The sequence below is a fragment of the Wolffia australiana genome, chromosome 4, assembly GCF_029677425.1.
Source record: "Wolffia australiana isolate 7733 chromosome 4, ASM2967742v1".
In the NCBI taxonomy this organism is placed as follows: Eukaryota; Viridiplantae; Streptophyta; class Magnoliopsida; order Alismatales; family Araceae; genus Wolffia; species Wolffia australiana.
Genome location: NC_135838.1, coordinates 18,230,238 through 18,372,193, shown reverse-complemented (window position 1 = coordinate 18,372,193; position 141,956 = coordinate 18,230,238). Strand labels below are relative to the sequence as shown.

Genomic DNA, 141,956 nt, shown 5'->3' with positions numbered 1-141,956 from the left:
GACTACATAATTATCTTCTTTGACTTGTTGTTGCATCCAGCGAAAGACTGATTTGAATTCTATGGTTATATTGTTAGGAATTTTTAGGGTCAATCAACACAATCCAAATCAGTTCTATAATATAATATTTAATCTAAGATGGATCTCAAAACCAAAAAACATAGAAAACTTTAGAATATCACAATTTCTTTGATGTAATGTATGATTTCTTGGTTCTTCAAGTGTGCACCTTGAAGCAGTTCACATGTCCAGCCTATAGCTTCAGGGGAATGTCTCTCATTATTTCCATGAATTGGCCTGATAGAAATCTGATTTCCTATCAATCCTGTCTCTTTTGGAAACAACACAGAAAATAGAGGAAGAGAAGGAAAAGGAGGAAGGTACTAAAACTGACTTACATAGATATCAAATGAGAGTGACCTCTTCTATTTATATTGTTGGGGAATTTTTTATAAAGTTTTGTAGGGAGGTTTCTCACATGTCTCCATTTCTAAAAGCATTTAATAGAAGTCCTCAAATTTTAAGTATATCACCACCAAACAAAAAATATTTTTCTTAAACCCTCTAGGCCCATGTATAAATCTACTTAATTACTTCAATGGTCAACTAAGTTTTATTGGGCTGTCTTTATTAGTTATCTTTAGCAGTTATAAATTAGTTAAAGAAAGATCAATTTATCCCAATAGATAAGTTAAGTTGCAAGCCTGTGGGGTGCGATACAACAGTTTTTTCCCTATAGCGTAAAATTAGTTTGTCAACTTTCACATAGAACCTTTATCAATATCGATTACCTTATATGTGAAAAATTCAGGAATGAATTAAGGCCAGGGTAATCACCAAACCCTAAATAGTCATGCTGGTTACTATTAATGTGTGGAAAAATCATCCGAGAACACCTGTGATATGTACACTACAATATTTAAGGATTTAATTACATCATCTTCCTTCAATGAATCCCCTATAGTACCAATGGTGGATGATTTCATGTTTAATAAAATTATATAATACACCTATGACTAAAATAATACTGTATTATTAATACTGTACACCTATGACCATGAAAAAAACAACTATGACTATAATACTGTATATTTTTTTTAATACACCTATGACTATAAATAATACTGTGTAATTTTTTTATACACCTATGACAATAAATAATACTGTATTATTTAAAAACCTATAGCTAAAAATACTGTATTACTTAAAACACACCTATGACTATAATACTGTATTGCTTTAAAAATATACCTATTACTTAATACCTTCTATTTGAAGTCATAGGTGTATTTTTTTTATACACCTATGACTTCAGATAGAAGGTATTAAGTAATAGGTGTATTTTTAAAGTAATACAGTATTATAGTCATAGGTGTGTTTCAAGTAATACAGTATTTATAGTTATAGGTTTTTAAATAATAAAGTATTATTTATTGTCATAGGTGTATAAAAAAAATAACACAGTATTATTTATAGTCATAGGTGTATTAAAAAAAATATACAGTATTATAGTCATAAGTGTTTTTTTTATAGTCATAGGTGTATTTTTTTAATAATACAGTATCATTTTAGTCATAGGTGTATTATATTATTTTATTAAACATTATATATTATTTGAAAGTACACCTTCGGCAACTTGTTTCTGCATCCAAATGAGGACATTCTGGAATCCCCATATTAGAGACTCATATGTGATGGTCAAAACATAACTCTATATCCATGCAGCATCTTTGCTATCCCAGGTCTTAAGACCACATACACAATGATAACATGAATCAACCTAAATGAGGCTAGATATAATACCATTTAGGGATTCATGCACATCAATTTAGTGAACTCTTCCCTCAAAGATAACCCACTATCTATCCTTAATGCATCAACTTGAATGATGATGGGATCGCCCATACTTGTCAGTATGATGATGGGGACTTCAAAGCAGTACTCTATCAAGATATGTTGATGTATTTCTTGAGTCTCCTTATAATACAAATATTTTTAACATAATTAAATAATAGTGATGTACATTTTATAATGTCATCGTATTTCACTAGGCCATTTTATGTATTCATGGACTTCAATTATAAGCATCACACATGCATTAGAATGAATTCATATTATACCAATGGATGTGGACTGTATGATTGGCTCGCAGGCCACATATATTTGTGATAAGAAGTTTTTTGTCATTTTAAAACAATCATCCATGTAAAATGTGTATTTGAATTCTCAAGTATAGGAATCACTTGCACAATCGAGACATGAATCAACTTCATTAAAAATAGGTGTAATGCAATCCAGTAATTCATACAGATGAATAAAATGCACTCTCCTCCATAGTGCACTCTCTATTTTCCCTTAATGTTTCCACACTAAAGGCTACATTATTGATCATACTTATCATATAAGAAGGAATAGATAGTGCTATTCTTTTCACATATCTGTATGTCATTCTCAAGTGTCATTTTCATTGAAATATCTATAACACATGTTTAAAGACTTGTGATAACTACACTATGACCACATTATAATTTTTAGTTATTTAATTACATGGATATATGGACTTCATCTATAAAGCATAACATGATCATTAATAATGAATATATTAATTAATAACTATCAAATAAGATGTAAAATGTGTGATTGGCTTACACACAATAAATATTTGCGATGGAGAGCTTGGTTGAAGCTCTTATGTATTTCCCTTTTGACCACCAAGGCACAAAGTTTTTGGTCTAGTAAAAGGGTAAGCATCTCTTCTATCCATGGACTCAAAAACATGCAGAAAAAGATTTACGACTTCACTCAATTGAGAAGGCTTGGGGTAAGTCTGTAAAAATATTTATGAGAACTTGACATAAAACATCAAAAAAACTATGGAGTTTTTGAGGGAGGAAGACCCAGCCCTAAAAATATGAGGTTGAAAATCCTAATTATCATTCTTTATCAAATCCATAAGTTGGAGTCATCTCAAAAATGAGATGTTCTCTCCTAGAAATTTGCATCATCATATCCTTATGTTCAAAAAATTCAATCCATTACATGACCAAATATATGTATTTGATCTGATATCCTCATTATTTTGCAATATATTTTTCACCAACTTTCAAGTAGATTTCCTGCATCCTAGAATGCATTAATGTAAATCATTAAAATAATTGGACACCCTAATCATCCTAAATAAATAAACTTAATATGCATTTATGCGTGTTAGAAAGAAGGTAGGTATAAATATGGTCGTTGAGATTTCAATCACTGAATCTTGTGATGTTGCCATGTGTAATCACATCAAATTAATTCAATTAACTATACAAATGGTCCTTTTCCTCCCCTATTCTTAGTGATGCCAAATGTTCCTGTTTATTCAGAAAATGCTAGAAAAAATTTATTATTTCATGATGATTCAATCACTTTCAAACTAGGAAGTTTTTTTGCGAAAAATATGAGGGCAAGTCTTAAGTCAAATGATTCTTTCACTTGTTGAGATGTTTGAAAATCACATGGTTTGTTACTAAATAATTCTATATTTCAATTTAACTAGTAAAATAATGTAATTTTAAGATATAAATTTTAGTGTTACATAAAATAAACGCCAAGAAGTTTTTCAAAATTCCAAAAATATATGAATTATATTACAATGGAGAAAATTCTGTAGTGTGAAATATGACTTATACTATTTTTATATACTTTTGATTAAATAGGATAAAGTATGAAACTCTATTTTTGTGCAGTAATAATGGGTAAATGTATAACATAAATGATTGATTGATTTAATTGAATTACTCATGTGCAGAAAAAGCTCTTAAACTGCATGCATTCATGTTGTGTATCCATGTGGTGGTAACCCCTTAAATCATTCCTAGTCCCATAGAACATAAAATTACATGGAAAGATGGAAAATTTACATATGTTTGAAGGATTTAGATTTTAACAAGAAGCCAAACTGAGATCCCCGCTTAAATGATCCCAAGATCTATCTTAAGTAAATATTATTTTACTTAAATATTTTAGACTTTAGCATTCACCAAAATATACATATTGGTAGTCTAATTATCCGATACGTTTATAAATATAAGTCCAAATAAAATTTACTTCAAATCAAAAGTAAGCCGATATCTGATGGAACTATATGTGGCCATAACTCCAATCACACATTCCGCATCTCAATCCATGTTCATTAAAGGAACATATTCATTATAGTGCACGTGTGATACTTATAATGAAGTCCATGAATACATGATCAGACTTAGTGAATTATGCTTATAATGAGTTCTCCGATGATTTCTGAATGCATCAGTACTAATGCGGATGACCGATTAGGGTTCGACAGTTGACCATACCCTAAGTCGTCCAAGGAGTGTCAAGTGGATGAGGGATTATACATACACGGTAACCAATGACAAACAGTTTCGATAGAGCTTGAACGGACTGTGTTCAATGGTTGAACAGGGTATGTTCAAAGCCAAACACGCCTCCCTGTTCATCCTAAACGGGGCCTTTGATTTCCTAAGGGCAGAACAGGCCCTGTACCGCTGAACGGGGCCACCGCAGGGCGGAACGGGGCCCCGTTCAGCTTCAACGGGACCTCCTCAGGGTGAAACGGGGTCACCTTCAGTCTGAATGGGGCTTGTTCGGTGGCAGCGGGCCGTGGCGGCTCACCAGCAGCCCAATGATGGCTAGAGCAGGGTCAAATCGGTCAACTAACCTCCACCATATGGTACGGCCCGCGTATGGCTGCGCGGGTGCTACCTGTCGCGGACCAGGTCACACCAGATCCATTATAGTTGGGCATGCATCCTATGTGGCGGGCGCCACCTAGGTAGGCAGCCCGTAGCGCCCGCGCCATCTAGGCGACCAGCCCGCGTGGCGGACGCCACCTAGCCAGGTGGCTCGCGAGTCCCGCACCATCTAGGTGGGTGGCCCGCATGGCAGGCGGCCTGCGTGGCGGCGCCTGATAAGCTGGCCGAGCATGGGGCCCGCGCTTGGTGGGGGACAAAAATGTTTATTTTTAAGAATGTGTCCAAGGGGTTTCAAACCAAAGCCCTGGTGGTATACATGCTTCTTTGAAATGAAGTATATTTTTACTGTATATATTTCTGTAAAAAGTGGAATATTATTTAACCTTACATAATAGAATTAAATTATTTTGGGGTTGAAACAAATCCAAAAAATTCTTGAAAAATCAGGAAAAGTATATTATTGATTTCTTGACACGAAAAAAATTTAAAATGTTAAATTTTAATTTCAAATAAATCATAAATATAAATTGGAAATGTTGATTTCCTTTATTTGAGTTGAATAATTTAAAAGTTAAACTATTTGATGTCAAATAAATTCCAAAAAATAGGAATAATATGTATTTTATTTATGCATCAAAATAAATTAAAAATAGGAATAGGTATTTGATTTTATTCATCAAAATAAATTAAAATTTTATTTATTTGATGCTAATAAAATTCCTTAACTTAGGGAATACATATATATTTGGAATAATTCAGTGGAATAATTGAAGAGTTAAATTATTAAATTCAATTAAATGCCTATAACCATTTTAAATTGATTAAAGGGTTGTTTATTGATTTATTTGTCATGATTATCATGATTTTTTAATTTAGCAATGATTGAATGTGATTACATTTTGTTTTAATATGGCATTTATTATTTGATTTATTATTTGCAATGTTATATGTGGAATGTTTGATGAAATGAGATACTAGAAACTTTAGGTGAACCTAATGTAGGATCCCTAAGTTTTGGTTATCCAATTTTGAGAGATATTGGGCTTAAAATTTTGAAATGATTGATAGTCAAGATATATTCACATCCTTGTCCCATTAATGAGACATATGTATAATTCATATGCCTTAGATGAAGACACATGTGATATGAGATGTCATGTAATGCTCCTCCTGATAGCTGAGACCAATTCTAAAACCCCTCAAATTAACCTCTGAGTCATAGTGCGAGAGTGATGAACTCAAGCGTGGTCCTCCTTCATTATAGTCTTAGGATCCAAATCCCTTTAAGTTAGGTTGGTGGAGTCAACTCAAGGCTCACTTATTTGGGAGGCGGGACTAAGAACTAGTGTATGACAAAAGCCCAGGGTAGAGGAACCGTGTAGTTTGGTGGGGGTATACTCCATGATTACACGTAAATCTGTTTTTGTCGAGTAATGAAGGTATTTCTCAGACCAAACTCAGTGGTTGGTGGAGGTGTACTCCGGGCCGCATGAGCATTGGGGACCAAACTACGATTGGATATTGCAATTGGTTGCAAGTCCCATGAGATGGGTGTTCAATAACATGTATTATATTAGGTGGGGGTATACTCCATGTCATAGTATTTGTTTTGAGATTCTGATCCCCACTAGGAGAATGTTAGTTTCTCCACTTCCGTAAATGTGAGGGTTGTATGGATTGATAAATTTTAGTGGGAGCCCTTACTGATGAATAGAACATCTGCTAAAACTTTCTAGGTCTTTCATTGAACTAATCTCCTATAAACACTCGTCGTCAATTAGCCCATTAGATTGCGCGGTTGATACAACTCATTAACAAGTACATAACTTATGATATGCTCTTGAACTTGATGAAAAAGGTTGGCTTATATCCTTACGAATGATGATGATGTCAGTGATGGGATACAAGTAAAAGGTTGAAGTGAAGAGTTCACTAAGACATGGTTCAATGTTAATGCACCCTCAATGAGCTGTTAGCTATTGAAGTAGCATAAAGACAAAGAACCTAAGACCATGTAACACTATATGACAGTTATTTCAAAAGTAGAATAGGACTTACCGATGTGCAATCCAATAGTCTATTCAAGGCTCACATGGTTGAGGGATCTTCTGCATATGAGGATATATTGAAGATGATTGAAATGACAAGAGAGTGATATCTACTAGGAGAATGGTTCTCCATTCAATTCATTGTTGATCTCGTCATTCAATTCCTTCATGATTCGAACTTAACTTGGTTAAAACGTCAAAGGTGAACCTTTACAAGGTAACATCCCAAGACACATTATTTGACATGACCAATGGGAAGGTGTTCCATGTTCTTAAGAAGGACAAAGGAACAAAGCATGTTAAGGTATCCCTATCACACAAGGATATAAGCAGCAACAAATATTTACACTATGGTCTGAAAGGTCACTAGAAGAGTAACTATGTATAGTAACTTGTTAAGATAGCCCGGAGCAAGTTAAAACATATGGATGTTTTAATTGCTTAAAATGTGGAAGAAATTTGAATAAAAGGAAACATAAAGTTGAGGCTAGGAAGTATCCTAAAGGTTACGATGATCACTATTTGGATAGTGAACCTCAATTTTCACATGGGAAATATGGTATCTTTAGAATATAATCATGTTCCTAGCATGAAGAAGAACATCACATTTGTTATGAACAGATTTGGATATTTTCTAACTATTGAGAACAATAGTTGTTCCATTTATTTGAGAAATATTTTGATTACTTTGGCATTGATAGAAAGGGAATAATTCTAATGGATGATTCTTACCATTATCTCAAAGTGATATTGCTCCTAACAAGAGCAAGAACTATGTGAATAAAACTCATATTTACGAGCATACATAGTATTGGCAAAAGGTAGAGAAATTAATATGTGTGGGATGCATAGTTAGCACATATTAATTATCATATGCTATCATATGCTAGATGCTAATCATACCTTTTGGCTAAAGTACCCATGCCTCCACACTTATGAAGTGGAGAATATGTCAATTATTTATTGTAGTTGATACATGGGGATGTATGTTTCTACATACCTGAAAGAGTATGAAAAGTTTTCGATGCAATCGAAGAGAATAATACTTGAGTATGGAGTTCACATAGTTCATGCATGAAAATGTTACCTATCAAAACTTAGTCATCCACTCACAGATGAGATGAATTGTTCGTCAAAGAGGTGGATTCACACTATGTTGGACATAATGGAGTCCATGACGAGCAACTTAAGACTTCTAGTGAACCCATGAGTACATGTATTCATTGCAATTGTATGAACGCTGAACTTTTTAACCATTTAATCTTTGAACTATATTCCATAAGAGTTTTGGAAAGAGAATTAAGCCAATCTTTATGAATGGAAAGTCTAGCCCATAAGATGAGGCTTGACTTAGATTAGATGGAGTTGAGGACTATGAGATATGGATTTTATGGATATCCAAATTAGAAATTTTGGATACTACTTTTACCATCCTAAGAACAAAAGTGTTTTGTTGGCCAAGTATTGTCTTGTTGGAAGACACATATCTTCCATGAGAAGATAGTGGGAGCAAACGTAGTATCGAAAGGAATTTCAGATTTATAAATATCATAACCTCATTGGATGAGGAGTTAGTGCTAAAATTGTTCAGACATATACCGAAGAAGTTCATATGTTTGGTAGAAGAAACTAGATAACTCGATCATAATGTTAGACATCCTGATTTTGATTTAATGACAAAATACTCTATCAAAGAGATGGTGATCTCTAACATATGAAGAGGCTATTCTAACTTTTGGAATGAGCGAGAACATATGGATTCTGGAATTTGGTCCACACATCTCAACCAAGTTTTAAACTTGGTCGACACTCTAAAGGGTATGGTACTCATTATGAGTGAGTGAATCTTTCGATAAAGATTAGGTGTTGATGGGAAAATTAAAAATTTTCAAAGGAAAAGTTCATGGAGGAAGGGTTTGCACTAGCTGCCATGATACAGTCCACCAGAATCGTTCTTGTCATAGAATCACACTATGAATATGGAATCAAGAAATGAATGAAGGTGTATGTGATACAACCTAAAATTATACATCTGAGTGTGCAAGCTGCCAGAATCCAATTATCGATTGAAGCGGGCATTCTGAAGTTAGAATATATTGAATGAAGACATTGATTTGATAGAGTGATCAAATCAATGTCTTCATTCAGAATGAAGAATGAGCCATGCAAGTATACATGACGAGCAATGGGAGCACAAATACAATCATAATTATCATATTCTTTATGTAGAGTAGATTTTACTCATTGAGAACGCTATAGGAATGGTATACTCAATAAAAGAATGACTGGCAAATATCTTCTCCATGAAGGGATTTTGGAGAAGTAACCTAGGTATTGAGAATACCAATCTATAGAAATAGGTCAATAAGGTTATCACTACTCTACAAATCCATAAACATAGATAACATCACGAAAGGAGTTTTGGGATGGGAAACTCTGAGAGGGGTTCATTGTGCAATGATGATAAGATTAGTCATGCACATCATTCTATATGCAAGGCCTAAAGTGGCCTAAGCTCTAATAGTTCTTAGCACTAAAACAACGTGATATGTGTTCTGTATATCTTGAGAACCCAAAAAGAAAATTATTGAGTTCATGGAGAAGATGGGTTGAAACTCACAGGCTACATAAAATTGAGTTTTCAATAATGTTCAAATGATAGAAAGTCTACATTTGAAGTTTGCTTATACACTATGGAAGTATGACCTATTGGAAAGTTTCCAAATAAGTCAACAAAACTTGAAGACAAGAAAAGGAGTACATCACTCTAGTGGAAGTCTCCAAAGAATAAAAAGTGATTGAAAGTCAATCACTAACTTTGGATTTATATTTGATCATAAACCCTATTCCATCACTGTTTAACACCAATGGTGCTATGCACAAGTGAAATAGTCTAGGTCTAAAATGAAGTTAGAGAACTTCTTAAGACACTTCACTTGATTGGAAGATCAACTTTAGTAGAAGATAACATATTGGATGTGTTCCATTGACAGACATTGTAGCAAATCCATGGACGGAACCATTAGCTCAATGTATTTTGAGTATCACTCGTATGCAAAGGGTTTGTCCACTAAGAGTGATTTGTTTTGTCCAAGTGGAAGATTAATTGAAATATATGTGGCCGCCAATCCAACCCACACATTCAACATCTTAATCCATGTTCATTAATAGAACATATTCATTATAGTGCACATGTGATGCTTATAATGAAGTTCATGAATACCTGATCGGACTTGGTGAATTATGATGAGATCGTAATACGGAGATCACTAGTCCTTAAGCATATATTCTAAACATTTCTATTTGAAGGATACACTAGAAGGACATCAATGTATCTCGATAGAATAGTACTATCTAGCCTCACTCATATGATGCGTATGGTTGGTCCCGTAGCCATTAGTGTAGAGACACTAAAGATAGATAGTGGGTGCTCTTCAGTGGAAAGAGTTCACTGAATTGATCTATACAAATCCCTGAATAGTATTATACCAAAATGTCAATCAGGTCGATTCACGTCACGGTTGTGTAAGTGGTCCTTAGACCTGAGACACCAAAGACGTCTTGTGGATAGACCATTGTACTTTGACTATGGCCAACGAGTCTCTAATCATGGGATTCTAAATGGTCTTAGTTCGGGTACATAAAGAAGTTCACGAAGACAATTGAGTGGTCAAGATGGGATCGTCCACCCTCGGTATAAGAGGTGACAGCTCAAGGAAGATGACGCATAGAAGTCCTTGGCCAAGGTAGTGAAAGATCGGAGAAGAGTTATCCGATGATTTACAAATGTATTAGTACTAACTTGGATGACCGATTAGGGTTTGACAGTTGACCATACCCTAAGTCATCCAAGGAGCGTTAAGTAGATGAGGGATTATACATACACAGTATCCGTTGATGAACACTTTCTATAAAGTGAGTCGATACACACTCCTTTATATCTTCTAAAACACGAGGTGTAGCTTGGTACCCCACATGTTGGAGACTCGACCTATCGATTGGGTTGATCCGACATTAATTAATCTATATGATGATATATGTAATTAATTTGGAAGGCCAATAAATGTTATTGGGATGTTGGAGTCATTAACTAGACTGATATATGGGCTTATAGGGTCACACTAAAATGGTTTTTTGGACATGGAAAGATATACTTAATTTTTGGGAGTTTTTATGAAAAATACCCACTTAGTATAAATAAGGAAAGTCCCTGAACAAAATTCACCCAGGGAAGAATTTTTCAGGGGCCTTCCCCTTCTTCTCCCCTGTCCAAATACCCCTCTCCATGGCCGATGCAATTAAAACAACTTAACGACGATGGTGGAGGTAGAACGAGGCTCATCAATGAGAAGGAGGAGATTCGACGTGCCTAGGATTGCATGGATACATCTAGAGGCTGCACACTTGAGCAGCTAGACTCGTCTCACTCTGGGATCCAAGAAATCACGGATGCGATCCGTGCAAAGGTACATCATTTCATGGTTTTAATGATGTCGTTCGATTTCACAAAAGTTTTCTGCTGCGGATCATCTGCATTTGTTCATCTAGATCTAGGCCTCTAGAACCCAGAAATATCCACCATACACTATTGAGGAATTCTATTTGTAATTTTGTTTTACAATGCTAGTAGCTTATACCCATGGGTGGCAGCTTTGCCTACAAATTTATTCCCATTCAAGAAATAGATTATAAGATGCAATAATATTTTTTATTATTCATTATTTTTCACTCTTTTATCTTTGGTTTACTGGGAATATGGTAGTAAGATAGAGACTTTTCGTACACATAATGATGCTTAAAGACCTAAGTATTGTGTTATTAGTACACAAGCATCTTATTATCATAACAAGGTTTTGTAACCTTTAAATTTTCCAGAAAATCATTTTATCAATCATAGTAGAAACTGGGAGGCACAATCTCTCTAGCTTGCAAAAGGTATATGATTAGGCCAACATGTAAAGAAGTGTTAAAACACAAACATTTAACCTCTTGTAAGACACACTAGGTGATACAAACTCTTAGTCTTGGTCAACTATGAGACCATGTTACACAGAGGTGAAACATTCAGGTTGCTCTCCTCATTAGATATCAATGCATATGTGGATTCCGTCAAAATCAATAGAGTTATGAAAAATTCCTATATTTTTTCACATCTTACACACCCTCACACTCCATCAAACCATCATCCTTAATGAAATTTAAAGATCATAAAAAGGAAGTGCATATTCTCCTTCAACACGCATCTCATTCAAAATGTTTGTATTTTATGTTGGAAGCACACATCCCAATCAAAGTGTATATATTTTCTGCAACTAAAGTCACACCTTTACCTTTTTTATGCCAAATGGAATGCAAAATAACATAGTACATTCAGCCCAAACCAATAGTCACATAAGGGTGCCATCCATAGGTTGTTTAATAAAAGATCAAGGAAATAAATTTAATAAATTATATTATGTGTACCACATTTCTTGATGTTGTATAGTCTTTATAATGATCGCATCATTTATATTTTCAATTTTGCAATTATAAAAAATATTTATCTTTTTAAAAATTTTAGAACAAGATTTTTCATTTCAGAAATTCATGCAAAAACTTTAATGTTATAATATATAAAATAGTATGATTCATACATGAAGGATTTTATCTTTAAGAAACATTGAACATTTAGTTGGAACTTCTGACTTCCATTAGACAATTGAGCCTATACAAACGCCTGTTTTGTCTTTATATAGGCATAAACATTATATTTACTATCAATTCTGAATATCATCATTTCATTTTAGTGATAAGATACTATTTTAATGATATAAAAATCTTTCTATCTATGAGTAACATATTTAAAAAGTTCATTATTAGACTGGGAGGATCGCCTTCCAAATTCAAAGTTTTTTCCTGGAATTTTCAACCATACTATGACAACAGTTATGACTATATAAAAAGATCATCCTGAATATTAAGGTCTGAATTAGTTAAAGCGCAGGGCGATGACTCAACATGAATATTAGGGAAAGGCGCGACTTCAAGCGTGAGTTTACGAGCGAAGGGGCAAAGCAAATAAATTATTGAAGAACTTATCTTGAAGATAATTGTCCCTTGGATGGTGTTATCCAGCGGATAAACGATGAAAGTAAAAGTCAAAGTAAAGAAAATATAAATTTTGGGTTAAATAACTCATTTTAAGGCTCTTATTTATTTAACGATATTTATAAAATGTTCCTTACATACAATAGGGTAGGTAAGGGTTGAATCTACAAGGAGCAGGTAATGAGGGAGTAAATTTCATTTTAAATGTATTTTTAAACAATATCTTTAGGTAATTATATATTTGTTATGGATATTAAAGAATTTTGAAAATTTGAAAATCAATGAAATAAATAAAAACTAGTCAAAACAATTTTAAATAAAGGAAATAGATATTTATTTTATTTTAGATAAGTTATAATACTTAAATATGATTTTTAAGTAATTTTTGGAGAACTTTCAGGGCAAGAAATAAAATTTAACGTTAAATAAAACCTTCAGCTGCAATTTGTGGGCTTTAATGCTCGACCTAGCGATAATAAACTGGAAATGTTGTAACGCTTACAGCATGCGGAACTTATCAGTGCCGTTTGATATGTTGGAAAGCTTGAAGTCTAGAATATCCACTGGAATATTTACCTAGATAAGAAGATGAGAAAATTCAAATCAAACATTCAAGAGATCACAAGAACCTTGTTGTCACTTCCTTTAAGAGCCAAGTGGTGCTCTTTCTCCAACAATCTTGATCACCCTTGAACTCTATCTCTCCCATTCTTGTAGAAAAAGAATGGATCAAAGTAATCTGATGCACTAGGCCTCCAACAACAAGTTGGGAGAAGAAATCCAAGATGAGATATAAAGAGAGGGGAAAATATAATAAATAGATGTGACATAACTCAAAGTCATTGTATTTAATTCCAAGGGTTGAGATGGCTAGGGTTTCTTGATTTCCAGCCTGAACCCGCATTCCCTTCTTCAAAGGTTTGTAAACAGGCCTTTCAGATTCGAATTTTGGGTGAATTACACAATTCTTGCCTTTAGTTGACCTGGTCCTTAGGGAGATTTGAATACACTTCTAGAGTGGGCTTCTTGTGTATTAGGCATCTTCTTATTATCTATTAGATGGCTTAGGTTTATACATTCCTCCCATTTTATCTCAAATTCACCATTTTATTTACCTAAGCCGTGTTTTTCAAATAAAAATTGAAGAAGATGTGAGAAATCCACTTGACTCTAAGGAGTCAAGTGAGCTTAGTCTCAAAAACCAATAAAATATATAAAAATAAAGATTCATTAATTAAATAAAAAATCTCTTTATATCCTTAAATGGTGATTAATGCTAGTGAAAATATAAAAATATGTGATAAAAATAAGTATAAAAACATAAATTTATTGATTTACTTTGATGTCTTCAGACATCATTCAAGTAATAATGACAATTAGCAAAAATTTTAAAAATTTATAGCATGATTAAAGAGATGTTAACTGATTTTTATGATTCTGATCTTTGAACAAAACCATATAATATTTGATACGTCATAATTATCAACCATTTTAAAAGATGGAAAGGTTATTGTGATTCCATCCTTATTATCAACCAATTAGTGCATGAAATTAGTAAATATCATGTTTCATTCTGCATCACTAAAGTTCCATAAACGCATAAAAGTGATTGATATATTTATTAACCATGTTTTTTTAGACCAAGAATGCATTAATTATGATTATGCTTCAGATTTATGTATATGTATCTTTGCGGAATATCAAAAGAGAACAAATATCAGGGTCAACTTAAATGCAGCAAGATTCTACTACTAGTGCATCCACACTATATCCAGGTAGGCAGAAACATGTCCATCTTATGGATGAAAATGCCTGGTACATACACTAGAGCCAAAATAAGTGGGTTCTGCCCAAGATGATGAACTGTAAAATGGTGAGCAGGTTAATGAAAAAATAATCCAATCCCCCTCTCTATACACATCCAGTAAGGTGTAAAAGGTCATATAATAAATTTAAAACCTAAAATGAACTGTTCATTTAGAATGACTAGATTATGCCTAAGAGGTGAGGGGGGTGAATTAGGCTTTGTAAAAATTCCTGTTTAATTACCCTTATAACTATGTCATTTTATGCCTATCTAGTGTAGAATGGTTGAAGGAAATCAAACACATACTTTTATGCAGGTTAGGGCTCGTCATTTACTCCTGTCCCTGGGGTGATTTTGACCTACAGTTTCTAAAATCCCTGACGAAAGTTTAATCCCCCTAAGCAAAAACACTTTTTAAAAGGGAATACACTTGATACCCAAAAATAAACAAGTTTTGTGAAGACTTCCATGTCCTTAAGCCCCCTTAGCCCTGTTAGTTGTGAGGGTCCTCTACCTTCTTACAAATCTCAAATGTTACTCTTTACTTAGCTCACTTAGTCTAGTCTAGATGGTGTCCACAATTCTCTAAACTTTCTTAAGCATTCAAGAAACAATGAAGAAAACTCAAAACATATATCAATGATTTTAAAAAGCACTTTTTTATATATGATTTGGTCTGTGTATAATATAAGAAGAAAGTTTCCAAAATAAAAAATGGAGGAGGTTGTGTTCCTTTAGAAATCAATTTGAGAAAGTGCTCCATAATGATATTGTAAGTTTCTGCTATTTTGACAATCCAGGGCTCACCTTGCCAATGTACTTTCATGAATTCTAGGTAATAAATGCAAAAATTGAAATTGTAGAAGAAATTAAACCAAAAGTGGACATTTATTTTGCTTATATTAACAAGACTAATTAGAAACAAGCCAAGGGATAAAAAGAATTTTTAAGATCAACAATACCACATGTTTCCTCTTGGAAATCCAACAAACAAAAGGTATCAAATACACATAAAGTATGTACCCCCACAATAAAACTTGAGAAATAGAAGAAATCGAATCGCTGCTTCTTGAGCTTCTCTCTCCTCCGTAATCGGAAATTTGCTCATAACTTTTGCATCTGATCTCGGAACGAGCTGAAACTGATTCCATTGGATTCAGGAGGTCCAAACCTGTTGGAATTGACTCAAAAAGAGCCCCAGATGGATCAATATAGCTCGTTCTAGAAGGAATTCAAGATACAAGGTGAGTTTTATTTCCTGAAATTTATTTTCCGAAATTTAGGCGTTCTACCACTCCAAATTGCTTCAAATTTAGACTTGGATTTTTTGTCTTGGGGAATAGAACAACAAGGTACGATTTATTTTTCATTTAGTTCTTTTTTTCTTTAAATTCTGATGTTTTAGAAGCCTTCGCCGAAAAATTTGGAAAAAAAACGTCGTGGCCCGCAATCCCATGCAGGCCGTTGAGTCAGCCGGGACGTTTGGCTGGCCGTCTGACGTGTCCAACACGTCAAACGGCCAGCAGGCCCAAAGAGGAGAGCTGGCGCTCCCAGCTCATCATTTATTTGATGTGCTTGCCACATCAAATAATTCCGGCTTGGATGCGAGCCCTAAAATCTATCCAGGCCGTTGGATTGAACAGCCTAGATGGATTCAACGACCATAAGAAAACAAAAACAAAAAAAAAGAAATCAAAAAAATTCAAAAAATTGAGCCGTTGGCATTAAATGCCAATGGCTCATCTCTTACACCTATTCATCACAAAACTAAGCCCATCGCCACGTCAAATCTAACGGCCGAGAACAAATCTGGCCTTCAAATCCAGGCATTCGCCATCGTTGGATCAACCACCTCATCACACGTGGATGGCCTTCTTAATGTCGCTGGCGACACACTAAATGCATTTTCGGTAAGCTTACCTCCTCGGCCGCCCACCTTTTTGAACCGTTCAACGCCTTTGCTGCCGTTCGATGCTCCTCTGGCCTATCAATCAGACGGCTTGGATCTCCCACCCAGATACCACCTCATCGGACCACCGCCAAGGCTAACGTGGCGACGACTAGTCAAGACGACTCGGCTGAGTCACTCCAAGTCGACCTGGTCGACCCGGACGACTCAGCCCGATCGATGCGATCGAATCGGTCGACTCAGGCCGAGCCGAACAGGTTGCACTCGGCCAACTCCGACCGAGTCGACCGAGTTGAGAGAGGCTGAGTTGACCTGATCGACTCGGCCAATTTTGACAGAGTCGACCCGATCGACAATGACCGAGTCGACCTAGTCGACTCGATCCACTTGGATTGAGCCAACCTGGTAGACTCGGTCCACTCGGACTGAGCCAACCTGGTTGACTCGGTCGCCTCAGACCAGTTGACCCAGTTGACTCAGCCCACTCAGACCAAACCGACCTAGTCGACTCAATCACCACGGACTGAGTTGACCAAAGTGACTTGGTCAACTCTAACTGGGTTGACCAGGGAGACTTGGTCAACCTTGACCATGTTGACTGGGTTGACTTGGTCAACTTGGACCATAAAGACCTGGTTGACTCGGGTCTTTCTCACCGCGGTGGCCTAGTTGACTTGGTCCATCCAGGCCAAGTCAAACCGGTCATCCGGTTGATTCGGCACCACCTGCTCGAGTGAAACGAGATGACTCGGTCAAAGCCGACCGAGTCAACCTAGGCGACTTGGTCCACAGAGACCAAGGCAAACTAGTTGACTTTGACCGTGTTGACCAGGTTGACTTAGTCAACCCCCATTGTGTTTACCAAAGTGATTTGGTCAACTCCAACAGGGTTGACCAGGTTGACTTGGCCTTCCTTGACCGTGTTGACCAGGTTGACTTAGTCAACCTTGACCGTGTTGACCAGGCTGACTTGGTCCACCTGGACAGGGTTGAATAGGTTGACAGGGTCAATCTTGACCATGTTGACCAGTTTGATGCGGTTAACCCTAACTGTGTTGACTGGGTTGACTCGATCAACTTTAGTCTGGTTGACTCACTCAACATTGATCTGGTTGACTCGGTCAACCCAGTCCGTTTTGACCAGGCTGCCTCAGTCACCCCTGAACAGGTTGACCAGGTTGACTCAGTCAACACACTCACCTTTGAGCTTGTCGGCCAGGTCAACTCGGTCAATCCTGATCGAGTACACCCAGCTAACCTAGGGCATTTATACTTGGGACATTCCGACGACCCTAGCCGACCCGATTCGGGTACTTTGCCCCCCCCCTTCTCATTTACGGACCGGACTGGCACTGATGGGCCAGCTTGAGAGGTCTTGACCAACACTGAGAAAATGGGCTTGGCATCTTCTATCGAAGTTGTCCCTCCAACCTTAGATCACATCGCACCACTCGGACTAGGCATGAGGATTAGCGAGCACCGAAAGAGTGTGGAGATGCACTTGCTGGGCAACCCTCTAGGAGACCACTATCTACGTCCTGGGCGGTGAAAGTGGCGGGGACTACGCATACGGCTATCACTCAACCCCTCCCCAAGATCACACTTCCCCCACTTTATGATGCCATGACCCCAAAGCGGGGTTACATTGACTTGGAGGGGGTAAGAGTCGTAGCCTTCTCCAAGGAGGAGGTCTCGCAAATGGCTGCACCATTCGCTTACACCTTGATAGGGCGATTCGCGACAAAGCGCCCACTTATTCACGACATTATGAGGATATATTTAGTGCCCGGGAACTTCATTGGACCGGTGGTTATTGGAGCACGTAACCATCTGAGTGTCTTTATTCACTTCCAACATGAAGCAGACTTCAGGAAGCCTTGGAACCGTACCACGTGGACAATTAGTGATTCCACAATGCACACTTATCGATGGACAACCGAGGAGACTAACAGCTCGCGGGAACATTGCCCCCACTCTGTACCTGTATGGATTGGTTCCCAAGGGCTCTAGCCACATCTCTTCATGCCCACTGCTCTAAAGTCCCTAGCGAGTGCTGTTGGAACATTTATACGTCTTGACAAAGATGTAAATCTGTTCAACCATCCCAAATATGTGAGGGTATGTGTCGAGATAAAACTATTAGAGCCCATCCATCGCATGATCCTCATTCGCAATGGGGATGAGCTGATTCGACAGCCTATAGTGTACGAGAACCTTCAGCAGTTCTATACGCATTGTATCCTTCTAGGTCACACACTTCATACGTGTCGCCAAAGGGCATCGCCGCCTACCTTGACCCCCTCAGAGGAGTACCTCCCACCTTTGCCTTATAATGACTACATCATAGAAGCAAAGTCCACTTCTCAAGGGCGTCGCCCCACCAAGCGACCAACTTTGAGTACACGCCCCACCCTCGCACCGCATGTTGCACCTACTACTACCCCTCTCCTTCCTAGGGACTCTATGTCGGCCAAACCTGTCTCGGCCAAGCATACAGCTTCAAGGTCACAATGGGTGAAGAAGGGGGCTGACAAGTACCCACAAACCCTACCCCATCCCCCGGATGTTCCCCTTATTAGCATTCGGCCGGGCAAGGGTAAGGAGGTACAAGCACCCACTAGTACCTCCAATACCTTTGCCCTCTTAGATCTAGAATGCCTTGAGGGAGACTGTGTGGAGGTTGGGCAGAGTCATTCGAGTCTCCCCAGCACTTCCGGCCATACACCCCCTCGTCCCTCACCAGTCTCCCATTCCTTATCGTCCCCCTGTTCTACACCCTCTCGCCTCTCATCAATCCACCGGCCTCCATCTTCATCATCCCCACCACCTCGCTCAACTCCACCTACATCTTCCCATCCTTCCCCTACTTCTCCCCCCCTAGCGCCCCCCTCCCCTCCACCGGCTTCACCTCCATCCCCTCCCTCCACTATTCCACCCCCCACTCCTAAACACTGCCCTCCTCACTCTTCCCCCTCAGACCCACTCCTCCCTCTACCTCGCTCATCCCCCCCCCCTCGCTCACAACCCATCCCCATCCCTAGCTTACCCCCCCACCCTAGCCACACCCCTCCCCCACCTGATATACTCACCTCCATGCCCGACCTCCATCCATCACATATCTCTTTCGAGCAGGTCGAACGCTTGACTAATCGCCAGGCTTCACTCACTAGTTCGGAGGATACTTATGGAGGTACTAGTGGTCGGGCTTCCACAGGAGAGAAGGAGGACGATGTCTCTCTCTCTAAGGATTCAGACGTGGATGCCTCTCCCCCTCCGGGACATCGTTCGGATGCCTCCCATACACGCCGCATATACAACACCCGATTAATGGTGCGTCACGTGAGCCGGTAGTTTTATGATTCCAAGTCTTGTTTGGAACTGTAGAGGGATTGGTAACCCTCTAACCCAGTCACATCTCCTCTCACTAATAAAAAAGCACAACTTAGGGATAGTTGGGCTTATCGAACCGATAACAACATCTGATCATTCCCACTCCATAGCGAGTAAACTCGGAATGGATCATGTTTATTGTCATTCCTTGAATAAGCTTTGGCTTCTTTGGAAGCGAGATTATTCATTGGTGCTACTGGCTGAAGTGACCCGGTACGTCACTTTTGACGTACCGTACTCTCCGAAGCGTTACTCGCTTGTTGTCGTTTACGCCCTAAATAGACAACTAGAGTAGGAGGCCCTCTGGGAGGAACTCGCCTTATAGGCCCATTCCCACTCACGCCTTGTTGATCTCTCTTGGTTTATAGTTGGGGACTTCAATTGCATACGGGCAGTTAGAGAGCGCTAGGGGGGTTGCCCACCTCAGTCATGATCTATGCAAACATTTAACGACATTATCCATCAAGCGTCACTAGTGGAGCCGCCTACCATAGGTGAGCAGTGGACCTGGTGTAATGAACGTTAGGCGGATGCGCAAATGTACGAACGGCTCGATAGTTGTTTTACCAATAGTACTGCACTGATGCATTGCACCATCACGATTGAGATCTTGCTGCGATGTTACTCAGACCACTCGCTGATCCTCCTTCTCCCAAACTCGAGCAATCGAGTCCGCCGCCCTCCATTCTGATTCAAAGCCATGTGGTTAGAGCACACCGACTTCCATCGTTATGTATGAAGCCATTGGCATGGAACGATCTCTACATCACCTATGTAGAACTTCAGTTACAGACTGAGGAATCTCAAGTTCCACCTTAAATGGTAGAATCGACATGTCTTTGGAGACATACACACACTGGTCAAAGCACTCAAGCGGGAACTAGCTTCTATCGAGCAATAGTTGCAAGATGGTTGGACATACGACGTAGGAGAGCGCCAGCTTCACCTTAGAGAGCAGCTTGAGGATGCTATGCAGCACAAGATATTTTCTATCTCCAGAAGTCGTGTGTCCAATGGCTACGGGAAGGTGATAGAAACACATGTTTCTTTCACGCTTCAATCCATCATAGAGCGCGTCCTAATTATACGACACTATTAGAGACGTATAGTCAGGACCCCGCCCAACTAGCGGCTTCAGGAGTGGAGTATTATCACTCGCTCCTCTCCTCACAACCAACTGTTGTGAGTGAGAACATCCTTGCCTCTATCCCTCACTAGGTGACCGACCAAGATAATGCACTTCTCAGAGCCCTTCCTACCCGAGCAGAGATTAAGGAGGTCATTTTTTCCTTAGGTAGGAACAAGGCCCAGGACCGGATGGATTTTCGCAGAATTTTTCACTGCATGCTGGGATATCATAGGAACTGACTTGGTGCTTGCTATCAAGGAGGTGTTCACGCGCAAAGTCTTCCTGCGCAGTTGGAAATTTCCTTTCGAGACTTTCGCTCCATTAGTCTTTGTAATGTATGCTACAAAGTTGCATCTAAGATCATTACAAATCGACTAGAGCACTTTCTCAATAGACTTATCTCGCCTGAATAGTGTGGTTTTGTTAGGGGTCGACAGATCCATGACAATATCATGCTAGTTCAAGAGCTATCCCAGTCACTAGACGCTCATATTCCGGGCTCAAATGTCACCATCAAACTAGATATGGAGAAGGCCTTTAATTGAGTCGAGTGGAATTTTCTTACCCAAGTGTTACGTCGCTTTGGGTTCACCGATGCGTTCATCAATCTAGTCGATGCCTGCATTTGAGAGAATTATTTGTCTCACTTGATGGACGGGAATTCCATTGGCTTCTTCACTGCCACGAGAGGTCTACGACAAGGTCATCCTATCTCACCCACCCTTTTTATATTGATGGAGGAGGTCTTAGGTCGATCGCTCACACGTGCGATCGATTGTGGCCTAATCCAACCATATTTTACGAAAAGGGGGTGCCCGATCCTCTCGCACTCACTCTTCGCGGATGATACCATCCTTTTCCTTAATGGATCCAAACAATCCTTTAAGGAATTTATGAGCGTCCTCACTGCGTACAAGCAAGCCTCAGGCCAGCTCATCAATGCCTCAAAGAGTAGCATAGTTGGTCCTTCCACCACTACAAAGCACTCTCAGATAATCCAACACTCTACTAACTACTCACGAGGATGCCTCCCTTTCAATTATCTTGGATGTCCTATCTTTCTCGGACGCTCTAGGCATCATTACTTTGATGCCCTTTTGGCCAAATTGAGAAAGAAATACGAGGGATGGAAACTCCATTTTCTCTCTCCTAGAGGACGCATCCAACTTATTCAACATGTCCTCATGAGTATCCCGCTGCATATTCTTGCAGTCCACTCACTATCTCTCATAGTCATCCGCTTAGTGGAACGATTATGCGCACGTTTCTTATGGTCTGGTCACCTCGAGGGTGAGTGTCGCCATCATTGGGTCTCTTGGGAGAAAGCATGTCAGCCGACGGCCGAGGAGGGTTTAGGGATCAAATGCCTAGACGTCTTGGACATGCTTCAAAAGAAACTTGTATGATGCATGCGCACCACCACTCCCTATTGGGAAGTTTTATTTCCGCCAACTACGCCGAGGGGGCCCGTAGAGAGATGGATATCCGAGGCCATCGGAGATGGCAGAGGTGGCAGCGATAGTGGCTTGAGATCACCCAGGTCACATGTTGGCGTATAGGTCGAGGTACGATTAGTGTCTGGTTTGATACTTGGCATGCTAACGAGCCTTTTGCTCGCCATCCCCACTTTGTACCACATCGAGTGCGACTCACAATGGCCCAACTGCTTATAGGCAACACGCCACACCTATGGGAGCAACATGGCCTCCCCTCTGCCATGTTTCCCCAGGTCCAGAACACTTCAATCAGTTTCACTCCTAACCGTGCTATTTGGACGCTCACACTCGACGGCGCATACTCATGCAGTTCTTCTTGGGAGTATTTCTGTGAGAAATCCCCCATCCAGCACTAGGGTCGCCGCATCTGGCACCCGATGATCCTTACCCACGTCTCCTTTTTGCTATGGAGACTCCTACACCGTGGCCTCCCGACTGATGATTGGGTGATCCGTCTAGGCCACTTTCTCACCTCACGTTACAATTGTTGTTCCGCATTTCTACATACTGAGACTATGGAACATCTTTTTTTCATAGTGAGACAACCATAGAATGTTGGCGCCAAATCACGCACCTTTGGCGCCCACTCCTTCATATTCCACTGACTCCGTTGGAGTGTTTTGGCAAGATATTTTTCTTGCCAATATGCTCTAAATGTAGCCCCATCCTACACATCACCATAGCTTATTTACTATGGGAGATATGGAAGGGGCGAAATTCTTCTCGTTTTGTAGGGACTCCCATGTGTGTCGTCGATATCATGCATCGCGTCAAACTGTGGATACGATGCATCCACCATCTCATCCCCACTTGCGACTGTAGCTTAGCACTCGGATTCAATCTCCTTTGTGGCCAGGGCATTCTGGTGACTCTTGCCCTATCCGCATTTAGCTACAGGTCATCCATTGGCACCCACCGCCAATTGGCAACCTCAAACTGAATGTGGATGGTACATCTTAAGGGAACCTAGGGCCAGCAGGGGGAGGTGGTATCCTCCGAGATCATACAGGGAGTATTCTCTTTGCTTTCTCCTCTTTCTATGGCGTACAAACTAACACAATAGCCGAAGCTATGACGATACGTGATGGTTTACTCCTCTACGAGGAACAAAACCTTCATAATATCGTCGTAGAATCGGACTCACAGGTGTTAGTCGACATGCTTCATGTAGGTACATGCTCCCAATGGCGACTACATTGTGTGTGGCAAGACATCATGCGGTGCTGCCCTCGCATAACTAGCGTTTGCCATCAACTGCAAGAAGGCAACTAGACAGCAGATGCCCTCGCCAACCACGCGGTACACACACGACTCCCTTCCTCCCTTTTTCTTTCTTGACAGGTGCTCCCTCTGACCGCTAGGGGATGCTATCGCATCGAATGTCTCAGCTTTTCCAAATCTCCGCACGTGCATCACACTTTTGAAAGAGGCCCCTCAAGAGTGGCGGATCGCGTGGAGCACTCGAGGTGGGAGCGCTCACGCCTGATCCGATGATCAAACAGTGGGGTGAACTGCGCCCACCTCGGATGAGGTCCTTGCTACACACTTCATCGATGCACTTGTTAAAGGCGGGGACAGCTCCACTATCTCTCCACCGTCATCATGCAGGGGGCTCGTGTGAGGTGTCAACGCGAGCACTTCTCCAAGCACTTGCCAATTAGCACTTATGTATCATTTCCTTTCCTACACATGGGCGTGGACAAGTGGGATCCGAGTGTAATTGGGATATTTATACTGGCTCCACGCCTATACACATTGATAAACACTTCACTTTATAAATGAAATCCCCTTGGGTGGCGTTTAGGGCACGGCTGGATTAGTCTACGGGCACAACCGTAGGGTTGGCCTTGCCCGGCACCGTGTTTTTTGCCAATTGAAAAAAAAAACTATATTTTTAATGAGCATGCAGACTGGAAATGTAAGACATTCCATATGGGACTAACCACAAGACTAGCTACTCCAAAAGCCTTGAGTATGAAGACCAAACTAGCAATGAATATTTTCTCAACATTTCAGAGATGCAAGGAAATTTGATTTCTCTAGATATCAAAAGGATATGATTGAGGAGAAATGTAACCTAATTAGATATCTCCCCACCCCATATTCCATTTCAGAGATATAAATACCATAAATAAGTTATTTATCTTATGTATAAGCAGTATTTTTTATAAATGTAATACACCCCCAGCTCTTAGGTCACATATTATCCAAATGAACCAAAACCTTATTTAGTTATATTATCTAACTCAATTTATAAAAATCATAACCCATATTAAATATTAATAAAAACATTTAAAATAAGATAATTTAACCCTCAAGTACGATGGATTTTAATTAACCATTATGCTTGATTAAAATCATCAGCTACCAAAATGAGCTAAATGTTTCTTTGCCTTCAGTGATGAATCCATTAATGATGGATACATATGTGAAGACATTACACATTCATGATGTTAAGGGGCATAAATCTTTTATAAATACAATAATGACATATAAAATGTTAGATTATAGCTGTATTTGATTATGTATACATCCAAATGGGTGATGGATAAATAAATTCAATTGTTTAGATGTTGTGGACTTCCAAAAATGTGACAAAGTTGGAAATGCCAATAAAATCAACTAGCAGTTTCCAGATTTTACACAGCATCCCTGAAACTGACTTCTTAATTATGATCAACCATCGATGACATCTCAATGAATAGGTGAATCTGTTTACTCACACTTAATCTTAAAGTCACTTTTACCTTGATTATTTTGAAAAAACTTAAAGTTATAATGTGTTTTATAATCATATGGCTGGTTACGACAGGTTTTCTTAAGCATGGAGGAATAAAATTTTTGTTTATTTTTCTCGTAGTAAATGCAGTTGACACATCTTGGATCCACCAATGAAAAATATTGATGTTTTTAATGGAATAAATTATGTCGAATGAGTGTCACACTCTTGTTACATTGAAGCTTCCATGACATGAAATACTGCTTCATAGAGCCATTGATGTTGTAATAAAAAAATTTTACTTTTCCCTCACCCAGTCAAATGATGTGGAGCCATTTGAGTGACCCAAAAAGCAGGGGACCTATGGCGTTGGAAAACGGCCTCATAAGTATACTAAAATTTCAGAATTTTTGATGTTTTAGTGATTGGTCATCATTCAGTGCATGGAACACTTGGTGGCATGTGGTTGATGGCAGGGAAAAAAGGAAAAGGACTGTAGCCAATCACAATTCAGATTTTGATCCAGCTGGCAATGTGTGAAGGAGAGATATAGAAACATATAATGGTTGAGAGATTGAGTCATTTAAAAAAATATATATCCGGAGATTAATATTCCATGCCCACTTATCTAGTCATACGGAACCTCCAATATTTTTGTCATGTCTCCATTCATTGACTTATGTATCAGGTGGAGACCTTGTTTAACATGATAGGCATACAATGATGTAGATAGAGACATTTGAATATTTTTCTTGCAATGGAGGCGATTCGATGCTTCTTTGGACAAAATTATTTTTACTGAAACTCTTTCTAAAACGTAGTTTATTCTCTTCTCACATTTTTTTATTATCGTCACAGTACTAGATTACTAAAACTTAATATTTTACTTCAATTGCCTGCTTGTGTTAAATGTTCTACATAGTACTGGATTATGGATGGAACCATCTTCCTCTGCTCTGATGGGAAACACTATTTAATAGCAGGAAATGTGTACTAGGTCCATATCCTTCATTTTTCTTATGTTTGTGACAACTTCGCAAGGGAAAAAAGTTGAAAATAAAAAATCTAGGAGGTGAAGTATTGGGATCAAGTCTTTATCACCATTATAGACTCAATGTTTAAGTAATCTTAGACTGTATGTCCTTTCAAATAATTTGTGTGACCTATAGAAAAAATGGTCATGATTCTTTGAAAATTTTCTCTAATAGAAGATGAAAAAAATTACATCTCTGCAAGAAAAAAGAATGAGATGTGATATGGTTTTATAAGTCCACGAGGAATGTGGATGTTTGGCCCCTTAGAGTTCTTATAATTGTGCACATTTTCCTGTAAAAATACTATGTATACTACCTCTTTGTGCTATCATACTCATTGAGATGAGAAATTATTATCTTTGACGCAGATAATTGCCACTTTTGATAATTAATGGGGTGGTCAATACAATACCATAACCCTGTACAGTATTAATATTGTTCAGTTTATTAGAACAATGACTGTGAAATGTATTATGACAGAAATCAATGACCCTTTTATGAACACAGGTAAGGAAATCTAGAATATCAGAAAATGGTCAACACTAAATAACACAATAAGGGAAAATGGGAGGACATCATAAATACATATTATCAACTGGTGGGATCTCCATGGTCCATCAAATAGAACATTTTATAAATAATGTCATGGAAATCTGATGTAGAATAACTAAAGAAAGTATAGGGTTGAATAAGACAGAAAAATTCCAAGCAATTGTTACAAATATTAAATGAGGGCAAAAAAATGGTGAGCCAGCCCTTTCATTCATCAAAGGGAGTGATATATTACAATCACTATGGTAAGATAAATTTTCAAATCCAAAATGTCTAACATACAAATATGAGAAGAAGCAAGCATCTTAAAATAATAAAGTTGAGTACATCTAACAATGGTGGAAAAATAGAAATGGAAAACATCGGTTGGAATAATAGATATCAAAAGAGAGGAAAGTGTGAACCTCTTGGGGCCAGAATAACGAGATGGAGTGATGTATAGAGTTGGGTTGGCAAGCGGTAGCAAGACAGATGATGAAAATTTTGACAAGGCAAGACACAGATCCAAATTTTGGGGATGATAAACCAGAATTAGGGTTAAAATATGTCATTTTAAGGCCCTAATTTATGCAACAATATTTATAGAATTTTCCTTATTATAGGATAAGAGTCGAATCCATAAGGAGCAAGTAATGAGTGAATTTTTTTTGTTTATATATGTTATAGATTTTTAATTTTTTATGGAGAAAAATCAGTAAAATGAAGGTAAACTAGTTTAAAATATTTATAATAAATGAAATAATAGTTTTTTTTTTTTAATAGGCTCTACTAAATTGTTAATATTTTAACAATTTTATGACTTTAAAAAATAGATAATGTGGTCATTTCTCTCATTGTGACAATTACAGGCAGCTGCGCTTGATGGTGTGTAGAGTTGCAAGCAGCTTGGCATTGTGCTATTGCCTGCAAAATGGCGCAGCAATGGGTAGTGGATGAAAATCAGTGTCACTTTTCTTTAGTAGAAATTTTTGGCGTATTTTGATGTGTTGGAAAGCTTTTTGTCTATGTTGTTCACTGGTTTGTTTATATTGAGAAAGAGGCAAAAAAATCTACTTAGACATACCATATATCTTACAAAGGTTATTGTCAGTTCCCCCAAGGGCAAGTGGGGGGCTTTCTCCAAAAATCTTGATCAACCTTGCAATCTCTCTCTAACACTCTTGGAAATAAATAATAGATCTGATGCATTGAGTTACCAACAATAGTTTTTTTAAAATAAATCCATTTTGGCATACAATGAGATGCACAGAAGAGTCAAAAGGCAGTGGCCTAGAAATTGGATTTAATTACAGTGGTTTGGAAGGCTAAGGGACGAGTGACAAGGGGGTGATGATGTGGTGTGGGCGAGACAACACAGCCTGGAAGAGGTGACACAGCATGGTGGGCCAGTGTAGTGAAGTGTAGTGAAGTGTAGTGAGGCACGATGCGATCGGGGTGGCTCAATGGATGTTGAACAGTGTGGTGCAGGCATGTGGCGTGGAGCAGCATGATGGTGTGCATAGGAAAAGATGGTGTTTTGCAGTTTGGAAAACATGTAATGGGACAAAGAAGTGCATATAGTAAGGGCTCCCTCTTGGTAGTGGAAAGGGGGAGGAGGCTCTAGGGAAATTCTGAAGAAGAAAGTTCAATTATGATAAATCATGTATTGATCCATGAGAACAGTAGCCTATTTAGAATGACCTTGCGAGAGAAAATAAGTGAAAATTCAGAAAATTCAAAAATCAAATCCAAATAATAAATTAAAATTTGATTCTGAATCTATGGTTTGAAAATAATGCATGTCATGACCTGGATCATCTCCTTTAGAGATGGTGACATAACTTCAATAATTGGGCAATGCCATGTTGTGCCCTGCTACATACTGCTAGTTCAACGCACACATGGAATTATGTGCCTTTATTTACACTGTTTCTTCAGTTCATCCAAGGACAATTTATCATTTCTCATATAAACTTTATATAAAAACTAAATCACTTCTCAGCCCAATTTTCCTTCGGTCTATGCACAGATGTCCCATACGCGAATATGGAGTCCCTTTGGTGCTTTAATCAATGGAAAGAATATAATATCCTCTCCCTCCACTTGCTCCCAGCTGAAAGATGACAGGGGAAAAATCACAAAGAGCATATTTGAGAATACGACTGATTTATCTAAAACAAAATGAAGAGAAAACTTTCCAGTAGCTTATCAAAAAGTAATGAATAAATATAGAGATCTGTGTGATTCCCAACTCCTTCCCTAGGCACATCTTGTTTCCTCCTCCAAAGAACAATAGGTTAGGTTTTAACTCCAAGCTCTTATCCTATAAATCAAATAATGTATAAGGTAAAAAGATTGGTATGAGAATGTATGATTCATACATACATGGCTTTCAACATAATGAAGAGTTCACATACCTGCTGCCATCTCCATGGATTGAACTTGAGAGGATCTGGATACTGAAAGGGATTGTAATTGCTCTCCCTCATGTAAACAAGAATATTCCATCCTCTTGGAATGGTTAAACCCTCAATGCACAATTCCTCTGTCGTCTTTCTCATCACTACATTGGTGATTGCAGCTAGTCTCATGGTTTCAAAGATCACCTAGCATAATCATCAAGCCAGTTTTTGGCTGAGTCTCGGTATGACATCTCTTCAAGAAACAGAATGTAGGATTCAACATAACATTACCGCTCGAGTAAAGTTCATTGACTTGTAATCATTCCAATTGATTGTGTCATCCACTGATTTCCTATTCCTTATCTCGATATGCTCGTCCTGCAGTTAACCAACTCCATTAAGTTTAATAGTATGGGTTTCTTTGTATATGAGGTGGAGTTCAACAGGCTTTCTGACCCTGATTTCTTTAAGCACTCTTGGATGATCATGAAGGTATTTGAGCATCATCATGGCAACTTAGGACACATTATCATAGCTAGCAAACATAATGCCAATTATTTGATCAATGACTTGCTCTTCAGTGAGCTTCTTAGCCAACTTAAAATCATGGTTTAATAAAGAGCTGAGAAGATCTTTATTCTCATCAATGGGCAAGCATCTCCTTTCACGCACTAACTTCCGGAAAATGCTCACCATCTTCTTTCTTGCCTAAAAAAATATATAGAAATTATTCACGGGATACAGAAATAATATGTATGTATCGATGAATCAGAGAGATAATTTTTTGCTTGCTTGGACTTCTCGGTGATAGGTTGTTCCAGGAATGTTGATGGGGAGAGACAAGAAACCCAGGGCAAAATTAAAAAATTCCTCCTTCAAGATATTGACTGCATCTCCGCTCTCCATTCCAGTGATCAGCTTGAGTGACATAAAACAGACCATCTGAAGAACATCCCACATAACTGAATTTTGATGTTGAATCATGCATTATTGTTTAGAATAACTACTAGGAGAAAGCTAACCTCTTTCATCTTTTTCTGAATATCAATAGTTAAGCCACTCAAGTGGGTGAGATAAGACCTCATAAAGTTGTCTATCTTTGGGAGTAATTCCATTCTTACTGCATTGGGCCCAATAAGGTGGAGGAAGATTTCCCGCATGGACTTGTGTATAGGCCCATGGGCAGTTATTGTGTTCCAATCTCCAAGTAACTCAATGAATGACTTAGGATACCGGGGGACGATACTCTTTCCACCATTCATCAACATGAATCTGTTCAGCTCTGGGTCCATGGAAACAATGGTTGGGGAGCCAAACAAGTGTGATTTAAATACATTTCCATGCCTATAAAAGAATCACCATGGTTTAGGAAAAAAATAAAGATAAAGAATAACATTTAAAATTCCTTCCTTTGACTTGGTCATGATTAAAGAAGAAAGGAACAGGAGATGAGTCCACGAGTTAAGTAAGGACAGGTTAGAGAAAACTGGATGGTGCTAGAGAACAGCAAACACCATCCATCTAGGTAATAAATGGTGTGACAAAACATCAATGAGAGGTGATGTAACGGCAACAGAAGGTCTTGGATGGGTGATGTGATGGGATGTACATCATGGATGATGAAAGAGAGAGGGACTGAGAGAGAGAGGGAGGGAGAGAGGGACAGACCAAAAAAGCAGAGGGAGTCACACTGAGAGAGAGGGAGATAGAGAGAAAAAGAGAAATGAAGTTGAAAAAAGAGAGAGAGAGAGAGATAAAACAAGACTAATAGAGAGAAATAAGGAGACCCACAGAGAGAGAGACTGAGAGAGAGAGAGAGAGAGGGAGAGATAAATGGATTATGAGAGAGAGAGAGACCAAGAGAGGGAGAGGGAGAGATAAATGGATTATGAGAGAGAGACTCTTAGAGAGAACAGGAGCCGGAGAGAGAGAGAGGGGGGCTCTGATAGAGAAAGAGGGAGACGGATAGAGAGATGGAGTGTAAGAGAGAGTGAGAGTCCAAGAGAGAGAGGGAGTCTGAGAGAGAGAAAAGGAGACGGACAGAGAGCTGGATTCTAAGAGAGAGTTAGAGTCTAAGGGAGAGAGCGAGACCAAGAGAGAGAGAGGGGGAGTCTGAGAGAGAGGGAGATGCATAGAGAGATGGAGTATGAGAGAGAGCAAGAGTCTAAGAGAGAGAGGAGGGTGTTGGAAATGTCAAACCCCCCAGCCCTAAGTTTAAGGATTGTGGGGGTTGACTTGGTACATCCTAGAAAATAGGATGACTTGGCACATCCTTGAAAGTAGGATGACCTCGCACATCCTTGAAAATAGGATTGTGCCTGCTTTCTAAGACAGTGCCTAGTTTTTTAGGGGGCATTTAGGCCTTGTGTTGTGCCTATAAAAGGCCTCCCATTTCCCTTGTTTTCTTCATTCCAACATCCCTTGATGTATTCTTCTTTTCTCCCTTTGAGTTGAGTAGAGTTTCTTTAAAGTTCTTTTGAACTAGAAATCTCTTCCTCTTCCTCTCTCTCTCACTCTTGGAGTTGGTGCTCTCTTGACGGTGACAACGCGGGGGCATGATGAGGCTAACGACTACGCCTTGGTGTTTCTCCATCACCTTGGGATCATCCTCGACATCTTCTGCAGTTATTCATGTCCACGTACGCTTATGCGAGTGTGTGCGCCCAACAGAGGGAGACAGAAAGAGCGATGGAGTTGAGAGAGAGAGAGAGAGTCTGAGAGAGATAGGGAGACAGAAAGAGAAATGGATTGAGAGAGAGAGAGAGTTTGAGAGAGATAGGGAGACAAACACAGAGATGGAGTTTGAGAGAGAGAGATCAAGAAAGCCTGAGATAGAGATCGAGACGGAAAGAGAGATGGAGTCTGAGAGAGATAGAGAGAAAAACTGAGATAGAGAGGAAGACGGAAAGAGAGATGGAGTTAAGAGAGAGTCTGAGAGATGGACTCTAAGAGAGAGACATAAAGCCTAATATAGAAAGGGAGAAAGAGAGATATTGAGTATGAGTGAGAGAGAGGGAAACAGATAGAGAGATGGAATCTGAGAGAAAGAGAGGGAGACAGACAGAGAGATGGAATCTGAGGGGAGAGAGAATCACAAAGAGAGAGATTAACAGAGAGATGGAGTCTGAAAGAGAGAGATAAAGTCTAAGATAGGGATGAAGAGGAACAGAGAGATTATGAGCGAGAGAAAATAAGAGACAGGGGGAGACAGAGAGAGAGAGAAAGATTCTAAGAGAAAGGGGGAGCTTGCGAGAGAGAGAGAGAGTGCAAGAGAGACGGACAGAGAGATGGAATCTGAGAAAGAGAGTCTAAGGGAGAGAGGGAGATGGACAGACATATGGAGTTTGAGAGAATGAGAGTCAAAGATAGAGATGAAGAAAGGGTGATTTGAAAATGTTAAGATGAAACAATTGAAATATTTTCTTTCTGATATGTCCTTTTGTCTCGTGTGCCAGGGATGTCGTCAGTTGACACGATGAGGACAGGATGACAACTCAAATGAAGGGTGACAAAAATGTGACGAAAATATATAAAATCCTGGGATACGTGATGGGACAAGAGACGTAATGAACTCCACATCATGCTCTTGTCTATCACCACTCGTCATCCGTCATATCATGTTCAAACCATCACATCCCAGATGCACCATTCAGTATATGGTGCAAAGAGTGCAAGTAGAGGGTGGAATAAGAATAAGAAGAGGGTGGGAACCCAAGGAAGTGGGGCATCAGGACACTACCAAAGAACTTCCGTTGATTTAAGATGTGGGGAAAAATAGATACATAAATGCTTGGATAAAGAGATAAACACTGAGAGAAAGCAGACGAATAGGACTAAGCATTATAAATTTGATGGGAGCTTAAAGCAAAGAGAAAGGAGTGACAGAAATTACGTAACATCATACAATAAGAAGGAAACCCAATTAAGCAAGCTGTAAGAGCGATTACGCAACATCATAGGTGTGTCAAAATGGCAGACGCAGAAAAATAATTTGATATTGATAATACAGATAAATCTAAAGATAAATAGATCGATCAATACATACCCAAAACTAAATAAAGATAATTGATGTATATGGATACATCGAGAGACATATAGATAGATAGGTAGCTAGCTTAATGGATAGTTCGATATTCATATCAATAGCTAGAAAATAAATATAATTATATGCAGATTATGAGACACATATTGGTTGATATATAAATGAATAGAAATTTTGATAAATTAATATCTAGGTAGGCTGTTCGATAGAAAGATAACTATATCTATAAATGAAGTGTCATACCAATATGAGTGATTCATAGATTGAAAATTAGAAATACAATTGGTATACTGAAATATAGAGAAAGATATAAGTAGGTGAATGGATAGATTGAAAGATTACTAGACATATGGATAGATAAATTGTTCTCACATAAATAAAACTATTAATACATACATAGTTAGATGAATAATATTTATATCTTTATATCTTTTTTTACTTTTGCAGATAGATAGATAGAGAGAGTGGATAGATAACTATATCTTTATTATTTTTAAATATATATACCAATATAGTTTTTTTTACATAGATAAGCAGACAGTTTTTTATTTTCTAGATGCATAAAAAGATATATAGACATGCGGATAGATATATTAATATACATGTGGACATATTGATAGGTAGGCACATAAGTACATAATGGAAAAATGAGTGTGCGTCTAAAAGATTGATAGATTGGTAGATACACCTACAAATTCAGACATACATACATACAAACTTTATACAAACATTTATTCGTACCTAAAACACATAAATAGAAATATAATTGCCACCATTGTATCAATCTATCTATTTCTTTGAATTTATGTCTATGTATCTATATAAATAAGGAGATATATATAGATAGGAACTACTCGAGTGAATATAGAGATATGATTATCATTCAAGATATGAGATAACGACCACGGCACTGAAAGATGTTCGAAAGGCGTGTAAAAAAGGGAAATGATAGAGGGAGACCTCTCTCTCTGTTCTTCATGAGTGTTGGGCCGTTCATGAAGAATTCTCTTGTTTCCCCCAACAGGGGCCATCCCATGGATCCTGGCGGTAGACCTTTGTCTCGATACCGGAGATCATTCCACCTCCACAAGATACCAAAGAAGAAGAGGAATCCCAAGACCACCAAGAAGCCCACCATCTCAACGTCTTCCCCAATAGAAGCGACTTTTGTGAACTCCAATGACTGCCTTCTTAACAAATATTGCGATAGAGAGAGAACAAAGAACGATAGAGAGGTAAAAACAACGCGGACTCTTCGTACCCAGATCCAACTAAGAAGTTATTAAAATACTCTCGAGGTAAGGCTAGAACCACACAATACTCTCACGAAGCGAGGAAAGTAGATAGCGATGCAGTGGGCTCTTCTCCACGCGCGATCAAGGCGTTTCCATAGATCACTGGGGGAAATGTCAACGACAGAACTACAGTGAAACTAAACATTTTTAATCAGTTTATATGAATACTTGACACATATAAATGCATGCGTTCCAAATATTTTTTTTTACAAAATATATCATAATTGAACCCTCTGGTATATCAAAATTGTGGAAGAGTTTGGAGTTTTCCTTAACGTATACGCCATCGAACGGAGAGAAAGGGATAAAGAAAAACATAGACAACGATTGATTCTCTTTTTGGATTGGAAGTAGTCATCTTTTCTAGAACTTTTATCCGAGATCCCCTCCGGACCTGCATCGTGACACCCACAGGCCCCAAAACGAGACCAACGCCTAATCATGTTCTTAAGAGACTATACAAAGAGAAATAAGGACCCAGAGATTCTAGGGACCGACAGGGAGGTATAATGATCAGGATAGAGAGATGGAGAGAAAGAGCTTGTGCTATGAGAGAGAGAGAGAGAGAAAGAATGAGAGAGATATAGTGCTAATCTCATTCTCTCGCTTAGTCTCCCCGTTTGTGCCAATTCTCCTCGTTTGTGTTTCATTTTTCATTTCTGGGTGCAGAGAATCTAACAGACCAAAAAAACAACTAGACCAGAGAGTTTATTAAAGGATATTATTCTCCACAATCGTATGGTTTGTATTTATGGTCAAGTTAGTAGGTGTAAAATAGAAAGTTTATGTCCTTTAATCGTAGCCGTTATAATGTCTTATAACGGCTATGTTTAGATAATACAGGCCGTCTTTGCTTTTCCTATTTAGATTGAATTCTGGCCATTTATATTTCATCCTGACTATCTTTGAACCTAGATTGAATCATGGCAGCTTATTCTCTAATAAAGTATATGATACACGTTCATTACTTGGAAAATATTTATATTAAGTCATATTTGTTAAGGCAGTTGCAGATTGGGCTGCTGGTGTGGCTTTGAGTTGCTGACTTCTCGACACTGAGGTCGGCAGTATAGATAAGACTTGTATTAACCCCAATGTACCTTACATAAACCGTATTTCTATCAGCTAGCCATAAAAATAAAATAATATAAATACATGCCTTCTAATTAATCTTATTAATCTCTCTCTCTATCTATATATCTCTATCTCTATTTATCTATCTAATTAATTAACTCATCTAAAATTAAATAAATAATACCAATTCTTTCACCTATCTGTCTGAATCTTAAACTCTTAGCATATATATATAATGTATGTAGGTATACTATTTGTATGTATATATGTAGTATATATATAATTAAATAATTCCTTCTCAATCCTATCATTACCCTTATTCATTCATCTTTATTCTTCTCTCACATTATTTTAAATAAAAGAACCATATTCACTACTTACCTGAATCTAGGATCATTTTCATTGGAATATCTATTTCTTCTTCCTTACCTATAAGCTGATCTTAACTAAAATAAATAACTCCACTAAGTATATCTTTTACTAATAGTATCCTTACTGATATATCTTTATCAAAATTTATTCTATATAAATTTTTATTTTCATTTATATTAATTTTTATGTCCTACACTTTTGACTTACATGATATTGGAAATCTATATATACATACCCTCTCATGATTGATCATGGATGACATTTATAGTTGGAGCCATCCTTATTCAGAATATGAATACCCTGACCTCGGGAGGGTTGTGATTCATCAAATGATTATGGGATATCACACTCTTACCACTTATACCTAGATATCCAACAACATGACCCTACTCCGACTACTCCATATCTTGTGGGTTTTACAAGGACAATCATAGCCAGCACCTATCACAGCATGGCTCCCTCTAGACTGTCACCCACATTTCTAATCTAGTGGCGACTCTTTCTAGAGTACTACCTATGATGATTTTTATGGGGATGACTACTCTTACATCCAGCAGTCTCATGGCACACCATACGACAATAATGGATTCCCTTACAAAAGATCGTCACATTTGATCATGGGGATCAGAACATGAATTCCACATCTAGAGCAGAACCTGATTTTTATGCATTATATCCACAACACTGATGGGATCTGTTGATATCAGATACTCATACAAGACAACAGCTTCTCACATCACTTCATGATTTACACACATGTCTCAGAGAGTCAGGGCCTATATTGAAGAGAGGTGATGTGAATAACTTGTGTGTTCCAATAATCATTTGTGTAGGGACATGACCAATATTTTACCTCTGATACGTAGGTAATGTCAAGCCATGAGATGTCAAAATTGCGGAGGTTGATCAGGAATCTTGAAGGCATTGTTCTTGCGGAACACAAGGAATTATCCAAGAGAATGCTGGAAATGACTTGTGAAGATAATGACTATGATTTTAAGGAAAATTTGAGGATCTTAAAGTCAAATATTTTGAGGATAGTGATTGAGCCTCCACTTACTGAGGAGATTGATGGAGATGCCATAATGATCATTAAGGAACAAGGGGGCACATATAACTTAGATGATCATATATATAGAGGAGATAACACATTCCAACTTCTGTTGCGTTAAATTATAAAATCTAACAGGGGAAGATGTAGAATTCAACATGGAGGTCAAACATCCAATTTTTACTATATTGAAGAAGCCTTCATGATAGTTCTAGATCAAAAGGAAGGCACATTTGAGTTGAACGATCATATATATAAATGAGAGAACATGTGTGCAGACTCCCCTCAGGTTGAGGTGGCTGAGAAGACAAATTTATAGGAAACACTTGAGGATCATAGTTCTGAATATTCTTGAGATGAAAAAACATCTTGGTGCATTAAGCTGCCTTTTTACTAAGGCAACACATGCCTTAGATAATCACTGTTTGAATTTTTAAAGTAGAACCAAAAAGGAAATTAAATGAACCTTCTTTAGTCCTACAGCATGATCTAGAAGATGTTATAACCATCTAGTCTTAACATAAGAGGGAAAAAACTGAGAAGGGGAATAAGACAGGGGGAGGTTACCATATCTAGCTGGCCTGGGAAGCTACTAAGTACACACTTCTATTTTAACTTAATTTTGAACTTTTCACGCAAGCTGTTAATTTTAAGTATACTCACCAAAGTCCATAGATATTGTATGTGTGACCCATAAGGCTCATGTCTCAGTCTAGTTAATAACTTAAATGAAAAAAATAACATTTATTGGCCTATATTATTAATTAATTATATTGATATATGTTGTAATAAATCAAGGACTTATTCAACAAAATTGACATACTAAGTTTCCAGCAGTTTCCAGCACGTGGGTTGCCAAGCTACACCTCGTATTACAGAAGATATAGAATAGTGATTAAACCCCTCATAGAACCTTTTTCTATCATTGATTACTATATATGTATAATCCTTCATTGATAATGGACTTCCAAATGACTTAGGGTATGGTTAACCTTTAAACCCTAGTATACCATTCGCCTTAGTACATATGTGTAAGGGGGATCATTAGAGAATGTATTCCCAATATCTCTACTACCCTAGCCAAGGATTTGATGCATCTTCTTCCTTGAGTCAATCCCTTACTATGCATCTTAAAAGCTCAATTCATGCAATATTCGAGCTGAGACTTATTTCAATCCATTGATAACCGAATGGAAAGTCGTAATCAAAATATGGGCGTCCATCCAAAGGATATATTTGATGTCTCAGATATAAGGTCCAATTATTGGGCATGACAGGAATCAACCTGATTTAAGTTTAGGCAAATGGCCATAAGATCAGTCATACTCATCATATAAGTGGGATCATACAATGCTATTCTTTTTGGATATTTGAATGTTAATATGGATTATTATATGTTGGGAATGCTTCAAGAGTTCTAGAAAGAGATACAGCAGATGAGAGGAGAGCATACTACAATAGTGTACCCGAAATCAAAAGGTAAACTGGGCAGAAGTAGATTCCACATCCATGAATCAGGTTGAATCCCAACTTAGCCTAAAATTAATAAGAGAAATTTACATTCTGTCGATAGTCATGTTTTATAAAATCATCGTGAAGCCAAAAATGTAACTTCTAATTTGAGAGATAGAAAAGTATTACATAATATTTATGAATTTGAAAGGTAGAGTAAACGGAGATTTCCCTTGAAATAAATAGAACCTAAAAAATCAGAACCTAATCCAAAATATTACATTCCTGCTTTTCCATTTCCTCATGCTTTGAAAAGCTCTAAATTAAGTGGAATTCTCATGAAAAAAATCTCCTAGAAATTATTAAAATTCTATTAACCAAATCAATACATCATATTCTTCCATATGTTGAGTTTTTTGAAAAATCTATGCACACCAAGTGGGAAAACAAAAAATAATGCAATTGTCTAAAATGTCAGTTACATGTTACACAAGAACCATAGTGATCTTTCAATCAATTAGACAAAGACAATCCGTGAAATAGGAGGAATGATCTTTTCAGAATCACTATTTAATGCAATACCAAGTCTGGAACTTTTCCCGAGAACCTATGTTTTGAATTACAATTAGCTCATCGTTTAACTAGGGATCCCTATGAATTATTGAAGGACATAGTTATGTCATTAGATTATTATCATTTTCAAGTTGATTGCAATATACCTGCCATGAAGATAAGTAAATCCTTCTTGGGCACAGGTAGGGTAAACATAGATTTGAGAAAGGGAATTTCTGAAAAAAAATGGAAATAAAAGGTTGAAACTAACATTTCTAAACTAATGAAATACCCTGAAAACCCTGAAAAGTTGTATATTTAATTTATTCCTTTGAGATTCCCAGATAAAATTATTTTCCTTATAAAAATTATTATTTTCTTTTAGAAAATAACATAAAACATTAGAATATACATAAAAGTCATAATATCATGTTTAAATATAATAAACCCCTTACAATATTTGAATAAATGTAAATAAATATTTTCTAACATTTAAATTATTTTATTCATGAAAGTAATGTCAATTAATTATGTTAAAATATCATAAAATGAGTAAAATTGGAAATTTATTATAAAATTAAAATAAATCATTTTAACTATTAATAGCATGCATTTATGATAATTTTGAAAAGATGCATAAAAAATGCATGAAATTATTACTAAAATAGCATGACATTTATGATTATCAATGCTCATCAGCTCATGATTTTCAAAATTACTGGTACTTTCTTTTGTATCATATGTCGTCTTGAGTTAAAGATTTCGTTGAAACCATTCACATCTCAATCAATAAATGCATTTTTAGAAGTAAATCATGATTATCAATTCACAATTTTTTCATCTTTATCTAGCATTTGGGAAAAAATTGATTGATGCACTAAGAAGCTATAAGTATGATGTCAATTGATCCATCTATGATATCAAAGGAATTAGTGCATTACTTGTGTACAAAGAATTTTGAAAAATGAAAAAGAAATAGGGAATGCCAAAGGAAATGGAATTCTATCATGTAAAAGGTAGTCAGGAAATATATATTAACATAATTAGAAGATGGATTTATTTATTCAATTTTTGAAAGTCCTTGGGTGAGTCTTGCTCATGTAAGTACTAAAAGACATGAATACCTAGATTGCCAATTAGTCCCAGAATATCCATTGATTATAGGAAACTTAATTCAATCACTAGAAATATTGTTATCTATTTCCCTTCCTTGATCAGATTTTGGAAAAAAAACTGAAAAACAGATTCACCATTCTAGTTAGATAATAAGGGTATAATCAAACAGAGATTCATGCCAAAGATGAATGAAAGACTAATTTTAATTCATACTTAGAACTTTTACATTTAAGAAAATGTCACTTGTATTATGTAATATTCTCACTACATTTCAAAATCCAAAATGTCTTGTTATAAAAACCTGTAGGATAATTTAAAGAATTTTTAAGGATGAATTTTCAGTTTTTGAACCAAAATATTGATGGATGCCTGGATAATCTAGGAAATGTTTTACATGATTAGTTTGAGGGCGCCTAGTCAGTAGCCCTAGATAAGAAGTGGACAAGGCCAAAGTGGAAATGATCCAGAACCTTCACTTACCACCAACACTGGGTAAGTTAGAGGGTTCGTCGACTACACAGTTTTCTAAACCCACTTTATTAAAAATTATTTAAAGAGTCTAGCAGTCTATTATCTCAAGATGTAAATTTTGAGATTAAGGGAGAAAATATTTTATGCAGATTAAGGAGGCCTTGATGAAATCACCAGCTATACAAGCTCCAACTATAGTCTCCCCTTGAAACTCACGTCCGGTGCTTCTAATTTTGTACTAGGTTTAGTGCTTAGTCAACAAACTGAAAAGAAGTAGATTCCCATTTCATATGCTAGAAAGACCTTGGGCAATTATCAAGTGCATCATATCAATCATTGAGAAGGAATGTTTAGCTATCTTTTTTTTATTTTAGATGAATTTAATCATACTTGATAAGTAATAAATACTTTTTTTCTGATCATGCAGATAATAAGTATTTTTCATAAACAAATATAAAAATAACAAAATTCTAGGTTAACAAAATAGATTTTACTGATGGAATATTTCAACTTAGAAATTGAAGATGGAAATGGATCTGAAAAAAATTTTGGTGATCATAAATCCATATGGATGTCAATATTCCAATTCGTATTTCTGAAAGCTTTCTGAGAGCTTTCTAAAAGACAATATCAGTAGGGTTAATGCAAGAAAAACTCCTTGGTTTGTGCAAGTAGTAACTACTTCTTTTGAGGAATAACCCTGTATTAATGAGTGAGCAAGAGCGATAAATTTCTGAGTGGAGTCAAACTTTATTTTGAGAGGATTCTGAACCTTTTCATTTAGGAGCTGATCAGATTTTGATGATATGTGTTGTTGAAGTCAAACATAGGAGGATTTAATATTTTTATTTATATTTTTTTGTGGTTATGTCTATTCAAAAAATATTGCTTACAATGTTCTTTAGTATTGTTTTTTGGCCTAATTTATTTGAGACTCATTCAATTTTTTATAAACATTTCTTGAAATGTAAGTCTGTGACAAAACTTAAAAAAGTATATATCTTGATGGTATGAGCCATGGTCTAGACTCATATGGTCTTCTCCTAAGGGTGATGGAGAACAGACATGAAAATAAAAGGCTTGAAGTATTATTTTATTGGGTTGAGTGTTGAGTGAGTCAACCATCATACCACCTTCCACTAGCTGATCTTATTTAGTGTTTTAGATTTCCATTAAGTGGATTCTCACTTGGGTTAGGAGTGGTCATTTATTCAAGTCTTAAGAACAAAATCTCTTTCCTTTTGTGCTATTTAAACCTATCTTTGAAACCTATGTGTATCCTCTACTTCATAACCTTCCTTTAATCGTTTTACCTATTGTCGCTTATTCCTATAGGTGTCTAGGAGTTCCCGATTATCTCTAACTACTAATGATTTGCTTACTGATAAACTTTTTCCTATTGTCCTTGTTTGTGATATTATTCTTACATGATATATTTTCTTTGTTATCTCCATTTTTTCATCCACATCTTCTCAATCTATTTCTCTTTTTCATACTCACATGGGATGAATTTTCTCTCAAAATTTTATGTCATAAATAATTCATTGTTTTTATATTAAAGCTTCCATGATTTTTTCACCACCTTTTGAAAATAATAATAAAAAGAGGTTTCTTGTTTTAGAATAGTATATCTAATGTGGGGTTTCTTTAGTTGGAAGCACTCATTTTGGTTTTTTTAATGATTGGTTGGTCAATGTATTTATTCTCATGTACAGGTGGACAGGTGCCATATTATACCCTATTTTTAAATAATTTATAACCTCATTTTTCTGTGCGCCCTTCTGGTGTATTCTGCCCATTTGTCAGTTATGAGGAATAGGATATCTGATTAATGCTCACATCCCTCACCCATTATTTTGAATTGCCAATCATTCTCTTCCTCCTTTATATAGTTAGATAGGAGCCTCACCACCTATGTTTCATTCAGGGATCCTTTATTTGATCTGATTGATTGAATGTTCAATCAGATGGACAACTGGATTGAATCCCAACCTTGGTCACTCGAGTCCAAAAAGTCAAACTGGATTCAGTCCACCCATCGGGTCAGATCGTATCTAATGATCTGGCCTAGTGTTTGACCACATAACCCAAACCAATTTGATTTAAAATGTTTGGTTTATGGATCAGATCGGATCGAATTATTCAAATTAATAAATAAAAATATCAATAATAAATTAAACCAGAAATAAAGATAACCAATCATCACGCTCCGCTATGATAACACAACTTATCATTCCCAAAAGATGCCACAATAGCCAATCATTAACTGACGTGATTTTAGTTTTTTATTTCCTCAGTATCATTGGAAATATATAAAAAGATGGATTGAGATCACATGAGAAAAAATTTATGTGGCAATGATTAACTTATTTTAAAAACTTTTGGAAAAGTCAAAAAGTGTAGTGGATATATGTGACACACAAGTGTAATGCCGTGGAAAGCATGTTGACATGGGATCTGGAAATCACATGAATTTGGAAAGTGCATTAATGTGGCACAGAGTGACGTGTTATGTCACTCGAGGGTGTTTATTTATTATCTTGATTTTTTTTTCTTATTTTTTCAGTTCCACGTGACCACACACTATTGCACCAAAACAGTAACGTGAGATGAGAGGTGTAGCCATGTCATATGTTCATTATTTATATTCTATTTTTTCTTTTTTACATGGACACATGAAATTTTACTGATCCATGGATCAATAATAGTAAGAAAAACATTGCAATAATTTCAGAGAAAATAAGGACAAAAAACCCAAGATGTGACTGATGGCGAGGATGACGATGAAGATAGAATTTTTTTTTAATCAGTGGGCAGTCTTGATCCAACTTCAAGGGTTAATATCTGATGATCCAGAAGGTTGATCGAGCAGGATTGATTCAGATTGTCCATCCATGCCCTCAAATCCTTGTATAAAGTTAGTGTGACCTTGCTTCCTAGTTGAATAGGCTGACGGAAAGAGAGTGAGGTTAAGTAACCATCAATAGTTTTTCTTGTCATCTTAAATTGTTTGGAGAAAGTGAAAAGAGGAGTGGAGAAGCTTGCCTGCATCTGAAAATTGTTATGGTACTGCCAGGATGTAACGACCTAGTGTAAATCTTCTTTCCTCTTATCTTCACATCCAATTCTGTTAGTGACATTGTTTCTGAATCCCTTATTGTCACTCTACTCCATCACAGTGCCTCACCAGCATATCTCCACTAAACCATCATAAATATTCACATCATTCACTCTTATACTCACATGTATCTCACTCCATCTTCTCATCCGGCCACCATCTCTGAAATCAATTAACCGTCTATCTTTTCCACTATCTCGTATTTCATAATCTAATATTTTCCATCATTCATATTAGTATATAATTATCATATATCATATTCAGATTACTGTATTTATCTTATTCCATTATCTCATATTTTATATGCACCTCCTCTCACATCCATAATTTCCATTTAAAGAGTATTAGCCATTGTCATTGTTCCTTAGCTAGATTTATTTACTCGAGGATAGGGTTTATGAATTTATTCATAAAAATAAAAGGACAATAACAACATAAATCAGAACCCTAATAACGAGTTCAACAGTCACACACACATTTTTGAATGTTGCTGAATACAAATAATTTTAGACTTTGAAGAAAATGCCTAGATAGCATAAATGAGGAAGGGGACCCACTTCAGGTGCCCATGCAGGTCAGATCTTAGTGCACTTTCCTTATATACCTTTTTCTGCAGCATGCCTTAAAATGAGAAGAGACGGTGCAGATATCCTCTCAAACTTCAAGTAGCGCTGTTCCAGAAAATGACAAGGAGATTCAATGTTCTACAGATTCTGTGAATAGAATCTAGATGCTATAGACACGAGCAACTCAAAGAGATTCATCCAAGAAACCCAACAATATCAGAACCAGTTCTGAGAAAGGTGATTTCATTATTTATTGATTTAATTTAATTAATTTCCATTGGTATCATTCCTTCCGCATGAATTGGTTTTGAATCAAGAATTTGGTCTAAAAAACCAATCATATATGGTGGTCAATGCTAGCCTTCTTCAAATCATATCTAACCCATGACCGAGGGTTGTAAGAAAACATATAAGCTGCTTCAAAAAAATGATACATAATATATATTAGATATATTTCAGTCTTAAATTTTGGCAGTCATTGATTGTCCCCTTCCAAATGTATTGGTGAGCAAGAATAGCAGGGCTTAGAAGATATAATATCATGAAAATATATAATCATTTTATTTTTCACATTCAAGCATTGAATATCTTGTGGAGGAAGAAAAATCTAATTGACCAAATTAAAAATTAATATATTCATTTCATGAGTTCTCTACATGTTGTGCTAGCAAATTTGGCTCATAATTCAATATTTCCCTTCAGACCAAATTTGAATTTCAGATTATCTGATAACCCCTTATATGAGATTAAATTTCAAGATCCTGGTATAATTCAAATCGACACAACTGAGAAGGAAAGATCAAAGAACTAATAGTGAAGGGCCACAATAAAAAGAGTGTTAATCATGGTAGCCATCAACAGAAAAGGGATAGCCACTCTTTCATATTTTGAAAATTTAAAGGCAACTTCATTGTTAAATTCATGCCATTATAACATCACATAATTACCTTTCTGATTATGTCATATCTATCTGCCCATCTATCTATTTATCAAATTTAATTTATGGGTGTTGTAAAGACATTTAATTTTTCTAGAAGTTTTACATGTCACATTAGTATTGATACATCGTGCGACCTAGCTTTTATTCAAACTTATTTGGCCCAGTTGATTCCTTTGAAAAACTTCTCGCATGGTCACACATTCTGAGTTGCTCCCACCCAGCATGCTTAATTTCATAGTTCTTAACTTGTGGTTTCCACTTTGACAAGTCAAGCAGATCATTTATCTATTTATCTATCTCTCTATCTCTTTCTATAAATATTATTTGGGTCTCTCTTACGCTTTATTCCAACTTTTGTATAAGTAAAGTAAAATTTTCCAGTCTTTTCTCAAGAGAGGTATTTTTTTGGACAGACATAAATATAGATAAATATATATATAGCTAGAAAGACATGAAGACTGATAAATAGAGATAAATAGAGAGAGGGAGAGGACTCTGTGTGTATAGTTCTGGATCGTCTCGAACGTGGGCGATGGACGGGACGTGACGAATTTGTCCCGTCCAACATCCGGATTCAGTGCATGGACGAAGGACGGGACGAATTTTTGTCCGACGGTACGAAAACTGCCCCGTCCAGTCCTCTCGGAACAAATTTTTGTCCCGTCTGGGGAAAAAATCATCCCGTCCCTCGTCCCTTTATTTCATATTTTATATTTTTTATATATTAATGTAGAATTTTCTAAGTTCTTTAGGAAAATACGGAGGAGAGAGAATGCAAAGGGACATATGTACAATTATTTCTGAGCAGCGTCAGTTTGCAAGCGCTAAAAAATACAGGAACTTTGATGCAAATTGTCATAGCAAGGCCGCGTGGCTACATCTCAACCGTCGGATGTGAATCCGGCGATTTTTCATCCAGATTTTTCTGTCCATCATACGAGACCTCCAGACGGACGGTTTTTTCATCCCACTTGACGAAAACCGTCCCGTCTGGTGGTCCCGGGACGGATTTTGTCCCGAATTTCGTCCATACCCTTGGATGGGACGATTTTTTCGTCCCGGGACGAAAAAAACGTGCCCTCCGCATCCCTGCACTATATCTGGGTGCGGGTTTGGCACGTGCGAAGAAGAAGATTCCAGACGGCAGGCCGCGATTCTAATCTTAACGCCGATATCTCACACGCTCGAAGCTTTGAGGCTCATCCCCAACGGCCCGTCGAGACGAAGGTTCGAAAATCAGAGCTTCTCGAACACTCGCGAGCTCTTCCCGACGCTTAAAAACCTCCTCCGATTTTCTCGTTCGTCGTCGAAGAAGATCTTCTGGATAAGGTGACAAATTGTAGTTTCTACAATGGCAGCAAGAGTTTCCAGCCACCGTGACATGCTACTCAGTACGCCGTCGAAGAATTCCAAACAAGGATTCCCTCTTATCACTTCTCTGTCTCTGCCGATCGCGGCCAGGCGCCGGCGGCCTCTGAAAACTTTCGGGGCAATTTCTTGGTCGGCTTCGCTTCGCACGGAGGGATTCCTGCAGAAGAGGAGTCAGAGATTCAGGGAATTAGCAAGGGGCGGGGTAGTTATCCGATGCCAGGCTTCGAAGGATGGGAAAGCGGTAAGTCTTCCGATTTTTCAGTCTGGTTTTATGATCGAGATTTCGGAACGTTATCTGCTGTTCGATAGCTAGCAAAATGGGGAAAGAATTGGGGGGCATCATTTCATTTTGTATTTTCTTGTGGTGATGAGTGTAAATTGGGAAATCACATATGATCAGACGATACTGTTTGCAAGATTGAAGTTCTTAATCTTAAATTTATCTATCTGCCTCTTTAGTACGTGTTGTTAGTCACCTACATACACCATTTTTCTGGCGGAAATTTCCCATGCCTATGCATTATGATGACGGATGAGCGGAAAATTTTGGAATGCTGGTTTGTATATTTCGCCCAATCTCGGTGTACAATCTGCGTCATGGTTAAAGATTGGGTTAAAATATGCGCTTCGGAAATTTTCAGTCCTCAGACAAGCCTTCAACGGGTACACCAACACAAGTTGAACTGGATTTTATTTGCTCATGTCTTTATTATTATCTTGCTGCTTTCTTCTACTCATTGATATTGACTAACTTGGACCTGGTGTCATTCACTTGTCATTGTTCTTTGGACTCGATAATGTTGTTCATAAGCTCCCATCTATTTTAGATTTCACAACAAGACTTCACTGAGATGGCTTGGCAAGCACTTGTTACATCTCCTGAAGTGGCGAAAGAGACCAAACATCAAATTGTGGAGACCGAACATTTAATGAAGGCGTTGCTAGAGCAGAAGAATGGGCTTGCACGTCGCATATTTTCCAAAGCTGGGGTTGATAACACCCGTCTTCTTGAAGCCACAGATAAGTTCATCCTCAGACAGCCCAAGGTGACGTCTAGCTCTTAATTTCGTCTATCTTAACTCTTTTTACTTAGTATTTCTCTTTATTTTTATGTTGTTTCCGTGACAGAACTTACTATTTACAGCTAATTATCGTATTTTCTGCCAGGTTTTTGGCGAGTCGTCAGGCTCTATGTTGGGCCGGGACCTCGAAGCTCTCATTCAAAGGGCTAGGGACTTCAAGCAAAAATACAACGATTCATTTGTATCTGTTGAACATCTAGTGCTCGGTTTTGCGGAAGATAAACGATTTGGCAAGCAGTTGCTGAAAGATTTTCGGATAACTCTCGACGCATTGTCAACTGCCGTTAAAGAAATAAGAGGACGTCAAAACGTAATCGACCAGGGTAATTTGCCACTTTTTTATTTTTGTGCTCTTCAAAAAATGTATATCAATATTCCTGCATTTGGATTTGACTATTTATTCAAAATACGACATCACTGTATTTTTCTCAGATCCTGAAGGCAAGTACGAATCCTTGGAAAAATACGGGAAGGACTTGACCGCCATGGCGCGATCTGGGAAGCTTGATCCCGTTATCGGAAGGGATGACGAGATAAGAAGGTGCATACAAATACTTTCAAGGAGAACAAAAAACAATCCAGTCCTCATCGGTGAGCCAGGTGTCGGAAAGACAGCCATCTCCGAAGGGTGAGTGACGCAAAAAAAATGTTACTATTTATGAAAAATTAAAAAATGTGACTGTCTTCTTGACACATTATTTCTCTTCTCAGACTTGCCCAAAGAATTGTGGCCGGCGATGTTCCTCAGGCGCTGATGAATCGAAAGGTTTGCACTCCTTTAAAAAAAATTTATTCTCTCCACTTTCAACTCTACCCAGCTCTTCTTACTCGTGCAATATCTTGCAGCTGATATCCCTCGACATGGGTGCGCTCATAGCTGGAGCCAAATTCAGGGGCGAATTCGAGGACAGGCTGAAAGCAGTTCTAAAGGAAGTGACCGACTCGGACGGCCAAATCATTCTATTCATCGATGAAATTCACACGGTCGTTGGAGCAGGTACTCTTTACCACTGTGTTTCGCAGACGTTGACGAACGTTGTCATCATCATCTAGAAATTCCAACACACCTCACATGGTTGACGGTTTGCTGATGAACTCGTCAACATCAATGGACCTTTGTCATCAAAACCATCATAGTGTTCGTCTGTGCCAAGCCCGAAATCGGATGGCGATATCTGATATCGGAAATCAGATATCCCTATTAACCGATACATGGAAATTCCATCACACCTCACAAAGTTTATGGTTTGCTGATGACCTCATGTATGGGTGGTTTGTCATCAAAACCATCATAGTGTTGCCAGTGGCGAGCCCGAAATCGGATGACGATATCAGGACGGATGCTGTATCAGATATCGGTACCAGTAACGATTTCCGGTTTCTATATCCGAAATTCTGGTTATCTGATATCCGAGAATTGGACGGATGAGAACACTACTAGTCCATCATCATCAACCTGGTAACTACGATAATATTAACTTGAATTTTGCACAGTTGAACACTAAACTTTGATAAAAATTCAATGGTAGGGGCCACAAATGGGGCGATGGACGCCGGAAACCTGCTGAAGCCGATGTTGGGGCGAGGAGAGCTGCGTTGCATAGGAGCCACGACCCTGGACGAGTACCGAAAGTACATTGAGAAAGACCCGGCCTTGGAACGCCGTTTCCAGCAAGTCTTCGTCGATCAGCCCACGGTGGAGGACACCGTCTCCATCCTTCGCGGGCTTAGAGAGAGATACGAGCTGCACCACGGCGTCCGCATCGCCGACAGCGCGCTCGTCGACGCCGCCATCCTCTCCGACCGCTACATCAGCGGCCGCTTCCTCCCCGACAAAGCCATCGACTTGGTCGACGAGGCGGCCGCCAAGCTGAAGATGGAGATCACCTCCAAGCCCACTGCCTTAGACGAGATTGACCGCTCTGTGCTCAAGCTGGAGATGGAGCGGCTCTCTCTCACCAACGACACGGACAAGGCCTCCAGAGACCGGCTCTCCCGGCTAGACTCTGAGCTGTCTCTCCTCAAATCCAAGCAAGCCGAGCTCAACGAGCAGTGGGAGCACGAGAAGTCCGTCATGACCCGTATCCAATCCGTCAAAGAAGAGGTAACGAGTAAAATCCCCCGAGTATAGTTCAGGGACATGAACGGGACGATTTTTTTGTCCCAGGACGAAAAAATCATCCCGTCCGGGGATACGGACGAATTTCAGGACGAAAATTCATCCCGGGGACCACCGGACGGGACGGTTTTCCTCCCGTGGGACGAAAAAACCGCCCGTCCGGAGGTCTCAGATGATGGACAGATGGATGTGGACAAAAAACGCCGGATTCACCATCCCACGGTTGAGATCTCGCCACATGGCCTTGCTATGACAATTTGCATCAAGGTCCCTGCAAACTGATGCCGCTCAGAAATTATACATATGTCCATTTGCATTCTCTCTCCTCCATATTTCCATTAAAAAACTTAGAAAAATCTATATTAATATATTAAAAATATAAAATGGGTTTTTTTCGTCCGGGACGAATTTAGGGACGAAAATTCGTCCCGGGAGGACTAGATGGGAAGAAAAACCGTCCCGGTATGATTGGACGAAAAACCGTCCTGTCCTTCGTCCCTAAACTTACTCTGGACGTCAGAGGGGACGGAATTCGTCCCGTCTGGAACTATACCCCCGAGTTTGGAGATAAAACAAACTAGCGGGTAGTTTGTTTTTTTGAAAAATAAAAACTAATGGATAGTTAGAATTCAAAAAACTAACGGGTAGTCGCAGATCGACAGGGTGAACCTGGAGATACAGCAAGCGGAGAGGGAGTACGATCTGAACCGGGCGGCGGAGCTCAAGTACGGGAGTCTGAACTCGCTGCAGAGGCAGCTTCAGTTGGCGGAGGACGAGCTGGACGACTACTTAAGCTCGGGGAAGTCGATGCTGAGAGAGGAGGTGACCAGCAACGACATAGCGGAGATCGTGAGCAAGTGGACGGGCATCCCCGTGTCCAAGCTCCAGCAGTCTGAGCGCGAGAAGCTGCTCCACCTCGAAGAAGAGCTCCACCGCCGCGTCGTGGGCCAGGACCCGGCCGTCCGATCCGTTGCCGAGGCCATCCAACGGTCCCGAGCCGGCCTCTCGGACCCGCACCGGCCCATCGCCAGCTTCATGTTCATGGGCCCGACCGGCGTGGGCAAGACGGAGCTCGCCAAGGCCCTCGCCGCGTACCTGTTCAACACGGAGGAGGCGCTGGTCCGCATCGACATGAGCGAGTACATGGAGAAGCACGCCGTCTCCCGCCTCATCGGCGCCCCCCCCGGCTACGTCGGCTACGAGGAGGGCGGCCAGCTCACGGAAACCGTCCGCCGCCGTCCCTACGCCGTCATCCTCTTCGACGAGATCGAGAAGGCCCACGCCGACGTCTTCAACGTCTTCCTCCAGATCCTCGACGACGGCCGCGTGACGGACTCCCAGGGCCGCACCGTCAGCTTCACGAACGCCGTCATCATCATGACGTCCAACGTCGGCTCCCAGTACATTCTCAACTCCCCCATGGACGGCGACGACGACCTCTCCTACGACAATATGAAGAACCGGGTTCTCGACGCCGCCCGGTCCGTCTTCCGGCCCGAGTTCATGAACCGGGTCGACGAGTACATCGTCTTCCGCCCTCTCGACCGCGACCAGATCAAGACCATCGTCCGCCTCCAGGTGATTAAAATTACTTCCTCTTTTTTTTATTAATGACGTGGCGGCTGACGTGGCGGAGGTTGGACAGCTGGAGAGGGTGCAGAGACGGGTGGCGGACCGGAAGCTGACGATAACGGTGACGGAGGCGGCGGTTCAGCTGCTGGGGAAGCTGGGGTACGACCCCAACTACGGGGCGAGGCCGGTGAAGAGGGTGATTCAGCAACACGTGGAGAATGAGCTGGCAAAGGGGATCTTGAGGGGGGACTACGGGGATGAGGACACCGTCTTGGTGGACACGGAGGTGACCGGATTCGCTAACGGGCAGTTACCGCAGGAGCGGCTCGTCTTCCGCAGGGTGGCGGCGCCGCCCAACTCCGCCGACAAGCCGGCCGCGGACGACCAAGCCCGCCCGGCCTTCTTCGAGAGCCGTTGACCGGCCCATTTTGTACAGCCCGATAACTCTTCGAGGAATTGGGCCTTTATATCCGGCCCAATACTCCCCCCCCCCCCCCCCTCCTCCCCACCAAACGGCTTCTAGTAGTCTTTTTTTGTTCAAACTTGAGATCCGCTTTCTTCTCGTGCGAGAGAGGGCAAGAGTTTTTTGGAGGTTCTTAGGGTTCGTTTGCGCTGATGATCGATTGTTATGGCGACAGAGGGGATGGATGACGGCGATCTGGACTCCGGCTGGTTGGAAGTGAAGAAGGTAACGGATCGCTTGTTCTATCTAGTTTGAATTTTACCTATAATTTTTTGTTCTTTTTTGCGGTTTTATCAGAGGTGAATTAGTAGGTTTGCCTTCGGAGATGATCGCCGTCGCTGTGGTTTTCGTGTTTACGAGAGAAGGATGCATCGTTGTTTGATCGCATTCTCTGATTTTCTTTTTTTTTTTTTTGAATTTCTTCGCGGCAGAAGCATAGGAGTGGTTCAAGGTTCTCCGTACATTCTGCTTCTCGACCGGCTTCTATTCAAAGTGGAGTTGGGCGAGGTGGAAATCCGCGCAGGGGACGCTATCAGAACTACTGTCGAGCGTTTCCTAACGTTCTTCCAGGAGATTCTGATCCTAAAGGATACGTTGAATTCTCTAGTTCTAACGTTGAAGCTGCAGAAGGCTGCTCTGATGACAAAGTTGCCGTCATTCAAGACAATGTTTCCATCCTTGGTGCGGAAATGGAAATCGGGACTGTTCTTTCAGATTTCGGAAAGGTCCCTGATGAACTTCCCAAAATAAAATGGGGCGATCTTGATGACGATGTGTTGCTTATCAACAAATGCACCAGAGATTCTCGTGGAGATTCTAAGGTTGAGTGTACAGCTGACCGTGGTGTGAGTGCTGATGAGATAGCCTCTGAATCTGTCGCCGAAGAATTCCATGGTGAAAACTCTGCGGAGGGAGATGTGTCTTGCGCAAGCGATGTTACAGAATTTGTGCCACCGAAGCAATCTCAGTTAGAAGGTGAAGCTGAATTAGTCCCTGAACCGCAATCCCTTAACGATCAATGCAATTCTTCCATGGTTGAGAACTCTTCTGTCCCGGATTTAGTTCATTGTACAGAAGATGTTGTATCTCTTGCGAAAGATGGTCTATGTGTCTCATGTGAAGGTGATTCTGTGGTAGAGCGGTCAGAGAACGTGGATGATGGACTAGAAGGGAGCAAAGAAAGATTCAGGCAGAGGCTCTGGTGCTTCGTTTTTGAAAATCTGAACAGAGCGATTGATGAACTTTATCTTCTTTGTGAGTTAGAATGTGACATGGAGCAAATCGATGAGGCTATGCTGGTTCTTGATGAAGCTGGGTCAGATTTCAAAGAACTCAAGTCCAGGGTGGAAGACTTTGAACGGAGTAAAAAATTTCCTTCTCAAGTCATCAGAGATGGGATCACAAAGGCAGACCACCGGCGGCCTCATGCCCTGTCTTGGGAGGTATGTGTTGACAAGTTTAAGGGTTTATTTTCCCCATAGATTCTAACAGCTGCATATATTTTCTAGCCTTTGCTTATTTTCACTACCATGAAAAAAAGCTTTATCCTTTGTGCCTACACTTTGTGAATAATTCCAAAATTGCAGAGTCTGAATTTTGTGTACACTACACTGAATAAAACATTAGTTGTTTAGGATGGAGTAATATGCCGCTGATTGGTACTCAATTAGTCATTATATCAGAAATAATAAGTAGAAATATAATAGATTCGGATCCTATGGAAAAATCAAGTTTATGAAACAACAGCATATTATCTAGGAATTCGTCTGTTTTGTCCCATTCGTATTATTCGTAAAATCTAGTCAATGACATATCACCAATTAAAATCTTAGATCTCCGAATTGAGGGAGATGATGAGGGAAATCTTCTATACGTTAAATATAGGTCAAATGTGAGGAGCTTTTTTTTTTTCTTTTCGTGAATAACACCGACTATTCTGCAATTTAGAAAACAACGGAAGGAATAAAGGCAGTTTATTTGAGAGTACTTTTGCACATGTTTGATGAACCCCTTGTTTGCTAAATTAATCCTCATCGAGTTGATTGTGATGCCAATTTTCGCAGGTGAGGAGAATGACCACTACTCCTGACAGAGCTGATATACTTTCTTCGTCAATTGAGGCATTCAAGAAAATCCGAAAGGAGAGGGCCGAGGGATATATGCATCAGGACTTGAGTTGCACGATGCCCATTCAAAAGAAATCTGGATCTTTTTTAAACAATTCAGAGGGAAGAAAAAACACAACCTCAAACAACAAAAACTTCTCAGAGAAGCCTGACGCACAGTCAAGCAGACGAGCTCCATGTAACAAAACTAAGAAGCAAGTGGGGAATCTTGGTTCTCATGGCAGCGCCATCAAGGACGGGCCCTTAGCATCTGCCTCCGTTAGTGTGGAGCATCAACTTGATTACGTTTCTAAAGAGGACAAGCAGATTGGCGAAGTTGATGAAATGAAAGCTGAGAAACCAACAAGGTCGCAAGTTGTTGAAGATAATGGGAAGGGAAGCCAAAGTAGTGGATCATGGAACACAATGAATGCTTGGAAGGAAAAGAGAAATTGGGAAGATATACTGAGATCCCCCATCCGAACCTTGTCGCGTGTCTCACATTCACCCTTTATTGGCAGAAAAAGCGTGGACCGTGGACGTGTTCTTCATCAAAAGCTGATGTCCCCAGAGAAGAAAAGGAAGAACACTTTTGATATGAAAAGGGAAGCCGAAGACAGACATGCCCGTGCTACGCGAATCCGAAGTCAGCTGGAGAACGAAAGGGTTCAGAGGCTGCAAAGAACCTCTGAAAAACTTAATCGGGTCAATGAATGGCAGGCAGTCCGCAGCTTGAAGATGCGCGAGAGGATGAATGCTCGCCTTCAGCGCAGTGAATCCCGCCATGAAGCCCATTTAGCTCAAGTTTCTCGTAGAGCTGGCGATGAAAGTAGTAAGGTCAACGAGGTCAGATTCATTACTTCCTTAAACGAAGAAAACAAGAAGTTAATACTGCGTCAGAAACTTCAAGATTCTGAAGTTAGACGCGCCGAGAAACTACAAGTGATCAGAACAAAGCAAAAGGAGGAGAATTTAAGAGAAGAGGCTGTCTTGGAGCGCAAGAAGCTATTGGAAGCTGAGAAGCTCCATCGTATTGCTGAGATACAACGGAGGAAAGATGAAGCAAAGATAAGGAGAGAAGAGGAGCGCAAGGCCTCTAGTGCAGCTCGTGAAGCACGGGCCATTGAGCAGCTGCGGCGGAAAGAAGTCAGAGCCAAAGCCCAACAAGAGGAAGCCGAACTATTGGCCCAGAAACTAGCGGAGAAACTCAAGGAAAGTGAACAGCGTCGAAAATTCTACTTGGAACAAATCCGTGAGAGGGCATCAACAGATTTCAGGGATATGAGTTCACCGTTATACAGGCGCTCTGGCCGGCCGGTTGAAGAGTACAACATGGGCTCTGGTCTCACCTCCATGGGCCTTGGAGATGCTGCAGCGCAGACTTCATTGAAACGGCGAATCAAGAGAATCCGGCAACGGTTAATGGCTCTGAAGCACGAATATAGTGATCTCTCTGTTGGCGGGGACTTTGTTGGCGTTGGATTTAGATCTACAATGGGTACTGCAAGGGCCAAAATAGGAAGGTGGCTTCAAGAGCTTCAAAGACTTCGTCAAGCTAGAAAAGAAGGCGCTGCAAGCATTGGCTTAATTGTTGTTGACATGATCAAGGTATATTTAGTCATAAGGTTCTCTGTCACCGTAGATGAGGACGTGAGGGCGATAATGCCTCATGATTGTCACTGTCATTCATCATCATCAAGATGACGACAACGACGACGATGATGATGACGACGACGGCGGCGATGACTAGTCATCATCCTCTTTCGCTCTCTACTTTTACTCTTTCAGATGACGAGTATAATTGGTGATGACGATAAGTTTTCATCGTCCTCGTCAGTTATTTGTCGCTTATCTGGTCACGGGCATTTGTGAACTTGACTGGATCATATTATTCATATGTAAATATGCTAGTTTGTTCGCCTTAAAATTTACTGAGTTTTGAATTTTACAGTATCTTGAGGGGAAGGAGCCTGAGCTGCATGGAGCCAGGAAGGCAGGTTTGATCGACTTCATTGCATCAGCACTGCCTGCATCTCATACTTCGAGGCCAGAAGCATGCCAAGTTACGAGATATCTCCTTCGGCTCCTTCAAGTAGTGCTGTCAATAGCCGCAAATCGGAGTTACTTTCTCTCACAAAATCTATTACCTCCTATTATTCCAATGTTATCTGCTTCCCTGGAGAACTACATCAAGATAGCAGCCTCTTCAAATCTTTCTGGAACAACAACAAAAAACTATGCCGAGAACTTGGAAACCATTGCCGAGGTATTGGACGGCTTCCTTTGTGTCGTCACGGAAATATTGGCCCACAGTGTCTCTGATGAGCAGCAGCTTCAAATGCGTGACGGTTTGGTTGATCTTGTGGTTTCTTACCAAGTCATCCATCGTCTTCGTGACTTTTTTGCCCTTTATGACAGACCTCAAATTGAGGGCTCTCCTTTTCCTTCCTCGATTCTTCTGAGCCTGAATCTGCTTGCAGTCTTGACGACCAAGTCTGGACGGGCCTCTCCAACTGAGTGGGGATCTCCTCATAATTTATTCCCAGAAACCATCGGAAATGTTGATATCCGTGGGAAAGGTGCAGAGAATACAGTCTCAGGAGCTTTTTCTGTTTCGGGGGAAAACATGCAGAAAGAGTCTTCGCCAGACGTGGACAAGTTGAATGGTATGCTGTCCTCCCGTATCTCGGAGAGTTGTATGATTCTTCCAGATCATAAAGCCAGTAAGATGATTGATGATGACTATGTAGATAAGACAGACGGAATAATTAGGAGTTGTGAAGTTGTTAAAGATGAAAGTAGCACGCAGAGAAAAGAAGAGGCACAGAAGAAACACAGAAGCCTTCTTCTTTCTGCCATATCTGAAACAGGCCTTATCAGCCTTCATTCTCTATTGACGGCTGTGCTCCTCCAGGCCAACAATAGGCAGTCGTCTGAACAGGTTAGCTTATCATTTCTAACCAAAAGTTGCCCTTTTACTTTCAGGACCTGCTATGCTTTCTTCAGGGATAAATGAATTAACTAGTAGAAACCTAATATTGATGTGAACTCTTTTGATTCTTTTCTCAAGATCTGAGCGATGCCACTGATCTGGGGGCGTGCTAGTGAGAACAAGCTATGATGCGTTTTTAGATGAAATCTAGACTCTTGATATTTGGGTGCACGAATATGATTGACGGAAGCTTTAATAATGTGGAAAATAACTGGGAAATCGATTGTGCACAATACATTAAAACATAGTTAATTTGATAGTCCAACTTATAACCTATTACAAGTTGCATTTCACCTGCCTACAAGATTATGGCTGTCTTGTTCGCCGTGGATTTATCTAAATATGTTCTTTGGATTCTCTGATTTGGAATGTTGAAATACGGAAATTGTCTATGTTTTTATCTACGATGGAGACACCGATTTAAAATTGTCCGATATTGCATTTTCCGCAGAATTCATACACTCTCCCAAGTAATTTCGAAGAAGTAGCTACCGGCGTCTTGAAGATATTGAACAATATTTCCCTTCTCGACGTTGGTCTTCTACAGAATATGCTCGTAAGGATCACCAATATGTGCTCTACTTTATTTTCTCACGGTGTTGAAGAGAAAAATGCCTTCGATAGGAGCACCCTTTGGCATGATTTCTCCATTAATCTACCGCTTTGTTAATGTGTGCAGGCTAGACCTGATCTGCAGATGGAATTCTTCCACCTGATGAGCTTTCTCTTGTCGCATTGCAATTATAAGTGGCAAGGAGCCCACGATCAGGTGACATCTCTAATGCATTTTGCACTTGTTATTATCTATTCAACCTCACCTGTTCATGCATTTGGAACTTTGATCTGTCCCCAATATTTGGAGGAAGTTACTGTCGAACTTCTACTTTTGTTAAAAGTAGGGGTAATCTTGTAGTTTAAATTTCGTAAGGCTCTTATTTTTCCGCTCGTCATCCATCGCTGATTCATTATCTCAACCTTAAATTAAACAAACTAAATAATTGCTGGGGTGTTTGTCTTTTTGAAGAAAAACTGTAGGGATGTTAACGTCAAGAATCGTTGACTTCATAACCTGCTCGACAACTCATCCCTCAGGTTACTAAGTCAATTCACAATAAGTGACTGAATAATATTAGATTAGAAATCTAGCAATGCATGCTAGGCACTTTCTCGTTCTCAATGTTTTTTCTTTTATAGAGGATTTGGGCAACCTTTTAGCTAATTGAGGTTGGCCTTTCTCTTCTGCTCCCTTGAACTTTTTCTCTTTCATTTCGCTCAGTTTAAATGCAACAATTAATCTCTTTATTTCTTAATTGTGTTAATTTGTTTGCAAGCAGGTGGGGCTTCTTCTTTTGGAATCTCTCATCCTGCTCCGCTACTTCGCTCTTTTCCACGCGGGAAATCAAGAAGTTCTCCGCTGGGGCAAGAACCCCACAATCTTGCACAAGGTACGAAACCAATCCAAACTTTTTTAATAAAAACCTTCTTCCCTAATCAATCCACCCGTGAAAACAGGTCTGCGATCTACCATTTGTGTTCTTCAGTGATCCAGAGTTGAGCCCCATTCTAGCCGGCACGCTCGTGGCCGCGTGCTTTGGCTCCGAACAAAACAGAGATGTGGTACAGCAGGAACTCAGCACGGAGATGCTGATCACCTTACTAAGATCATGTAAGCAGGACCTGCCATGTCTCGGACCGTTGGATATTGCGAGCCGGCTAAATCAGACGGCTGTAGAACCTCCCAAAAGAGTTCTGGGAAAAGGAATTAATACAGTCAATGGCGCAAAGGGAAGTAGAATTAAAGTCCAACAAAGTGGGAAGATGAGAGCTTGTGATGATTGGGGCGTCAAGCAACACCAAACCTCTGAAAGTAAGTCTTTATCTTTTATTGTGCGAAGTAGGCTGCCCAAAGGGTTATTGGATAAGGCAGAGGAATTTTTTTTGGCTGGGGCGCCGGGGCTATAGTCAGTTCGTAGATGAGTTAGAACCATGTATATTACTAAATTTATTAAAGTTAATGAAGAGTTTTGATACAAGTTCTTGCATACAACTACACAATCTGGCGTGATTTTTACTTCATGAAGGCATAGGCTCAGATGAACGATTAAAAATCAGCTTGACTGAATCAAGCGGCTGACTGGGCATGTAGAATTTTTCTAAAAAAAATTCTCTGGTTGATTTTAATAACTATGACAAGGTGGCTCATAAAAGATTGAGCTGAATTAGGTTGGATCTTGAATCATTAAAGGAACTTCTACCTCACAAAGGAAAGAGGAAACTGCATGATTTTAATGTAACAACAGAAAAATACATGATAGCGAATATGAATTACAAGGGGCATCATCTCTAACTCTTTACTTGGATGATTTTATTGATTTATTGATAAATATAACCAGAAAAATCTAGAGAAGAGTTTCTATGATTCAATTGGACTACTTGTTAGCTAACCAGGTCATCATCTTGGACTGAGTAAGCACTGCCAGGGACCTTGACAAAAAGCTCATCTTCCTCATCATCCTCTGCATCGTCTGATTTTTCAACCTGAATCGAATGAAATCATTGAAAGCATTAACTGCGAAGTTCCTGTCGAATTATTCTACAGACCAATGAAGGAAAAACCACCAAAAAACCCGAAAATCCCAACTATTATTTTCTGCAAACCATAATTAGACTGACAGTTCTAGTCACCTGGAGATCATGCATGGCTGTTTTTAATCTTTCCTTTGCGCGGGTTCTTATCCGTCTTCGGTCCTCGCGCTGAGCCGCAGTGACATCTGAATGGCAAGCCACGCATAAAGTTCTCATATTTTCGAGTTTGCACTCCCCTGCAGATCTCCGGCAAGACGTCGCAATCAGTACTGCCTTCATGAAAATTCATTGTGGTTAAAAAGAACTTGTTCTTATGATGAATGACAAGCAAACCTCCGCCTTTGTAGACGGGGATTATGTGGTCAGCGTGCCATGCGTTGCCCTCTGTTGGATTATTGGCCAGTTTCTCGAGCCTGCGCATCAGAGAGAGAGAAAGAGAGAGACCAAAAATATTAGTGTCAACTTATCATTCTTGAATTATCAAGATATAAAGTACGATCATAGATTGAAAAGGTTATGTCCACGGTCTATACATTGCAAAAACGAATATAACATGATCAAACGTTGGGAGAATGCCCACTAACTCTAAGCCCTAAACCCTATATTATAACAGAAATATGAAGAAGGATTGCTCACAAGGTTCTTTTGTTGGCCACCTGTGGAGCCACCTGAGAGATGTATGCTCTTCGTCTTTCGACAGATAGCGGCTTAATGCACTTAATAAGCCTGTGACAGTCTAGCTTGCATAACACACAAATTCCATACTCAATTTGGAAAAGATCCTGAAATTGATGATGATTTAGTGGACAAAATATTCACAAGCAATGACTCCGTTGTATGAAAAAAACAAGACATCATCACACAAGCTATTCTTGTCACCTTTTATGGCACATTGTTAACGAAAAAAAGGGGAAATGTAGGATATTGTATAAAAGGTAACCTCGCGAAGATATCTTTGACTAGTCCTTGTACGGAACTCTTGAAAGCAATTCAAGTTGCAAAATAGATCCTCAAAGAACTCAGGGTTCATTGAAACCTTGTCACTGAAAAGAAAAGTCCACCAGAGAAAAAAGAGGATCAGTGAAAACTGAATTGGCAAAACATCAATAAACTTGATTGGGCCACAACTTTAAAAAATTTAAGTTTTCTAGAAGGAGGCCGACGCATCTATTTCACAAACACAGTCTGAGATCCTAAAACTAATTTGATTTGGGACATAAACTATGATGCTTACTATTTCCAAACGAACCTAAGGAAAGGCAGACGTTTTCCCATAGAAGAGTGTCGTGTGTCAGGATATCATAGTACGGATGCAGTCACGGATCATTCATAGATTAATAAACCGGAAGTAGCGGTAGTGAAATTGAGTCGTCAGTATCTTGGAACAAACCTGCAAGGAGACTGACAGAATTTACATAGAGGTCCATTATTCATCCACGCTTGTAGGTATACTTTCTCGCTTTTAGGGCCCCTACGCAGAGTTACTCTCTTCCAAACAGCGTTTTCTGGTAGGACGCAATTTATCTCAGTCAGAGGAGTTATTCTTCTTTTACTTCCACCTCTAAGCAGCCCCTGAAAATTGGCACACCTTAAAGTTTAAGCTGAGGATAAACCCGTCTACAAGAATCAAATCTTTTGGCATATCTTTATCCACTACAGGGAAAGTTAAGAATTTATTTTGATAAAGGTATGAAACTAGAACTAAGACGCTCTGTATGATTGTCATTTTGGACGTAGGACTGGACATAAACTAATTTCATTCATTCATGTAATACATTAGGATTCTATTGAATACAGAAAGATGTCATTAACACGGAAAAAAGACCTACAAAAACTTGTCATGATGGTTTAAAAATCCATACCCCTCTTTTGTGATTGATGCTTTCTTTCAAGTAGCAAAGTTCTAAGAGCAGAGGAAGCTGTAAAGGCTTTCCCAGAAGATTCTTTCGCTCAATCGGTCTTAAATTATTCCACTCCTTCATGAAAGACTTCAAGGCCTCCCAGTATGCAGGTTTCTCACTAATACCAGGATCGCCTTCCATTTCCTTCAAATGGGGTGGCAATTCTGCATCGACTTCTTCCGGTCTGAAATTTTTATGCAGAGGTCGAGGTCTGGTATCTGCGTCTGAGTCACAAAGATACAAGTGGATACGGCCAGTGTATCTACTCACCTAAAAACGAGCAAAAAAACATTCAGCTGCTTTTTCCAGATACACAATCTAGCATTAGAAAAAAGCCGGAATATAACAATGAACCTTGGTACAAAAAAAGAGCAAATTGCCACAAAATCAGCTGATGGGCATTGACACAAGACAAAAAAAATGAATAAACTGGCTCTCGTACAGTGCACTGATGGGCATGCAGCCTGGTGAGAAAGAGTGGTCAAAGGAGCAAATCTGCAAACTTTAAGGAGAGAACAGCAATGGCTGCTGGTGAAATTGTTGAGTATAAAGAAAAGCAATCAGCAAGTACGGGAGAATCAGAGAACAGGTGTCTCGGAGTATAAGGAGATAGGGAGGTACGCTTTCAGCCAGAAATTTCTACAAAGTTTTAAATTGCTATCGCTCATTACAACATGAGAATATTTCCTTCTAGTAGGAATGAGTTTCTTCATTAAATCACCAGTAATCTCAAAAAGTTTAATCTTGCACCTAAAGTCACGCCTTCAATTCAAGCAAAGAATGTCAGTTTAACAAACTGAACCCACCACACACGGAAAACATAAACCACAAAATAAAGGTGCAAAAGCGCGAGTATATGAGCAGAAATAAACGATGTTAATTACTTCCTCTTCTGTCAACTATAATTAAATAGTCAAACAGCATGATAGCAGATTAAAAGTCATAACTGAAAGTATTCTTTGCGTAACTTCTCACAAAGGAGGATGCCCTCTTGATTCTAAAAAGGTTGAATATCTGGATGATAAAAAGTAGTCTTATAAACTACCTCAAATCGCAAGGAGTCTTCAGGAAATAAGAAATTTGTATGCTCTTTCCCTCCCTTTATATCGATGATCTCTGTGCATTTGTCAGACAACAAAACTTAAAGAAATGAAATGAAACAAGAAATCTGAATCACTTAAATCCGACTGAATGCTATATAAAAGAAAATGACCCAAAAAGAAACCTGATGAAGAAAATTTCACGTTTTCATCTTCCAATATATGCATATTACTGGCAGCGCATGCATCTCCAGAAGGTTCCGGCACACAGGATTCATGAATGTCAGATGATGTCATATTTATTATCTCTATCGTCTTCCCTGCATCAATTATCTCTGTTCCTTGTAAAACACCATGATTAATTTGGAAAATATAGACACCGTGAAACATGAATCACTTGAACAAACCACATGAAATGAAGTAAAGCAACTACAAAACATACCTGATAAAGAACATAGTTCGGTTTCATTTTTCAATGTAGTGATATAACTGGAATCAGAAAAGTAAGATGTCGTGGAACATTCTCCTTTATGTTGAGCATGAACTATTTCATTTTTTTTACAGCATTCTTCACCAAGCCCATTGGCGTCAACCTATGCAAAAGGGAAATACCAAAAGCTCAGGAATGCCACAAGCTTGTTATTTATTAAACTTTAATAAAAAATAAAGGTATGAATGGAACTATGCACCTCGGACTTGCGCATATCCGTCAGAAAAGATCCTTCATTGACACTTAATGACTGACATGATAAAGTTATTTCTATACCTTTGTCCATTTCATTATTTGGAATCCTCTGTTCAACTGAAGAACCACGGTCAAACAAAATTAAACATTTACAAAGAAATGGCATGCACGGAATGGTAGACAGTTCTTTCTATATTTATACCGGAAGAGATTTCTGGTCTAACAGAGCTGGGATCAGCCTGACGGGCAAGATCAAGAACACTGTCAACCTGTACAGTCAATTCAATAGTTCACAAAATATCAGGCACACAATATTTAAGGTTAAAAGCTAGACCTAGCAAATAATATTTAAGGTTAAAAGCTTCACACAGCATAACAAGCTTAAAAATCCACTTTCAAGATAGAAAATTGGCTAGGATAAAAGAGGCAGATTGTTAACGACCTGTATCTGTTTTATAGCATCAAATTTTCCATTCATCATTGAGGAAACACGATACAAGCTCTTATTTAGCTGGATCCAATGTGATTCATCTTTGGTATCCTGAAAATGACAAAAAATGAGCACTTGGGGAAATTTTCAACAGTGAATGAGCTTCACAGAGTCCACCATGGGAAAAAAGAGTTGACCTTGGCACAAAAAATGTAAATGTTTACGGCATTTTTCTGCCCCCTTCTGTGAGCTCTATCTTCAGCCTTCAAAGATGAAATAGATTCAACAAAAAATCAGAAATTATCATGGGTGAAAAAAACTCAATTATCTTGCAAAATTTTCTTTTTATTTTCATAGGACGCACCATTTAGCAAATGAATTAACTAAAAGAAACGAAACGGTATAAATCAAAATTGGAAATCATTTTTTCCACTCATTTCATTCCAGGAGAGTACTAGAATGCTCTCGATGCTCTGTATGTTGACCCATTGCTTTAGGGTATATGTCGTAGAGTTTGGAGTCCTAGAAGTCTATATCCCAGTGTTTTGAGGAATGGGTCAAACGTCTTTCTCTTTTTTTTTTATTGTTCTTTTATCTTGAGCCTAGACATTAGGTGGATTTACAGCAGGTCGTATTTGATACGTTCCTGACTCAGGAGCCTGATTGATCCACTCTTGTAACGAGGTTTCCAACAACAATTATAGTCCAAAAACCAAAGATGCATACAATGTCTTTCATAGAGAGATTAGATAGATGTTCCTGGGGTGGAGAGGAGTGAACAGGAATACCAAGAGGATGGCAAAGGATTGCCAATGAATGGTCGCCACTCGCAGGGTGACGACGTCGGCCTGCGAGCACAGAGAGGGAGAGTCTTGTCAAGAACAATGAAGAGGAAAGGGTAGTAGAGAGTCTCACAAGATGATTTTCTTCCTGCCCTACCTCCAGAGAGGAAGGACTAAAGTAGACACTGAAAGGGGGCTGGGCCTGCATTTCTGGGTTGGGCAACTTTCATGTCTTCTTCCAGATATAGACACTCAGACAGATCATATCATAATATATGAAAGATTTAAGACGAGTGCCATAACCCTAGAGTAGTACCATCATCTTTTCCTCTTCTACTTCTTTTAACCCCCCGACTGCAGGTTTATATTCTACTGCTGCAGGATTCAGAGACATCACATAACTCTCCTTAGTTGTGTTTGCATCCATTACGGAACAAATAAAAAAAATAAAATAACCATTACGAAGCAACACCGGTGACAATAACTATTGTATTATTGTTCCAGATCTGTCCCCCTTTCTCCTATATACATTCTACATTTACCTCCACTGTGTCCCCTTTATCATGATAGATTTCCTTCGGGGATTTTATCAGTGTATTACTGTTCAACAGTAATCGTATCTCCAGGTTTGAGTCCACCTCATACTCACTAAAATCTATATACCAAAAAACTGAATTATAGCTGCCACAAATTCGTGATAAGAACCTGGGTTCTTATCAGAGAGATGATGCGAAGATTGAGCTAGAGGAATGGACATCTTAATATGACTTCATGGCTGCCCTCCTAAAAGGAAAAGCTGCCCTAGCTAACAGGAACCACATATAAAAGAAATTTATCGAAATACCCTTAGACGGTAAAATGGCGTAACCTTCAAGCCACAAACCTCCAAAGCTGGTCAATCGATCTTTCTCTTTGCCTACTTGGTCTTGGGTTCTATTTCAACCAGATAGAGGGATAGGCTTTTAGAATCAAACTTTAATATTTAGTCTGGAACAAGAGGAAACACATGAATAAGTGTCATTTTTACAGACTGAAAGTCAAAACATTAAAATTCCCTGACAAGAATTTCCACGAGCACAAATTAGCACTAATATTTAGGTACATTCACATGTCGTACGTCTCCATCTAGAAAAAGACTGATTCGACTAAAAAGAGGTTCAACAAAAAAAATAGTTGGAACCTGATACGATCCTCGATCGAGGTCCGTATCTGAAGGTGGAAGAGGGTGAGACGAGAAGGGAATTCCAGGGGATGGCGAGGTGAAATGGGAAAGGTAGAGGGCAGGCCGAGCAGAGGGGGTAGGGATCGGCCGGGGACGAGCCGCCTGGAGATGCGGTGAGGAAGAGACGATCTCAGGGGACGGGGATCGTAAAGGGAGAGGGGATACCAGACCTGGACTTGGAGAGGGGGAGACAAGGCACTACTTCATTCTTCTTCTTCTCTCTTCGCTGCCCTTCTAAAGGGAGGGGATTCCTATTTTAAGGGAAATACATAACAGCAAATGACTAGAACACCACTGTGGGCTAACATGACAAAATTACCCCTAGGATCCTATCAGAACCTTACCTCCGAAGCTGTTTGCCCATCCAAAAACACCTTTACCTTTGGGAAAGCACTAAGTAACCGGAGGAATAATTTTTACGTGCATGTGTTGAAAAGTGCCTCTTTTACGCAGAAATAAATGTTCAAATAGTAAAGAGAAAAATGTTTACTTGAAGCATTTCAGATGCAGACTTCGGCAGCTCCAGGAACACAATATTTTGCGCTGATGAGAAATCTAGTCCAACACCTCCAGCAGTAATACCAATTATTGCCACCTTGACCTTACCAGAAGAAATAGAGCAAGTTTAGTATTATCTAAATATTATTATTTTTAAAACAATTTTCTAAATATTAATACAAAGGAGCAAGTTGGTTATCATCAGAAGATAAAAAAAGAAACCTAAGGTTACAAAGAAAATAAGAATACTTGCAAAATAACTGACCTCCTTGCATGAGTTAAATGTGTCCACAGCTAGTTTCCTGTCCCTAGGACTGGTTGCTCCATCAATACGAACAAACTGGATCCCTTTCTCGCAGACTAAATCCTGTATGTTTTATGACATTAAACTAAAAGAGAACAAACATACCATAACATAGAAGATTCCAAATCCTGTATAATAAGAACAGTTCAATGAATAGAAAACAAACATACTATAATATAGATGCAAATAGAGCAGAAGAAAAACAATTCTGAAAAATTCAACCAAGAACAAACAAGAAAGCTATCGAACCTGAATTCCATCAAGAACCTTCAAATGGTGTGCAAATATTACTATCTTCTGAGAAGCAATATCTTCGTCGAGAAAACTTTCAATTCCCTCATTATCAATCACAAAATGATTAGAAAACCATTCACAAAATCCTGAGAGTTTTGCTACCCCAATCTCTTGATAAGATAGATCCTTTGGATTAACACAACACTTCTCACCTGAAATGAATTAGACTTCTAATCAGCAGCTTAAGATAAGAAAAATCCTAGTTTGGTTGTTGTTAAATTCTCTTATATATTTATAACCAGGATCAATCATGTCTTTGATTATAACGAGCCTTTTGAATAATGTAAACCAAACTACTCTTATTTTAGTGCATCGATCCAATATATTTGAAGACACAAACTGAGGTGTCCCCATGAAATGCATCTCATGGAACGTTCGCGGACTCCGTGCTGAAAATAGGCACAGAGTAATGGGAAGATACTTGAGAGAATGGGGAGTAACAGTGGCGTGTCTACAGGAAACCATGCTAGAAAAGTGTGAGTGAAGGGAGGTTTGGGAGTGTGGTGGTGGTATGGAATGAGCCAATATTCTTAACATGGACGGTTCAGTTGCTGCTGCAGTCAACCTGAAACGTCTGAACGAATTTGAATGGTTGTAGCATTGGTTTACGGTCCATCAAATGCCATGCGGGGAAGCAATCTATGGAGAAAGTTGGCTGATCTAGCGGGCATATTCCAAGGGTGACGATACTGATGGGAGGTGACTTTAATATGACATAAGAAGCAAGGGGACAACGCTGGAGGAAGGGACACCCACTTGGAGGAATTTTGGGTTTTCATTTCAGAGTCATAACTCTATGAAATGGGGCCCACCAACTCCACTTATACATGGAGAAGCAAAATGGGCTACAACAGGACATCTAGATTAGACCAATTTTTGTGTTCAGTAGAGCTGGTAAATCAGTTCCCATTTGGGGATGTGAGATCACTCACACGGCCACTATTAGACCATACCCCAATTGTATGGGCTGGAAAAATGCAGTCAGAAGGCCAACCTATTTCAAACTAGGCAGGTTGTGGCTACAGGAGTCTGGCATCATGGACAAGGTAGAGAGAAAGTGATCAGCACAAACCCGACTCAAATCTGAAATGGAAACACTAGCCACCAGAATTCACAGGCTGCGGCATCACTTTGTGGAGGCCCGCAAGCGCTCACACGAGAACAGAAAGCAGATCAGGAGAGAGGCCTTGCACAGGAACACGCAAGAACAAAAAGCAGACCAGAAGAGAGGCCTAGCACAGGATAAAAGAATTGGATGACCAGGAGGATACTTGGTATTTGGAAGGAGATGAAGCAAAGGAGCAAAGGAAGAGGAGAGGCGTGGTCACAAGAAGCTTGAGATGGACTAGAGATATAGGTCCACACACCTACGGCTAAATGCAGGGGATGTGAACACGAGATTCTACCATAGTGCAGCAAACGGGCAGCAATGGATCGACAACATTCAGAAATTAAAGGAGGAAGGCCAGGAACTCATCAGATCACAGTCGGTGGGTTGTACCACTGCAGAACATTTCTGCTCATTTTATAAAAAAGTCTAACATAACCGGTGGACGTGGTGCGGTAGGGGTACACGGACGTTGGATCCTGTTCACAAAGCAGAGTTGATCCATCCTTTCTCACAGAAAGAGGTCCAAGAGGCAATTCAAGGACTCAATGTCAAAGGGGTGCCAGGCCCGGATGGTCTGTCGGTGTTCTACAAAGAATTTTGGGAATTAGTGAGACCAAATGTGATGGCCACTCACCACAGGACTGGCAATATAGAGAGAATTAACTGAGCATACATGTTTCTCCTACCGAAGCTATAAAGCACTGAAAGAATCGAGGATTTCAGATTGATTTTGCTATCCAACTCCCTATACCTAATTATTGCTAAGGTCTTGGCAAACAGGTTGAGGGAGGTGATCAGAGAGCTTGTCGGACCCTCCCAGACGGCGTTTATATAAGGTTCCTTGTTGGTCGATAGTGCTGTCGCACCAGGAGAGATCTTAACTTTGTGGAAAAGCCACGGGACAAGCGATTTCATTGGAAGGTCAACTTCACTAGTCCTATGACACACTAGACTGGGGCTTCTTGTGGGCATCAATGAAGAGGAGTTTCCCGATGGAATGGATCACATGGGTGAAGAGATGCATTATATTGCACTCCTCAGTGTTGTAGAACGGGAGGCCAGAAGGTGGGATATACAACCGCAAAGGGGGGTTGAGGCAAGGATGCTCCCTTGTCCCTCTAATATTCATCCTAGCGGTAGATGCACTCGCCCCTTGCACCACTCTAGCATGTTCCCATGGTCTTTTGAAGGGATACCAGACAGCAAGCTATTTCGAGGGTATTTTGCGACTATAGTATGCTGATGTCACCACCTTTTTATTTTTATTTTTATTTTTATTTTTTTGAAATAGACACCACCTTTCTAATAAAGGCTCCGGGAGGTGGCGAAAAACTTGTCCACCTTACCCGACCTATTTGTAGACTTCTCTGGCATACAAATCCATCGGGCTAAAGTCAACATTTGTGACTAGTAGCCTTTCGCAAGAGGAGGAAATGCAATGACCAGAGGCACTGGGTACACTACTCAAAAGTCTACCTATGAGATATTTGGTCCTGCCATTGACCAGAGGGATGATGAACAAGTTAGATTGGCAGCCAGTTGCTGAGAATATTGAAAGATGGCTAGAAAGATGGCAAGCCAAGGTACTCTCCAAAGGATGTTGATTGGTGCTAGTGAGGTCAGTATGGTCGTCAATTCCCATCTTCCACCTCTCAGTGCTCAAGATGCTAAGGTACTCTCCAAAGAGGCTCGAAGGCTTGATGTGTCTTTTCTTGTGGAAAGGTGTCGGGCCCGACCAGGGTTTAAGGCTGGCACTGGTGGCATGGGATATCGTCTGCAGACCTACCAAACAAGAAAGCATTATCAACAAAGCATGAATGCAGCACTAAGAAAGTGGGTGACAAGGCTCATCCACCCTTTGGAGGACCTAGTCATCCAAATTCCTTTTTTTGAAATGTAAAAAAAAAACAGCTACGATCAACATTTAAACTGGGATGTGAAATTGGCCCCAAGCAGAGGAATGTCGCCTTTCAGGCAGGAACGTAGACAGATTTTACCCCAAGTTAGAGACTTCTTCGCTGCCTGACTAGGAGATGGCTCCCTATTTCACTTTTAAAAGGATCACTATTCTTTGGGTGACCTTTGGACGGAGGAATCTGCTCGGCTCTATGCGCTCGCTCAATGCTCTGATGCCACAGTAGGGGAGTGCTGAGACATCACATGAATTTCACGGGTAGACGGTGCCCTGTCATACCAGAGGGTGGCGGACTTCTTGGGCATGCAACAATCCTTAATTCAGTGTTGGCCAAGACATGGAGAACAAAACAGAAGGGTTTGGACATGCGCACACTTTTCAGTTTGGAAAGCATGTATGAGGATCTGTTAGCAAAATGAGGACCAATCAACTACCCAGGCATGTTGGGCCATTTGGCGCCTAAAGGTTCCACTTAAGGTTACGATCTTCAGATGGTTCTTACTGCACAAGAGTGTGGTGACACATGTCTTTCACAAGAGGATGTATCCTGATACATCCGCAGCATGCATTCTATGCACAAGAGGCAATGAAGATTGCAACCACATATTCTTCAAGTACCCCTTCGCCCGAGGAGTCTCACTTTTAGGGGAATCTTTTATTTCAATAGTATGTGGCGTACCTTACTGACTGCTGGGCCATCCTCGCTTCCCCTCGAATCTTCAAGTATAGATCCTTCATCGAGAAAGGTGGCCCCCGCCATACCCATCTGTCTCGGGAATTCGCCGATGGGCTGAGAGGTAGGAGGATCTCCTACATCCTTAACAACTCCTCGAACCTGAGGTCTGAAAGTGTCTCAGAGAGGGTAGTGACCCAAGCCCTGTCCCGACATTCACTGACTGTGGCATTTGGGTTCCTTGTCAGAGCAAATAGCCTGGGAAACTTTGACTTCATGGGACCTTGTTTTGACCAGTTATCAGATCTGAATCGAAAGCCTTCCCCATCCCCCAACTTGGGTCAAATAACTCACGGATGAGAGGGATGGTTTGACGCAGGCTGCGCCAAAAAAGAGACTCCCCCCAACTGCTTGCCCGACGCCTCTCCCAATCCGTCTCCAGGCCATATATGTCTCCTAGGACATTGAAGACCAGACCCTCCACTGATGTCATAATTTGTTCGACCCATTTAGTCATCAATGCTAAATTTATGGAGTCCAGGTGGAGAATCCCCAGTCCTCCTTGTTTCACGAGTCTACACACCACATCCCACGCTACCAAGGGTATCCCCCTACGATCCCTCTCTCCACTGCCTCCCCAACGAACCGTCTCATTAATCCCTCTAGGCGTTTTGTCACAACTAACAGTACTTTACATACTGTTGTTAAGTAGAATATAGGGATCGCTGAGAGCACTGATCTCAAAAATACCAGGCGACCCCCTTGTGATAATACCTTGTTCTACCAGCCCTCCAACCTCCGCTCCACCTTGTTGATCACTGGCTGCCAGTCTGCAGCTAAGATATGTCTCCCTGCCAGTGGAAGACCCAGATAATTAATCGGTAACAAACCTCGAGGTATGACTAGCGCGTTAGCACATTGTATCTCCCACTTTTCAAAAAAAAAAAAAAGCACATTGTATCTCCTCCTCCAAAGACAAGCTGAATCCCACAAAGGCTGACTTTTCTCGGTTGAGACGTAGCCGCAAGAAATCAGCGAATAGTTCTAACAGCGACGATATGGTATGAGCTTCTGCCGCAGCTCCGTCCATGAAGAATGTTGTGTCATCTGCATATTGGAGGAGTGGAATACCCCCGGGGTAGCTCGCCGTGTGAAAGCCTCGTACTAGGCCGTGTTTGCATGCCTTAAGGGTACATGTGGCCAATGTGTCTACTGCAAGGACAAATAATAAGGGGGCTAGCGGGCAACCTTGTCTGACTCCTCTGTGGGCAGATCCATCCTCCTTCTGCCCAGCCATTGACCAAGACTAAGAACAAGTGGGATGTAACGCATCGTCACACCGAGGCCACCCAGTCCTCGCGAAATCCTAGCTATCGCATGACAGACCATAGAAATCTCAAGTGAATAATAGGCTTTCGCGAACTCCACCTTTATATTTGTCCCATTTCTTTTCCATGCTGAAACGATCTCCCCCATCACCTTTGCACTGTCTTGCAGCTGTCTTCCAAGAATGAAAGCCGATTGGAAGGGTCCGATTGGGCCCCCAATCACCTCCCTCAACCGGTTAGCCAACACCTTGGCAGTGATGAGATAGAATTAGACAGAGCAATGGGTCCAAATCCCCCACAGTCAATGCTCCCGAGCACTTGGGCAACAGAAAAAAATGTGACCTATTAAGTCTTTCGATGCCAAAGTTATCCCTGTAGAACTCATCCAAGGTACCCATCACTTCTGAGCCTACAATATCCCAGAATTCGCTAAAGAAGAAGACTGGGAGTCCGTCAGGGTCCGGAGCTCCTTCTCCATTCAAGCCTTGGATCACTTTCCGCACCTCTTCCACGAGAAACGGCTTCACTAGCTCATCTTGCTGTGCTTGTGATATCCTGGATACGCTTCTACCCTCCCATCTCCACTGGTTTCGAGCCCCCACTTAGTGATTGTTCTGAAGTGGTCTGCTAGTGCTTCTCCCACCACTTGTGTCCCCACAAATTCTCGGTCCCCCACTTTCACTCGTGGTATATGATTCGACCTCCGCCTTCCATTCGCCACCATATGGAAGAACTGTGTGTTGGCGTCCCCATCAATCAGCCAAAGTTGCCGCAATTGCTGCCTCCAATCCATTTCGAGCTTCTTATCCTCTTCCTCCACCACTCCTCTGCATGTTTTTTTCCTTGAGTTCGGAGTCAACCACACATCTTGTATCTTTGATGGACCCATGATAGGGCTTCATCTCTTCGCTTGCGTCTTCTGATAAGTCCAAAATGAGTCGTGTAATTATACATATTTTAAAGTCATTTTGGGATCAATTCATGTGTATTTTACCCTATTTTATGAAATATTGCATGTCATGCACTAAATAGAACGAATGATAAAAATGATGCATTTAAATGTCTTTTTTATGCATATTAGACAATCTAAATATTTCATTAGTTGAAATGTACATTTAATACATACTTAATTGTCTATGTTCTGTTTAGTATCTTTTCTATGAAATTGCAGAAAAAAATGTGGATTTGATTTGCAGGAAGAGATAGAGAAATATTGTTGAAAAGGAAAAGATATATATATAAGGATAAAAGAAAAAAAAATTGTTTTTATTGGGCAGGCTAGGGAGCAACCAAGACTGGGCCTCAAGCCAGCGGCCAGGCCAGCGAGCGCGCAGCACTCAAGCCAGCCCAGCCCGCCGGCGAGGCCCATGCACAAGGGAGCACCCAATCGAGCCCACACAGGCCCACAATCGAGCCCGCATAGGCCCACATCCGATCGCACGAGAGAGGTTGATGTGGATGCGGAGCCCGGCGGCGAACGAATCAGAGATGGCTAAGGTGACGTGGACTGCCTATGTGGACGGTGACGAGGCGTTGACGTGGCGGCGATCGGGGTACACCATACACAGAGTCCACGGCTGCGATTTAATCGCAGCCGTTGGATCCTTATGAGAGGAATCTAACGGCCAGGGCATTTCTGTCCACCTTCGCCCCTGGCCATCGACTTCGCCGGCTGGAGGCCGCTCTCGGCCGGCGAGGGGGGACCAGAAATGACCCAACGGCTCAAGAGGGCTACCAGGGCAGCTCCCGATCATCGCACGGCCTCTGGGGTCTCTCCCAGGCCGTTAAAAAGGGGTTGAGAGCCTCAATTTTAGCATCTCCGGCCGCAAGAACAGAGGGACGGCGGAGAGCTCTCGCAGGTGACCCAGTAGCCGGCGAGGTGCTGTGACACACCTCTAAAGCTCAGAGGACTCTCAAGAAGGTCTCGGAGGTCAGTTCTTCATCGAGTCGCACCCGGACGGAGGAGGAGAACAGGTGAACGACTAAACGGAAGCTCCACGACGGCGACCGGCGCCGCTATCCCTGTTCTCCGAATCAAGGCGTTCGGTGAGATCTAATCTTCGTAGATAGATCCCTTATTCATCCGCTTTGAGCCTAGCGGAAAGTTTTATCAAACATTTCAACGTATAGTGCATTTGCGATCAATTTTGATTGACGGATTTTGTTGGGGAATTTCATCGAACACCTAGCGTGATCGATAAATATATCCGATTTACCTAAGTTCTCTTTCATTAAACCTTACAAAAACTTTTAAAAATATTCGCGTCTCTTGCTGACATTCTGTCAAACACCTTGCGGTCGTTCGACAGAATCACTCGTTTACTCTCCTCTCTATCAATTTCGAATCTCTTTTGGGCATTCTGTCGAACACCCTGCGGGCATTCGACAGAAGTACCCTTTTTCTTTCTTTTACTAAAACGAAAACACATAAAATATCTAGCCTACTTAAATATAATATCTAGCCTACTTATTCCTGAATTATTCTTAGTACCACTAGTACATATATATACATAATCTGAGATATTTTCTTTTCTCTAATATTCTTATTAAACTAATATTCTCTATACTTTCTTATTACTTATCTCTTCTTATTCTTATTATCTTTAGTACTATTACTACATTTTAATAAAGATAACTCAATTATTGAATTTAAACCTAAAGGCCAGTCCCTGTGGAGACGACCTTACTCACGCTATACATGAGTAAGTTTCTATACATTTTATAAATTTATTTGATTGAAGGTAAATTAATAACAACGACAATTAAAAAATTAATTACGCAATTTGCCTTCGTCATCTTCCCTCTCCGATCTTTTTCTTCACCCCAATACGATGTTGTCGTAGACCCGCCAATTTGGTGGCCAGCCTCATCGTGGATGTGCCCTGTGTAGATTGACATGTCCACCATGCTATCACTTCTTCTTTGAATCCCTTCTCACGTAGCCACGAGCGATCCAACTTAAAATAAGTGGATCTGTTCTGGCCAACATTATCCTCCCAGATAATTGGAACATGGCCAGATATTGATCTGGGGAGTGCTCGTACATCTGCCAATGGATAATCTTCCAACAGGTCCAACGAACAAAGGAATCTGTCCTGGCGAGAAAATATGGTTGGGCCTCTCGTACTTCGCCATGTGTAGTTACAATTTGTCGGTCCCATTTCGTGCAATCCAGTCTCAGATATGAAAGACCAGAAAGCCGATGACCTTGGATCCTGCCCTTCCATCCCATTCGGTCTATCAGTCGACTCCAGGGTCACGTTGATATCCCCTCCAAATAACATTGGTATCCCATGAAAGAGGGAGGCTACACCTTCCAGCTCCGCCCATAACCTGTGTCGACGGGCTGCAATAACCGGGCTGTAAACCGATGCCACCATGCATTGAAAACTGTCACTCTTCTTCACTTTTACTGCCGCAACATACTATCCCGTCCATGACCCCTCTTTAGCAAAGGTCGTCATATTCCATGCCACCAGTAGGCCCCTGGATCTACCCGTGGCATTTACGGCCACGAAGCCCTCGAGAAAACCTCGTCCCACCAAATTCCATTCTTTTGTTTCACATCTCTCCAGCATCGTCTCTTGTAAGCAGATCACATCGGCTCCGCATTCTTGTAAATAGATCCCTACCACTCCCTGTCTCCCTTCATCCATAGAATTTGTGCATTCCACGATACACATTTCATCAATGAGCTGATGGTTGCCCCCCCTGCAGCCTCTCTGGTGCCACCTCCACTACCTCAGCCACTCAAGCAACATCGGGTGAGTGATTTGGGCTTCCTGTCTCCATATCCCTTATGTGGCTCGAGGACTCTACGATTACTTTTCCCTTGGAGCTTTGACCCCTTGGTGCTACCCTGTGTGTCTCTTGTTGAGATACCATTTTCTTTGGTCTGCTATCCACGATAAAGCGCACCTGCACATTTTGCTTAGACACCACCCAAGTCTTCTTACCATCCGCCTCCGTCAAAGCCAATTTCTCCCTCCGATAAACCACACCCTTGAACCGACGAAGATCTACATTAGTTATCCGCCACATCATTTTCCATCTAGGGCGTCTGCCTTTCTGAGCCTTGTCCACCGTGGTCAATGTCAGCAGTATGGCCGATGATGCGCTCTCCCCTTGGACCTTGACCTTGCTCTCTACTCCTTGTACAACTTCCTCCATGGTAGGTCGCCCCGACAGAGGTCTCGTGGGGGAGCCCTTGAATTCGCAAGGTGCTGCTGGAGGGGTCTTGTGGCTTATTCTGGCCTTGAATGTTTTCGCGTATCCATGTGACCAGGCCGATCCTGGTAACGACTCCCCTTCTATCACTTCAACGTCTAGTAGCACCACGTTTGGGTCCCTGAATTCCAACCCAGTCGAGATGATACTCTTAAGCTGTATGCATGAGGTGATCAAGTTTGTCAGCCTGAACTGTTGGCGATGCACCAATTGGACCCCCTGCATCTCCACCATGATCCCCATCTTTCTAACTTCATCAGCCCCATCGGTGGGGAGTACCCAGTGCCATCTCACCTCCGTGGTGTCAGTGATCTGTTGCTTCCAGCCACATACTGCTACATAAGCAACCAACGATACCCCTCGAAGAAATAGGGTGTTGGTATCAACCTGTTGTTTCTCCGCCTGCACCAACTTCGGGAATTTCTGCCATAAGCCGGCGCGGTCAACCTCGGTCTCTGGACTATCTCCCAAAACATCGCCCACCAGGCATTTTTGGAGGATGTTGGTGCACTCATCCTCCCCTTCTGCAGCTACTTGGATCTTTTGTTGGCCTTGGCTTTGGATCAGGCGTCCTGTTGGCGCTTAGACTCTGTTATTTTCTTCTCCCTTGACGACACTCAGACTGGCGGTGCCCTGTCCTTGGGCACCTACGGCAGATCACTTGATCTCGGCAATCACGTGCGTGGTGGCCTGGCGCTAAACATCTGAAGCAAGTGTTCTTCTCTTCGGGGGGTCGTCGATGTATGAAACCATTTGCGGGTTGAGCCCTCTTCGCGCGACGGGATCCCACCATCACCCATCCGTACACTTCATTCTCCGATCCGCACGTGAACTCTGGCGCCTATGATGACGTCACGTGCCGGCTTGCTCCGTACTTGCCTCTGTCAGCCACAGCAACTCTAGGGTCCTCTTGCGCTCCCCCCGCGTTGGTTGTGTGTCGGCGGGGTCTGGGCTCTCCTGCCCAAGTCCCACTCTGCCCTCTTCCTTGAGGCATTGGGCCTGCTCCAGCCTTACTCTGATTGTTGTCCTCGCCCCCCAAGACACGCAAATGTGCCCTATGCTGAGTGTGCACGGTCTCCTTCCCCTCTCTTCATCTCTTCTTTGCACATGAGCTCTGTATCTGCGCCCATCTTGGAGGAGCAGCTCTTGTTTCGGGACCTCCCACCTGCGAGTATCATATCGGAAAGCCCTTCGACAGAAGCCTTCTGGTGTTGCATCTCTCTTGCCGCGGCAAAACCCCATTCCACTTTCACAGAATTCTCCTCGAGCATCGCGTTGCCGGCTCCGAGCATAGTAATTCTGGGAGCCGGCTCGCTGTGGCCCCTCTCTTTGGATGCCCTCCCACCGGAGACCCTTGATGGCAGCTCTCCAGCGGAAAGGCCATTGGCTGACAGCTTCTTTTCTGTGTTTCTGGTGACGAGCAAATCCCTGCCGGAACCCTTTTGATTCCCTTTGGTATCCTTTCTGGCAGACCTCATGTCAGGCGTCTTGCTGGGAATCATTGCTCTGTCTCCCGTATTCTTCACCCCTTTTTCCCTCCAGAGGCCGTCGACCACGATCGACTTTTTTCTCTTCTCCAGGCTCGGCAGGGAGAAATGGATGGTTTCTTGCCGCACTAGAAAAAACACTCGCCGGTGGCTGTCGCACTCACCAGAGGATTTCGCCCTCGCCCCCACGATGGATGCCCTTGCCGGTGGATGTCGCCAGACACCAGATGGTTTCGCCAGTCGCCCTCGCCCCCATCTCGAGTCGCCCTGCCCCCATCACGAGTCGGCCCCATCGCCATTCACCCTCGCGCCTATCGCCTGTTGCCCTCATTACCAGAGGGTTTCGCCCCCATCGCCAGTCACCAGTCGCCGGTGGATGTTGCCGTCGCCAGTCGCCCCCATCCCGGCTCATCGCCGTTGGACCCCCCAACGATCATATATATTATTAATTTAGGGTTGAACACTGATTTCTGGTGTTCTTCCCTCTTTTTCTTCATAACAAAACACAGTAAAGATAACACAAAAGCACGTACCATTAGATTCAGAAGGAGCACGTTCCACAAAAGTATCCTCATGATTGTCTCCATGACCATGACTAAGCCCATCATCATTACCATCATCCTCGTCGTCATTGTCGTCATCACCATTGTCATCATCACCATCACTACCATTTGTTGTAATGTCATGGTTACCATGTGTCAAGTTGATATCACTGTTCTGTCCGGTATAATTTCTGTTGTGGCTTGACATTCTTGCAATGAGAGCATCACCCTTTTTTATTGACAGCTTTATGACTTGACGGCGTTTGGGTGGTAGCTGTGTCAACACATGCTCCTTCAGCCTTCTTATCTGCCACGAATCATTCGGAGACTATCAAAATAAAAAAAATGATCCTGAAAACTGAAATGAGGAGTTAACACAAGTCTACAAAATAAACAAAAAGAAAGTTCAGTGTATCAATGAGTTTTTCAGACAAACTTCAGCAGAAAATAACATCTCTAGGGTGGAACATATATGATATGAAAGTATGACATCGTTCCTTTGAGAAGTATGCAATTATTGATACTCATGTGTAATCAAGGTTCATTTGAGAAATGCGTAATCATTGATATTCTTGAGTAATCTAAGTTTCTTCAAGAACTGTGTAGTTATTGATGAGAAGACTTTGCTACACCTTTACTCTACTGGTCCATGTACGTGGCTCTCTCATAGAAAATTGGCCATCTATCTAGATCTTAAAGTTTCCTACAAGAGTCCAGGCTTGATCAAGTTTAATATCAAGATTGTGCAGCATGTCTATGATACAGTTATGATCAACTGATGGGACTTGGCCTCGACATCTATGATCTTTATCAAGATCCACCTTTGTTCGGGCTGAACTAGCCCTCCTGTGCTGCCAACGCCCAGATGCATGGATTAGGATATCATTTGACAAAAAGCTTTCTTACTGGCTCTTGAGAGTGGCAGGTATCAGCTTTTCATCAGAGCGTTTAAGAAAAATCAGCTTTTCATCAGATTGGGCTGCGCCCATCAACATTAAGTTACTTGTTATAATTTCTGAGAATAAATGACTCACAAGACAAGTCATGTGGGCCTTGTAATCCATGGTCCACTTATGCAGTCAACTTTAAAAATAAAAGAAATGGATGTAGGTCAATTATATCACATGATCCACATGCACAAAGAGCTAAACTCAAATGGAAGGATAATTTTTAAAAAATGAATACGGAACTGAAATGGATACTGGTGAACAATCTTTGCAAAGACAAATGACAATCCACATATAGATAATATTTTCTTCAGAATATCAGAAAAGGTATACATCAAAGGACTAGATTACACAAATGTGAAGGCTATCTAGACGTATTCATTTTAATCCAATTCATGTTAAGATATTTAAAATTCTAATCCAATTAAGTTTCACACCATAGTGCTACTAAACTATGTGGATTCAGATCATGAGCTTCATGATTTTTTTTCTTATATTGCAATGTCTCTTCCATGCCAAAAGGCGAACAAATGGTCTCAAGACTATTGCAGCTGAAGATGGCTTTCTTCCAAACAGGACATTCATGTCATTCTCTCATTTTGAATGAATATTCATAACAAAGAATCACAAGGAGAAAAAGTATATGTTTAGATGCAATACAAACATCTGATGAAAAATTCAAATCAACTTTTGCCCTTATTTTCTTTGTTTTTTAAAGTACCTAATTCAAGACTCGTACCCTTATTATCATCTAGGTGATTTGCAAAGTGAAAAAAGAAAGGCCTGGAGGAGTTAGGAAACAAATAAATGAAATAAAGTCACAGGAAAATTGAGGAATTACATAAAAATCTTAAGTGCAAAAAGTTCACTTCAAAAACCCATGTTCAAATGCATTTGAGGAAACATGACTAAAAAGTTACTTGAAGGATAAGTACAGAAAAAAAGAAACTTCAAAAACCAAATCATCATCCACACAAGGCATAACGACAATAAATCAAAATTAATTAATATACCATTACGGTCATCTTCAACAGCAAATTTAATTCCTCCAACCGAGTACCGCTGGAAAAGTCCTAGATAGATCAAAATACAAGATATGAGATTTTTTTCGAACAATACATGATATGAGATGTAAATTAAAAATACATTTTACTCAGGCAACTAAAATAACTAAGCTAAACCATATCAAAAGTTTGAATGGATAAAAACTCTAGAAAGGAATTCAAATGCAAGTTGATACTCTTCAGATCATAAAAGTAATTCTTGCCATCCTCGGTTTTTTATACCCAATATTCAAATTCAGGAAAAAAGAAGAAATTTCTTTATCAGAGAATGCAACCCAGTGATAATGAGATAAAGCAAGATAATGTCTCCTATTGATACATCCAGATGTCGAAGTCTTAACTGAATGGAAATTCATCTACAGGATCTAGACAACACAATGTTGCCTCTGGAAAGGGTAAAAATTAAAGTAATATTGGACATACCAATATCTCTTGGTTCCTAAAGAAGAGAATGTCATTTAAGGCTCTCCTGATGAGATCCAAGAGAAAGCAGTGGTCACTTCATGCGTGAACGGACAGCTCACTAAGTTAATAGATAAGGTGACATACATCAAGCAGGATACCAAATGGATACTTGAGCACTTTCATCTTAAGAGACGCAGATTATGCGGAAAATCACTTCTCAATCACCGCATCTCCTTGATAGTTGGTTTAAGCCCAGAAATGATAAAACGGGATGAGCCCTGTTTGAGAAAGTTTATCCAAGTACTGATCATATCATCTGCATTTTCAGTAGAACACCACTGTAAGAGAATTTCGAATCCGGACAAGATACTCTAACCACTGGATTTCAGGAACTGTAGATACTAACAAGATCAAAATTGCAGCCATCGCCATCACGGAGTGGCACATAACAAAGATCCATTGAGAGTTAAGACTGTTGCTGTCTTTTAACTAGCTTCTACCACCATCTGCTGGGTCATGTGCATCCATTTCTGGGCCCTTGAAGCAGCTTCCAAAAAAGTATTCATAAAAGTGTACCTAAAAAACCCAAGACGATTTTGTGACATTGAATCATGTTATTTTAACAACATCAACTTGGCATAATTAATTTTCTCCACCTCGTTTTGAGAGTGACACTTATGGTTTTTGCATGGGCAGTACCCCTGCAAAAAGGCGATTGTTAGACATCCAATTATTTCCTAATCATAGGCCCCACTAATGTCTGGCCCTACATAAAAGAATGAAGGAGGTGAAGATGGGAGGGAGAAGGATGAGCTAGCAAGCTCAAAGGAGATTCACAGACTCTTGGAAGACGATCGGCCTCTTGAAACACCACCTCATCTATGTTTATGTTAGTTATAGATCAGATTGAGCTCTTGTTCATCATCTCTCTCTACATCTCTCTTCTTTGTCTCCAAAACCCACTGAGAGAATTTATTCCTTTCTCTTTCTTGCATTTCTTTTAAATGATATAGCCCTTCTCATTGGAGAGAAGTGTAGAATTCTGTTAAGACCCCGCTCAGGGTCTATAGTCGACGGAAGTCGGAACGGCCCCCAGACACTTCGTCTCCACAGGCGGCCGTCTTAGGCCCCGTCCATCAGGCGTTATGACTCGCAGGAGTGCCGCGAGTCATAAGGAGGGGGGCCTGAGGAGCTAAGGAGGCAGCACAACATTGTACGCTCTAAACCCTTCTCTCCCTCACTCTTCCCCTGCCCTAGCCTTCTCCCCTTGGTCTTCTCCAGCGAGCTACCCATCGAGCTGCTGAACCTCCAGACGAACCGAGGGAACTGCGTGCTGTGGCTGACTTCTCGCCACTCCTCTTCCCTTCCCTGTTCCTTCTCCCTTTCTGCACCAGACCTCTGTTTGTGTTAAGGATTATGTTGGAAGTCGATTTGAGCTTTTTTTTGGGTACGAGGGTTTCAACAAATTCTTTGGTTAATTGTTTCTTTTATGACTAATTCCAACTTGTCAAACATCACCCGACGATGACTACATCATTGGAGCGCCTCTACCTTGGCAACATAAACTCTGCCAGCTTCTCCATCTTTCCCTTGACAGTGTTGATCCTGTCAACCTGACACCCGCTTTTTCTTTTCATGGTACAAACCATGCCGGTTCATATGATACAGCAATATCTCTTTAGATTCATCCCACACATTCTCTATCAGCACTCTAGGCTCCCACTGTGCTGGTTTGACATCAGAAAGGGGAACCTCAACTGGGGTCCTGACAGCGGCCTCCAACATTCAGTAGCAAGGTACTACCGACAAGCTTCCAGTAGTAGGATCCACAAAAATGTGAACTGATTCCAAATGCTATGGCAGCTCGACATCAAGGGCAATACTTTTTGACTCCATGGATTCATTATACGCACTTCAATTCAAAATGGAGCGGAAAACATACTAGCACTGTATGTTGTAAAAAGCATAGGCTTTATTTTACCCATTAAATTTAAGGGAAGAAAAATCAAGTGCAGCCACCGTATCTCAATAGCTGTTGATCACACTCATAGAGATCACTGCTTCTATCTCGCTATGTGTAAGGAAGGTGAGATTGGTTGAGACAGAAAGGGGTAATGAACCTGCAAAACAGAGTCATACTTTGGAAAGAGGACACAGAAATTGAAGAGTATCCATAAAGTCCTTATGTTTCCGCATGACCTGGACAACAAGCCAAATGTAATAATGGTTTCGGATCCTCCAACACTCCCCCTCAGATTTCTTTTTTTTAAAAAGAAAAGAGAAGATCAACTGAGAGTGACCTGAACACTCCCCCTCTGATCTTCATGTATACATCCCTTACAGAAAAGGAGGAGCCACGCCGCTCCCAGCAATCTCATGTCTTGCTCAAAGGTCAAAGATGTATGAGAGCCTGCCTTTCACAATTGAACTCAATCTATCTCATTATCGCCAAAGTGTTGGCAAATCGGTTGAGAAAGGTAATTGGAGACTTATTTGGACCCTTTCAATCGGCATTCATTCCAGGCAGGCAACTAGTGGAGGGCACAGTGGTAGCAGGAGAGATTTTATCAACATAGAAGAGAAACGGGACAAAGGGCTTCCTATGCAAAGTCGACTTTGCAAAAACCAATGATTCTCTTGATCGGAAATTTCTTTGGCCTGTTATGTGAAAATGAGGTTCTTCCGATGAATGGGTGGCCTGGGTGTGGCGATGTGTTACGTTTTACTCATTCACGGTCCTGGTGAATGACGGTGCAGAAGGACGTTGGATCCACCCACAAAGGGGAGTCAAGCAGTGGAAACCTTGGCTACCTGCACCCTTGAAGCCTGTGAACACGGCCTCTTAAGGGGCTTCCAGATGGAGAGTTATCCGGAGGGCATTCCCTTACTTCAGTATGCAGATGACACAACATTCTTTATGGATGGATCGGCAGAGGAAGCTGGTACTCTATCTACATTACTAGATTTATTCAAAGACTTCTCAGGCCTACAATGAAATCGAGCCAAGTCGGCATATGCGGGATTCGAACTTTCTGCGGAGGAGACACAATGCGCTAGCACTCTTGGCACACCTCAAGGGTCAATTCCAATGAGCTACTCGGGTCTTGCGTTGACAGGGATATGTATTTTACTTGCAGAATGGCAGCCAGAGATTGAGAAGGTGGAGAGGAGATTGGAGGGCTGGTAGAATAGAGTGCCATCAAAAGGGGGTCAACAGGTGCTTCTGAGATCAGTGCTCTCAGCAATCCCAGTTTTCTATCTCTCAGTCTTTAAGATGCCAACAGGTGTGAAAAACACACTGAGCGATTGATGAGAAGGTTCTTTCGGGGAGGCAAAGAACACAAGAAGCGCAAGGGGGTGCCTCTGGTCCCGTGGAACATAGTATACAGACCCCTGAAGCAGGGGTGTTTGCGACATAGATCGGATCAGTTTGCATCAGGAAAGATCAATGTCCTTTGGTATAGTGCAACCAAAATCCCACAATATTGCCCTCGGAATGAGGGAGAATAGAAAGAAGAGAAATAAAAACACTAGAAAAAGTATGGTAGCTCAAATGGAGTTCTCCTGGAGCTCTCCCCTCTGGTTGGCAGGCACGATCATGCTCCCCATCCCTCTCGCCAATCTTGGCAACTGAATTCTTGAAAAATGCTTTTCCCGCTTCCTCCTTATTTATATTGGTTCTGCACGTGCTGAGTCCTATCACGACTTCCCACATGTGCTTTCTTTTCTTTCTCTGATATTGCTTGGAGAAGAATCGTTGCATGTCAGTTTAGGAATCGTCCATCTGGAATCCATGAATTTGGCATTGTTGGTTTGGGTGGAAAGACTTGGGACAGCAGAGGAGGACCTGGTCTTCAGGCAGATGGGCTGGAGCTCAATCTACATCAAGCCATATCTCATATCCGCAGGTTTTTGGCGCCAAATGGGGAGATGGTGCTGGTTTTCATTCCTGGACAGATAATTAGACCAATAAAAGCATCCTAAAACTAAATTCCCAAGACTTTTTGCGCTGGTGCTGAACCCACACACTATGGCTTGTGAGTGATGGGACAGAATTTTTGCTCTGGTAGGGGCCTTATCACAGAAAATGATTTGAGGAGCTGATGGGGATGCAACAGACCCTCCTACATCTCAGCCCGTCGAATGAGTCACATGATGGTTGGGTGTCACGAATGACATCTTTTTCAATTAAGGATGCATATATGAAGATCAGAGGGGAAGCGATGGAGGATTCAATAATCAGCGCCACATGCTCCACGTTGATGAAACAAAAAGTCCCTCTCAAGGTGAGGCTCTTCAGCTGGTTGTTGAGGCGAGGACTGGTTACAAGAGTCTTGCACAAAAGATGGGTCCCGATGGCTTCCACAGAGTGTCCTATGTGCGCCAGGGATGATGAATAATGCTCCCACCTATTCTTTACATGTCCCTTCGTCCAGGAACTATGGGCATCACAGCAGATGGTGGGGGAGAATGTGTCCTCTGATGAGGCATTTTGGGCCTCAGTTAGTGATGGTAGATACAGGAGCATGCTGGATTGGGGGATACTCCTTGTGGTGCTGTAGGCAATATGGTTGCATGTAATGAGGTGGCATTCAAGGGGAAGATGGCTTCTGTGGAGAATGCCATTCAAGACATTAAGGCACTACTATTTTTTGGTTTGGAGGGAGGTGAACGACAGACCATTTTGGCCATTTTCTATATGGATTGTACACGTCTTTATATTTTAATAGCATCAGGTTGGCCACCACTTCAGGTGGTCTTCCTTATCTTCTTCTTCAAAAAAAAAAGAGTGTGAACCTTTTTCTTTTAAGATCACCCATGCCCGCAAAAGGTTGCCTATGCCCCTCTTGGCCCTAAGGGCACCACCCCTGTACAGTCCCAAAAGGCCTCCTCTGAGGAGACATTCACCCTTGTGGTTGGCTGGTGGGTCCACAACGCTCAGACAAATGACCATTTGAAGGGATTGACACAGTCTTCTTTGCCAATTGCTCACATAACACATTCGGCCGACAGGAGCCACTTCTTCCCAACGACCTTCGTAACTGGTCTTCATCAAAGGAGCAACCAACAACAGAACTTCACCTTAAGGGGGGTATATCGTTTCCATATGATGTGACACGCGAGGATAGCCCTTGGTCCTCCCACTATCTGTCTGTAGCTGAGCTTTGTGTAAACATCCCAGACAGAGAAGGACATAGGTGTATATGCCCTATTGCATGACCATCAATTCCTCAACCCTCTGATTCGACAAAGCCCCTTCAAAGATTGTGCTCCATGTGCCATCCCACATTCTCTGACTATGGCATGAGGATTCTGTGCAAGGCAAAAAGCCTTGGAAACTCTGCCTGCATGGTGCCTCTAGACAACCAAGTGTCTAACCAGTATCTAAAAACAGAGTCACCTCCGAGTTTGGTGTTGAAAAAATCCCGCGTATATATGGAAGACTTGTCTCATGCCACACCAAAACAAACACTCCCCTCAAACTCAAATCGCATGCCACTCCCAATCCAGCTCCGAGCATTTCTTCTATAATATTAAGAATAACTCTTGTTTGTCCCTGGTTTACTTTTTTCTCGTTTGGATTTTATCTGATGTGAATACTATGTGGTCTCTGTCTGGAAATCTTTGGTATTCTGATCGTCATGTGCCCATGGAAATGGAAATGCAAGCAACGCAAGGCAATGACACCTGGCAACTGGTCCATACCCCATCATCTAAAGCTGTTGTCACACAGAAAATGGTTGTTCACGTTAAAAACTGGACTAGATGATACATGTGCATATCAAGCATCCAAACACATCTTCAGTGTTCATGCCTCATGCTTTGCTCTTGCATGTTTTATAGTTTCTGTTTCTGCTTGTCTATCATGCCTCATGAAGATAAACAACTAAAGAAAACGTATAAAGGCCCAAAAACCAGAGAAAAATTCAATAATCAATTTCTTACTTGAGTAGTCGATGTTACCCACCACATTATACAAACCGCCTCCACCTCCCTTGATCACCCTGGATTCTGTTCCCTCCCAGAGTTGCTGCCTGCAGAGCTCTTTGCTGAATGCAGCCTTGCAGCCGTGCATTATTCTCTTTGACACCTTATTCCTACCTCTGCCCCATTATTTACACTCTCTGTCCTCAGGGAGAAGTTAGTTATTCCCTTTCTTTATTTGTCATGTGCACCTGCACTTGGGCACTGTCCTTACTTCTGCAATGGCTGTTAACTCCTATTTCATAACTTATTTCTTTGGCATTGTCATATTGGTACCGTAAGACACAAAAATTCTGCATTTAGATATAAATATAAGGTGTGCCCTTCTCTCTCAAGTTGTAGGTGGGTCTCATGTTAAGAGGGATCCACATTCCCTTCAAACATCTAATTTGTAAGTGGCCCACACATCCTTATCTTAATTTAAACAGGCTTAAGTGGAATATTCCCCTGTGGGAATATCTCGAATAATTGGATGTCTATGTCACACAATCGTTAAGTAATTTATTTCCCACTTAGAAAATAAATCACTTCAGCAATGGGGGCCAGGCCCATTGTAATGAGACCAGTATAAAAAGCAGGCACCCATCTGAAAATTAAAAGAGCTTTTCATGTTTGTTTCAAGCCCTAGCCGACAAAACAGGAAGGAGCTGCCTGGAGCCTTGGTCATCACCAGAGATTTCCCCAGCGGAGATCAATTTTGTCATTAAATTTGTACTCTTTCCTTATAAATCATGCACAGTGATGTGAGGAATGTAGTAGAGTTTGAGTACATGTCAATACAGGGATAGATGCCTGCAATATTTAACGAAGAAAAAGAGCATGAAACTCTATACAAACCAGCCGATGTAAAATTAGAAATTCCATGTAACGCCAAGAGAGAAAATAGCACATAGTACCTTATAAATTCTTCCCTGATGGCCCCTGACAAATCTCATAGAACAATATTTCTTGGCAAATTCATACTTGTCTCTTCCAAGTAAGTTTGGCCTGAGGCAATAAGAAGAAAAGCTTCGTGACCAGATGGAGAGAATACAGTGCTTCTTTTTGCATATTAGAAAACTTTAAAAGTACTTCAGAGAATGTAAACTCACCACAGAATGTTTATCTGATGAAATATGTCATAAGGCCTATTATTACCTAGGAAATTACACAAGAAAATCAGAATGCCAAAAGTAAACAAAGTACATCACTTAACTGAAATTCAAGACAGAAGTGACCTTGACAAGGATGGAGTTCCGGAAAGCAGTACAATTCTTTCAGTTTTTGATGCGACATCAATAACAGCTTTTGTCTGAGGTACATAAAAGGAAAAAATGAATTAGCATCCATGACAAGACAAAAGGTCAGTCGCTACCGACAAAATTCACAAGGGCAACAAAATCTTCAAGACATGCCTCAATAAGATGACTGAACCAAACTTCTAGGAAACAACTGTAAATTTAAGCAAACTTTATGATAGAAACACAGCTGAATTCCCCAATAACTACCACAATAGAAAGAACTGAAAATTTTGTCAAGTTTTAGGTCAGCCGGCGTCATTTTCTTTTCAGGTCATAGAATACACTGATTTCACCTTAGGCATGTGAAACAATGGTGTACATTCAAAACATCTTTTAACAGGCAAAAACTTCAATCAGAGGACTTATTGAGTTATAAGACCAAGAAAAGCTGTGTGTTGTACTTTAAACTTAACGTCGGCTTGTTTGTTGTTGGTATCATCTTAAGGCTTTGGCAAGCAATGGGCTCTCTGAAGATGGGCGATCAACTTCTTCAAGCTTGTTATAGTGTTTCTGTTTCCAGGCTTGGGTCTCTATCTTTTACCAACCAGGCTATGTCTCCTTGCCAATAACTTTGAACTTACAGTCATCAAAAATCACCAAGTTACAGCTCGTGAGATTGTTTTCTACAAGGCCTGTCCTCAAGTAGGCTTCAGTCTTGAGCCATGCAATCACTTGCTGACTGATGTTGCCACACCCTCCATTGTTCGTCATCTTGATCTGCATTAACTAACTCCTATGCTTGCCTGACTAACTTGAGTATTTGACTCTGACTTGTGCAGATGGCTTCTTCGTTAACTGTGTGGATTGTATTCCACTGCCTGTTGGATAGGGACTCATCCAACATGTTTCCTCTAACTCGCTCCTATAGTTCAACAGCCAGTCATCCTTATGGACAAACCCTTGATCAATGGTGTTAAATACTCTCATCCAGACCAGTGTTTGTGCTCTATTTCTCATATAACCTGTATTAGGCAAGAAGAATACAGGCCCAATACGGGATTTCATCACCTAAGCCGTTGATGTTAATATCTTATTTCCTTTAATGTGATCACTAGTGATCGAATCAGAATGGTCGTATGTAGCTGGGATATTTTCTTTTTTGAAGAAAATAAGGAAGACTACCCGGAGGGGCGGCCAACCTGATGCTACTAAAATGTGAAGCTGTGTACAATCCACATACAAACTGACCAATATGGTCTGCCCTTCACCTCTCTCCAAACCAAAAAAGTATTAGCGCCCTAACGTCCTGAATAACATTATCCATGGAAGCCTTCTTCCCTTGAATACCACTTCATTACGGTGCAGCCATGTTGCCCAGAGCACCGTGAGGAGTCTCCCCCAATCCAGCTTGCTCCTGTATCTTCCATCACCAGCTGAGGCCCAAAATGCCTCATCGGAGGACACATTCACCCCGCCAACTGTTGCAATGCCCATATTCCCTGGGCGAAGGGACATGTGAAGAATAAGTCGGAGCAGTTTCATCATCTCTCGCGAACATAGTGCACTCTGTGGAAGCCGTCAGGACCCATCTCTTGCATAGGACTCTTGTAACCAAACGTCGCCACCTCAACAACCAGCTGAAGAGCCTCACCTAGAGAGGGATTTTTTGTTTCATCAACATGGAGCATGTGGTGCTGATTGCTGAATCCTCCAACGCTTCCCCTCTGATCTTCATATAGGCCTCTTTAACCGAAAAAGATGTCCCTTGCCACACCCATCCATCACATGACTCCCTCACCGGGATAAGATGGAGGACTTGTTGCATCCTCGTAAACTCCAAAAACCGTGGCTCCAATAAGGCCCCTGTCATGGTTGGGGTTCAAGCTCCATCCCAACACTCACAAGCGGTAGCGTGAGGGTTCTGAGCCAGTGCAAAAAGTCTTGGGAATTCTAGTTTTAAGATGCCCTTATTGGACTAGTTATCTGTCCAGAAACGAAAATCAGCACCATCTCTTAATTTGGCGTCAAAAAACCCCCGGATACACTGTATGGCTTGATGTAGACCCTGCCAAAATGGAGACTCCCCTTGAGTTTTTTGCCCAACAACTCTCCCAATCAATCTCTGAGCCATATCTGTCCCTCAGGACCTTCAAGACCAGGCCCTCTTCTGCTGATGCAAGTCTTACCACCCATTTGGTCAATAATGCCAAATTCATGGATTCCAGGTGGAGGATCCCCAAACCCCCCTGTTTCACGGGTCTACATACTATGTTCCACGAGACCAGAGGCACCCCCTTGCGCTCTTCATGTTCATTGCCTCCCCAAAAGAACCTTCTCACCAATCCATCCGAGTGTTTTTCTCACCTGTTGGCATCTTAAAGACCGAAAGATAGAAAACTGGGATTGCTGAGAGTACCGACCTCAGTAGCACCAGGCGACCCCCTTTTGATAGCACTCTATTCTGCCAGCCTTCCAATCTCCTCTCCACCTTCTCAATCACTGGCTGCCACTCTGCATTTAAACTACATCTTCCCGTCAACGGAAGACCCAAATAGCTCATTGGGATTGACCCTCTAGGTGTGCCAAGAGCACTTGCGCATTATGCCTCCTCGGCAGAAAGTCCGAGAATTTTGTATTGTGCATTGTGCCGCATTGCGCATTGCGTATGTAGCTGGTAAAATAGCCAGTATTCTCAAGTAATGCACTTAAGGTTTTCCTTTCTGAATCCTTGATAGATGCTAATACCATCAGCAGGTTCTGGCTCCTTTTATCTTTGTGGAAGGAAAGAGGAAGATAATAACATGCACATAACTGAGTACATAGGTGGGTATGTATACCCTAAGAGAGAGAAGGATAGATGGGCTAATGGGCTTATAGAATAGGGCCCATTAGCCCATAGTAGCTAGTCTCTCACTAACACCCCCCCCCAAGCGAAGTATGGATATCTTCCATGCCGAGCTTGGAGACGGCACGTTGAAGAAGTGGGCGGGAGAGGCCCTTAGTGAGGACGTCCGCTGCCTGGTCGGCGGAGGCAACAAAATCAAGGTCAAAGATCCCTTCGTCGACTCGCTCCTTGAAGAAGTAGCGGTTGCGCTCCATGTGCTTGATACGTACCTGTTGTCCAGGGTTCTTGGCCAACGCGATCGTCGATTTGTTGTCGCAGTAGAAGTGAATCGGGCCGGCGTATTCCACGCGGAGATCGTGAAGGATGCCATAGATCCACTGGCCCTCGGAGGCCCCATCGGCGAGTGCGCGGTACTCGGATTTGGCACTAGAACGGGACACTTTGTCCTGCTTGCTGCTTTTCCAGCTGACAAGACTGCCAAAAAAAACGTGCAGTAGCCCGTGGTAGACCGATGATCCACAACGGAACCGGCGAAGTCAGCATCAGTGTATACTTTGACGGTCCGGTCAGTACTGAGAGGGAAGAGCAGGCCCTTGCCGGGGCAGCCCTTCAGGTACGCAAGAACCCGGTGGGCGGCCTGACGGTGAACCTCCCGGGGAGAATGCATAAACTGACTGAGCAAGTTGACGGCGAAGGCGATGTCAGGCCGAGTGTGCGTCAAGTAGAGGAGTTTCCCCACCAGTTGCTGATACCGGTGGGAATTCGTCAGTGGTGAATCCTCCCCTTTGCCCAACTTGACGTTGGGATCAATGGGAGTGCTCACCGGCGCACAATCGGTCATCCCAGTCAGTGCTAGTAAGTCGACGGTGTATTTCTGCTGTGAGACGAAGATCCCACGAGGAGAGTAGGCCACCTCGAGACCAAGGAAGTAGCGAAGAAGGCCGAGGGCCTTGATCTCAAACTCCTTAGCCAAGGCGGCGCTCAGGCGGACAGCTTCAGCAGCATCAGACCCCGTGATGAGGATGTCGTCGACGTACACGACAAGAATGGAGATCCCGGTCGGGCTGTGACGGAAGAAGAGGGAGGCATCTCTATTACTCTGAGTGTAACCTTTGGTCTTCAGAACGGAGGAGAACCGCCCAAACCACATGCGCGGAGACTGCTTGAGTCCATAGAGAGACTTCCGCAGGCGGCACACGTGACCGGGGGGGCCGAGAGAATAGCCCGGCGGCTGCTGCATGTATACCTCTTCCGTCAGATCGCCATGCAAGAAGGCATTCTTGACGTCGAACTGGCGGATGGTCCAGTGGAAATGGGCTGCAAGAGCCAAAAGAAGACGGACAGTCTCCATCTTCGCCACTGGTGAGAACGTCTCGAAGTAGTCTACGCCATAGGACTGAGTGAACCCCCGAGCCACAAGCCGAGACTTGAGGCGTTCGAGAGTCCCGTCCGCATGATGCTTCTTGGCGTGGATCCACTTGCAGTCCACAGCCCTCTTGCCAGGGGGAAGTGGAACGACATCCCACGTGTGGTTCTTGAGGAGAGACTGCATCTCCTCATCCATCGCCGCTTTCCAAGGAGAGGCGAGAGTATCGGCTAAGCGACGAGGAACGGGATCGGACTCGATGTGGGAAAGAAATGACCGGTAGGGAGGACTCAACCGGTCAAAGGAGATAAAATGAGAGAGAGGGTATAGGGAGGCCTTAGTGCACTGACGGACCCCTTTCCGTAGAGCAATAGGCCATCCCAACTGATCGTCACCATCGACAGAAGGAGGAGCGGAAGCAAGGGGGAACTCCCCGGGAGGAGCAGGAGACGACACACCGGATGAGGAGTGTATGTCGGCGGTAGGAGGGGAAGATGAGTTGGATGGAGACGAGGGCTGGTCACGAACAGGTGACAAGGGCGACTCACCGGGAGGGGACGAGGATGGTGAACCGGAGACCAATGGGAGAGGAGGAGTTGCCAAGGGGGGAGGGGCAGGAAACGAAGACGAAGTGGAGGACACGTCCAAGGACCCCGCAGGGGGAACTGAGGAAGAGGAGGCAAGGGGAGAGAGATCATGGAGGGAGGAGGGTGGTGTGGTGGTGGTAGACTCCACGATCAGACGGGGCCCCAAGGGGGGGGCCGAAGGAGCCTCATCCAGCGGAAGGCGTGATGAGGTAGAACAGTCCCCAAAGTAGGGTTCATGCTCGGCAAAGGTGACGTTTGCCGAGATGAAGAAACGCCGAGAGGGCGGATGGTAACACCGATACCCTTTTTGGAGGGAAGAGTAACCCACGAACACGCACCTGAGGGCGCGAGCATCAAGCTTTGTGCGCGTCGGAGAAGAGTCATGGACGTAGGCCGTGCAGCCGAAGATACGAGGCAAGAGCGCCGTCCTCAGGAACGCGTCCGGGCAGGCCGCAGTCATCCGGTCCAAGGGGCTGGAGAACTCCAGGAGCGGGTGGGGATACGGTTAACGAGATGAGTACTCGTCAAAACCGCATCGCCCCAAAACGCCTAGGCGCCGAGTCCAACAGCAACGCGGCGCGCTGTCGAGGTAACATAGCCGATCCGCCGCTCAGCCATGCCATTCTGCTCGGGGGTGGCCACATAGGAGGACTCGTGGAGAATGCCCCGGTCGGCAAAGAAAGAGTCGAGGTCAGCGTTGAAGAAGTCCCGAGCATTGTCGGACCTAAAACGCTGGATGCCGCGACCGAACTGCGTCTGGAGCATGGTGCAAAAATGTCGAACATTCTGCGCAACCTCCGACTTCGCAGTCAGAAGGTAAACCCACGTATAGCGGGTAGCTTCGTCCACAAAGAGTAGGAAGTAGCGGTGCCCCTTCAGACTAGGCTGTGGGGCCGGCCCCCATACATCACTGTGGACGCGGAACAGCAGGGTCGTAGTGTGAGACGGAGAGGAAGCAAAAGAGGATCTACGATGCTTGGCCAACTGACAAGCTTCACAAATCACAGTCTTGAGGTCCACGCCCAAACATAACGACGGAAACAAACGCTGTAAAGTAGAGAAAGGGGGGTGTCCAAGGCGCTGATGCTCCATCAGAAGACGACCCCGACACTGCTCAGCCGCAGAGAGTAGAGTCCGGTGCACCATGAAGCACTGGGAGCGGCCTCCGTCATCCAGCAGCAGCAGTCCATTCTCCCGCCTAATCGGTGTAGTCCGGCCCATCTTGTCAGACAGAAACATACCGTCAGGCCTGAGGTGGAATGAACAGGAGACGGCATCAACTAAACGCTATGGAGACATAAGAACTGCCCGCAGGTCGGGAACATGCAGGACGTTGTGGACCACACCAAGACCGTCCACATAGACTGCCCCGATGACAGCCACACGAAGACGTCCACCCCCTGCCGCGAGAACAGTACGGCCACCCTGATGCCGCTCGTAGGACACGAACCAGGCATTACTCGGGGTCATATGTTCGGTGGCCCCCGAGTCAAGGACCCAAGTAGTATCGGAGACGACAGGAGAGTGAAAAGCCGTATGACCACAGTACCATTCATCGAAAGGGGAAGGAGTGGAAGACGCACCAAAACCACCAAAGTAAGCCGTGGATGGATTCTGCAGGGCTGCCATATGGTCACGAAGTCGGGCCAAATCTGCTTGGAGCTGATCCATGGTCACTGAGGAGGCGCTAGCGGAGGATGAGTCAGACTGGGCCACCATGGCCTTGCCGTCGGCGGCCTCTTTCTTCTTTCTCCAATCATTCAGGCGCTTCTTGCACTTGTTCTTCCCGTGGCTCGGTTTGCCGCAGTATGAGCAAACCGCCGTCCCAGCTGGTGGAGCAGCGGATGTGAGCGTAGGGAGGATCGCCGGGGGCTTGCCGCCGGAAGAAAGTGCAGACGCGGTGGGGGCAGAAAGCAGGGCGGTCGACTCGCCCGGAGGACCGGAGGAGGGAGTCCCATGGAGGAGAAAGTGACTTTCCTCCTCTTGGAGCTCCTTCACCAATTCCTCAAGAGCAGGTGGACCTTCTTTCCGGTGCAAAGCACGACGACGGATGTCATCATACTCGCGGTTCAGGCCGCTGAGGAAGCCCATGATCCGCAAGAGGAGCACATTCTGGTACGTCTTCGACGTCGGGTCGTCGGGTGGAAGATAATAGTCCACCTCATCCCACATCTTCTTGTGGGCAAGTGCATATTCAGAGATGGTCAGCGTCCCCTGACGGAGATTGCTGGCCTGACATGCAAGAGCATAAAGGCGCCACCAGTCGTTGTCCCGGCCACAGAAGGAGCGCGCCTGATCCCAGAATCCTTTGACCGTTTTCTGATGCGGAAACCGGTCGCGGAAGTCGGGAGCCAGGGTGTACGCATACAGCCAGCCGAGGACGAACTGTTCCTCAACGTCCCACGCCGCATGGTGTGGGTGGTCGACTGTAAGGGGCTCTTCAGTGCAGTGCTTGAAGAGCTGACGTGCCTTCAGGGCGGTTTCGACAAAGCGCATCCACTGAAGGAGATTCGGGCCCCGTAGGAGTGTCACCTCCGGGACCGATGGGAGCGGATGGGCCACCTTGTAGGACAAGGGCCTCTCGGCGAAGCCGTCTCAGTGAACGGCATGTTGGTTTCGTGGCGGCGGCGGCGGTTGGCTGCGGCTGGCGGCTGCGCGCGCGCGCTGCGGCTAGGCTGTGGCGCGGCGGCGCTGCGCGGCTAGGCTGCGCGCGCGCGCGTATGCCGCGGCTGGCGGCTGCGGCGTGGCGCGCTGCGCTGGAGCTGCGGCGCGCGCGGCGGCGGCGGCTGCGGCGCAGGCGCGCTGCGGCTAGGGCTGCGGCGCGTGGCGCGCGGCGGCGCGGCGCGCGCGGCGTGGCGGCGCGCGCGGGCGGCTGGCGGCGCGGCGCGCGGCGGCGGGCGGCTGCGGCGCGCGCGGCAGCGGCGGCGGCTGCGGCGAGCGCGCGGCTAGGGCTGCGGCGCGTCTTGCGGCGGCGCGCGGGCGCGCGGCGTCGGCGTCTGGCGGCTGCGGGCTGCTGGCGCGTGCGCGGCGGCGATGTGCTGCTGCGCGCTGCGGCGGCGTGGCTGCTGCTGCAAGAGCGGCAGCGGCGATGTGCGGGCGATGTCAAACCCTAGGTGAGGAGCTCTGGAGCTCTGATACCATGTTGTGGAAGGAAAGAGGAAGATAATAACATGCACATAACTGAGTACATAGGTGGGTATGTATACCCTAAGAGAGAGAAGGATAGATGGGCTAATGGGCTTATAGAATAGGGCCCATTAGCCCATAGTAGCTAGTCTCTCACTAACATTTATCTTTATTGATTAGAACCTCCTCATGTGGCACCACTATATTCAGATCACTCTCAGAAGGGCAACAGATGAAGCTACTTCTTGATTTTGAAAACGAAGCTCCTTGAAGATGGGCCACCTCCTACTGGCCCTTTTATGATCAGTGGGTAGGAGAACTATAACTAGAGAATTTCTATCTTTTAATTCTGCAAAAGAAATTTCGAGAGCACCTAATGAAAGTACCTCCCACAAGCAGCTGTAGGACCTTAGCATTGGAAAAATTAAAAAAGGAAGTAAATCACATTACAAAGAAGTGCCCCTGCTATTGCGTCCAGTGATCATTGGAAATCGTATCCAGCTATGTGAGGGGAGACTTCAACATACATTCTTTGGGGGGAGGAAGGAACCCAAGAGGGTCCCCCAACTGACTTGGGTCCATCCTAAGTTAAAGTTAAGTGGTAGCCAACCCATCCCAACATGAATACGCTGAAATTTGCAAAGAGCAGCGACAAAGGATGTTTATTTTTTTGAAAGAAAACATAGGATGTTTATGAACAATCCAATCATGACAAACCAGCAGTTACTAGAAAATATTGCTATGATTGTGGTAGACCCGACTCAGCCGGAGAGAAGAGGACGAGAGAAAATAAACTTGACTTCCCAAAAATTGTAGCAACACCGTCAATGTTTCCCCACCTTCCCACTTTCCCCGTGAGTACAAGCAAGGAGTTGCCGGAGTGGCAAACCTCCCCTACGAGGAAATAAGGGTGCCCGGGGAGTCGTGATAAACAACCCAAAAAAGAGAGAACCGGGATCCCCCCAGAGGTCGAGGGGAGCGCGAGAGAGAGAACGAGGAGAGGGCGAGAGGGAGAACGAGGAGAGGGCGAGAGGGAGAACGAGGAGAGGGCGAGAGGGAGAACGAGGAGAGGGCGAGCCGGAGAACAAGGAGAGGGCGAGAGGGAGAACGAGGAGAGGGCGAGCCGGAGAACGAGGAGAGGGCGAGAGAGGGAGAACGAGGAGAGGGCGAGCCGGAGAATGAGGAGAGGGCGAGAGGGAGAATGAGGAGAGGGTGAGAGGGAGAACGAGCAGCCCTAATCCCCGCTCCCGCCTCCAGCTTGGGCCGTCTCCTCCGATGGGCTCGCTCCTGGTCCATTAGTGGCTTCCAGTGACGATGGATCCTTTGGCTCTTTGACTCGTCGCCGATAGGTCCGTATCGGGGGCGTATCAGATTGTTACAGTATCTGTATCAAATATATGGTTCTTTATAATATAGACATGAGTCAACCTCAAGTTGAAAGTACTGCTTTCAACTGGTACAAACCACGGAACTAAATAGTAAATATTCCCTCAAAACAAAATTATGCCCCCAAAAGGTAAGAAATGTAAGATCTCAATCGGCTCTCTAAAAACACGTGACTATCTTATAACAAAAGTATGTGCATACCTCTTCAGACTCAACAGCTTTCTTAGTGCAACGGATATTATGTGATTCATCAACAATCATAAGTGACCATTTCTGCCATAGAATGCTCCTCCGGATGCGATGTAGCATAGTATAAGATATGACAACAAACTTTGGTATCTGAGGTAAGCGATCAATTTTGTCTAAGTGACCAAATACTGCAAAATGGTTAAAAATGAGAAAGATCATAAATCTAAACTAAAAAAACCAATGAAGGCAAAGAATCAAAAATATTTGGATGAATTCATAACATGAGTGAAGTCTAAGGCTGATACAAAATAAAATGTAGAGAATCATTGGAAACTACGCATATGAAGACATGTTGGGTTAACGGATACTCTGGGGTTTGAATTGAGTCAAGGCCACTACTTTGTATCCTGTATTTATAATCTCATTTTTGAAATAAACAAATAGATGTTATCACTCGAGACTATGATCAAGCCCGTTGGAAGTGGTGACCCAGAGCGGAAAAGAATCAGGCTCCACTGTGGAATTTGACATGGTATCAAAGAGAGGCACATTTTAAAAGCCCAGCTCATCTTCATTTTTGAGTGGGAACGAGGAATGAATAATTGTACTTTTTTTGAGAAAATGTGGAAGATCACCCAAGATCAATGATTAACCTGAAGCTAATGATATATGCGAATGTAAAATACATAAGTACCAGATTGGTCCTTCCCCCAACCATTCCGGAAAAGATGAAGAATAACTCCTGGTTGCTTATGTGTTGATTACTGGGTGCTGAACAAAGCTATCGTTCCAGATTGGTTTCCATTTCCATCTTTGAGAAATTATTTACAGAGCATCTCTAGATGAGGGTGTTCTAAAAAATGAATCTCAAATTTGGTTCATTATCAACAGGATGAAAGAACCTGTTATACACAATCAAATTTAGAACTCATTTGCGGCACATTACCTGAAAATATAAATCAGACGGGACATTAGAAGTACAAGAAAGACTCGTGACAAAGGCCTTTACCCAACTTCATATGGTCCCAGTAGCCTAACTCAACACCGTCTGAAACTTAATTTCCTTGGCAGCGCACTTAAATTGGGAGATCCATCAGTTTGATGCAAAGAATTCATTATCATATGATGAAGTGTACATATCCCTCCAGAAGGTTATATACTGACTACCTAGAGGAATATGGTATGCAAATAGAAGAAAGCATTACTTGGCTTGATAAAAGAGATGGGATACAGTCAAAGTATGGTGACCATGCCATGTTTTTAAGCACGTGACTGTGTTTGTAAGTGTGGGGTCCACATAATCTTAGCTGGTATTTAAGCCCCCATGGAGTAATGGAAAAGCGACTTTTTTGGCTCATTCAAACCCTAGCCGTCCGCACTCTTTGTCTACTGCCAACCAGAGATAGGAGCATCATTGAGCTGAATTTAACACATTTCATTTGTTGGAGCTAACATTTTGACATGGAGAAGAAAAAACAGCAGGTGGTTGCACAATCCAATGCAAAGTAAGAGTTCTAAGCTTTAGGCCAAAGGAAATGTTGACTGTGGATTAAAGGTGTCCTTTGATGGCTGAAAATTATTATATGCCTGTAGTTTTCAAAAAATCATGGGCAGACAGGAAGAAGAAAGGTGGGCATTACTGTTGATACAATCAATGAAATATATCACGGGCATCAAACTTGTAAATAATTCCAAAGATTTTTTGATTTGATAGCATTTTGTGGTTCCAGAATAATTACTTTGGAGCATCAGGCAAAAAGACAACGAATATGGGAGAAACCAAAAACAATTTGGATTATTCAAAAGGCAATAGAAAGTGTTGATAAACGGGATGAGATAACATGATAATAGCTGAACCAAAATACCCAGATGGATGTCAGCTGGTAAGCAAATCGGAAGCCAACGTTCCAATTCTTCAGCCCATGAAAAGCGCAATATAGCAGGGCAAACGATTAGAATGGGGCCTTCCTCTAGAAAGCAGCAAGCAATAGCTATTGCCTGAATAAATTTTAACGACATTAGGTTTGAATGAGAAAAAACTCTCGAAAACCAAATTTAAAGCATAATATTTTGGCATGTAATATAATAATAATCCAAATGATGTAGCATCAAAACGAAGACTATCCAAATCAGAAAAACTATTGTCGACTCAATTTAAAAATGCATTGACGTATCATGGCTAATCATCCACGAAAGAACAACAAATATGAAAATTTTGAAGATTACAAAATTTTGACGGTAATGGTTGACCCATTACATCAAAATTCATTTTTACCCATTTATGGGTTCATTCTATCACTGGGCTCCATCAGGTAAAAGTGAGACCCTTTCATGCAGAAACCGTCAAGGGGTAACTACTATCAAGAAAAATAATTCAAAGGATCTAACAAAACACGTAAGAAGTTTTGAATCCATGAGATCATATGATTGAGACAGTCAAAGTGGGTGGTGATAATTTATATGCTACCCCGACATTGACGTGAACACGATGCACTACCTGGATAGTTTTCCCCAGTCCCATTTCATCTGCAATAAGACAGCACCCACCACGCTTGAGGCCAAACCTCACACCTTCGAGCTGGAATGGTAGCAGTGCATTCCTGAGTGTCTTAGGAAGCCGATAAAGCAACACGTTAATTTCATCCTCTGATAAGTGAGGCGCCCTATTTGCTGCCCAACGATCCCCAGAAGAATGAGACGAAGATTTCTCAATAGCAGTTAACGTTACAAATGGAACTTCGTATAATTGTAGTCTTAACATCTTTAGGTGACTCAATATAAAATGGTAATCTTGCAATTTGTATATGATAGATTGTCTGCAGCCCATAACTTCAACATAGCAGAAAGGAGGGACCTGAAATATTTTTTTAAAAGAGGCAATTAGGATAATGGTCCCCTACATAGAGAAGTAACGACACTAATGCATTCCTTTTTAGGATTATCCCGCTATTTGAACGCGGTAAATTTGGTGGGAAAACTAATATACACGTCAATTCAAATTCACCTTTGAAATAGAATTGCGGAATCATCAAAATCTATTTCATTTTGTACTGAATACAAAGTGTCCATCTGAATTCACCAAGTTTAGAGAGACAACCATACAATTTAGTCTTGGGGAAGAAAACATGTAGAAGGAAAGAAGTGCAATACTCTTGAATATTAGGCAAAGATGTTCATTTGTTCAGCATAACGAAAGAAAGGTGAGCGAAAAAGAGAGGCCAATGATCGTTAAATTTGGTTAACCCACCAAAAATATAAAACAGCTTTAGCGTAGAAATCAACTCCCCTGAAGTTAATTCAGGCGATCAAAACGATCCAATGAACAAAAAAAAAACAAAGCACAGCAAACACATTGCGGCAAAAGAAGCTCACATCGGAGAGAATAGTTTTTAATTCCCTAACACACTCTGCTTCTCCGGGAAAAGGGAAACCCGTTAGTGGCTTAGGAGTGACAGAAAATTCTTCGGGGGAGCATATCTCCATAGAAACAGCAAATCGATTGCTTAAAGGAGGTTTGTTCCCCTGCGCAGAAGAGATAGTAGAACACCCACTGTGCAGAGGAACAGGCAATCCTTGGCATTTGGACAGCGTCCATTCTCCTTGACCCCTAGCCATGCCCTCGAGCCGTCTCCTTTTGTCCAGAGCTGCAAGCCTGTTGGCTTCAGCTCTCTTCCTCTGCTCTTCAGTGATCTCCATCTACGATTCTACCCAGAAACGAGGGCACCAGAAGAACATCTACTCCGTGTAACAACAATGGCAGAAGAATTTTTGAAATACTGATTCCCGCCGTCGTAACCCAAAAGCGTGGGAATAGTTCTTGGCGATTTGGGTTGATTTGTAGCATTCATGACAATTTCCTCAAATTATAATTTTGGTATTTGTTAACATGCTTATGGATGAGTATAATTCCTGGTATTCGCATTAATTTATGGGTATACTTCGCACACTCGCCCTGCCATATCTAGCAGCTCTTGATATCTTTTAGTTCTCAAATTCATTTGCTTAATCATGTATTTGTCTCTAGTTATTGCTTATTACCATGTGAATGAATGGCATTGCCACCGTTGTATCTTAATGCTTCCCTTTGAAGAACAGTGGCAATGTTCATCAGAATCAATGTTTAAGGAGCCATCCTTATTTTACCTTTCAATAATGAAGATTAAAGCTCAAGGCATTCAGTGAAAATGCTTAGGTTTATGACTTGATTAATATTAAAAAAATATCAATTCTTACACGGCTTAGTCAATTAAAAATTGATGCACTTTGACTTTGATCAACTCATGGTGAGACCTAACAACATTCTCATACATGTCTAGAAATGGAATGATGAAAGGACTTACTAGGACTCTATTTTAGATAAACTAAAAAATATCTTCAGAACAAAGACTATTGCATGAAATGCTTATGAGAGGAAAAGGTACTCAGTTTGCGGTTAAATTCATAAAAATAGGAAAGTTTACATAATATGTGGCTTCATGCATGAAATGGAATTTATTGATCACATATCAAGAAATATGTATGGTAATTCCAACATTTAGACAACATATAACCTTCAAAGTGATAAATTGCAAGCGTGAATTTGAATATGTCAAATACCCCTCTACTTAAACATTGCTAGTCTCTTAGCAATGGCATGCATAGAGACAATACAAGATCCTAAAATGTTTTATGAATTTGTAAATAGAATAATTAGGAATGACTTTTGTCATAAGCAAGTGGTGAATCTATGTGAAATATATTCTAGTGTCATGGAAATCTATAGGATCAAACTTTATTTTTACCCTTTAGTGTCGTGGAAGTAAATACAAGGGTTTCAGGTAAAAGAGTTGAGGTATTCCCCAAGTATTTACTTCCGTTAACTTTGTGATTCTAAACAGACATTTTGGTGTTCCAATTACTTAATAGGTAGATGTATTGTATAAGCAGATATAGAGTTCACCTCAACTCAAGCACAAATCACTAGCCACTTCCCACTCCTAAGTATGGTGAAAAGTGTAGAAAGGGTGTCAATCCTCTACATAATGGCTATAGGGACAGCGGCCATAACACATGAGTAGCGGCACGATGTATATGTTTTTTGCATCATTTGGTGATGAGCGCCCTTCATGTACACAATGGTTTTTGCCTTATTATGTATGGCTCTTGCCTTATTGGGATTGAAAGCGCTGCCTTATTTCCAATGACTTTTTTTTATCTGTCACCCATGTGTTGCCTTAATAGACGTACAGCTTATTCCCGTGATGAAGTTTTGTATTCCTCAGAAGCTCAAGGAGCTTCACTCTGTCAATAATAATAGTGCCTGAGGATTGGCACAAAATCTACACCTTGCTTTAAAAATCCTAGTGGAAGGTTTCCTTCACTTATGTTTGGAATGTGATGAACAAGTAAGGTGAGAAGTAGAGAAAGTGGAAACAATAGCTTGGGATCATGAGATGCCTGGTTAGAACACTAAGTGTTCTTACCTCACCCAAAGGGTATATATAAGCCCTAAACTCCTTGGACCCCAGCATTGTCCCACATCACTTAGGTTGCTCTTTTCGAAATTTACTACATTTTAGATCTTCCTAAATGTTCTCATATATCCTTCATAGAGTCATGCATGATATAAATTGCCTACGAAATGAAGTGCTACATTGATATGTCTATTTATTTATGATTAGCTCTCCCTTCCCCCCTTCTTGGTAGGTGCTCATGTGTATGTATATAGAATTATCTACTGGGTTAAACCAAACCAGCAGTTGATGCCCATCACAGCATCTAAGTTTTGTCCTCGTCTACCTGCAACTCTTCTTCACTTATTAGAATGGAACAAGTCCTATCCAGGAAAGCAATAAAACCTAACTAGGAAAATAGAATTCATGAGTTGACTGGGTTGTCCCAGTAAGCACTAAATTTATAGTCTTCAACCAGACTTCATAGAACTTTATAAGATGAATTCTATCTCCATGTGAATATACTTATATTTTTAAGTTGACTTTGTCAATGTTTTCACCCCAATGAAAAGTATCTCGACTAAGTATGAAGAGTTAAGATGTATTTGACCTCTAACAACATCAGTGAAGAAAATCCAAGTCAACTTCCTATAATGGTGTGAAATATAATTCATAGGTTTAGGCTCAACTTTCTATAGTGAATGGGATCCAAATGCATTGTGTTCCTCATAGTCAAGTGGATGAGAACGCATCATGGTTGCTTCATTATCTTCCCCTTTATCACAATCTCCTTTTACCTCCTTTTGATGATCTTGTATCTCACTCTCTTTAGAGGAATCAACAGTAGGAGTAAGATCATCATTTCCATGGTCTTCAAGAATAAACAATGTAGAAGAACCCATAGGCTCATCAACCCATTCCTTCATCTGATCCTCATGTTTTTGTAGAGCTGGTAGTGATCATTTAAACTCTTATCATGCTCCTCCATGTACACTAAGGGATAAATATTTTCAGGACATTGTTAAATCAATGGTTCACCAACACAATGAAATTCTAATTTATCCGGTCTATTCATTAAGTGGTCATTTTATGGCTGATTAGTACCAATTTCTCCATCATCTTCATCATATCCTCCATTGACTGCTTGGTGGGATTTGACTAGGGTTCCTCCGGTACATGTGAATCATATTCACTAAGAAAAGCGTGATATTGTTCTGGGCTCCTCTCATGCTCGAAGGAAGGAAAACTATGTCCATATGGTGAAATATGGTACCCATGATAACATGATAAATACATGGTTATTTGCATACATTTTAGATAATTTTGCTATTATTAAATGGTAATTTATCACGTTATTGTTTGAATTAAATGAATATTTAGGCCTTAGCTATAAATTCCAATTTCTGGACATTGTGGTTATTTCTCCGAAGTCGAGCATTTTGATTACTGATGAGTGTTTTATAGTTCCAAAATGTGCAAAAATTTACAAGAATGAGAAGATACAATTCTTAAGAAGTTGGAGAATTTTGGGAGCTTATTGATTCTCGTAGGGGCTTGAAAGGATCAAATGGTGTTGAGGGCATTCAAAAGAGGAATGAGAGGTAGATGGGCCACAATCTGACCTGCCCATTGGGCTCTCAAAATCCATACAAAGAAAGAAGCTGAGGATTACAAGGGGAAGCTCTCAACCCATGGAGAAAAAGTGGCAAAATGGCAAGAAAAGAGAATAGAAAATGCCCAAAGGGGTATTTTAGCAATTATTCATATGTAAAGATACTCTTTTTCTCCAATTTCCCTTCATTCTAAACATACTCTAGCAAGTGGCTGGACAGCAGGACAAGGCATTTTCAGAATCCAGGTTGTTTAGCCTGCTTAATGTAAGTTTGTTGAAGTTTTCATTCGATCTCTTCTCTTGTTCGCATTGAAAAATGCATGATCCTAGTGAAATAGAAGGATACAGACTTGATAGGAAGCATTGAGGGCTCGCCAGACTTGCATTGAGATTTTACGAACCTAGATTTCTATTTTCTTATCATTATCTATCCATTTCCCCTATAAATCCATCACTTTCTCGATCTAAACACTTATTTTCCCTAATTTCTCTCTCTGTAATAGACTTTTTATCTCTCTAGACCTTTGTACATATCCCTAATTTGTTGCCTCAAAATTTCATAAAAAATCTCCACCATTTGCACCTTCAAATTCCCTCTCAAACTCCTTCTACACCCCTTCTTCATTTTCTCTCTCTATCTACTTACTTTGACCATTTTCTCTCTCTAGACTTGTTCATGTCTCTCTCTAGAACTGAAATCATCTCTTCCCTTTTTACTTCTTGAAATCCAATAAAAAATCATTTTGTTTAACATCTTGAAGGCCCTCTGTCCCATCATCGCCGCTATTGTGCGCTGCACGATAGTGCAGATGCACCAGTGCAGCCCTTTACTTGGAAGTCCAGCGTGCACGCAGCAGTGTCCCTAGCGGACAAAGGAGCGCTCCATCTCTGAGGGTTTAGCCAATTTTTGGCTAAGTCCAGGAGGGAGTCAATCAGTTCGAACCAGTCTTACTGGGTCGAACTGGACTTTAAAAAAAAAAATTAGGTTTTTTTCGTGTTTAAAAAACCTAAAAGAAACCAGAAATTTTCTATTAAATTAATATAATTGATTTATAGTAATTTTAACATTCAAAAAATTCTTTAAAATGTTCAAGTCTCATTTTTATTATTTATAGTGGTTTTAATTGTGAATTTAATTCCAAAAAATTCTATTTTTTTGGGATTTCTGGTGTTAATTAAAATTAGGGACATTAATATTAATTATTTTCTATTGTTCTTATTTGTATTTATTATTAAATTTTAATCATATAAAATTATATAAATTAACTAAAAATCCAGAGAGATCCCAGAAATGATATATCTCATTTGTGAACTCATTGCTTTCATTTCAAGCTCAAGACAAATTCCGATATTATATTTCTGCCTCTTTGTGAATCGACCCATTACTTGCCCTATATTATTTATAGTGTATTTAAGTGGAATTTTTTGTAAATATTGTTGGTTAAGTCTGCATTAGAAAAATGATATGAAAATCCTAAATTTGGATTTATCAACCCACATGTGTCATGTTGATTTTTCTCAAATAGATGGAGGTAATTGAGCTGCCCTTGATCTTATATTGCCATACTGTGTCCACAATGAGGGAACTCCTCATAGTCATCCTCATGGTATGAGAAGTGAATGCCTGTTATTTAGGGTCCATAGTGGGAGACATCTCCATAAGCACGATCTTGGTCAACATAATGATTAGAAGTAGGGTAAAGATGATTATCTCTGGTGAAATAATCACTATCTAGCTGTCCCTAATCCATCTATCTAGTCCAGTAATAGTCCTTAAAAATGACTAGATGACATAATTATGAGGAAAGTGAAAATACAGAGCCCATGAATGGATCATTGATGGATAAAATTTTGTGATTCCTTGAACATTTTTTAATGGGTCAATGCTACAATGATCCCAATTCTTAACCATCATTAATAATAATACGTCGTAATAGGTATGATCTTGATCCCAATCTGATTATTCTATGATTAAAATATTACATTGGGTATTATATGCTCATGTTGAAAATGGGAAAGTTGAGCTAAGATTGATCAACTATTTATTTATTTTTAAAAGCTTTGTCTTCATGAAAAAAAAATTCTAATGTATGGATGAAAAAAAGTTATTTATATATGATATGTGAAATGTGATGAAACTGATATGTCGCATAGACATATCATTGGCCAAGACATTTGAAGTTGTTAATCGTGTCCATATCGTTAAGAGAGGATCGGCGATGTTGAGCTTAAGATATTTCCACCAAAATATAGATATGCATTTCAGATATTCAAGTGGAATTTTATTCTTACCCCAAGCCACTAGCACTCATTCTATTGCTATTATTTAAGTATATTGTTAAAAGTTCCCCCATCATGATATGTGCCTGGTGGTATCGTTATTTTTTCCTGGCTGATCACATTGTCAATACTTAAATGTAATTAAGATTAAAGGAGGTTGTTTAATCTTGTGATTTGGATATCTAAGTCATAGCGATGCAAGAAATGGAGTCCCCCAATAAGATACACACGAGGGACCTAGTGGAGCTTCTAATGCGTAAGAAGCCCATTCTGTCTAAGTGGCTGTTAAGCGCAAGGGAGGGATACCTGGTGTTGAAGATTATCACTTTCAAGAAAAAAATTTAGCCTGGTCCCGACAGTGGAATATATGAGTGTCATCTTTCTTCTAATTAATAATGTCTATTAAGGTAAATTTTGGGATCATTTACCATTCAGATTATGAGTAAAGTAAGAGTAACTCGATTTGAATTTTTTTCTTGTAGGGTGATCTTGGGAAGATAATATCTATGGAGTAGTGGTAACATGCATTGTAAGTCATAATCATCATTTAATGCAGCTTAGTTAGTGAAATAATCCAAGGTAACATTTATTCTAGATATATTTTCAAATTCCATGCATTAACATATGTACTCTTAAGTTTATATTATTTTAATATAACTTCAGGAAAGCACTATGCACAAAAAAATCACATATTTTTTTGCAAAATTTCCCTTAGGTATTATGATTTTTTAGTTTTCTCGCAGTTTTGGTGGGCATCTATTTTACGAAGAAAGTATTCGTTGAAGTTATGACATAGATGCTTAATGGTTATCTTATTTATTTTTGGGGAACCTAGATTTTAGAAATCTAGGTTTACTAGGTTACTGGGTGAGCGAGGGCTAGCAAATTTTTGGGGGCCAAAGCATACTAGGTTTTGGGTCAAATTATACAACACGGGTTTCTTAGCGACAAGTACATAGAGGTTAGTGTCCTGTGGGTGCAGACATAGTGGAACCTAGATTTTGGAAGTAGAAAGGTTGGGCCACTGATGGCGCATGCCATCAAAAGTCGTCATCGACGTCATCCGTGCCGCGCGCCCTCTACGTTGAAGACCGGGTGAAGCTGCTCGAGTTATCCTTTTCGTTTTCTCCCCTCTTTCTCTCTCGCGTGTTTTGTCTTTTTTAGTTCTCACCGTCGTGTTTTATCACGTTCGCGACGTGTTCGTCCATCCGCCATTTTACCGTCAAGGGGAGGGACCTTCCGTTGACCCTTCCCCCTTGTCTCTCCCTCCCTTGTCCTTCCCCATTCCCTCATCTCCCTTTGTTTTATGTCTTTACCTTTGTTTGTAATGGGGGGAGCCCATTTATAAGGGCTCCCCTAATGGACTTCCCCTTTATGGCCCATGTTAGGGCCCATCTCTTCCCCCTTTATAAGGGAAGAGAGGGCGTCCTAAGAACTTAGACCAGGAATTTTCAGGAAATTATCGTTCAATTGTTCTTGGTCTCAACCTAGAGAAGAAGAAGAGTGAGTAGAGGAAGGAGGAAGAACGGGAAGAGCACAAGCGGACTGGGAGCAGCGAATTCTCCAACCGAACTGCCCCCTTTTGTCGTCGTGCTGAGTAGCTCGCCCTCCAGGTCAAAACGTGACCTAGGCGTGGGTCGTCGCTCGCCATCATTGAGCGATCGAGGATCTTACCGAGAGAAGTTGGCGATCCTATTTTACCCCACGAATCTCACCGATCTGCCATCGTGGAAGGAAAACGGTGACTCCCTGCCCACCGCGCGAATTCACCGCCTTGCCGTTGCGAAAAGACATCGACGATCCCCTTTCTTACCAGGTGGAACTTGCTTTTCTGCCACCGCGGGAAGAAATTGTCGATCCTTTCTTATCGGTGGTCGGTTGATCTGATGAATCCAGAGTGAGCTGGGTTGATGGACTTGCTGGAGGACGCCAATTCACTCAAAGCGGTCGGTTCATCCACGGGAGTCCATTCTCTGTGCAAGTTTTGTGTCCTTAGTTGACCGTAGGTCATTGCCGGCGGGGGAAGATCGACGGCGATCAGGGAGTCATTGGTGTGCAATCCAGGGACGATTCAGACGTTCAGCTTACACCCTAGTCTACGAGCGCTAATCTCCCTGACCTCCCAAAGGAGCCTGCACAGTTGCTGTCTTCCGCCTTGAACTTGGCTGGACGTGCCATGAGCGTGGAATGTCCCTGACCGTCCTCCACAATTTCAGATCGCGCAGTCATTGCTGTTCGAGCCGACAAGTGACCGTCCACGTGGTCCATGTTGTTTGACCCGCGCCATACCCCGGGCCGACGATGCCGCTCGCACGTTGAGAATCCACACTTGCGTCGCCCTCCCAGGCTGTGCTTGTTGTGTGTCCCGTGTGCTTGAGCCACTTCGCCATGGCAACCCCATCCTCCTCGCCTCCGCCCTTCCCGTTGCCGCTCCTGCGCCGAGCCGCTAGTCGAGCCGCCGTGTCCTCTCTGGCGTCTCTCCGCCCTACCCACTCTGAATCGCCGCCGACGTCGACGACACCCTGCACCACGAGCCACTCCGATGAGGTATGCCGCCTTCTCACTTGGCTTGTTTAATTATCACTTGCATTATAATTTCGACTCGACTCCATTGCGCTCGGGCTTGGTAGGTGAGAGAGATACATTGAGAGAAAATTACGTCTTCGAGTGTCTTACTAGTACGAACGAGTACGTCCGTTACGTGTGAGCCCAACGGATTGAGTCCGTTCGACCGTAGACATCCTCGTCGCTCCGACAAGGTTCGAGAGGCCACCGTCGTCGTCACCCGGTGACTCCCGACCAAACCTGAAGCTCGGCGCCTCCCTCGAGTCGGAGCCTACACGTACGACACGTAGAGCATTCTGCATCACATAATTACATACCCGTTAGGGTAACAGGCGGACGACGACACCGCCGTAATCTGATACATTATCCATTATCGGCACCGAACAATCATATTCGGTGTCGACCGGACGACGTCCTAGATGACGTCTAACATCAACTTGGTATCAGAGCCCGGTTTTTAGACGCTCACAGCACGTCTCTGACTCCGCATAGACGTCATTTCTGCATTGCATTTCATCGTTTTGAAAACCCATATAGGTTCCCCTAGGGACATGGCCATCGAGACGCGATCGAGCAGGAGGGCGCAACTCGGAGGTTCGACCTCCCCGCGACACATTGGATCGTCGCCTGATGAAAGAGGCCACCGTACGGCCCATTCGGAACCCCATACCGCAACACCCGTAGGCGGCCCATCACAGCCACCTACGGAGCCCGCACGGACTGCACTCGCCGAGGCGAGTGCTCTCGGACCGTCCGGTCAATGTGAGCCCACCGATGCACGCCGTGGACATCGTCGGTTCCCACAAACCTCCCCGAGGTCACTAGGCGTCTCGTCACCTAGTGACAACGAGGAGTAGTATACGGGCATGGTAGACATGGTCGTGCAGTTCACTTTGTGCGAATCCGTGCGATTTGTGCATTCTGTTCGGATTTCCGAACAGAACAAACTCTAAAACTAACCGCACTTTGCACAGACCCCTGTGCGGTTCGTTTGTGCGAATTGTGCGATTTTTTTTTTTAAAAGAAAAAAGCATTTTAGGTCCTCCTCCTTGCCGCCCTCTGTCCTCTCTCCCTCCCCACTCCCTCCGTCCTCCTCCTTGCCGCCCTCCTTCCCGTCAGTCCGCCCTCCTCTAGGTCTTCCTCAACCCTCGGTCTGCCCTCCTTGCCGTCGCTCTCCGCCCTCCTTGCTGTCGGATCACCCTCTGCGAGGTAAGAACTCACCCATTCTCTCCCTCTCCCTCTCCCTCTTCTTCTCCGATTCTCTGTCTCCCCCTCTCTCAATCACTCCCCCTCTCCCTCTCCCTCTCCCTCTCCCTCTCCCTATCCTTATTCTTCTCTCGTTCACCTTCCTCTTTTTCTCCAATTCTGCGTTGTCCGTTCTCTCAATCACTCTTCCTCTACTTCCCCCTCTCCCGTCGCCAATCTCTCTCCCTTTCACGGCGTATATTCATTTCAAATTCTACCCCCGACCCCATCTCTCATTCATTCTTCCTCTCCCTTCCATCTTCCTTTTGTGCGAATTTGTGCGGATCGTGTGAATTTGTGCGAATTGTGCGTTCTAATTTTCGCACACCAAACGAACTGAACAGAGAACAAACCCCTGTGCGGTTCGTTTGTGCGAATTTTTTGTGCAAATTAAACTAGCAGAACAGAGCACACATGCCTAGGGCATGGTACATATCTAAGGAGTATAGGTTACTCATCAGTACAATAATTGCTTGACTTCAAAGAAGTCAAGGAGTTTAGTAAAAAATAACCATAATGTGCAAAAATTATAATTTATAGCTAGTACATAAATATTTAGTTAATTCAAGTGATAACATGATAAATTCTGAATTAATCCTACCGTGATAATCTAAAATGAATCTAAATATCCATGCATTTATCATGTTATCTCTATTTCCAGATATTTCTGATTTTTGACTGAGTTTGGGTGTGCTTGCCTATTGAAGATATCCAGTTCATCTTCAGGTTCAGGAATTACTAGACAAAAGTTTTATTTCGAAGAGTCAGCCCATTCGTAGTTCTTGGATTTTTGGACCTCATGATGGATGGGAGTTGGCAAATGTACATAGATAATAAAGCCATCAACAAGATCACCTTCAAGTACATATCTCTTATCCGACAGATTGATAATGTGTTTTATGATATGACCGGCTCAGTTATTTTCTCGGAGATTGATCCCAGTTGTGGATATTATCAAGTTAGATTCCATCATGCAGATGAACGGGAAATGGATTGTAAAATTAAGGATGACTTAAATAAGTGAAAGGTTATGCCTTCTGGGTTATCAAATATTCCCCGTACTTTTGAATAGTAGATGACATAAGGCCTTAGACCTTCTATTAGAAACTTTGTTCTGGTTTATTTTAATAATATGCTGATTTATAGAAAAACTAGTGTTCATCATATGTGATCTTCCTAAGAAGTACTAATGCCTAGTCTACCATGTTTCATTCCTTAGGTTCATTTTACCAGAATGGGGTGTTTCCATGGTTCCTGCTACAATAGATGCCATTACCAAATGGCCAGCTCATAGAAACATGCACAATATTTTTTGTTTATATTGTTCAATTATGTTATATTGCTGCTTCATTCAATTAGTACCATTAGGGTCCCTATGATTGAATGCTTGAAGGTTAACCATTTTGAGCAGACTACATTGGCTGAAAATTCATTTGATGATAACAAACAGAAAATGACTCAGGCTCCTACTTCCATTTACCATATTTCAGTAAAGTCTTTTAGGTTGCATGTAATGAATCCATATTGGGTGCTAATGGCATTTTGAGTTAACAAAATCATCTCACTTCCTTCTTTTTTATAAATTGAATGAAGCCAATCTCAAACATTCTAAATATGATAAGGACTTTACAATATTTTGAACTTCTACATTGCTGGTGCCATTTTCTGCTTACTAAGGACTCTGTTCTTTATTCCAACCATTAGGTATTAATGTTAAATCCAAGACATGGTGACTGGGTTGTCCAGTCATTTAGCTTAGTTTAAAAGTGATGGAGGCAAACTAGGGTGTTATTATTATTGAATTGTTAAATTTTAATTTGCCTAAAACTTCATTGTGTAAATTCACTCAAATGTATTTAGTAGTAGTGAGGTTTCCTCCACAGGAGCTGTCCTTTTAAAGATATATCTAGTGTTTGAATTAGGGTTACATAGAATAAGATTATAAGGTGAGTAATAAGAGGAATTAAGAATATAATTAGTTAGGTTATGTAGATGTAAGATAGGAGTGATGTACATAGTAAGTAAATACAGATTAAGGTCTAAAGAGTTAGTCAATAAAGGTATTTTAGATTAGTTGACAATTAGAGAAAGGATGAAGAGGAAAATAGATAAGATTTACTTTAATAATAATGACACCATTATCCAATTCAAAATATTACTGAATAAAGGAATGATTATTTATAAGATAGTAATAAATGTCTAGAGAGACAAGGATATAATATATTTTTTATTTCTAAGGGAGAATTTGAAATTTTAGGTATAGAGTGAGGTCTGAGATAGTAGAGTTAATAAGAGGGTAACTGGGGTATACGAGATGTTAGTACATACAGTTATTATACACTTATATATAGCATATGTAATTATTATTTAGTTCACTAAATAAAATAGGAAGAAAATCTAAGTAATTAGGAGAAAACTCGAATGAGCACGAGATGCTTGACAAAATGCCGCAATGAGGCCGATAAGTGAACAATGATTCAAAATTTGATTTCATACTAATTTGAGTAAATATATTTGAATCAAAGTTAAGAAACTAGAAACCAGATTTAGTTTAGGAATCACCAGAGCTCGTCAAGCTAAAGATGTTGGCATCAGTTGCTGCCCCGTAACGTTGGTGTGCACCTTGGCTTGGTGATGGCGAAGCCCTCAACGTATCCGCATTTTTTTCCTAGGTTTAGTTAAAGTTCATGTTTAAATAAACTATGTACTAGTGGTCTTAAGAGGGGGACCCTTTCCTATTGGGTTCCCCCCTCTTGGATCCCTCCTTAGGGCCCATTATCCTTCCTACATAACGGAAGGAGAGGGCGCCCGACGGTAAAAAAGTCTTCTTGAATCTTTGGAAAGAAACCCGTTCCGTTTTGAGAGTAGGAGAGTGAAAGGGCGGACGGGACGGGGCCGACTTTGGCCGCCCGTTCCGTCAGAATGGGTCTACGGAACCCTAGGCGGCGGCCGCCTCCAGGGTCTCAGGTCGGAGGACCGCCTCCCGAATCGCGGGGCCGCCGCCCGAGTAGGGGCCGCAGCCGCCCAACCCGCGGCCGCCGCCGCCCGCAGCGGCCGCAGCCGCAGCCGCCATCAGCGTAGCGACAGCAGCCGTCCGCAGCCGCCGGAGCCGCGCAAGTAGCCTGCCGCACGGGGTCACGCGGCGCCCATGCACGGCCGCCCGCTACCCCGCGCCATGGTCCCCGCGCCCCGCACTGGACCGCCCTCCCGAGAGCCCCATTGCCAGCACGCATCTTGAGGATGCCACGACAGCCCTATGCCCGTTACGGGCCTGGGCCGCCGTCAATCTCAGTGTCCCGATCGGGCCCAAGCCCGAGGCCTGTTACCCCGAAGGAGGTCCATTACCGCGGCCACTCTCCCCGCTATCTCCGGCCGCTGCCGCCGCTATCTTCGGCTGCCGCCGCCGCCGCCATCCTTGGCCGCCGCCACCTCCAGTCACCGTCATCTCTGGCCGGCGCCGCTGCCATCTCCGGCCGCCGCCACACTATTGCTGACCACCGCGGCTTACAGCAAGACGTCGCCCATGGCCGTCTTATGCAGCTGCTAGTTCGTCACTGTCCTCGCCATCTGGCCGGCTGAACAGCCCCCTTCCACTGATAGTCGGGCCCACCAATGCCCCGAAGACTATCCGTGGAGCGCAGACCAAGTGGAGAATGGTCACCCTCGGCTTCTACAAATTGAGGACCCGCGCAGGACTTTCCGGGACATCCACCGACAAGCGGGACGTGCAGTCCAAGATGAACCTCCCCGAGAGGGACAGGCGGACCCACGCTCCCGCCGCAGGACGTCGACCGCATCCGTCCTGCATCACTTGGCTTCCTCTGTGATGTTGTCTTTATTGGGAATTCTTGACTTACTTCAGAACCTTCTAGAGCCTGAAAAGCATTATTGGAGCTGTCATAGGCTCCTACTCAACTGGATGAGCCCTAGACGGGTCTCCTGACATGGCTATGAAATTCTGATATAAGTTGTCAATATTGGGGCAAGAGGCCTTATTTGAAAGCTTCACAAGGACCTCCCTCCACCGTTGATGGCATCAAGTGGCCTTGGGGATCCTTTGAGAGACATTGGTTTTCCGCGTGTGGTCTGCTTTGGTGGAAAACCACCATCTCGTGGGAGGAAGATGATGGAAAAGGGCGGAAAGTGTCATATTTGCCCTTAGCCATCACAGTCATGGATCCCCTTCATTTCCATGCAACCCTCTTTTTATGTTAGCCATCCAGACGTCAGCTCAACTTCCTGATTCATCCATCAAGGGGCCCATTTTCCCCATTCACCACCGCCCACAAATCACACCATGCACAAATAAATAAGGGTAAGTATTTTCTATAAAATCTCACTCGGCAACCTTACTTAAAAAGATCAGATTTGTGAGATTATTTGTTCGTACTGAAAATAAGCTTGTATGACACTGGCTTTGGGTCGAGTCAGTTTTGTATACTTACCCTTATTTATTGTTTTGTATTTTATTTCTTAATGTGGCAGCCTCTCCGACCTTTGTCCATCTCCTTGTGTAATCAGCCTGGCCTGCCACAACTTAAAAAGAGGAAGATATTAGTCCCATATCAGATAAACTTAAACAAATTGGTATAGTAAGTCCACTTATTTATCCCTATTGGATAAAATAAACCCATTTCCCCCACGTGCATGCATAGGCTGCATTCTGTTTTTACTCAGGCTTTTATGCAGACCTTCAATGTGGACCTCTACAAAATTCCATGTTTGCCTCCCTGACAGTGCTGCTGCTCCATTGCGCCGGTGATGCTTGCACACCAATGCTCATTGGTCGCAGGCTGGCTCAAGTGCTATATGCTCGCCAGCCTACGGATGGCATGAGCATTGCAATGACTCATTATCTTGGTCCCTTGTGCTCCAACCATTATCCAATTATTGTTTTTCTTACTTTTCTTTAGAACTAAAGTAACCCTGTGATATTAAAAATTATATGCTTGAGAAAAGAATTAAATCCCAATAAAACAAAAAATGTTAGGACATATTTGAAAGAGAAAAGTTCTTGGCTGTAAATAATGTAAAAAGTAAAAATTTTACTTTTGAAAAAATCCCTGTTAATGCATGAAATGTGAATTCATATCAAAATAGTGATAACATCAACATGGTGGCACCAAAAATAATTTTAAAATTTTTTTGATTTCAACCATACATATGGATTTGTCAAACATCTCCCAACTTAAACATTTCTACTCTTTAGAAATGATGCATAAACAAACAAAAAAAAATCATAATGATGTAAGGTGGCACTTATTTCCATTTTCCCAAAAGTGGGTTAGTTTCCTCTAAATTGAGGGACATGAAAGAGCATTTTTCACCATGCATCGATCTCTCTCGTCAACCAACCTACTAAAGAGTTGAGTCCTCTACATGCTTCCATGAAGACAGAAAAATTCTAGTTCAACACTTCTCTTTTGATACTATCCAACACCCACTAATTTCACAATTTAGTTGATCATCCATACTGAATAGTTCATTATATTCAACAAGAGGTGTATGAATAAACATAACGCCTTTAATTCCTTTTTCACTTTTATTTTTTTTGGATTTTCTTTTGCAAGGTTGAAAACATAAGGATAGAAACCACACTAGTTTTTCCCGTGCTCCCTATCCTACTCTTTGAACTATTCAATAAAGGTTTGACAATTTGTTTGCATTTGGCATCACAGATCACACGCCAAACATATATGTACAAGGACCAGAGGCATGGGATGGGAGATTAACTGCAAGCTCAAGACTAAAATGTGAGACTCAATAACTGGATAATAGGCTCATAATATCAGATTGGTCATGTTCATCAACTAAGATCTACAGTGAATTACACACTGCCTCACCGTTGGTCTACTTTCAAATAATTACTTTTGATCACGATGCATGTGACAGGCTTTCATCTTCACCCCTCTCCCTTCTTAGACAGTTCACTACACTATTCTGGAGATTCTAGATATCTTGGCGACTATGGATCAAAGAAATAATTGGTTGGGGGTTTAAGAAAAAATGATTTGTATGTGTTTAAATGGTTGTGATATTTAGCATATGAGACATCATTAATAGATGTGTGATGAATCTAAACAGACTCTCTTCTCCCATACATCAAGTATGATTTTAATGAATATGCAATTATTGGGGCCAGGAAGTACCCGAGATTTGAAGCCCCATAAATACAATGTGATGAACATCTTGATGACGAAAATAAACTCAATGATATGGAAAATAATACTTAAGTGGTTATATACTTGTTACTGACCATGCATGAACATGTTTGCCTTCTCAGTCCTACCACTCTATAACATATTGCCTACAAAGCCTAAACTAAGAATCATAAGATGATGATTATGATGAATGATATGATACAATCATCTTGAAAACAAAAAATACAGTGCAAATAAGAAGATAAATGACTCCAAGTGTGTCTTAATCATAATAAATGTCCATCAACATGTTTGCCTACTCATTCCCGCCACAATGTCGCAAAATCTGTTCATATCCTGAATTCAGAATAAGAAGAAGATGATAAAGATAAATACAATGGTCATGATCACCATGATGATGTAAAGAAAGGTGATAACAAATGAAAGGAGATTAAGAGGGTGATTTACTCACCCTCCATAAACGTGCTTGCCACTCCATTCCTAGTGCCCTCCAGTGCAATGTCTTCCAAGCCTGTACTCCAACAAGAAGAAGATAGTGATGATGATGATGACTAAAATGAAAAGAAAGAATATTCAGAGAAAAATGTATTCACCATCAAATATGCTTTCATCATCCTAAGAGGGATCAAGTGTGAACGGAGGATCAAACATTGGTTTCGCCAAAGGGTCATGGCCGCCAGCGTTGGACGGTGGAATTTCTGAGTCCTCTCCGGCAATGGCTTGCTGTAAGTTTGGAGAATTACAGGTTGCTGGGTCCATGGCGAATGAGCCCTTTGACCCATCATTCTGGGCCACTTCAAGCTTCGCCGAGCCAGGGTCTGGTCAACCGGCTGATAAAAGTGAGCCGTCTTATCGTGGGCTTTGAGACAAAGCAATGAATTTAGATCCATCGTCTCATTTCCTATATTTTCAATGATCTAAGAAGAAGATATGTTACCACCATAACTGGATGTGCTGCACCTTGTGTCCTCATATGACTCTAGGGGTGGCAGGTGGGACCTGAACCGAAGTGCAGTTGGAAGGCAGCTAAAGCCCGATAGGTCCCCTATTGGGCTAAGGTTCGCGATTGAGTACAGACCCATGAAAGAAAACAAGTTGAACTGCTTTAAGTATGCGGCTCCGGAAGAGAGGTCCTTGTAGACTCTATAGGCATGTTCGATGCCGTCTAGAGGAGAGAGAGGTCTTTCATTCCTGTGCATGTCCTCGTTATCTTCAATAGGGGGTGGGACAGGGATCAGGGGTTGAATGTGCGGCGGGTAAATTGGCTCTTTGAGACACTGGCACCTCTTAAAAGGGCTATTCTACAAGTTTTTGACGTCATTGTCTGTTCGGCCCTCAAGCTGCACCAATCAACTAATCACAGATGAGTCAATGACAATAATTTTGGGCACCCTCTCATTTTACCAATATATAAAACACCCTCTCATTTTACCCATCAGTAGGTTCAGGCCAATGTTCAGTTTTCAAACAAAGCGAACAGATTTTTCATGATTTAGGAAATTTCTGGCGTCCACCTTGCATGATAGTAATAACACAGGCGATGAACAACAATGAGCATAGATAAAAATGGAAAATAGTGAAAAAGTTTATGGTGCAAATGCATGATCCAAGTATCAAATAAAAGAATTAGACATAACCATGTTCGAAATACCAAGGAAACGAAGTAGACTCGTACCGTGGCGGCTATTTTGGCCCACTTGTTTCCAAATTTGGCCTTCATTAAGATGACCTTCTCTTCTCCCTCCGGCTCGAATGAGCCGTGTTTCAAGTTTTGGTTCGAATGATTCAGCCACCTCCTTCGCCTCAAACGGGCTGTGTTTCAAGTTCTGTTTCGAATGATTCAGCCACCTCCTCCGCCTAGAATGGGCCGTGTTTCAAGTTTGGCTTCGAATGATTCAGCCACCTCCTCCGCCTCGAACGGGCCGTGTTTCAAGTTTGGCTTCAAATGATTCAGCCACCTCCTCCGCCTCGAACGGGCCGTGTTTCAAGTTTGGCTTCAAATGATTCAGCCACCTCCTCCGCCTCGAACGGGCCGTGTTTCAAGTTATGGAGAAATACTTACAGATGAGAAATATATTAATCTTGTTTGATCTTTGTGGTAAGTCCAGTTAAAGCTTTGGAGACCATAAGAAGAAGGCTTTAGGATCCAAATTGAATTAAGTTAAGCCACGTCGCTCTGTGGAAAACATATGGGGGTGGAGGATGATAGAGCTTTGTCGATTTTTTCTTTGGTATCCTTATTCAACCACTCTCCAAGAGATTTTCTTGGTGAACATTCACACAAACAAGGTTGCGACAAAACATCACCTTATGGCAGATACCCCCAGATAGCATTAAGGATTTTTCTAAGCTGTCTGAAAAAATAAGTATGTCTTCCATTTCCTCCACCTCATTTCGTTGTTTGAAAAAATCCTAGGTTACTTAAGAAAGGAAATTATAATATAGCTAGATATTCTAGATTCAACCTCCTCTTATGTTATTACTTACCCACTTAATCTAACAAAACCTCTAGAGAAAATTATATCTAAATGGCGTTCTAAATTAAAAGATATAAATTTTGGAAGTAATCTTGTTTTTTGAATTTTTATGCATTTATAGGATTTACAAAGGTCAACAAAGAAAAATTATTTATCAGGGGATGCATTGGCAGTATGTGGCTAAAAAGGTGAGCGACATCATGCCAAGAAACCAACCTTGCAAATGGGCCCATTTATAATGAGAATGTGGCATTGGAATGCCCCATATGCAGCTCGAAAGGGTGTAATGGATATTACACTTTTATTTTAGAAGATTCATCTTGTAAGAGTGTGAAATTTTCTCTTCTCTTACACTAATGACTTCTCAACCAGCCTGCAGGACTGATCTTATATGGTCAATGGATGAATAAGTGCTTACGAGCAAACGGGCAGCATGGGACTTCTCAATTCTGATTCTTTGGAGCAGTTGAACGATCAGTTCCTGAATGGTGCTTGGCTAAAGAGCCAATAACTTGAGTGCTACCATTCAGTTTTTTTTTCAGTGAGAATTCATTAACTTGTGTGTTAACCATCATATGGACTCCCAAGTTATAATGGCAGAACACGATGAATAAGGGCGGCATTCATCCACTCAACCAAGTATACTTTTATAAACTCCATGAATCATTAAATAAACTTTTTATCTTCTAGGATAAACAGGAACTGATACTCCACATTTTTAAAATTTACAGGGACGAAGTAGTGAATGTGTATGGAGAAAAAGAGGTTCTTAGTCAGAGAAAATTGAAGAAATTCTTATCAGAGTAGATACATACTCTCATATTTTGAAACTTTTATCACAGTTAGATGACATTCTCCACAATGGGAGGTGGCCCATCAATTTCTTGGAATATAGATTGGGTACATGGTGCATCAAAAGATTTCACTTATGCACTGAATTTTACTCCTTTGATGCCGAAAATACTTGCAACCGGATGAAAGGTTGAAGAAAGATGCTTGAGTCATAATTGACCATTTATATCAGACTAAAAATGATATAGATTGATTGTTTTCATAATACCACCTTTTTGTATGATTTTATGCCTTTTGATTATCATAATATCAGGTTACGTATATTATAATATTAGTACTCATGGATTATTCATTATTCATATTTGAAATAATTTTTTCTATGTAGTATACATTATTCATATTCAAATATTGTGTACCATGTATTATTTATATTTATCGTGCAAGTATACACCTTGAATTATACTCTAAACATCTCATCTTATTCAATGCATCATGACCATATTAATGGATTTTAAAATTAATCCTTTAAGATTTCTAAAGTTCTGTAAATTATTGTTTGTGAATATTTTATAGAATTATCGTGCAATAATTGTGTGCATATATTGATGTTTATTTTTAAAATCTCAAAATCATATTAGCAACAAGAAAAAAGTTTATGGTGTGTGTTGGTCCCAGAAAGACCAAGTGTACAAAAATATGTTTAGAGTGATATGGCCACTCATTACACTGACACTAAGCTTCTCTCCTTGAAAGTAAAAGTAAAATTTCAACGCAAGCCCCACTCAACTAATAGGAAATGTGTGAAAATAGAATTGTAAGGAATAAGTAAAATTCAAAAATGAGAAGGGGGAAATTACAAATTTATGTGAATAAGTAATCTCTCTGACTCTCTCTTTATCTTCCAATTTATCTATTTATCTATCTATCTCTCTTTCTGTCTCTCTACTTCTCTATTCATCTATTTATCTATCTCTATCTGTCTCTTGCTATCTCTATATCTATCTCTCTTGCTCTCTATCTATCTATCAGGGCAACATGGCAAACAATTTTTCATGATCCATGTAAACATAAGGTTCTAGGCCATGATTCAAAGTCTAAGCTGATTCAAGTATCAAAATGAAATAAATTGAAATCAACCTTAAAATATTACTTGAAATCATGATATAATCACCTTGTGTAGAGACAAATCTGTAAACGATTGATTCCTTAACCAAGTCACTTTGTACCATTCAATTTTCTGCACAAAGATGTATCCACTCAGTCATCAGCATGTAAAATCTCATCATTTTCTTCTCATAGAATGTTGTCAAGAATATTTAAAGATATCATTACCATTCCTCTCTTTCCAATAAGGTCAAAGAAAATAATGAACAAGAAGAAAGAGACGATGCTTAAGAGATTGTTATGTGTGTACTGGAAAGGGTGTTTCCCTTTTATACTAATTGGAAAATTTTCAACAAAACTTCTATACTTTAGATGTATCATTTGAATTGTAATAACCTTATTTTTTTGATTCTGTATGTGATGGGGGACCATATAGCTTTAAAGATCTGGTCTCAACCGCTTTGTCGAACGAGAGCTGACACGCGAGATCCGGCCTTAAAAGTGACTTGTCAACGGGCCCTAGAAGTTTGATGTTATCTTTCACTTATTTTTCTTTGCTTAGTAGGCCTTGTATGTTGACCACGTATGTGTTTGTGTTTGTTTGTTTACACTTGTTTGGGTCAATTTACAGACCTACATGTTTGTGCTTGTGTGAGCACGTGTGTGGGCGTGTTAGCGGGTCTCTCTCCTATAAGGGGCCCCTAGGACCCTTCGATTGGGCTTTCTCCCCTTTATTTCTAAGGGGGAAGGCCCTTATTTAACCCCTATATGATGGGGACACCCATACGAAGAGGAAGAAGAAGACCCCCCCCCCTGCGACCATTGCGCCTCACGGCCACCCACACCGTCCCCGCCAGTGCTAGGCCACCACTCGTGGCTGCAGCCGCAGCCGCAGCCACCAACCGAAGCTGCAACTGTAGCTGTGGTTACCGCCGCCAGTCGCGGCCGCCACAAGCACCGCCATAACCACCAACCACAGCCCCCACCGCAGCCTTGGTCATTATCACAGCCATGAAGGCAGATGCACCTGCAACCACCACCGCCGTCGCCGCCAGGTGCGGCCAACCTTGCCACCGCGCCCTGCGGCTGCTGTGCCCACTGTCAAACCCTATCGTCATGCTTGCCGGCGTCCCCGTCACCGCTTCTGCCTTTGTGCCCGCCATCACGGCTTGCTGTTGTGGCTGCCATCACACCTTGCCGTTGTGCCCGCCGTCGCGCTTGGTCTTCACGCCCGCCGCACCCACCGCTGTTGGTCTGCCACCGTCATGCGTGATGTTGTAATGCTTGTCTCTGTTGCGCTTGCCATCGTTGCACCTATAGCCACCTCGCTCGTCGCTGCCATGTCCCCCCGCCGCGCGTGCCATAGTCGCTCGTCAGCGCGTACTACCGCTGCTCATCAGCGCTGGCGCCACCAGTCATCATAGCCTGGCCTCATGCCCGGTTGCCTACGGGGCCCATTATTGCTGACACAGATGTCAGGTACGTAACAAAACTGGTACGCGCGCACTTATTCCCTATTTACGCATTCTGTTCTTTCTTTCAGTACCTCTCGAGCGTGTCTCCACCGGAATGGTTAGATTAGTGATAGATAGGATCCATCTTCTGAGGATTAGGATTTGAATTGCTACGTCCTTGGTTGGGCTGTCGAGGGCATGCGCACTAGCAGCAATAACTGCGGTTGCACCGTCGGGCTTCAACTCGACGTTTGGATCATCGGGAGCCTATTGGTGTTCCCAAGTCCTGCTTACTGTGACTCGGTGTTTGTTTGTGTCTATCGACGCCGGGTGACGTACTTCTCATCGATTTTATCTTCAAGTTATAATTTCATTTCACCCGCATTATTCATCACCGTTGCATAACGTCACGCTCACACCCTCCTTGTGGTGTAATATGAGCCGTTTGATCCTCGTGCCTTTTGTGTTACATCAGTATGATCATATACCAATGTAATTAATTCCATAAGCCAAATAATATGTTGGATAACTTAAGTAATTACATATATCAAGTATATGAACAATCAGACATGGATTCATTTAGCTCAACTGATTCGTTGAGTTTTCAAAAGGTGAGGTGTTAAGGTATAATGTGCACTCTAGAAGGTACAAATGACTTAAATAAGTGTTTTTCCAGGAAACCTTTGTATCATCATTTAGCCTTTACATGTATTTATACATACATTTTTAACACTCCAAGGGTGACTTAGGGTATGGTAAATTTTAAAACCTTAATCAGTTATCCTTGAAAGGACTGGTGCATCAACTAGATAATTTTTTCCAATGTTTACAGTATCTCAGCCATGGATTTCATTGCATCATCTTCCTTGAGTATGTCTCTTCTTATACAGAGGGTGGATTCTCCTATTTTAACCAATCAATCATCTTCATGGACTTATCTATAAATTTGAGCTAATAACATTTGTAATCCGTATATAAGAGACTTATATACCATATTTAAAAATATACTTTTGCATCACAAGATGTATTTGGTGTCTCAAAGAAGCACTTATATAATCATGACATGAATCAACCTGATTGACGGATTGTATCAATTTAAGGAACTCTTTTCCTAAAAACCCCCGATTATCTCTTCGTAGGGTCTCCTTATAAATTATCAGAGCACAATCCCTTTGTGGGTTTCAAGTAGAAAATGTCAATCCTTTTGAACACCGTAAGGGCCTTTGGTGAACATTCCCCTTGTGCACTATGAAATGTTACTTATCCCAATGGATAAATTTACAGAATTGTATTTCAAACCACTAAGATATTTCTTCAAGTGACTGATAAAATCATTAATGGTATGTTTAAAGATAGATAAGTTTCCATGAAGGCCTATAGGCATTCAACTATCTGAACACTGTAAGGGCCTTTGGTGAACACCAATGATTAGAGCACATTCCCTTTGTGCACTATGAAATGTTACTTGCCCCAACTGATAAATTGCCTGATTTGTATTCCAAACCACTAAAATATTTCTCCAAGTGACTGATAAAATCATTAATGGTATGTTTAAAGATAGATAAGTTTCCATGAAGGCCTGTAGGCATTCAACTATCTGATTAGCGAAGATGACTCTCAAGCACCATAGAAATATTTCAAGATAATTAAATAGATCAAAAAATTGATCTAATGCGCCGGCATTTAGTAGAGAGGTAAAATTATTCTTCGCTCGGTCCTGAAGTTTTGTATCAATATTGTGGTACCCATATTAACTCTACAAGAAATACAGTTATTTATAACCAGAAAAGTAGCTTCTAATAACCGATGAACACACACCCACATAGTGGTTGGACAAGTGATACACATGCCAACACTATTCACATTTAGTTTCCAATAATTAATGAGCATGCACAACCTAGTAGGTAGACGACTTATTGTAATCAATCCAGATGCCCTTCAATTTACTATTGGATACTTAATACGTGTAAAATGGGTCAATTCAAATTCTATAAATATAAAAACATTAACCAAAAGTATATTTTCATAGATCACCATGACTACACATAATCATTAAATTTGGAAAATCAAGTTTAAATAAAATGTGACTTGGATTGTTACACATACCATCAAATTTATTTATCAATTGCATGGTTCTCCCAATATATCATTTATTGTGTTGGATGATTAATTTAATTAAGCTGTCCCCTTTTTATATGAGTGCTATCATAAAATTTTTCATTTTCTGTCTTCCAGATCTCTTAGAGAACTATAACTAAAGTAATTTCAGTGTTTATAAAAGACCTCAGTTATTTTCATCATAATTACTAACTAGATATTTGTATCATTTCACTAAAACCAAACTCATATTAAGTTTACCCTAAATTTCAATATACTGTTTTCAATACCCAAAACCTCTCTATATATTCTTGTTACAAATTGTAAAAATGATATTCACCTTTGAAGAGGGATAATAATTTTTTGTTTCCAGAAATAAAAATAATCAAATATATATTTCTCCTAAAATTAGTTTTATGTGTAAATCGCAAAGAAAACATCAAGATAAAATGCCTACACCTTTCCAAAAAGAACATCACTATGTTATCCTACTTATCTGATAAATATGGCTGATGATGTTGTTGGGTTCTAGAGTTCTTTTCATGGATGAATAAATCAAAATATTCTGCAACGTAAGACTTGAACGGAATCAAATGGCATCAATAAAATCATTAAACGAAGCACCTTTGCACGGATCACATCCGTGATTTCTTGGATCCTAGAGAGAGATGAGTCAAGCTGCTCAAGTGTGCAGCCTCTAGATTCATCCATGAAATCCTTGGCACGTCGAATCTCCTCCTTCTCATTGACGAGCCCCATTCAATCTCTGTCATCATCGTTGCATCGTCTCGATCGCATCGGGGATGGAGAGGGTGTGGGAAGAAGGAAGAATAAGGGGAAAGGCCCTGAACAATTCTGGCCTGGGTGAATTTCGTTCAAGGCCTTACCCTATTTATACTAAGTGGGTATTTTTCATAAAAATCCCAAAACTTAAGAATATCTTCCGACGTCCAAAAGAACATTTGTGTGTGACCCTCTAGGCCCATGTATCAGTCTAGTTAATGACTATAGTGGCCCAATAACCTTTATTGGCCGTCCAAATTAATTAATTATATCATCATATAGATTAATTAATGCCGGATCGATTTAACCTAATCGATAGGTCGAGTCTCCAACACGTGGGGTGCCAAGCTACACCTCATGTTTTAGAATATACAAAGGAGTGTGTATCAACTCTTTCATGAAATGTGTTCGTCATCGGTTACCGTGTATGTATAGTCCCTCATCCACTTGACGCTCCTTGGACGACTTAGGGTATGGTCAACTGTCAAACCCTAATAGGTCATTCGAGTTAGTACTGATGCATTCAGAAATCATCGGAGAACTCTTCTCTGATATTTCACTGCCTTGGCCAAGGACTTCATCGCATCGTCTTCCTTGAGCTGTCACCTCTTATACCGAGGGTGGACGATCCCATCTTGACCACTCAATCGTCTTCATGAACTTCTTTACACAACCATGATGTGAATCGACCTGATTGACAGTTCGGTATAATATCATTCAGGGATTTGTACAGATCAATTCAGTGAACTCTTTTCACTAAAGAGCATCCACTATCTATCCTTAGTGTCTCCACATTACATTATGGATACAAGACCTGCCATACTCATCATATGAGTGAGGTTAGATAGTGATATTCTATCCGGATACTTCGATGTCCTTCTCGTGTATCCTTCGAATAGGAATGTTTAGAACACATGCTTGAAAACTAGTGATCTCCGTATTACGATCTCATCATAATTCACAAAGTCCAATCATGTATTCATGGACTTCATTATAAGCATCACACGTGCACTATAATGAATATGTTCTATTAATGAACATAGAATGCGATGTGGAATGTGTGATTGGCTTACTGACAACATATATTTCCATCACATGTGGCCATCATTGTGGAGGCACTACGATGAAATAGTTGCTACTCTTTAGAGAAAGAGTTCACTAAATGATCCGTATGAATCCCTCAATAGACTTACACTTAAATGTAAATCATATGTATTCATATTTTGATCATATAAGTGGTCTTTTTACCTGAGAGACCAAGGACATCTTGTGTATGGATGGCTATGTATTGACTTAGATGTATGTATCCCTAGTCATGGGATTCAAACACTTCTTATTGCGGATATAAGAAAAAGTTCATCATGATGATTCAATGATCAAGATGAGATCATCCACCCTTGGCATCGGATGAGATTGACTCGAGGAAGAAGATGCGTTAAATCCCCAACAAGGTTAGTGAAGATATTATAGAAATTCTCCACTGATTCCTGTTATACATGAGTACTAACTGACTCACACATTAGGGTATGGCATGAACCATAAACTAAGTTACTTGAGAGTCTCCGAGAGAAAAAAAGTACACATCTGAATCAACCAAAGAGAAACACAATTGGGTTAAATTGAACCTTAATTACTAATCTATCTGTTCATACAGTTTGTTAATAAGGCTAACAAATAAATATTACTTTGCCATTACAATGATTAACTTGACTGATGCATAGGCTAAGAGAGTCACACACATAAGAGTAATGTATGTTGTTTGGATATAATTAGTTATAATTAATTTTATGAAAAGAACCTTAATAATATAAATTAAAGGAAGACACTCATTTTAGGTTCCCATATCAACTAGACCAGGACGCCTCCCCTCCTTTCTTCCTTTCTTCTCATTCCACCCACTTAGTTTGTGAAACTTGATGGTCAAGAGATCAACCGTATCTTCAATAAGATTCTGAGAAGAATAAGAGGTCCATTTCACATTGATCATGTGGATACATCTGGCCACCAAACTGGTGGAATTCTTTCTCCCATAGACCAAGTCAAGGTGGCATTCTTCCCATAATGTAATGTGATGTTATCTGATATTTATAGAATAGTTATGTACAAATTGATAGCTTCCACTTCATGAAAAAAGGTTTTAAGCATTCAATCAACACCAAATAACTCACCAGTGCATACCACTCTAATTACTCCTCTGAACCCAAAGTCAAACAATGATCTTTTTTCTTAAATAGCCAAATTATTTGACCAAGCTTCTACAGAGTGCTCCAACTCAATAATAATACTTTTGCTCAATTATGATAAAATTTCTGCACACATGGAACACTACACAGGTCATCAATAATAAAACTTGACTGATATCTATATAAATTTAAATATTATTAGAATTATTAAGTTAATATACACTATGGCATATTCATGATTTATAAGTATAAAAGTAAATTAAGTGCATGGAAATATAAACTGATTTATCATGTCATCAATTTTTATATCTGTGATATTAGTTTGGGATATTATGTCATATATGGGATACTATGCTCAAATCCCTTACTATGTAACACTTCAACACTTAATTTCGTTCATCTATCTTCTAATAATTTAAATTTTAGATAGAAAATGTATATTGGAATATTCATGTATTTCACTTTTATTTTTAAGGAAATAATATTCAGTTTATTTTCTTTGCAAAGCGGATATGAAAAATTATTGAAATTTGAGCATGCATGATCTTCTCAAACATATGAACTTCTAGGTTTAAATTTTTTCTTTATTTTCAAGATAATTTTATACGGAGGGATGTATCATTACACTATAAATTTCATTGAAATCATAGTCATATATTTCTCTCCAAAAATCATAGGTACTAATCTATACTCATTTGTTAATCCTCCCAATAATCCAACCTCTAACACAATGTATCTGAATATTTTATCTAGTATGAATAATAATTCATATTTTTATGATAGTTTAAACCTGCGTGGAGTACTTGACAAAGTGAATTTAGCAACGCTTAAGTTTTTATTGGCAATTTAGTTTTTGCAGTAATATTTAGTGACCTTGACTTTGTAATATAAATCTATATAATTATGAGAAAGGGTCATGCCCATAGGGAACATAAATTCTGAACTTAATTTATCTTTAACTGATGATTAGGTGATGAGAATTATTTTTTTTTAATAAAATAACTGACAGATACGGAGAGAAGTAAAATTCTAGAGACAAGAATTTAATCTAGTATTGGAAAACATAGAATCATGGGTAGAGAGAATAATGTAAATAATAAATGCAACAGAGAACATAGGAATGGTGGGCAGATCAGAATGAAATATGGATAGATAAATAAATATGTTTGTGTGTTTATCTTAAGCATATAAAAGTGATCTTTTGATTTGGTGACAGTAGACAAATGATGAATGGTGTTATGGAGTTGATCAATATGTGGATGATGATGGGTATTATAGTTGGTAAATTTAAAAGCTTTCAATCAAAAAGATCCAAACTTGATTATGCAGTAGAACATCAAATTGAAAACAGATTTGAAAACCATGTACATTGAAAACCAAAAAATCACCTTTGCATGGATCGAATCTGTAATTTCTTCGATTCATCAAGTGAGCATCTTCAAGCTGTTCAGATGTCTAGCCTCCAGACATATCCAGGTGATCTTTTGAGTGTTGCATCTCCTCTTCTTCCATAAACTCTGCTTGTGGGAATCACATTTACTCTCCATTTATTGCCTACTGGAAGCCACACTCAAGGAAGAGTCCTTGTCCTCGAGAACAATTAATAGAAGTGCCCAAACCTTGATTATATCTACCATCATATAAAAACTTTCCCCTAGGAGCACCGACTATCTATCTTTAATGTCTCCAAGCTAATGGCTACAGCATTGGCTAAACTCATCATGTCACCAAGACAAGATTGTATTATTCTATCTTGATATTTTGATATCCTTATTAAGTATCTTTCAAATAGGAATGATTGTAATACATGTTTAAACTTAGTGATCTCTGTATTATGATATCATCATAATTCACTTAGACATTACATGCATTCAAGGGTTTCAATTATAAGCATCATGCATGTATTATAATGAATATATTTTTTATCAATGAAAATTATTGAAAACATATGTGGTATATTTCAAAGAGATGTGGAATGTGTAATTGGATTGAAGGCCACATATATTTCAAAAAAATATGTGGTATAAAACCAATTACACTTCCATGTCTCATTTATTTTCGTTGAATTAAATAGGTATACATTTTAATTTCCATGCCTGTTTATAATTAAGTATTTTAATACATCAAATAATTAACTAAATTATGATGAGATAATAGTACAGTCATCATGAGTCTTTAAGTATGTGCTCTAAATATTCCTATTCAAAGGATACTCAAGATGGACTTCAAAGTATACGGATACAATATCATTGTTTAATATAAATTATATGATGAGTATGCCTTATCAGTTAGCCATTTGCATGGAGACACTAAGGATAGATGCAGGGCTCACTTTAGAGAAAGAGTTCACTTTAGGGGACACTTACTTTCCATCATTCTTATTCATCTCACTATTGTTTTAGTGGTCCTTATATCATAGACACCAAATACACTTTTTGGATGGCTATGACCTATAAGTCCCTTACTACATGATTCAAATCATACTCATCTCAGATTTTGCAAGAAGTCCATCAAGGTGATTATGCAATCAATATTGACTCAAGGAGAATATGTATTTAAATCTCCTTTCTATCTTCTAGAGCATGAGGTGTAGCTTGGCACCCCACGGGCTAGCAACTCAACCTTTCAACTGGGTTAAATTAATCCATGATTGATTAAATATAAAAGGTTTTCCAATAAATATTATCAGGCCATTAGAGTTACTAACTAGAAGGAGACATGATCCCACAAGGTCACACAAATAAGATATTTAGATTTTGGTGAATCTACTCGAACTTTAAGGACTTCTATGGAAAGTTCCTAGAGAGCATAAATGGTGAAGGGAACCCACATTGATGTGCTCATACAAGACAAACCTGGGTGCCCTCCCCCGTTCTTCACTTGATCCCTCAAAACCCTGCCTTCTAGTGATACTGAATCATGAGGATTTCATGTAGTGATGTTTGAGGGTACATAAATGACATACAATGATTTTAAGATTTCTCGTAAACAAAAATTTGAGTGCAATTAAACTGAATTCATTATATTTTTAGTGCAATGATAATTATAAATTTCCATTTTTCTACATATAGAAATTATAACTTAAGAAAGGGTTCTCTCAACTAGGAGGGAACTATCCACAAAATCCTGATATAGTTTTCCACTTGATAATAAGAAAATAGATAAAGAAAGAAAATTTTATATAATATTAATTTTATTTTAAAGTAAGTGGGATTAGATCATTTTGAATGGGACCACTTCAATTTTATTGAAAAATAGAATATGAAACTAAAAGGGAAGATGGAAAAATTCCCTGTGAAATATTTGGTACAGATACGATATATAGTGAATTGAATTTTTTTAAAAAGGTTGAAAAATAATTCCAAATGTAGAGAGAGAAAATAGGGAAATCAATCTAGAGCAAGAAAGTGGAGAAAATTTGGGGAAATTGTATTTTGCAGAAGGATTTGAAACTGATCTGGGAGTATATGATTTGGACAGAGATAGGAAACATAATAGACTAATTTTATAGCTTTTAGCATTGATCTTGAATGCATTTCACAGTACATACCCTTAAAATCCTTGAAGGGCATGTAATTTCAAACATGTTTTGAAGATGAAGGAGATGTTGGTGATGTTCATGAAAGAAATCAAAGAGTAAGAAGAAACTGTCAATGTGAATCCAATATGTGAGGAATTTTTTGACTCCATAAGCTGATGTGCCTTTCCTGGCCATCTAGGGTTGAGGCGAGCTTCCTCTGTTTCTCTACCTATCAACAGCCTAGCACATGTCGTGGGTATTCAAAAATGAAGAAACCATTAATAAAAAGCTTAACACAACAAGGGTTTCATTTTTTACACAATAAAATCATGCCTCATAAACTTCACGCTAAAAAAAGGTCAAAACATTAAGAATAAAAAATAGAGCCTTTATGGTAAGGTTTTCAGATTCAATGATTAAACCAATTAAATAACACCACTTTACCTTTCAATTTATAAATTCTCTTGAAAGCCAAATTTATTTTTGACATTTAATATTTGTGCTGGATCTAATAATTAGAAAACGAATAATTCAGAAAAATATTAATCAATGCCTTCAGTAATTAAAAAATCTATTGTTTTTGTTAATGTTAATGAATCAAAAGTGATAAATATATGTAAAGTATTTAAGATCAAGGATGGGAAGTGTTTCCTAAATAAACCCCCCTTATAATATTGAAACATAAATATTATGATTTTTTTTAATTCTAGAAAAAATGAAAGATTTAAGCATGTGGTCTCCTCAATTCATATCTAAAAATATAACATTGAATGTAATTTCAGAGGTTTAGAGTTCAAAACTGGGGTTCACATGTCTCTTCGTTGACTAAGAAATAAAATTTAGAAGCCATATAATGTCTTTTACCTTTAGTAAACACATTTAATATTTTTCTGAATTATTCGTCTTCTAATTATTAGATCCAGCACAAATATTAAATGTCAAAAATAAATTTGTCTTTCAAGAGAATTTATAAATTGAAAGGTAAAGTGGTGTTATTTAATTGGTTTAATCACTAAGAAATAAATGTGAAAATTACATAACTCCCCCTCTATCTTTGAAAGCTCATGTAGGCAGAACTAGCCTTAATTTCAAATCATATCTTCTGTCTACCTTGGTGAAAAATCATACAACAAAGAGGAAACATCAGACCTCTCCTGTTGTAGAAAAGACATAGTTTTCTTAGAAATTTTTTCTATGAAGTTTGTTTTTAACAACATCCCAGATATATAAAATCCAAAATCATCTTTTTCAGTGCAGGTCAGAAGAAGCTTCAAGGCAAAAAAGATTGTGCCCCAGAATTTTCACTATTAGCAACCTATGTCTAAAGATAAACATTTGGAGATTATTTCTAAATGTTTACTAAGTTTTATTAAAACTAGGAACTATTTCTAACTTCCATAAAAATCCATAGGATCTAGAGTTGCACCATTTTATGAAGGATTGAATAAGTTACAAGGATGAAAATATTCTGTCTCAAATTTTAGAATGTTTGAAAACTTGCAATGAATATCACCCTTTTAGGATTCTTTTAGAATGTTTGTTTAAAATAGGAGCTATTTATCACATTATAACAAAACCATACCATCTGTAATCATAAAATTTGATGCAGGACAAAAAAATTTACAATGAGAACAATGTTAGCTGAAGATTTGGATTGTCTAAAACATTATCCTTGATTAACCAGAATTTGGGTTAAATAAGTTATTTTAAGGTTCTGATTTAGGAAAAAATATTTATAAATTTTTCCTTAGAAAAGGGTAAGGGTCAAATCCTCAAGGAGAAAGTAATGAGAGAGAAAATTAAAATTAAAATATATTTAAAATACTTTTTTGTTGTCTTTATATTTTATAGATTTTTTAAGTATTTTATAGATAGGAAAGTTATGAAATAAAATCAAAACTAGTTAAAACTATTTTAAATAAATTAAATACATATTTATTTCTTTTAGATAAGGTCAAATAATTAAATTGATTTTTAAGAGTTTTTGGGAACCTTTAGGGGAAGTAATAAGATTTAATGTTATAGAAAACCTTTGGCTGCACTTTGTTAGAGACGACACTCTTTCGGGCAGGAAAATTGAGCACTAATGAGTAAAAGACTGAAAACACTGTAACTTTCTTTACATGAGGGTTTTCTTAGTGCCGTTTGATGCGTTGTAAAGCTTAAACTCTAGGATATCAAATGGAATATTGATCTAGAAAAAAATATGAGAACGTTCAAATCAAATATTCAGGATATCACACAGACCTTGTAAGCACTTCCCCCAAGGGCTAAGTGGTGCTCTTTCTCCATGAATCTTGATTACCCTTGGAATCTCTCTCCAACACTCTGGTAGAACAAGAATGGAACAAAGAAATTTGATACACTAGCCTCCAATATCAAGTTGGGACCAGAAATCCGAGATGAGATACAAAGAGAGGGGAGAAGAGAATAAATAGAAGTTCCCTAACTCTCCCAGCCATTGTATTTGTTTTCAAGGGTTTGGAAGGCTAGGACTTCTTTATTTCTATCGTGGACCAATGTTACCTCCTTCCCAGATTTTTAAAAAAACTTTCAAATTCAAATGTGGGTTTGTTCCACAATTCTTGCCTTTAGTTGACCCAGTCATTAAGGAGGGTTGAACGGGCTTTGCGAGTGGGCTTCTTGTGTGTTGGGCCTTTTCTTATTATCTATTAGATGTATTAGGTTTCTACTTTCCTCCCATTTTCATCTCAGCTTCACCATTTTACTTACCCAAGTCCTGTTTTTTAAATAAATTTCCGAGAAGATGTGTAAAATCCACATGACTCAAAGGAGTTAACTTGTTTAGTCTCAAAAATCAATAAAATATATAAAAATAAAGTTTAGGAAAATAACCATAAATTTCTCATGTTATCATTAAATGGTTAATAATGCTAGTGAAAATATAAATATGTTGTGAAAAAGAAATATAAAAACATAATTTTTATTGATCTAATTTGATGTTATCCATCGTATACATCATCCTTTAAATTTTTTGCTAATGTTTTTAAGATTGATAAAAAATATCACTATTTATAGCACTCATGTGGATTTCTTTTTTGGCAAAAACACAGTTTTGGGTACGGCCAACCCAAGGGTTGTGCCTGTAGACCGATCTAGCCATGCCCTAGATGCCATCCATGGGGATTTTATATATTTAAATGTAGTGTTCATAAGCGTTTATAGACATGGAGCAATCAAATATGTCCCAATTAAACACAGACCCTACTCGGCCCTGCCCATTATGCAGTGAAAGAAGAAATACAAGAGATACCTAGGTAGTGTTTGGAGAAGGCCGCTCAGCATCTGCAGTGTGCATATGCCCCGTAGCGATGGTGATTCATGGAGTAGGAGCAGTCCACTCGCCTTCATCAAATGTCATCGTTGAGGTGCACGGTGGGTACAACAGTTAGGCGAGAGGTCGAGTGCTCATGTGGATTCATATCATCTAGAAGCATGTGTTTTGGTGACATATTTAAGAGGTTACTGGGGTATAAAAAAGAACGTTGTGAAATTGTTGAGAAAAGGAAAAACTCATGATAAAAATAAACTTCTAGATACTCAAAAACTCCCAAGATGATTTATGAGAGGTTAGCTCAAAAACTCACCATAAAATAAACTTCTGGATCCGCTTTACGTTCAGATGGTTATGGGAATATTTTATATATAATTTTTTGCAGTATTTTTAAAGTTACAGGCAAGAGAAGTAAATATCTACAAGTCATATTATGAGTGATAAACTCTAAAATTAGGGTTTTACTTTGTCCTGGTTTTTATGATTTTATTCAATAAAAATATAAGCATGCACTTACCAAGTAATTGTATCTACTGATGAGTACGGATTGTCTCCACAAGGAATAGTGATTCAGGATTTAATATTCTTAAAATAGTGATTATTGTGATGAGATGAGATAGGTAATAAATACAAATTGAGTGACTAGAAAATGTGAAGGAAGATAGTGACATCAAAATGAGGATAGTCCCCAGTAGATAGTGATAATTAAGATTTGAGAAGATCAAGCGAGTGAGAGGATGAAGCGACCATAACACGAAGAATGACAGAAGCGAGGTAGAGAACGAGTCGTAAAAGCTAAATGATGAATAAATTATTAATAAGATGGTGATGTGTTGGTGGTAAGACATGATTTAGAGTGTATTGAGGTGAAATGATGGCAACATGTGACAGTGAGATTAGCCTGAGCTAACAACGACGTCGAGAAAAAACAACATAAGGCTAGGGTACTTACCATAGATCTTTACATTCTGCCAGGTCCATGGTAATTTATTAATGCATGTGAGCTCCCCCTCTTCTATATTGTCTCTTCCCACACACCAAGGACAGCAAGAACAAGCTTGATGGATCTCAAAATCTCATTATCTTTCAATTGGCATAACTGAGTAAGAAGAAAGCTTGAGGATGAATTTCACAGGACTCCATACCTCTATTTGTATATCAGAGGGTATGGATGGAAAGAGGGGGTGAAGAAGAAGCATCCCTGAAAATTTCAGCTCAATCGAACCTCTAGATTATCATATACCAAGCTTTGAAGTCAGGGCAATCCTAGTTATCAAATGTTTCTCTCTCCTCATCATTAGCACTAACGCTTCCTCATTTCCTGTCCGCAGTTGAGATGTCCAATCATCAGATATTAATGATTGGCACAATCGCCTCATCTTCCATAATCATGCAATCCAAAATGCAATGTGTACCTAGGACAGAAAAAAGACAAAAAATGATATTTAATAACCGCGATGTGGTGGCGCATCGTCGCACGCCATGTCACAATATTCTCTTTTTTATCCTTTTTTAATGAATGACACAGTGACACATAACATTCAAGTCAGAAAAAGGGGAGATTTCCTAATGATTTTCTCACGTGGAACAAGTTTTTGCATGGCACATCAGGATCTATATCTTTTTTAATCAATCATGGTACATATAAGTGTATCGTTGCAATTTTTGACTTCTCTTTCTCTTTATTATGTTTCTTCTTAGTAAACGGATCATATTCATTGTGATTTAAATATCACCCTATGAAAATAAGATAAAGTATTATATTAAGGATTAACGCATTATGGCATGGGAATTTGTGATGCCATAATTACATCTTTTTGCAATGATTAGCGCAGGTAATCATTGAGAAAGCCCTTAATTGGTCTACATTTGATGGAATCAAATAGTGACCCACAGTGGGGAGCATACTAAAGGTGAAATTATATTAATAAATCCTTATAAAATAAATACTACATCAGAAATATCATAAATATATATATATATATCACTTTGAAAATTCATATCTCCTTGAATAAGGTCTAAAAAGTCATTAAAAATATATTCTGAATCATAAATTTAAGTTATTTAACAGTATGAAGTCATAAAAATCCTTAAAATATAAAAAAATCATAATCACACTTCAAAAATATTTAATCATTTAAAGTTTGATAACACGTTTCTAATTATTTTAATGCATAATCACGAGTAAATTTCCCATAAATGACCCAATAATTTACAATTTATCAGAAAGATTTCGGACAAAAATCTTGCTTTTTACATGTTAATTGGAGGTGAATGTGATCCTGAGAAATATTAAATCTACAGAACATATAGGAAGATATTGATATAAAAGAAGGAACTAAGAGAATGAGGATACTAATAAATTCAAAGTATATTGAGCCATCTTGTTATACTTAATATTCAAATTGTTTTCCATTGAAATACATTGTTACATTCTTACTAACTATATTTTACTTAAATTATGCACATATCTGTGACTATTTGGATTAACTAAATAGACGGATTTAAGTAGATCCTAGTAGATTTTGGGGGTCAACTAGATGAAGGCTTTTAGAGCTGAAGAAGAGAAGGCTTTGGGAGGGAAATTTGGAGGTAAAGCATTGTCTCTTTGTCAAATTTGGAGCTTGACCAACATTTTATTCTTGGTGTGTTGGGTTCATGTGATTCTATTGAAGTCTATGAAACGTTTTTGTATGTAATGGAAGCTATGATTGATTACAAATCATCACTAAAATAAAATACCTAATGGAAAACTTGTTCCACACTTTACTTTCTCCCTTTGAGATTTTCCTAAAGCTACACAATCAAGGTTCTCTTGGATCTCCACTTCCTCTTATCTAAACTTTCTTGAGCCTCTTGTAGATATTCTCACCATGAAGACACTCTTCTCGGTAAATGCAGAATATGAGAAGGAAGAAATGATGGGGAGGGGATGGAAGGGGGGGAGGGGAGGGAAGCTCTTGCAAACTTGGGTGACTATAATGGGTGCCCCTGCCAAAGTATACTTCACTTAAGATTTCTCATAAAAAATACATTAATTAAAAGTATATTAACCAATTCCCCTATTATCATATGCTTTTAACAATCTAGGCCCATGTATCTTTTAGCTAATGACTTTAGTCGCCCAATAACAATTATTAGCCAACCTTATTAATTAATTATAACAAAATATAGATTAATTAACTAAGGATCAATTTAACCCAATCAATAGGTTAAATTTTTCCCTATGGGGTGCCAAGCTACACCTAATGTTGTAGAAGATATATTGTTTGAACTCCCTCATAGAACTTTTACCATCATCGATGAGTATATATGTATAATACTTCATCCGCACAAGACCCTTGAATGACTTTGGGTGTGGTTCATTGTCAAACCCTAAGATATCATTCAATTAGTAATGATGCATGATGAGGATTATTTGACAATGCCTTTGCCAATATCCTCACTACCCTAGAGAGGGATTTAGCTGCAGCATCTTCCTTGAGTCAATCTCCTCTTATAAAAGGGTGAATAATCCCGTCTTGACCACTCAATCAACTTTGTGTGCTTGTTAATATATTAGAGCTAAGACTTGTTTGAATCCCATGGTTAGAGACTCGTAAGTCATAGTCAAAACGTAGTCTTTCATCTACAAGATGTCCATAGAGTCTTAGGTCAACGAATCACTTATACAACTGTAAGAGGAATCAACCTGGTTGACCGTTAAATATAATATCATTCAGGGATTCACATGGATCCATTCAGTGAAATCTTTCTCCAAAGAGCACCCACCTTTTATCCTTAGTGTCTCCACATTAAGTGCAACAAGATCAGGCATACGTATCATGTAAGTAGGATCAGATAGTGGTATTCTATCCGAATAATTCAATGTCCATATCGATGTCCATTAGAATACATGTTTAAAGACTAATGATCTGTGTATTCTTCACTAGGTCATTACATGTATTCATGGACTTCATTATAAACATCACATAGTAATAATAATGAAGAAACATTTCATTCAAAAAACTTAAATAGAAGCATGGTGGTGTAATTGGCTTGACGACCACATAATATTCATCATGATGTTCTTTTTAAGACTTATTTCCAAGTGCTTTTTCTTGGGGTTTATTCACACAAACTTGGCCAGTGCTCATCATCACCTTAGGTTGGAAACATCTAAACATGATTAAGGACTAGCCTTACCTGCGTAAGGAAGAAAACTGAGTCTACCATGTCCATTATCTCATTCCCGAGATGGGGCTACCATAGTTCACATGGTGAACTAGATTAGATAGCCTAATTCAAAGCTTCAAGGGTATTGTTCAAATGCAAGAGATAAAAATTACCATAATTGTTTTTAGAGAAATAACATAATAAACTAGTGAAATAAAGGTTAATACATTAAATATATTTTTATATCATTTTTCATATCTTGATCCACTCTCTCCCTCCATAGTTGTATAGGATATACGCTCAAACATATTTGGCGATTCAACCAACATGATATCTTTCTAAAATTAACATTTAGTACTCATGAAATGATCGTCACAACATGTAAAATATTTATTTTTAGAGAACATATTTCGAGTAACAAAATTATGTTCTTTAAAAATATGACGTTTAATAGCTCCATAGAATAACAAAATCTAGAAAATCAAAATATGATCCTATTGACAAATTGAACCATTTTCTGCATGGCAACACACATATGATAATTATGATGCAAATAAACATATAAATTTCATGCTTAGCTTGTTATCCATACCTTTCATTGGACTATTTGTCATTATGACATTAATATCATTTAAATAAATCCCAGAAAAATAATTTTGACTTACAAAATTAAATAATATTGAATTATAACGTTGGATGATTACATAAAATACCAAAACTCCAGAAATATCAAAATATCATCTAAAATTGCCTCTAATATGATTAAGTTTGATTGCACTCATTTTTGATAATTTTGATGTAAATAAGGACTGTATATTCATGTAACAAGTTAGTATATAACAAATATAATTCATTTTAATTATATTCATGATGATCTTACTTATCATCGATGATGCTCAATGATTCAAAATTTTATTACAAAAATAAATCATCTATGATGGTGAAATTATTATAGGTTTTAGTTCAAAATAAATACAAAAAATTGAGATAGAAATAAAAAAATATTTTATCAAAATAGGATTTTAGGAAAATATGCCTGCCAATCATCTCCACTTTAATTAATGTTCATTATATGAAACAAAATGATAAAAATTTGTAAATCTTGAGCAAAGCATTTAAAAAATCATAAACATAAGTATAGTCCCCAAGATTTAATGATGTTATTATTTGATTTGCATAAATTATTGTTGATTAATTAAAATAAAACAGTTGAATTTTGTAATTTATATTTAATCTATGAAAAATAATCACATTTATGTTGAGAATGGCCAAATTTCTTGATGCTTATGGCAAGGGTAACCATTTTTCCATCGGTCAGCTTTCAAGGTTGACACAAATTGAATTTTCTCTAAGTACTCTTGTGATTTCTCACATGAGCGCCACGCATCATCTTTTTAGTCTCTGAAACTTACGAAACAACTTAAGCCTATATTTAGAGATATAAAATTCTACTAATCCATATAATAAGTGGTGTTTATTGTACTAGAAAATAAAACTTCTTGATGTGGATGTGGCCCTATTTATGCCCAAGGCAACCCAATTTATGTGAAACTTAGGAGGCTGTTTCACACCGTGTGACTCTCCACTTGCCTCTTTACATTCTTTTTTTAGCCTACCTGTATAGGCTGACCCCACAGGCCACAGGCCTCCACTTAACAAGTCCTTTGTCAAGATGACTCTTGATGTTATACCATAGGGATTTGATCAGATCCTTTGAGAGATCAATCAGATCGAGCATTTTATCGACCAAATCCAGTACACGATCATCGAACCACGATCCAACCATTGGGTATCCAAACACAAAATGAATTTAATTCAACATTCATTCGTTATCTGCATTATCATAATCAATATCCGATATCCGTTTTCGAATATCAATGTTGGAAAAGAGAAAGAATTCCGGATGTTATCCGTTACGAGTCTGTTATCCGTCTCCGTTCAGCAAAATAATGGTTTTCTGTGCTTCGTTATCCAATATCGAATACAGATAATGGATAACGGGAAAGATATTCGTAATGGGCCAACAATATTTTTATGTTTTGTTGGCCCAACACGTGCGTCCAATTTGTTCTCCATAATAGGGTTTCGATTCCGTTAGACTAGGGCTGCGATTTTGCTGGTGGAGCTGGTGGCCAAGGAGCTGGTGGAAGAGTTGTTGGTGGAGGAACTGCTTGCGACAGAGCCAGATGTGCTGGCAAAGAGTTGATGCTCGAAAATCAGCTGAAGGTTGAAGACATTGGCGCCACCTGTTGAAGACCACTTAGAGTTGTTGAAGATGTCGGCGCCATATCCATACGACAGCGAGGGTTCTCCTCGCTTCAGGTCTGTCCTCCATACGACAATGGTTCATCATGCATTGATCTGTACATATGCATATTGTTTTTCATTATTCATAATGTTGCATTGCATGCCGCCGCATATGCATCGATATATACAGAGCAGGTGATTTATGGTGCATCCTATAAATTTTGTTTACTTTATTCTAGGTAATTGTGTGAAATATGTTCTACCTATCCAATATCTACTGAATGAGATAGATGAACCGGTAGACTTAATTATTTCTGTACTGCTTAGGCTAGTCCTTAATGATATTCAAATGTATCTAGCCCGAGGTGATGATGAGCCCTAAACAATTTTATGCGAATGCCCCCAGGCCCAATGCATGGGAATAAGGGGTAACAATGATATGCAAAAAAAATTCATGACACTTTTTCATCCTCATCCTCCAAATTCTTCCATAGATTGATGATGTCTTCCTAACCATCTTCGATTCCCAAACAAGGATCAGCCAATTTTGCCCAAAGGGTGATCTCTTCTTCTTCTCCAACAACTTCAGCCTTCATAGTATTCATTAAACACAAATATTCAGCCTTTTCAAATAATTATTGAAGGATATTGAAACTACTCTGCCACTGGGCCTATAACTGTAAGAGAATTCTATCTTGCACTCTATACTCTAATCATTTTGCACTTTCTCATTCTTTCCATTTCATTCATTCACACTCTCCCTCTTACCTACGCAGGTTTTTATACAATCCATACGTGTTTATGTACATTAAAAGCATCATCTCTTTTTTGGTGCTATTTCTCTATCATCAAATTACAAAATTCCAAGTCATAGGGTGAGACAACCATGAAGTTATCATTAGTAGACCGTCTATGTTATTTTTGCAATCTTATTAATGGTGATATTTTATTTTTAAAATACTATTCAGGGTCCCTTTTTAAAAAATCTTTACATTACACATACACCTTACACTTCACCCAAGCAGCTGGCATGTCAACAACAGAGAGTGCTTTACCTCAAATAGATGAGGAGTCGGCATTTGAGGAATTACCAGCAGAGCATACTGCTGATGCATCGGAGCCCCGTGGACATGCAAAACGGTCACCCATTCTAAAGTACTTCACACTTATTGGGGATTTGACATACGAGTGTGAAATTTTCTGCACGAAGAATGCGACAAAGGCGGTCCATCTGAAGCACCCAATAGACAATAGTACAAGCGTCTTTTGGCGTCATTTCAAATTTGTTCATCCGAAAGAACATGATGGGCTTAAGTGCAGCACTAGTACGCAACGATGTATAGATGATTTAGCAGATGACGGGACATC

General features: G+C 40.5%; 3 protein-coding genes, 1 long non-coding RNA gene and 1 pseudogene across 10 annotated transcripts; 3 read left to right on the top strand and 2 right to left on the bottom strand.

Moving 5' to 3' along the window:
* Nucleotides 1-29,005: 29,005 nt before the first annotated feature.
* Nucleotides 29,006-34,709, bottom strand: LOC144702204 (cytochrome P450 85A1-like; annotated as a pseudogene). The gene is made up of 7 exons (XR_013581207.1): nucleotides 34,291-34,709; nucleotides 30,311-30,570; nucleotides 30,081-30,230; nucleotides 29,745-29,996; nucleotides 29,580-29,666; nucleotides 29,304-29,492; nucleotides 29,006-29,209 (listed from the first exon to the last, which is right to left on the bottom strand). The product of XR_013581207.1 is annotated as a cytochrome P450 85A1-like (transcript).
* An 11,813-nt stretch (nucleotides 34,710-46,522) lies between these two features.
* On the top strand, nucleotides 46,523-52,028 carry CLPB3 (casein lytic proteinase B3). Its single transcript, XM_078574156.1, has 9 exons — nucleotides 46,523-46,949; nucleotides 47,536-47,754; nucleotides 47,876-48,113; nucleotides 48,223-48,418; nucleotides 48,502-48,556; nucleotides 48,637-48,787; nucleotides 49,320-49,894; nucleotides 50,564-51,487; nucleotides 51,555-52,028. Exons 1-9 carry the CDS (start codon nucleotides 46,689-46,691, stop codon nucleotides 51,897-51,899), a joined length of 2,964 nt encoding a protein of 987 aa, XP_078430282.1. The 5' UTR covers nucleotides 46,523-46,688; the 3' UTR covers nucleotides 51,900-52,028.
* A 2-nt stretch (nucleotides 52,029-52,030) lies between these two features.
* On the top strand, nucleotides 52,031-59,074 carry LOC144702200 (uncharacterized). Of its 3 annotated transcripts, XM_078574151.1 has the most exons (9): nucleotides 52,031-52,169; nucleotides 52,376-53,386; nucleotides 54,008-55,657; nucleotides 56,001-56,715; nucleotides 56,800-56,990; nucleotides 57,493-57,597; nucleotides 57,721-57,810; nucleotides 58,376-58,486; nucleotides 58,554-59,074. In XM_078574151.1, the coding sequence occupies exons 1-9, from the start codon at nucleotides 52,110-52,112 to the stop codon at nucleotides 59,001-59,003; spliced, it is 4,383 nt and encodes a 1,460-aa protein (XP_078430277.1). In that variant the 5' UTR covers nucleotides 52,031-52,109; the 3' UTR covers nucleotides 59,004-59,074. The 3 variants fall into 3 exon arrangements, with proteins under 3 accessions (XP_078430277.1, XP_078430274.1, XP_078430275.1); XM_078574148.1 differs by having other exon boundaries at nucleotides 56,001-56,990; XM_078574149.1 differs by having other exon boundaries at nucleotides 52,041-52,169; nucleotides 52,379-53,386; nucleotides 56,001-56,990.
* Nucleotides 59,075-59,290: 216 nt separating this feature from the next.
* LOC144702201 (SNF2 domain-containing protein / helicase domain-containing protein / HNH endonuclease domain-containing protein) lies at nucleotides 59,291-101,135 on the bottom strand. Of its 4 annotated transcripts, none has more exons than XM_078574152.1 (27): nucleotides 100,559-101,135; nucleotides 99,684-100,040; nucleotides 99,052-99,184; nucleotides 97,199-97,374; nucleotides 87,685-87,758; nucleotides 87,559-87,594; nucleotides 87,364-87,454; nucleotides 80,027-80,086; nucleotides 78,058-78,373; nucleotides 66,739-66,935; nucleotides 66,451-66,552; nucleotides 66,178-66,288; nucleotides 64,472-64,531; nucleotides 63,881-63,946; nucleotides 63,696-63,794; nucleotides 63,456-63,522; nucleotides 63,258-63,370; nucleotides 63,011-63,161; nucleotides 62,754-62,903; nucleotides 62,574-62,644; nucleotides 61,490-61,798; nucleotides 61,018-61,199; nucleotides 60,568-60,670; nucleotides 60,264-60,409; nucleotides 59,961-60,040; nucleotides 59,727-59,863; nucleotides 59,291-59,579 (listed from the first exon to the last, which is right to left on the bottom strand). In XM_078574152.1, exons 1-27 carry the CDS (start codon nucleotides 100,880-100,882, stop codon nucleotides 59,478-59,480), a joined length of 3,813 nt encoding a protein of 1,270 aa, XP_078430278.1. In that variant the 5' UTR covers nucleotides 100,883-101,135; the 3' UTR covers nucleotides 59,291-59,477. The 4 variants fall into 4 exon arrangements, with proteins under 4 accessions (XP_078430278.1, XP_078430279.1, XP_078430280.1 ...); XM_078574153.1 differs by having other exon boundaries at nucleotides 62,754-62,888; nucleotides 100,559-101,134; XM_078574154.1 differs by lacking the exon at nucleotides 64,472-64,531 and having other exon boundaries at nucleotides 100,559-101,134.
* Nucleotides 101,136-107,954: 6,819 nt separating this feature from the next.
* On the top strand, nucleotides 107,955-111,370 carry LOC144702199 (uncharacterized). Its single transcript, XR_013581206.1, has 2 exons — nucleotides 107,955-109,057; nucleotides 111,028-111,370. It is a non-coding gene; the product is annotated as an uncharacterized LOC144702199 (long non-coding RNA).
* The last annotated feature ends 30,586 nt before the right edge of the window (nucleotides 111,371-141,956 follow it).

What these genes read in the sequence shown, in the direction of transcription:
- CLPB3 (XM_078574156.1), top strand. Translation starts at nt 46,689, where the DNA reads ATGGCAGCAAGAGTTTCCAGCCACCGTGACATGCTACTCAGTACGCCG. An exon ending in TCATCCTCAGACAGCCCAAG is followed by an intron (nt 47,755 to 47,875) that starts GTGACGTCTAGC and finishes ATTTTCTGCCAG; the next exon opens with GTTTTTGGCGAGTCGTCAGG. An exon ending in TCCAATCCGTCAAAGAAGAG is followed by an intron (nt 49,895 to 50,563) that starts GTAACGAGTAAA and finishes GGGTAGTCGCAG; the next exon opens with ATCGACAGGGTGAACCTGGA.
- LOC144702200 (XM_078574148.1), top strand. Translation starts at nt 52,110, where the DNA reads ATGGCGACAGAGGGGATGGATGACGGCGATCTGGACTCCGGCTGGTTG. An exon ending in CTCATGCCCTGTCTTGGGAG is followed by an intron (nt 53,387 to 54,007) that starts GTATGTGTTGAC and finishes CAATTTTCGCAG; the next exon opens with GTGAGGAGAATGACCACTAC. An exon ending in ACCCCACAATCTTGCACAAG is followed by an intron (nt 58,487 to 58,553) that starts GTACGAAACCAA and finishes CCGTGAAAACAG; the next exon opens with GTCTGCGATCTACCATTTGT.
- LOC144702201 (XM_078574152.1), bottom strand. Translation starts at nt 100,882, where the DNA reads ATGGAGATCACTGAAGAGCAGAGGAAGAGAGCTGAAGCCAACAGGCTT. An exon ending in AATCCTTTGCCATCCTCTTG is followed by an intron (nt 63,947 to 64,471) that starts GTATTCCTGTTC and finishes TCATCTTTGAAG; the next exon opens with GCTGAAGATAGAGCTCACAG. An exon ending in CGGATATGCGCAAGTCCGAG is followed by an intron (nt 63,162 to 63,257) that starts GTGCATAGTTCC and finishes CCTTTTGCATAG; the next exon opens with GTTGACGCCAATGGGCTTGG.